Below are 144,179 nucleotides of genomic sequence, written 5' to 3'. Positions count from 1 at the left end.
AGTTAGCAAAGTGCTTTTTAAAGATTTATTCAAAATACTTTTCCATGAGCAAAGTTGCATTTACAGATACAACACCAAGTTTTCTTGATAAAAAAAAAAAAAAAAAATACAACATTTTTAGTATTTTTTAAGAATGAATACTTTTTTAAAAGTAATTAAAGAATCTTTCTTTTGGAGATTGTCAACTCCAAAAGTGAAATTATGTGACGATGATCATTTATTTTTTAAAAAAAAAATATCGAAATTGAAGCATTGATCCTTGATAAATATGGTAAGCCCTACTACTACCAGACCTAAAAGGCCATAGCTCCAGCACCAATTAAATATAAGAATTAAATATTTTGTCTGGAACTTTGAAGATAAGTAATAGGATGTTGCCATGTGGAATTAAAAAAAAAAACAAACAAATACCTCTCAATTTAAATAACATTTTTTTTAATGGAAGTTTGATTTGTTTTCAATTGCCACGGGAAAGTTCAGCTTTACTGATACTTGAATCTACCAATCTGAAACTGGGAAAGCTCAAATTCTTTCACTCACATTTTCTGCAAGACAGACAGATGATCTTTTTGAAGTGGAGTGTTGCAACTGTATAGGGGGCGCGGTGGAGCAGCGGATTTGACTGGGTCCTGCTGTCTGGGGTTCAAGTCCTGCTTGGAGTGCCTTGCAATGGACTGGTGTCCTGTCCTGGGTGTGTCATCTCCCTCTCCAGCCTTACGCCCTGTGTTGCAGGGTTAGACTCTGGTTCGCCGTGACCCCACTTGGGACAAGGGGTTTCAGTCAATGTGTGTGTGTGTGTGTGTGTGTGTGTGTGTGTGTTGCAACTGTATGTGCCACATTAGCAAGGGAAGGCCTTATGGGCCTCTTATCACTCAACAGTGTAGAACAGAAGAAACTTGAAAATGAAGCCTTTAATTATCTATCTCGATGCTTCATTTCCATTTTGTGATTTTTTTCTTTTGCCTTCTTGGGAAATAAATAAATAAATAAATAAATAGTGAGTGGCACAGTGGGATAAGTGTGGTCACAGGTTCAAATCCAGCTCTCTCTGTGTGATTTGCATATTAACCCTGTGTCTGCATGGGTTTCCTCCAGATGCTCTGATTTCCAAAGGCATGCAGTTCTGGTGAATTGGACAGTCTAATTTGCCCATAGTGAATGTGAGCATGCGTGGACTGCTGCCCCATCCAGGGTGCACCCCCCAGCTTTGTGCCCTGTGATTCTGAGATAGGCTCCTGACTGCTACAACCCTGACCAGGAGAAGTGGTTAAGAAGAATAAAGATGATAATGAAAATTGTTTACAGCTATGTGATAATAGAAGTGCCAGAGGTTTTTTAATTTATTTTTTCACTTTGCCCTTGGGAGCCAGCAGATACATCAATTATTTCAGTCACTGGATGACACTCTTAAGAAGGGAAAATATACACCACAAAATTCAACAGGTTGTCAATACAATTCCTATTGTATTTTATTTCCCACTGGTTTTATATGGAGGTGTGTTGCTATATTTCATAACGAGGCAAGGCACAAATGCACAACAATTGGTTGTTCTTGCTGGGAGTTCTGTCGGTGTTTAACAGGGCAAATTTTATTTAGTACACCCAAATTTTCTCATGCCAGAAACTTAACTTCATCAAGCAACATCCCTGATGTATTACAGAGTATTGTCTTTTAAGTGGTGACTAACATTTGCATGTGCATAGAAATATTTTATGTATTATATATAATTGATCCATGACCTAGGGTAATTTTAGATGTAGTTGGTATCTGGGTATATAGTAGAAAAAAGGAAGTGGTTCATTTGCAAAAATAGGTGAACCCCAAGTTGTATTGCTAAAACCCAGAAGGTAAGCAGAATCAAGTGTGTAAATCATAATCATTTATTCATTTTATGAGTTTTTTTTTTTTTTTTAAATTTAGATTTTATAAGTTTATTTTAATATTCTGTACAAAAATAATGACCATCCCTGAAGAGTTCACATGCTTTCGAGCAGTGCTGCATGATGATAAACATTCATTGATTTTTTTTCTTTAAATGCCAGGGAAGTCGATAAACCACTTTTATGCATATGTTCTCTCCTTTTAATATAGAAAACTTTTAGCCCTCATAGAACTCATTGTCCACACACTGTGGTAAAAGTAATAAAAATAAAGCATCATTGGAGAAAAAGGCAGTTGAAAGCAGGTTCGTTATAATTTGCCATCATATTCTGGGGTTCTGTTTTCTGTCTGAGTTGACAACTGAAAGAAGACTAATTTTCATTCAGTGTGCAGAGCACTGAAGAGCTTGTTGAAGGGAACCAGTGCAAGAAGCAGGCGGAGGAGAGGGAGGGAATGAGAGTGAGGCTGCTAGAACACCACAAAGAGCCTCATGTTCCTATCTTGCCAAAGTCAATTAAAGTTAACACTTATCATAATGGAACATGAAACATCCTCGTAGTTTACACACTTCTGTGCGTATAAATTAATAATTAGTAGCCTTTCCATATTTTCTCAGCAACAGTATTGCTGATGGGTTGCGGCAGCTAGTTGACTGCTGTGACCTTGTTTTTCATTCTGTAGATGGTGGTGGACAGGGTGCTGTCAAACTCAGAAATTACTTAAACAGTGAAACATAATCAATGGTGGAATGCTCAGAAGTTTATTTTAATGTGTTTCAGTGTAAAGGCTTTGCATCTTCATCAGGAAACAACAAAGCATAAATCACATGTCCATCTCCGCAATCTTTATTATCTGAGCCAGCTTCCACTATGGATGATTTCTGTCCCTTCATCCAAAAAAAAAAGAATAAGTGGTAATAACTAATAATTATATGATCATCCTAGTCATTCTTTTTAATAATTAATATTTCTGTTGCTAAAGTCAAGAACACCATCACTTCATACAGGTCATTACTCATTAGGCATGAACAAGTTTTCTCAAGACATCACTGAGAAAAGAACTCCTATTCCATTTTGAAAAGTATTAATCATGGCAGCCAGGAGACATTGGGAACCTCAGATAAGAACAACAATGTTAGCTTCCTGTTCCACAGCAAACACACAAAATCTTTTGCACGTGCATCCAAACTGGATTCTTTAGCTATGTTATTTAAACTGTCAGTGGAAATAAATACAATTTATTCTCCGGCACACACTTGTGACCCACAGCAGATGGGCTTCATTCAAAGTTGTGCTATTGTTACTTGCATATCAACTTAAGTGATTTGCTGAAATGACCCAAATCTCCTTAAAAATAGATTTAGAATTGAAAAAAAATCTTTAGAAATACAGAAGCATATCATTTCAATCATTAATATTTTTGATGTCAATTATTATTAAGATTAATTTAGGCCAATGAGACAGGGTTTAAAATAGGACCAATGTAGATGTTGCACTGGCTTAGACATTACTGACACGGAAACCTCTACTTTAACAATAAAAATTATTTGAACAAGTAACTTTAATAACAGAGGATATTTTGGAATTTAATGCCAATGCAACAGTAAAGAAAACCCTTCCAATCATGTTTTTTTTGCAAGCTGAACTTGTTTGACATGTGCTATGTCATGCCCATCACCACACCCCAGGCACCTGGTCCTAATCAGCACGACCAGGTATAAGAGGAGCCAGTCCACCACTGTCCCTTTGGGGAATCCCACTAGAGACAACCACATCCCATGTCCTGTTCCTCGTCGCTCCCTAGCCCAGCCTCACGTTTCCCTGGTCACGACTGCTTGCTCCGCCCCTCGACTCTGACTTTGGATCTTCGCTCTAGCCCTGTTCACCAGTAGACCGACCATTTGGCCGTCCTCAACCACGAGAACCAGCCTAGTCCTTTGGTTTTGAATAAACAATCCTGCACATGGGTCCACCCTCCTCCATGTCCTCTGTTCGCCATGACATGCAGCAACTTCTGTGGAATCCATAACAGTAAATCAAGATCTCTATTGCATAATTGCTGTTGTACTTAAGTGCTTTCAGGCTGATGTTGATGCGGGCTTTGTGGACCACATAGACAGTGATCCTTCTGAATGTATTGAACCTGTACATCACAACAGACCATGTCAGAGCTGCTTTATTTCAGTATTTGAGTCGTACAAAAATATGCCGGGGCAGGCTAAAGTTGCTTGAATCCAGAAATGTAATGTATTGATGTCATGTACCTGCCTTCTGTCTGTGGGATGCTTTTTGCTTGTCGGTTTTGAGAAAAGTATCTGCCAAATGCATACATGGAAATTTAAATATATTGCAAAATTTACCCAAATAATGATTAGATCAAGTAAAGACGTTTGTATAATTGTGGAACTATGGCACAGCGAGTGGCATTCCTGTCCGCTCAGACTGTGTGGAGTTTTTCGGCTTCCTCCCAAAGATATGCTGTTCAGGTAGATTGGTGACTCTAAGTCCCCCATAGTGTGTGACTGAAAGAGAGAGTGTATTTTGCTGATGTATAAATGAGTGACCCATTGTTAATACTGTATCTGGCATTGTAAGTCACCTTGGGTGAAAAGGTGTGATCTGATAAAACTACATAGAGTTCACAGGAAGTTACTTTAACGTCTGCTAAATTAAGTGAGGCAATTGTTCTTTAAATTTATTATCAGTGAAAAAAGGTAAAACCTGATTTATTAGAAAAGGAATTGGGAAGTATGAATGAACCCAGGCCAGTTTAATTATTTAAGCAACAGGTTTAAGGTTTGCTCTGAACATGATTACATTAAGTGGTGACTTGGCACAAAATTGAAAACAAAAAACAAAAATGAAACACAATATATGCACTCATAGACAAGAATGGAATTTTAGAAAAATTAAGTCGTGTCCATGTTGAGATTTTGTATTTTCGGCATCACAGGAAATAGAAATGCGTGATTATTCTGTTTTTGTGATAATTGTATGGTTATGCTGTTTTTCTGGCCTATGTGTTTGTGCACAAGCCAGAGTGACCAAAGAGTTCTTGCGCTCTACACTGTGCACTTCAGCAACAGACAGGAGCACTTTCTTCTTCCATTTCAGTGCCACCAATGTCTTATAGCTATTGAGAAATTCTCAATAAAAAATACTGTACAGCAGCACACTGAACATCTTCCATCTGATATAGAAATCAACATAGATTCCCGCTTGGGGTGCCTTGCGATGGACTGGCATCCCGTCCTGGGTGTGTCCCCTCCCCCTCTGGCCTTACGCCCTGTGTTGCCGGGTAAGCTCCGGTTCTCCGCGACCCTGTATGGGACAAGCGATTTGGAAAATGTGTGTGTGTGAATTATGCCTGTATCAGTTTGTGAGCTATTTGTCCATCTTTACTTCTGTGACAATTCAGCTCTACTCATATACGCAATGCCCTGAAATAACACACACACTGTCTCTCAGTTTTTGTGTCTCAAGAACAAGTTGTCACTGTGTGCCTGAGCTTGTCATGTAGTCTTTGTCCATTTCAGCTCTATAAAGAAACAGCTTTATGCCTTAAGACTTTATCTGTCATGAAGAAACCTTGCTGACATCTTAAAGAGAGAGTTCACTGTGGAACTGAAATTCGGTACTGGTTTTGCTTCTTTGTCAGTTAAAAACACATTCTCCTCTTTGAATATCTTTGAGTTTGCAGAAATGTGTTCTGCTGTGTTTAAAATATCTTCTTTTTTTACTTTATGTACAATGATGTGAAATAAAAAAAAATACTACCTTTTCAGTTTTCTGGTTTTACAGGATAGAAAATAATTAGCCCTCATCTAATCCTTGCCGAGTCCTATAATCGGATAACTCTTATAACTTTGTCATTAAAGGAAAAATTCTGAGTTTGGCCTTAAGCATTCAGGAATGTGGCTTACACAGCATGTCAAAAAAAAAAAAAAAAAATCTAAAGATCTCAAAGAAAAATTGCTGCTGCTCATCAGTCTGGGAAGGGTTTTATAAAGCCATTTTCAAATAATAGGGAGTCAATCATTCTAAAATGAGAAAGGTGAAGAGCAGTATGAAGCTATTTGGGCACAAAACAAAACGCTATGTTTGGGGAAAATCAAACATGGCATATCACTAATATCTACCGTCAAACATGATGGTGGACAGTTGATAATTAAGGACTGTTTTGCAGCCATAGCACCTGAATACATCTTATAATTGAATTAATACAATGCATTCATGTTCCACGTAAAATCAGAGAATTGAAAGAGACTATACTTTCAAACTTGTGGGTCTTGTCTAACTGACTAATTGTGCTGGATGCTATTTTTCTACCTTGTTAGCTCTGCTGATACAAAATCAAGGATGGAGTCAGTGCGAGGTGAACTACCATAATTTAGGTCCAATTTATGTCTGGATGATTGCTGCCAAATATAGACTAAATTGCCTTCAGCCTTCTACCAACCTTCAGTCACCCTTCCTACCTATTACCTTATCATTTAGAAACTTGCAGGTTTGTTAGCTTTTTACTTTGATTTGGTGGATATTTTAGAATTTCAGTGACAAATTGGTCTCACTCTTTCAAGGCCAGTATGAGGTGAAAAAAAAAATCAGGCATGGCATTTTATCCCCTTTATCCTTAGTTTGACAAGAATTTGCCTAACTAGATCACCCAAGGACATTTTCAGGGGAAAGTATGTGAATAATGTCAAGATACACTTGTTAGCTCCTCCTCTTAAATAGTATTCAGCCATTCTGTCTATTCAGTAAAAAAATGAAGCCTTATATCAGTTGTTCTATTTAACAATCTGGTATGCAGATTAGTGCAAAAAATATTCAGGTAATGTCATTCTTTTAGGTTGTAGTGTAAACAGATTTCCCTTGTAGTATTTTTTTATTGGACTCCGGTGAAATCTGCATTACAATCACATGTAAAGCTTACATAAGAGTATCCTCATTAAATATATATATATATATATATACACATATTTATATATATAAATATAAATATATATATATATATATTCAGTTAAATGCCCAAAGTCTTTCTGTTGATAAGCATTCAAATCTAGCCTGCAGCCCACATATTGATTACCTGTTACCATCTGTTTCCATTTGTTTATGAACAACTGTTAATGAACTTGTGGATTTAACACCTGTAAGGTGAAGGGTGGGGGTTGGGTGCAATACCAGCAAGCGGGAGACATGAGCAGCATGCTCCTAGATGGACTGGACCTTTGCACTGGAAACTGACTATGAATTTGAGTGCCACTTCTCCTGGGGATGCTTCAGCTTCTGTAGGATTTGGAAAAGCATTGTAACGACCCACGTTACCGAGAGTTTGAGCGGGAAAATAGGTCTTCTGTAAATAGTTGCATTATGGAAAAAATGTAAGTGTTTAACCACTGGGAGCACTTGTAAGGAATATAACGGGGTGACTGTATTTGCCAGTGAGAGGGGAAGAAAGTCTGGGAGTTGCTAAACAGGCTGGAGAAGGCTGGTTTTCTTGAGACGCAAGTCCTTGAGGAAAAGGGGTCCTCGGACCAAAAGCATTATTTCCCTGTGTGCCGGTGTTCTAATAAACGTGAATGCTGTCCGTGTGTCCGTCTTCGCCCCATCCAAACCCAGAGCGCTGCACGCCACGGTATGTGTTGAACATAGTCTTACCTCTATGCATAGTGTGTGCTCTGGGATCAGACTTATGTATCAGGGGGTCAGCATTCTATCATGTGCCATTTCAGTGTTTCAAGGAAGGTGGAAAAACTGTGGAAACCTGGAAAACTGTGGTCGTAGTCTTTCTGTTACAAGGATCACACTTTCCAGCCTCGCTGTAATGCTTATGCCAGTGTACTGGAAAGAAGACTTTGCCTGACGGATAAGCCTTATGTTCAGTAAGAACAACGGCCATCTCCATGAGCAAGTGTGATGGGAGGAACTGCAGCTATATGGGGGACCAAGTCTGCTGATGTGCGGTATATGGTTCTTGTATGAGTTCAGTCTAGACACATGTCCACATTTACCTTCTTTGTCACCACATACCCAACAGCAATTAGGATGGATGTTCAAAATGATCCTAGGTGTATTTTATATTTGGACTGGCAAACTGCAACCTCTCATGCTGGACTGAGGGGGTGAGAAGGGCAGACACTGTGTGCCACACATGGTGCCTCTCAAGTCGATGACTTTGCCCCCAGGACACCTATGCTTTACTGTCAGCATGAAGCAGTGGACATTTCACTTTAACTTGCTAAGTTCAGTGTTAGTTCATTTTGCTTGTGGACCGTCCTAAGGCAGAAATACAAATCAATATGTCTGCCTGCACTTTTGCGACTGAAATGGTTCAATGTAATGTCATCTGGCAGAGAAAAGCTACTTGGGAACGTATTAAATGCTACAGGGCTTTTTATGCATGGGTGATTTGCAAGATGAAAAAAATGTTAGGATATTCTGTAGAAGTACTATTTCTGCTTCTCTGTACCATTTTGGTTATTTTTTCCCTGTGAGCATCACTGACATTAGCTACAAATTAATTCATTTTATGGGATGCATTATTGTATTTCTTGCCTTTATTGTTGATTGAACATTCATAATATTAGAGAGTATTACATTTTTGAAATCCTGTTCATCCATCAATACAAAAAAGGTTCATAAGAACCTGCAGTACTTTCAGAAACTTTTAAAAACTGGCTGATTTACACTTATTTAATACTCTTACAAGGTAAAACATTTAAATGGGATTTTTTTTACTGTTCAGAGAGTATAAGTAACTCTTTCAACTCAAAACAAAATGAAGTATTTAGATGTAAAAAATACTACTACTAAAATACTAGAAGTAAGAAATACCTTGTGATGGATTGCTCTCATATCCAGTGTGTATACCCTCCTGCCTTGTGCCCGATGTTTCCGGAATAAACTCCAGTTGAGTGTGACCCTACTCAGAACAAGCAGTTATTTCAATTGGATGGATGGATGGAATTTTTTAAAAGTAAATAAGAATAAGAAAATAATGGTGTCTGTACCCTCTATTTTATTAACAACCTTATATGGGTCAGGTCTATTTTTGATAGCACAATAAGAAAAATACTTTGGACACAATCACAATCAATAATTATCTCCTGTATGTTTTACGCTGACATTATGGACCAAGCGAGGATACACTAAGAGAGGAGATTTGTTAGAAAAAAAAAGTCAACAGGTAAAAAAGTTTTGGGAAAAGAATGTGTCAGAAACTAAAAACTGATATGACTGTGCAAAACCAACTTGAACATTTTTCCAATGTGAAGTGATTTATCTACATCATGGCTTGACTTTGCGAACGAAGACTTAGGAAGGGGGCTGCCCACGTCTGCTGCAAGCTTGCTGGTGGCTGACGAGGTCAATGCGGGACAGGCAGGTTCGGCTGCAGTGACTGCAAGGGGAAGTCTGTTCTGGATTTGATGCTGCAGTGTCACATTTCTTTCTTTTCATCTCCTTTTGTCCTCAAGACCCACCCTACGTGCATTCTCAAAGGAGGAGACAGCCTGGTGAATGGTGTGTCTCCAGACCTTGCAGTCAGAGGCTAGAGCAGACCACTGGCAGTGGTCAATCTAACAGACACCAAGGGATTTCTTCAGAGAGTCCGTGTACTTCTGCTTGAGTGCCCCTCTGTCACAGTCGCAAGTGGTGAGTTCGCCATACAGCACAATCTTGGGCAGGTGATGATCTTCCATCCTGGAGATGTGCCCTGCTCAGTGCAGTTGCATCTTCATCAGCATGGCCTCTATGCTGGTGACCTCCACCTGTTTCAGGACTTCACTGTTGGTGATGAAGTCATTCCAGTGGATTTTGAGGATGTAGCGGAGGCAATGCTAGTGCAAGAGCTCAAGGAGTTGTAGGTGGTGGTGGTAGGTGACCCACGATTTGGAACCGTAGAGTAGAGTGGTCAGTACAACGGCTCTGCACACTCAAGCATTCAGATCGTTGTTGTTCCAGACTCTTGTACAGTCTTCTGAATACACTGTTTGCCTTTACCAGTCTGTTATCAACCTCTTTGTCGACCTTGGCGTCCGAGGAGGTGATGCACCCCATGTTTCTGAACGTGGATTGTCTTCAGCTAAGACTTGAAAATGGTGATGCACAGAGGGTGGAAGTCTTCCTGAGCTGCAGGCTGATGGAGAACTTCTGTCTTCTTCAAGCTGACTTCTAGCCTGAAGAGCTTGGCAGCCTCTGCAAACAGGATCTTATATGCTGCAGAGCTGTCACTGTATGGGAAACAAGGGCAGCATCGTCAGCAAAGAATAGCTCTCAAATAAGATTCTCCACTGTCTTGGCGTGGGCTTTTATTTACATAATTATCAAATATGTATATGCATAATGAATACACAATAAACACAAAATCACGTGAACTACCCTCTTTGGACATCTACTCCTTGACTGAATTATGGTATTTGTTGCCACAGAATAGACTGAACTGAACAGATTTAAACACCTTTAATCTGAACCAGATCTGAACCATTACTTCATGTTACTTTTTGTTTTGTTTGTTTCCAGCAGCATGTCTGCATCTGATCTAACCACCAAGTAAGTGGTCATTTTACATTGTCTATTGTCCATTTGTACTCCATTGGAATCAGAATGCAGACTGGGATTTAAGACTCAGTGCACAACAAGAATGGTAGGGACATCTGGAGCCAGTGTGTTTCACTCATAAAACAATTATGAAAATGATGATCTTGGCCAGGCTGTGAATACTTGTAAGAGGCCACGGGATGTTTGAGGTTATCGTGGTGACAGAATAGAAGCACTGATGAGCTTTCTGGGTTACATCTGAAAGAACTGCAACACACATCTCTTTACCTCCTGGAAAGAGCCATACCTCACTTTAGGCACATTAGTCCAATCATGCTCAGGTCAGGTCATTTACAGACTTTTTTTTTTTTAAGTGATCTGAGATGGAGGAGGAGGGAATCACATGCTGTGGATTTGTTTTGCTGTAATTTTCAGTTTTTTCATTAAAGAGTTTTAAGAAATTTTTATTCAGAGAGGTTGTGTTTACAATATCAAACACTGGTGTCCACCAGCTGATAACGTAAAGGAAACATGCCTCGATGTGTACCAAAAAATAAAAACACCTTGTAGCTTTGTTGGATTATAACTGATTTACTTTACTGTGAACACCACTACTAAATTTGGTTTGATTTTATTCCCAAAGTACCATTCTGCTAACACACTGCTGTCCAATTTAATTAATATCAGTTGTTACTTTTACACGGTTTGTATAATATACTTCTTAAACTCATCACTACATGAGATGTGTTATTTCAAGAAATGCACGTTCTTCTCTATGGGTGAACTTTAGATGGAAATTCAAAATAAATTAAACTGTTTTGCATGAGGCATGCAAAATCATAAAGAAAGGAACTATTTCAGAAGCACAAGCTGAATACCAGTTGAAGCCACATCTTGAAATGAACTGCAAGGCAATGATTTAAGAGTCAGTCATTACAATAGGAGGAAATATATGAAAATCCAAAACATCATTCACTGCAGCAAGGGCTATAGTATATTTATTCTTCGTCTTCCAGAGACTGGGGGAAATTCTGCTCTCCGTACTTTGTGTCAAATCTGCTGCTATATTAGTTCTGCTCATAAATAGAAGCAATTCACTGATTCACAGAGCATAAAATGTGTCAGCCAATTTTCCTATATGTGCAGGGAGCTGAGGGAGGTAGTGTTTGTGGTTTTTTCTCCTTGCCAAATTGAGAAAGGCAGCCTCTCGCCATCCACATGTGCACCCCATTGATAACAGACACTTTCAAACACACCAATTCATCTTCTGAGGCATGGTTGTGATGCTGGTGCATTTGGTTTTGATACAAATTTCACCATTAATTTAAATTTTCTAGTGCGAGCAGGTCCATCGCTGCTTATTGGCAGTTAGTTAGTTTACTCCTTTATTTATTTTATTGCACCAGATTGAGATCTTTTTGTATCTGTCTGGAGTCAGATTGAGTGTGACCCTCTGCTGAATGGACCATCCACATAGATATATTACATGTATTGATTCAGGAGATGTAATTAGCCTGACTACTGTGTGCTGTGATTTTCAGACCCATCAGTCTATGGAGAGCACAGCTGCATAATGTTCATCTGCCTCATGCAAAATGTTATTACAGACAACGAAACAAATCAGATTTTAAGATTTTGCATTATTGTGCTGCAATTATTCCCAAAAACCCTTTTGTGTTTTGCTTGTTACCCCAACAGATTAATTCCAACGAAGGCATAGTTTAGTTTCAGTTGTAGTTTATTTCTAGTTAGGGATATTTTAGGGGGAACCTGAAATGTTATTATATAAGACATATTTATTTTAAAGAAAATGTAAGTATGAATTTTTTGGCCCTTCTAGGATTTAAGCTTAAATATACTTAACAGTGTTGTGAAGAAAGATTTGCTCTAGCAGTGAACATTTCTGATACTGACTGCTTCAAGTCATCAACCAAAATCTAATATTAGACAAAGGACATCAGAGACAACAAATAATTTTTCACACCTTTTAAATTATCTAATGAACAAAGCTATGCAATAACAAGTGACACTACGTGAGGAAATAACTAAATCAAGCGAAAGGGATGATTAGAGCAAGATTCAAATTCACTATGCCACTATCAAATGAAATTTCAGAAAGGAAGAGAAAAAGTTGGTGAAATTTATCAGTCTGGAAGGGGTTACAGACTGAGACTATCCCCAAATGGAGAATGACTGTAACAGTAGAAAATTTTTTCAGGTGTAGCTGTTGTTGTTAGGTGCCTTCAAGGCAATGTCAACTCATTAACGACTCTATGAATAGTCGTCCTGAGAAGTGTCCGGTCTTCCACTAACCGACTTGAAAGCAGGGCATCCATGGCTGTGGTGATTGTGTCGATCCACTGCACAGCAGCTATCCTTCCAAAATTTCTCCAAGAGCATAATGTAAAATCGTTCAGGAAGTCAGAAAGGATTCTAGAAAACATGCAAAAAAATCCTATACTTCTCTTGACTCTGCTGAAGTCAGTGTTCTTGACCCTACCATCAGAAAGAAACTGGGCAAAAAGTAGCTTCATGGGAGAGCACACACACACTGGCTGAAATCACTTGTCACGGTGAACCTAACCTGGCAACACAGGACACAAGGTGGGAGCAGGAGGGGACACACCCAGGACGGGACACCAGTCCTTCACAAGGGACCCCAAGTAGGACCCAAACCCCAGACCCGCCAAAGAGCAGGACTTGGTCAAACCCGCTGTGCCGCCGCACCCACCTAGCCACGGGAGTGCAACAAGGCATAAATCCATGTTCATCAAGAAAAACATATAACATGCTCATTTCTTATCTACCATTTATATTTGGATTATCCCCAAGAATATTCTATGGACAAATGAGTTAAAAATTGAACTTTTTGGACAACATGAGATCCATTACACCTGGCACAAAAGGACACAGCATTTCACTATAAGAACATAATAGCCACAGTCAAAATCCTTGGGGTTGTAGTCTGACGGTGTGAGGATGCTTTGTTGCCTAAGACCCTAGAAAACGTTGAATAATTCAAAGGACCTTGAATTCTACACTCCATTAAAACAATTTTAAGAAAAGCTCAGTCACTCATTCATGATCGGAAGCTAAAGCTGAAGTGCAGTTGGGCTGAAACAAAGCAATATTATAGCAATATTTAAACTGAAGCAATACTGAAACAATATTAAAATTCTGGAGTGGGCTAGTTAAAGTCCAGATCCAAACCCAATGGAGATGCTGTGGCAGGACCTGTAACAATTCAGTCTCAAAAATGTAGCGGTATTTCTGAATTAAAGGAGTTCTGTAAAGGATAGTGAACTAAAATTCAGCCGTGTACAGCGCTGATATTGAATTACAGTGTTTGACTGCAGTTAAAGGTGGTGCAACCACTTATGAAAAAGTACTAATAATAGGGCAATCATTTTTTTTACACACTGCCAGTTGGCGTTGGATAATTTTGTTCATTAAATGAACTAAATGTAAAGAATATATATTTTTTAGTTAATCTTGACAAGGCTGTTCAAATTTACTCATTTGCAAGCAGTTCGTTTACATTGTCTTCACAGCAAAACCTCATATCCCTCAGGGTCTGAAATGATATGTGAGAAATCTTTCCAGTTAAATTGCAAGATTCAGTTTCATCATTTGGAACCAAACTGACCTGAATAAAATCATGTCAGCACTGATTTCATGACATAATCAGAAACATGTACATATGTAAAAAAATGCTTCATATTCATGACTCACTTCTACTTTTTACATTTTTAGCAGCGAACAAGCAATATTTCAATATTAATGTAGTTGATTACATCACTGCAACTATTTTTCCATTAAAGAAAGTTTTGTTATGTAACTTCAAGTTTTAACTAGCAATGTTGAAAGGTGTTGCAGTTGTCATACAAAAGAAATAATGTAAAGTTAATTCTCCTTCTGAGCTCACATTGCTTCAGCTGTGTCATGGGTAGGACTGTATGCTATGTAGGCAAATAACTGCAACAGGATTTAACATCTAGAAAGTCTAAGAGAGAAAACTTGCTATTTTTAACCTCGAAGCTAAACACCAGTCCACAGCAGTTATTTCGTCCCAATTTTATGCACCATTTGAAAATGAAATAAAAATGTTCCCTGACAAACCTCACGTCAAGATGACAACAGAAGCTTGTTAGAAAAGATTTGAAATGGGTTAAATCTGGACCATTTGCCCCTTGATTTTTGCTGAGATCATCTTGACATGTTTTTCAATACCATACTGAAGCACTTGACAGCTATTTTTCTCTAAAGCGACTCATAAAAAGAAGTGTATCCACAAAAAGGAGCTTAGATACAAACATATAAAAGCACAGTTTTTTTATACCACTATTTTTCCTTTTTTTCCTAGCACCATAATAAGCAGTAATACCAGAGTATCAAATCAAGTTCTTTAAAAATCTGGGAACATTTTCATGAGCAATGCAGTGTGAAGATGGCAGTGCTGTTTCTGAGACCATAGTGTAAAATGCCTGATTCTGAAGTGACATGCTGATTGCTGTCCATGTACTCAGGAAAACCACACATGACCTGTAAATCCTGTGAAAGTTGGCTAAATGAAGGCTGCACCACCCTCATATCCTCTATGAGTGTGTTTTCTTACTAACAAACAGCTAAGTGTGGAAATACAAATTGCATTCAATCCACAACAAGCAGATTTTATTATATATAAAAACACAAATAAAATAAATAAACTGGTAAATATTCGCATCCTAGAAAAATTGCAGTTATGTGTTTTTAAGTGTATTCATAAATATTAGATATGTTTTAATGGTCTTCTGTGATGCAATGCTTTATAATATATAATGTTCTACTTTACAGATATCACATTTATTTAAGAAAAATGATTTATTTTGTAAACCTTTCAGCTCAATAGGCAATGCAGTAAAAACTATTAGTTTTCAATTGCAAAAGTATAGTGTGTATATATGTGTATATAAAAGTGATATTTAAAAGTATACAAAACACTTGTTACTCACATACTTATTCACATACTTGTTACCATAAAAAATTTATTTAATTTGCAAAATTAATTTATTTTATCAATTAAAGTTTTGTTTTCTCTTCATGAGCTGTTGGTACCTGTATCTAAAATAAAAACAATTTTTGTTATATATATGTGCATCTTAAACGGGGGGCAGTGGCGCAGTGGGTTGGACCAGGTCCTCCTCTCTGGTGGGTCTGGGGTTCGAGTCCCGCTTGGGGTGCCTTGCGGCGGACTGGCGTCCTGTCCTGGCTGTGTCCCCTCCCCCTCCAGCCTTACGCCCTGAGTTGCCAGGTAGGCTCTGGTTCCCCGCGACCCCATATGGGACAAGAGGTTCAGAAAATGTGTGTGTGTGTGTGTGTGTGTGTGTGTGTGTGTGTGTGTGTGTGTGTGTGTGTGTGTGTGTATATATGTACATCTTACTTAATTAATTAGGAGACAGAAAGAGACACTGACCTGATATCTACCTCAACAAATTTCATATGGTTTAAGTATCATATTCCTGGTGTTCTGTCCACTGTATTAAAGGTACCTGAAATTCATGCCCAGTCAGGGTGCTGAGCTGTGATTCATACTGTAGAACAGAAAAAAGACCGTTGTCCTACGTTTGCTTGTATGTGCAACAGTTGGATTCTGGGTTTGGTCATTTTCAGTAGGAAATTAATTTTGAGTCAATATTGCTCAGAGCCACCGATCAAAGGATCCATAACAGGAAGATAATGGAAATTTATGACAGAAGCTGTTCGTCTGAAAGTAGTTTTTCTGTAACTGGAGGGAATGTAGCAAATAGTTGCTGTCATTACTGTCTCTGAGATAGTTTACTCATAACAGCTTTCACACGATGCTGAAATCATGCCAACCATTCTGCTAAGGATGATGTGATGGGCACCTTGGTTTAAATGAAATCACATCAGGGGTCAGTGTATGATAGTACCTCACAGCAGAATCACAGGGGACCTGGCACTCTTGATGCATCAGAGTTATTGAGTGACTGTCTAAGGGGTGACATTTTCAAGCAACACAATCCGCAACGATACTAGTGGATTTTTGAAGACTCATGAAGACTTAATGGAAATACTGTAATGACACTGGGGATGGGGGGGTGGTCTGGATTCATGTAAATAATTGATTTTAGTGTCTATTCCTGTACATAGTCCTTTCTGATTCGTTGCTATATTGCTGACACTTAGTCTGCCATGGGGGAATTCTGGCGGGGCGGAATTTGGCTTAGAGTGACCTGGGGGAACTCTCAAGTGTTAAGCAGACTGTCTTGTACTGTCTGCGGTGTCATTGTTGTCAAGACTGCTGTTGAAGGGACACAAATGTGTTCAATAAAGAGCAATTTTGTCGAACCCTGTCTCCGGAACCAGTCTCCAGTAGCTCCATGCGGAGAAGCTACAATACCAGTTTTTTGCTATATAAAACATAAATGAATACAATGAGGGGGTGTGGTGGCGCAGTGGGTTGGACCGGGTCCTGCTCTCCAGTGGGTCTGGGGTTCGAGTCCCGCTTGGGGTGTCCTGCGACGGACTGGCGTCCTGTCCTGGGTGTGTCCCCTCCGGCCTTACGCCCTGTATTGCCAGGTAGGCTCCGGTTCCCTGCGACCCCATATGGGACAAGCGGTTCTGAAAGTGTGTGTGTGAATACAATGATCACACCTTGTAAAGTATTAAGGAAAATGTATAATGAATCCTTCTTTAGGTGACACCTTTTTTTTTTTACTTTTCCAAAGCAAAGAAAATGCTGTGTAAACATAGTGGAGAGACAGCTTGGCTTTATTTACATTGAAGAATAAAAAAAGACAGTTCATACTGGCAATGCTTGTTTATTTGTTATGCTGAGTATAATGTGAGTGTTAGTCATTCTGAAAAGGTGAAACAAAACTGTGAAAAGTATGGAAAGGGTATATAGCTTCCGAACACAGTTTCTACTTGGAGTAATCTTGCTGATCTCTCTATTTAATCACTAAATCTGTGTAACATTGAAGTACCTAAAAGGAATGCATCTTCAGATCCAACATTTAATGCAATCTGTTATGAAAAGAAGGGGGTGTGGTGGTGCAGTGGGTTTGACCAGGTCCTGCTGTCTGGTGGGTCTGGAGTTCGAGTCCCGCTTGGGGTGCCTTGTGACAGACTGGCGTCCCATCCTGGGTGTGTCCCCTCCCCCTCTGGCCTTACGCCCTGTGTTGCCGGGTAGGCTCTGGTTCCCCTGCGACCCTGTGTGGGACAAGCGGTTCTGAAAATGTGTGTGTGTGTGAAATTAAAAAAAAAAAATACACAGAGGTTGTTTTTCATGCTAACTGAAAGCTAACATTAGGTGAAATATTTTTTTAATATGCCAGGAGATACAGTACCTGAATAGAATCGGCATGTAATCTATTGTATAGATTATACTGCATATACACTGGCCACACCGATGATGTGCTGCAATCTCAAGGCTCCTACAGGAACACAGAAGGGTCTGTTCTGCCCTCCTAATTTATGACAGCCTAATAAGGCTTCAGTCAAAATAAAGAAAGTGAAAACTCTTTTCTCTTCGTTTTTACAGGTTGTGTTTTGAAGCTTTGTCTCAAAGAACATTTTTAAATCAACTGGGACACTGAGCATAGCACAGCAGCGGAAAAAGTTTCAACACCTTAGACAGCACTGGAATGTGTGAGTATGGATCTGCCAATGAGAGCTGTAAGGTGTCACCACAGCTGCCAACATTTTCTAGCTTAAAAGGGTTCATAAGTGAAGTGCTCTCAAGAGTGGGACTGTGCCATGGCAGCAGTTGCAATAGCAGCCATCAGAGTGTGAAAGGCATTGTGGTTAGGAGATGGGAATCCTCAGTGAGCAGGAACTTCAGAATGGGTGCAGATTCTTGTAGGTGTCTCAACCCCAGGGAGTGAAATCCTTGATGGCCACCGATGATCCGTGTAACCGTGTCTACACACCTGGCCTCAATGGACCACCTGACCAATTCCCAGCCGACATGTCACGAGCTTGCAGATTCGTGATCAGCTCTTTACCTCTTTCCCTGTGATTAACTATCGACTCACCTCATTGAACTTTTCTCTGAGATTTACATCGCATTGCAGAAAAGCGTTGGCTAAATGAACAAAAATGAGAATGTACATGTAAATGATCTTCATTAAACTATTTCCAAAGTTCCATTCCCAGTGTGTTTCTGTTTCAGCCCTGAGCTCCTGTCCTGCCTGCACAACTCCTTTGTGAGTCTGTCCAAGTCCCATGTTCCAACCCTGCCTACGCCGTGTTTCTGTACATCAATGCTGTTTCTCTTACTCTCAGTCCTTGTTTTGTATTTATCATGTCACACCTACACTTCATTTCCTATGCATTTCTCTATACACTCTGAATTTGAGATCATTGCACTTTACATCTGTTTCTGTTCCACGTCCAGATGTCTCTCTCACACACACACACACTGTCTACAACTGCTTGTCCCAAGTGGGGTCGCGGCAAACCAGAGCCGAACCCGGCAACACAGGACGCAAGGCTGTAGGGGGAGGCAGACCCAGGGCTAGACGCTAGTCTAGTCCATCGCAAGGCACTCCAAGCAGACGAGAACCCCAGACCCACCACAGAGCAGGCCCCAGCCAGACCCGCTGTGCCACCATACCCCACTCCTGGATGTCACAGTGAGAACTCAATGGCAGCAAATCCTCAGTGAGGTCTACACCTGAAACCCTTGTTGCTGGTATCCTTGAAGGCCTTGTGGCTCAGAATGCTGTAATAAGCTTTTGTTTCTATTTATTTTATTGCTTTCCATCACTTCCTCTTTATTTTGCATACAAAATCTGATATAATGGTTTTGTTTGAAAGTGAAGCATTTGGCTTGTCCTTCTTGCTACTCCTTGACTCTGTTTCTCTCACTTTCGCACAACTACACAACTTTTGAACACTCTTGCTCATATAATTAGTTTGCCCTGTATCACCATGATAAAATTTTAGCATATGCTTATCTTTCTGCTTTCTTGACCTTTTATCAGCCACTAAACCAAAAATTAAGTGCCTCGTTTGTAATGAATTATTTCTTAACCATATTTCTGATTCTAAATACTGATTTCTCTGTCTCTTTGAAATGGTTTTGCATCTTTGGGCTTCTTTTCAAATTAGATTCTTCCTTTAAACGTTCACTGACAGTCCTTACCTCTAATTCTGTAGCATTTTCCAAACTTTGAGGTAGGTTTATTTAGATAAGAATTTTCTTTTTCAACTTCAGGCAATATTCATATTATTTGCCTCTTTCATCTTTTTGTTCATGCTTTGAAAACACTAACAGAATGGAGGCATGAGGTTGGAATTAAATTTGAAAATCCTTAAAGCAATGTGTGGCTATTTGCCACAATCTGAGAGAAGTATGGAACTCAGGGAGTACTTACATTAGATAAATACAATTATTAAGTAAGTCTGGACTGGAAGCCAGAATGTTTTAATCCATTATGCAAATGAGTCTATGCCCCAAGAATGACACTAATCACAATGATTTACGTCATATATTGAGTCAGTACCTATTAATCCTCTGAATCCAGAATTTCCCAGTGTTGATTTCTGTCAGACACATTCCAGTTCAAACTGAAAACAGCCTTAGAGAGAAGTAGCATCTCTGCATTTTTGTTTTTAGATCTATGTTTTTATATCTGTGAGGCATAATTATACTGGAATTTCAAAAAAGGATTAAATCATGCTCCACTGTCATTCTTTAAAGCTTTTTGTCACTCAGTACTTTTAAAGAGATGGATCATGAAGTCAACAATGTTGCCACAAGTTTTTTGACTTCAAGTAATAAGATACCGTCTATGTAATTTGTTCCCCTGATGAACAATAAAAAGAAGAACTATCCATGTTAATAATGGCAATGCATTTACAATGCATTTTACATTTTTTATTGCATTTCATTCTTAAGGATACATGCCAGGGGGGGCGAGGTGGTGAGGTGGTGCAGCAGGCTGGGCTGGGTCCTGCTCTCTGGTGGGTCTGGGGTTTGAATCCCGCTTGGGGTGGCTTGTGATGGACTGACGTCCCATTCTGGGTGTGTCCCCTCCCACTCCATCCTTGCGCCCTGTGTTGCCGGGCCGGGGTCCGGCTCGCCGCAACACCCGCTTGGGACAGATGGCTTCAGCCAGTGTGTGTGGGTTACATGCCGGGATGTTTGTAATCTCTCATGCTCCCACAATATCTGAGAATCAAGAAAGTTGTCAGGCTTTATAATGTGGTGCAAGTGTTGGTGTTGTGAGCCTGACAGTGATTTGAGAGACATTTTACAGTAAATGAACAAAAAAATCTCTCAATACACTGATTGCCAGACTTAACAGGAAAATGGTGTAGGAGTGCTGGGACAACAAGTTTGATGGCTGTACAGAGGATGAAAGCATATCATGAACATAATTGAAATGTAGTGTATGGCTAAACTGAAGCATAAGACACAATGGGCATAGTTCATCCCTGTGGGTTGGACTGCATGTGTTGATTAGGAGTATATGTTAACAGCAAATAATGTAAAAAAGCTAACTTTGCTTGTAATTTATGTTTATTTAGAGGTCGGAACAGAACATTTACATTTACATTTACATTTATTCATTTAGCAGACGCTTTTGTCCAAAGCGAACGTATATCTCAGCAAAAGTACAATTTATGCATTACATTAAGAAAAGGAGACATAGTTGCAGACATGGAAGTCTCAAGCAAACCTAGTTCGTTACCTACCACTTGCTGCAATGAGGTTCATTGATCGAGTAGGTGCATAAAATACAGGATAGACAAATCCCGATACCCTCCCACCATTTTTTTTTCTTTTTTTTTTTTTTAAATATTAGAAGATACACAAAGAAGCAAGTACAATGCCAGAGTAGTGGCTGAATAAAGGTTGTATCTGGGGATGCTTATGGAGTTATGATGCCTGAACAGTTACACCGTAAATGAGTTGGAGAGATCTTGGGTGAAGTGGATCTGGAAAAGGTGAGTTTTCAGACCCTTCTTGAAAGTAGACAGAGTTTCCGCAGTTCTGAGTGACAGGGGTAGGTCATTCCACCACAACGGACCCAGAACCGAGAACCTCCGAGCTTTACCTTTCATGCGCGGGACCACCAAGCGAGCAGAAGTAGACCAGCGAAGGCGCCTGGCTGGGGTGTAGCGGTTAATTAAGTCTTGTAAATAGCTGGGAGCAGTTCTATTGATGCATTTATAGACAATAACCAGGGTCTTGAATTTGATTCGGGCAGTTATAGGAAGCCAGTGCAGAGAAATGAGTAGAGGAGATACATGGGAATGCTTTGGCAAATCAAACACAACTCGTGCAGCAGCATTCTGTAGAAACTGCAGAGGTTTTATGGCAGTAGCAGGAAGGCCACACAGGAGAGAGTTGCAGTAGTCCAGACGGGAAGTCAGCATGGTCTGGACAGGTAGTTGGGCGGAGTCAGTAGTAGGTAGGGACAGATCCTACGAATATTGCAGGATGTATCTGCAGGGCCAGGTTGTGGCTTCGATATGTTGAGAGAATGACAGACTCGCATCAGTTGTTACTCTCAGGCTCGTTAGAACAGAGCAGAACAGGTTAACTCCAGAAATAAGTACATTTTCAGTTAAGAATGAGTGCTGTCGAGTCAAAATTGACTCGTAACAAACATTTATATGTTTCTCTTGGTAAGGGAGGTTCAGAAGTGGCATACCGTTGCTTGCTTTCATACATCTTTGCAAACACAGGGAGAGTATGCAAGCTCCACACTGTGACTTAGATTTGAACCTTGAACCAAACACTACCATAATAAGCTTTTGGTACCGTGCCAATTAATGTTTTTAAACTTTTGGACAATTCAAACTCTTCACCTATGTTGAAAATCTAGTTAAAAAGACAAGCTTTCTGCAGAAGATAACCAACAATCTGCACATTCTTGCAGCTGATGACCCAGGGGACCATGGCATTGGATATTTCTGCCTTTTCTACTCTAGGTATAAACTAATAGTTATTGGAATGATGGAATAAAAAATTACAAAAATAGTTAATAGCCATGATTTAAAGAAGCAACTAAGCAAGCAATAATAATAATAAAAAAAAGTTAAACTAAACATTCAAATGGAAGGTGAGAACATGTAGGACAAACAGGACAAGCTGAACATCAGCATGTTGAGCAGCATTTCTTGTACTCCATTGTCAGTTTCAAGTTTAGCTAAGTGATAGCATCATATGGCCTAATATTTCTGTGCTATTTTTCTTTATTATAACAAAATAAGCAGTCCATTTATAAGGTTTTGGGAGCAATATCTTTGTACTGCAGCACAATGTTTTCAGTGAAGACTTGAAAGTACTTTAGGCTAGTGTGTTAAGGTAGAACAAATCCATTTGGGGTTGAATACAACAATTCCAATTGTATTTTCTACTTAATCCTCTTCATTATTTCAGGTCTCTTCCTTTATTTGAGCTTCTGCATTTTTAACCATTCTTGCTGGTACCACCACCCTTAATGGCCATAGTGCAGATACTCTCATGTGAAACCTTTATGACCTTAATGCTTTACAAAATAAATTAATCCTGATGTTATGAAAAGTGTATCTTTAGTAATTTAGTAGTGTTTTTCTCATCTTTGTAATAACATTTTATTTTTTAATGAGATATTTATATATTTATCTGCATGTATTTTAAGATGACATTTATGTTTCAGTTTGTTGCATCAGTCAAAATGATAAATGAAAGAGCACTATCAGACAGAATTCATGTTTGTAGCACAAATAATGACAGCCTCTCCTGGGATGTTTGGGCGATAATAGTATTTACACTCATATTAGAGTTCTAACTTTGCAGTTAACCAATTTTAATAGAAAAAATTGGAAAAAAATATTTACTTCGAGCCTACACTGTCAGAGCAATGTCACTGTCACTGTCATTTTCCAGCAAATGTAATGACACCTCAGGCACACACTGATGTTGATGTTAGTTATTCTCAATTTGCTGTACATTTCATGTGGAACTTGTAAAAGCACTCTCCAGTTTAGGAACTCAAATACTCATTTTGTAGTGTGGTTTGGTTTTATAACATGTAGCACTGCTGAACAGAAAGTTTCTTTTCAAAGCAAAATGTCACAAGCTGAGTCCAATTGACCTTGGGTGGGCTCAAGCACCTTGGTTCTGCTGGTAGACTAATGTAAACTTAATAATGGTGTGGCAATAGCTTCCAGTATTTCAAGTCAAAAAACCTATTATCTCTTATATGTTCAATTCTTCATTTTCTTGTTTTTTTTTTTTCACTTTTTCCTTCTTGTGGTGACTGTTCTGTATAATTCTCTATAATTTCATCTTTATCTGAATAAATTTCTCACACATTTAAAAATTGTAGAAAGCAATATATCAATGAACTGATTTGAACTGAAGTGAAGTGAAATTCCCTTTCATTTCTGTATAAAGCTACTTGCTTAATGTATGTCACTTTAGAGAAAAACACCTGCGACATGAATGTATTTAAAGTAAATTTGTAAATTTAACATCCAGCAATACGTGTTCACATTTCATCTTCCTTGATACTTTCCATCCGTTTCCCTGATGTGTTGGTGGAAGCTTACACTTTGCTCTTCACTTCCTTGATACCTCCTATCCATTTCCCTGATGTGTTGGTGGAAGCTCACGCTTTGCTCTTCACTTAGTACTATGAGATTAAATAAAAAAGTAGGCCAGATGTAAGTGTGGAACACATAGTTTTGAACTCATTTTACAAACTTTTTTTCTGGATGCATTTGTCATTCACAATATTTTAATAGTCCAAATCCTTCTCATTTATAAGAAATTTTCAGGTAACTTCCTTAAAAGCTCCCCATGCTTTGTCCTCTCCACTCTGTAACATTTTGCCTTTTATTTCTTTTGAACACATTTTACCCAAGTCTAACAGAAAATATTTGTGCTACTAATGCAGCCTCTTTGAAATATTGAGATTTACTGAGAAGCCACTGTAATCACACATCCATTTATTCAGCAGCTATGGCTTTAACCTAATGGTCAAGCTCCTGTTTAAATTAAAAACTAGTTTTCTTCAGTTTTATACATTACTCAAGAGTGCCACTGTGACCATGCATAAATCCAAATCATCCAGGGGGCTGTGCAGAGAGAAACAAGCGAAGTAAGAGGAATGACAAATCTGTCCAAACCCTAACCTTTAAAAAAGATATTTACATCCTTAAAAAAGGACCATAGAAGAATCTTGAGAAAACTAAGTTATAAACCTTATTTTTAATGCAACTTTATAATAATAATTATAGGACACTGGTGAAATGTCTGCACATGAATATTCCAACACTATTTCTGGGTTAATTGTGTTTAAATTATATTAAAATTAAAATGACCGAGAAAACAGATGCATTGCAGATCGGTTTTATTTACATTTACCGTTACATTTATTCATTTATCAGGCACTTCTCCACAGCAGCTCACATCTTAGAGAATAGTACAACGTGCGCATTATATCAACAGAAGGACAGATGTGGATGCATGAGTCTACAGTAAAGTTAATTTGCCACATTCTACCATATGAACCAGTATACATGACATGATCAGCCGCATAAAGGGTTATCCATTATTCAACAGTTTCTAATCACAAATCAATTAAACAATGATTTAATGAATACATGATGAATACATTTATCATGCATTTATCATGCATTTATCAGTAAGGATAAGCTTATCGAACTGATACATAAATATTTCTGTTGTGTTTATCTATGTACTGCTTTTTTCAGCCTCCAACTGTTAGGGTTTACAAGGTTGGTTATTTTACTGCACTTCCTGACTCTGCGCTTTATATTCTTTGGCTGTATATCAATCAATATTTCAGTGTATGAAACTAAAGGACAATTACCGATGCCATCAGATCAATTCTTTGCTTTTGCCACTGGATCCTGTACGACTTCTGTGTTTCGTACCTGTGATTCTATTTTTCATTTTCAGCTGAATCAAACTCAATTATCAAAGGACGCTTAATCAATATTGTATATGTGCTGAAAAGCACAGCTCTGAAATTCACACAGGCATACGGACACAGCCTCAGCAATTTATCAGCAATTACTGGATCTTAAGGAAAAGAGATCCCTTGACTGAAGCAGAGCAGAATGGGCCTTGATCTATTGATATTCATCAGAGGAGGAGCTTGGCAGGATGTGCCGCCTCCATTCATCCTCGTAAACAAAATCCTCCCTGCTGTGCCTCTCATGTGTGCATGTGGCCCTGTCGCATACACAGTTTTCTCAGGAGACAGACAAAGTCACTGTGTCTTCCCGTTCTTTGTCTGTCCCTCAAACTCGAGGCTTAGCACCTGAGTAACGCAACCATGGCCAACACATGGCGTTCAGTGGAAGAGTGGCAGTGGCAGTTAGTCTAAAAAATAAACACAATCCTGTGATTGTTTTGTTTATTGTAAGATTTTTCTTCAGTAAGCAATGACATTATTCTGTCAGATATTAGTATAACTCCAATCCAAAAGACATGCTGTTCAGGTTCACCCAGAGTATGTGTCAATTACCAAAACAGAACTATTAGCAACCATATTGGATAAGGAAGATAGTGCTTCACTTACGTTGTACTAAACTTACAGTGTGCTCAGTGCAAGCAGGAAAAGAGATCATTGCATATTTCTAAGAACCACAGTGTATCGATACAAAAAAGATTTAATTTGACACTCTGAATTTTACCTTGTACTAATAGTCATAGGAATATTATAGCACTTCAGCATCGATGTTTAAATTCTTTACTTCAAAACGTGAAACTGGTGAGAAATCATAAATAATTAAAATACAAGTGCATTGTAATATTCTTTGTTAGGCAAGCCATATGTCTTTCCATCTGCATATTTCTTTTCTCAGCTAGAGGGATCTCTGTTACTAATAACAGATGTTTCATGAAATTTGGATGATTTGTGCTCCGGAGCTAAGAAAATAAATGTATTCATTATTAAAAGCAGTGGATGAAACCTATGTATCCTGTGTAGGTTGTTAATCATTTCATTCTATATAATTAATGTTTTTCTTCCAAAAAAGTTTTATTTTGAAATAGCTTGTAAATATTAATGTAAACTACTAAACAATGAAAACAAGATATTTATTAGCCAAGGTTGAAATATATTTTCTGTCTTTGTAAGTTACTGTGAGTAAAGAAGTGGGTAAGAAAGTTCTGTGATGTCTTTTTACCATTTTGCAGAATACCATAACTGTAGAGACAAAATGAGGGTACTGAGAAAATGAGACAATATAGAGATATGACAAATACAGCACAGGTGAAAGAGATTGCAATGTTTAGTGAGGTTGGTTATGCAGCAGCATAGAAAAAGTTCCAAAAACGTGAAGAAATTTTCCAAAATTAAGTCAAACTATGATGCATGTCAAAGGTTAGCTTTTTTAATGGAACTAAATTAAGTCAACCACATATTTATGTATGTAAAATCTGACTGTGGACCATAGTGAAAAATAAAAGAAAAAAATGCGGTAACCGGATATATGTACTTCTCTATTCCACTCCATTTTTATGTTACGTTATTATCACGGATAGAGCGCTTTGAAAACAGACCGATTCTCTTGCTCAGCAAGGTGCGATGTCTGTTCTCCTTTTACAGTCTTTGTAGAGTATAGATGAATTCCCTCCCGACAACACAAATGGAGAGAAGAGGCACTTCTTTGTCCTCATGGGGGAAAAAGGTGTTTCAGAAACCCAATTGTTGACTTTCAAAAAATTCACATGTACATATATTTTCTTTTTCTAAAAAAAAAGATGAGTGTTTGTCATACGCTAGACCATTTGAAATACATTACATATTTACGCTGAAGAATTTAAGGGTCAAATTCGTTCCTGGGAAAACTGCTGTTCCCCACTGCTTGTCAGAATAATTTGGCAAGTGCTTTCGACTCCAGCATCAGCAGAGCTGATACACGAGCTCTCTTCACTAGCATTATTCTCCAGTGTTTGGCTGTTTCCTCCTTCCTGAGATTACAGTAGATGGAACCCAAAATCAAAGCGCCACTGCTATGATGAGCATATGGAAAATGCTGACTTGTGATCAAAAGGGCCTATTTTATGACTTGTGCTAGAATAGCATGTTACACATATAAAGACATTAAAGACATGTCATCACAATCCAGGAAATCCCGTGGAATTCAAATTGTCCTTACCCATGTGATGTAAGTGCAAGGGAAACACCATGAAATTGTACGTCATTTCATGTTAGAAGCTTAATTTGGGGGTAGTTTATTCCACCCACCTTCTGGGATGTTGACTGTCTGTTGCGGCACTATCTTGGAGGACAATATGCAGCTCTTATATCCATTATGAGTAGCTATTGTGTCAGAGCTGAATATTTTTAATGTCATTTTTAAACACAGTAGAGACTGAAATATTGAGCTTCTTTGCGGAATACTTTTTCTGCATGCTTTTGATTTCTTTTTATATAATTTCTTGCATTGTTAAGGTTTCTCTTTACTTTTGCATTATTTCATCAGAAAAGAAATAATGTAGTTCTATGTGGTGTGCTTATCATTGTCCATGTCTGTGAAAAATTCTAGTATTTTAATAAAGTTAAAGAGAGAAAAAGTTCCAGAGAAAAAAGTGACATTTTTTTACAAGCTTTTAGGTCGATAATCACACCAAAAACACAAAGTACAAAACGGTGTTATTTAAAGTCGAGTGAAAAATAAATATGCAGAACCAGAAACATACAGCTTCTCTAGGAAGAAAAATGAAAAGGAAAACAAACACGTTAATGTGACAGTGATGCAGCAAATAATTCAATTTTACTTTGGATAAAGAAATGGACACTCTTTACTTGTAGAAAAACAGGGCTGTTTCTGCCCTTTATTTGATCTATTGTTCTTATACTCTTTGCACTTCTTTGAATCTTGATTGTTTTATATCAGTTTGACACTGCATGCAGTGTTGAAGGGGCAGAGGGATACCCCCATGGATCATTCAGAGAAAAATTAAATGAATCCTTTCTCTCATTTGAGGCTAAGATTACATTATAAACTGCAGACATTTACAGATATCCCAAATACCTACAATGAAGGAGTGGGTCACTGTGATTAAATATTTGTTTATAGATGAGCATCATGCACCATGCAGCACCCCCTCTGCTAGCTGCTTCATCACTGGTTCAACCATGAACCAGTCTGATGATAGTCTGGGCCTCCCCTCCCACTCTTACCACCCAGGGCTGAACTCATAGTAAGTCTTTAGAGCCCTCTCATGTCTCTCGTGTGTGTGGGAGAAACTGTCCGTTTTGCAGCCCAGGTGGTACTCTGCCTTATAGAAGATATAGAAGATTTCAGATTGTTTCTTTTTGGAACAGATGTTATGTTTCTCCCTTAATTATCACTGAGCTGTCATCACTCCTGCTGTCTGCTCAATGTAGACATCTCTATTATCCCTTATATATTTGCTGTGGTATCTAATGGATTTATAGAAATACCTCATCTGAGAACACCACTGGTCATTGGGTCCTTAAAAGACCATTAGATGTCATTATGTTTGAGTTAATAAAGTTAAATTTGCACAAATACTATTTTAAGGAAGCTTTTACACTATTCCAAGGTCACTATATAATTAAGGTTTAGTCTGTGTTTACTTGCTCAGCATACGATGCAAGATTTGTTCTCCTCAGGCTTCAGTGACTTAAATCTGTAATTATTACTTGATGGTTGGTTTTGAATTTCAATCTTTAAAATGTTGATGGAAAGCTAACGTAAAATAAAGATAGTGCATAGTATAAGGGCAAACTAAAATCCTCAGGTTTAGGTAAACCTCAGAACAATTTTCTTACTTTACAAATTCAAATAATACATTTACAGTTACATTTATTGATTTAGTGGACACTTTTTTCCAAAGCGACATACAGCTCAGTGAAAATACTAATTTGTTATTTGTATATTATTTGTTATTAATAATGCATTCATTCTTCTTATATGCTGTATTAGTATTGATTATTTAGTTACAATCCTTATTATACTTTTAATTTAATCCCTGTTTTATGAACCTAAAAAATTAGGAAAAAAAATGAATTGCCCTGCATTTGCTTTTCCCAGCTTGGCTTTAGTATTCAGTCTGTAGAACTGTCACTAGTCCCTGCACAGCAAACAGCATAGAGAAGAAGACATGCAAAGGGCATAGTTTAAATTTTCCTCTCTGGGAAGAGCTGATTAAACAGTGCTGATTAAACAGAAGATTTAGAGAGAAGAAGCTATGGGCCTGATAATAAATAAAAATTGTATAATTAGGCTGTAAAATTACTAGTAGAGGCTCAGATGAGAGAACACTGCCATGAGCTTGAAGGGGAAGTCTAGGAAATAAAATGTTTGTCCTGAAATATTAACATGTAACACTGAATAAAGTAAATGTGTAATTAAGAAAAATGTTTCAGCAAAAGTGTTATAAAGATGGGAAAATATAGAATGTATCTGCATGGACTGAAAAAAGGGCTATATTTAGAGCTATATAAAGACTGATGCCTTAAACTTTCAAGAAAAGTTAATTAATGGCTGAACCTGTAAACAAATATCATCCGACTGGGAGTTTTGTACTTCTGGATTAAACCGCGTCGTGTGGGACATTGGTTCCAACGTTTCGCTTCTCCTGTTGGAAGCATCGTCAGGGAGCTGCGACATCTTGTAAAGGTTAGATGTGAATGTGATCATTTATTATATTGGACCAGTTCCAATAAATTTCATTCAAGAAGCGAAACGTTGGAACCAATGTCCCACACGACACGATTTAATCCAGAAGTACAAAACTCCCAGTCAGTTGACACCAACCACGGAAGCCTACGGGTTTGAAATATCATCAGCATCAAGCTTTAATAATGATTGTAGAAACATAGTGACACGCCACCAGTTTCGAGTCGCCACTGACTCTAGAGCACAGTCTGAGCTCTGTCTTACCAGATGCTCACATGTATTTCCTGCACTCTATCACCTAGAACTGAGTTAATCTGCTGGTTTAAGAGATTAAACATTTTGTCAATATGTGGTTTTGGCAGAAAATAGACTTAAGAAGAAAGCCTTGTTGCAGGGCCTGTAGTTGATATCCAGTTTATATCCAGCAGAACTTTTTTCTTGTCAATCCTCACGTTTTTGTTAGTGCACAGAGGGTTTAGAAAAGGGGGGGAGCTGCCAGGTCCGAGCCACATTGCTCATTTATTATATTGGACCAGTTCCAATAAATTCCATTCATTCATTACCTTCCCAGTTCAGCATGCAAAGTAAGCTCAGCAAGCACTGGGAGTGCAGACCTTTAGAACAGTAGAGCTCACTGGGTAGCTGATCACCTTTCTGACCTTCGATTAACAAGACCCTATGAAACGTTTCCTAATTAGTTTCAACAGCAGGAAGGATGTTATGTACTACAAGACAAGATCTATGACTTTTTTATTACTCCAACAAATCACACACTCATATGATGAGATGGTGCTTTCAGTTGAACTGAATTTATTAACAACAATGATGATCGCAGTCAATAATTTGGACGCATTGCTATAACATACAAATATTGAACTTCTAATTTAACCGTAATACTTTTTTCTTTTGAGATTTTTCTATATTAATTGTATCTTTCAAGGTTGAGGTGAACACTTGAAACCGATAGCTGAGCCTGATGCACATAGATGGTGACTTTTAAAAATTTAATCCATTCAAATAATCAATCCTTTGTGTTTAAAGACATGCAAAAACATTTTTTTCCTTTTTGGATTAGCTTCAGAAAATTCATTCATATGCAGTCCTTCTGATAACGCTTGCATGGAAAGAAGATGAAAAGAGATACCAGTCAAAAAAGACAATTTGATATTGTCTTTGTCTTCTTCATTAAAATATTAATTTGAGTTCAAGGAAATTCAAATTTATGGTTATTCATTACTACAAATGATTTTCCCTTGAAGGATCTGTGGTCAACCCTGACTGCATACATTAATTTTTCCTAATTAATGAAAAAGTTATTGTGAAAGGTGGTGATAATGGATGATGATCAAAAATGATATCAAATTTCATTTTGTTAACTGGTTCTACAATGGACATTTTTATTGCCTGCCATATCAGACCAATGACATCTGAAAGACTTTGTTAGGGGCTGATGTCATCCCACAATCTCTTTTTTCTGTGTCTGTATGTGTGTGTTACAAACCCAGGCGTCTAGGGTAGCTAGAGCGTAACATCAAGGTGAGTGGTGACGAGTGGTAATAAGGGGCCAACAAAATCACATGTTCACGAATGAAGTGCTAAGTGCAAGTTCTTTTTGACTGTGCTAATTGGTGCAGATATTGAAGTGAGTATTAACAATATGACCAGAACAGAAAGATGCTTTCCAGGGGAAAAAAAAGAAGCGAGATGGTGCCAAAAAAAAAAAAAAATCACTTAAGTACACACACACACAGTCTGAACCGCTTGTCCCATACAGGGTTGCAGGGAGCCGGAGCCTAACCTGGCAACACAGGACGTAAGGCTGGAGGGGGAGGGGACACACTCAGGACAGGATGCCAGTCTGTCACAAGGCACCCCAAGCAGGACTCGAACCCAAGACCCAGAGGAGAGCAGGACCCAGTCCAACCCACTGCACCGCCATTCACTTAAGTAAACCAGTCTAAACTATCTCAAGTTGGTAGACTACCCTACCTATAAAATAAAACCAAACAAAACAAAACAAAAGGGTCTCCAGTATCTGTGATGCCCTAACTAACCTACTCTATCTACCAGAAACAAGAAGTATAGGGGGTGGCACCTGCCTCTCCCCTAATGTGTCTAGACAGGCTGACAAAACCTATTTGTATGATGACCTGCTAACCCGTCTGCTTTTTCCCAAAGACAACACCATAAAGTCAATAAACAACTAATCATAACAATAAACCAAAGAAAGTATAACTAAATGACTAGAGTCAATGATGCAATCACGTGCCAAACAAGCACCATGATACAAAAGTCTGGGTTTACTTGGCAAATGGTGAGGTCTTTAAAATGGCAAAGCCTGGAGGTGATAGGTCCAAATGGAGGAACAGGACTGATGATGATGGACAGGGATGACCACTAATGACAAACAACGGACCTGTACAGGAAGCAAAAACACAGAAACAGAGAAACGAATAACAAAACAAACGGAAAGTCTGTACAGGGACGTAGCTCTGTGTGTGTGATGTGTGGTGTTAAAAATGAGTAATTATAGAAATTGTTAAGCATGGTAACTGGTAATATTTTTGCATTGGATTTAAGGCTGTGCTCTGTGCTATGGAATATAAGATCACTGCATGAGAAGCAGGCTGTAACAGGCACCCAGATGAGAGGTTATTTGATAAAGGCAGGCTGTGGACACCAACAGCATGTCATAAAAGGCTGGTGGTCCTGCCTTGCCTGGAGTGAGGTCAGTTTAAGGTAAGCTGGATGATGGGGGTTGAATAGCTCAACTTTAGGGTGAGGAGTTTTAAGAACAAAGGAGAGGAAAATTATTAACCAAAAAGGCGGGAAAACATTGAACACATCTGTTGTAATGCCCTGTAATGAATTATGCATAATCTTGGCAAATAAAAGCAGGCAGGAAAGACTGATCGGGGAGACACCCATCTGGGGCTCTCCCATTGGCCAATGTTGTCGTGAAAAGTCTTTGTGTGTCTGAGTGCATTTCTTTTAGGGTCTCCTACGGCTGAAACGGGAAAGGGAAAAATTTGTTTCACAGATGGCATATGATCTAGTTTTGATTTAGAAGCAGAAGAAATCACTTAATTTGTGACTATAGACATGAAGGCATTATGGACATTTCTGGCATTACTGATTATGATTTTCATTTCTCCACATAGATGATTTCTCTTTAAATTATCTCCACTAAGCAACCACTGCCCTTCCTCTGAAACCCGATCACCCCACTGAGGTAAATGAGGAACACCAGTATTTCATCTGAAGAGGGTCTTAGACAGTTCTAGCAGCAGAAAGGACATTTCTGAGTATTTTTAATGAAAATTTAAATTTTATGAACAATATGCTATAATTCTTATTGTTATTATTGTTATTAGTAGTAGTGGTAGTAGTAGTAGTAATAGTTATTTAATATATTTTTTCTGGTATTGGGAGCTACAGGTCAAAAGTGAATTTCATGTTGTACTCAAGTTAAATTTCACCACAGGTCACAACTGAAGTCACAAATAACTCTATCCTGAATGGACAGCAGAGCAATCCCAGAACTTACTCCAATGAGCTCCATTTAATTGGAGTTAATCGAGCGTATAATTTAAATCAAAAAGCTGTAGTACCTTGGATTTTCTTGCAGATGACAAGTTTGTGTGGTATTGAACTGAAATGTGAGTGGCTTGCACTTTTTGCCTATAAATTATTCAACACTCATTACTTTTCTGAGGCTCACAGTTGAATTCCGATTGATCACCAAGTATTTTGTTGTACTAGCTATCCATTTCTGCATGAACATATCCTAAACAGCTCTTGGGCTGGATGATCATATTTCCTTTTAGTTTGTTCAAAATTTGTTCAATCAGTGCTGCTTACACAAATCTGACTTGTAATTGACTTTAGTAGCAATCACCGCACACATTTGGGACTAGTGGCACTTTGATTATACCTGTTTCCGTAACAGAATGTTTGACCATCACAGTTTTTTCCCTCTATTGTAATTATTGCTGCTTTTTAAGCAGTTGCAAGTGGACTGTCAAGGCCAATATGTTGCCTTGTCTGTGTAAAGTCTTTGGATCATTTGGTCAATACTGCATGAGGTATAATTTTAATTTCTCAACCATTCTTTAATCATACTTCATTTTTTAATCCTCCATATGATCCATATACAGTGTGTCATTCCCACCATCATTTTAAAGTAGTTCACAATGACTTTGTGTTTCAAAGGTAGTGCAGTTCCTCAATTGGATTACATCAGAGAGTTTGAAAAACTTTTGTAAAGAATAATGCATGAGGCTGAGGTAATTGACAAATCGATGTAATGAGAGATCCAGGCCAATCCTGAGCAGTTCTAAGTGGATGTACTATGACGGATGTCACCCTCAGCCGAATTGGCAAAGTGCTGTACATGGCAGGCTCTTCTTACAGCACCTGCCATTTTAAAACTTGAGGCCACCTGCCTTGCATTTTAAATTTTTCAGTTTTCATGTCTAATTAAAAGAATTTCCTTAACATTATTTCGTTGTTGGTAGCATCTAACAATGTTACAGTGAAATCAAATGTATGGGTTGAGAAATGACATGAGCTTACATTTAGTAACTTGTATTTAATTATTCTCACTTCTCATGTCTTATCCACACGTGATGACTGTACCTTCCAAAATGATTTTGACTACACATTTGGTGGGTAACTTTTAAATTAAATTCATCCAGTCTATTGCAGATATTATTTCAAGCACAATCTCCATGTGAGTCAAATAATATAATTTAACTGAAAAGTGTAAACTTGCCATCCTTCCTGGATTGGGGCCTTGTCGTGGTGGAAGGGCTTGCGTGATCTAAGGATCTCCAGAGCTATTTTGACGGGAGCAGTATGCTCCTGGTAGGGTCTTCCATGGCGACCATGTTTGGAGTGAAGATTCAGACTAACACAATCCAAAAAACTCCTATGATGAACGTAAACAAGTCAACGTTTACCCTGCCCGGAACAGGGTCACCGGAACCTACCCCTGCAGCCAAGCCTTGGGGTAGTGTTCCTAGGCGAGCGCCTGGTGGCCGGGCAGCCCACGTAACCCAGCTGGGCTCAGCCCAAAAAGGCAATGTGGGGGGCCATGTGAGCCCACAACCCCCAAGGTCCAGCATAGGGGTGGGGGCAATGCCTTTCAGAGTTGCTTTGTGGGCATTTGAATCGAACACAATATGTGCAGAGTGCACATGTTCTCCTCATATTTGCAAATTGCAGACATACACAGAGGATAGCAATGGTTGAGCACTTCTCTTCTCTCCCTTACATAGAAACCACGAGTTACTTCCATCCATCCCCGGTCCAAAATTGTTGTTCCATGTCAAAGAAGCTTTAATGGTTTTCAACATACTTTTTCTAGTTCTTACCTCCTTGTAGTAAGACGACTGACCCTCAAGCTTTTACTTCCATGCCATAACTGCTTGCCAGTATGGCTAGTGGCAACCACTGCTGTTGACACGTTTTTTAAATCAAAATGGTTTGTCAGAATAATACATAGATACAACACATTTGATTATGTTGCCTTTTATTCCACTGAAGAAAAAAATATGGAAATAGCTCCGAAATGTAATTTATTTTAAGCTCAGTTTGCCAAGTGCAGAAGCATGTTTCCAGTTGCTTCATGTTTTCAACAAATTGCCTGTTTTCACATCATTGTCAGAAAGTACATGGCTTGTTTAAGTTGAGCGCAGCATGTAATTGTGATACATATTCATGTTTTTAAAAACTGAATAAATGCAGTTCTAACAGTTTTAATGTGACTCATTTTATTTAAAATAAAAAAGAAAAACAATATTTGAGGGCTCTCACTACTGATGTTTAGTCTGACCCCCCCACTTGCCATGCTTCGATGTTTTTTTAATTATATACAACATTGTAGATAAACCTTGGATAAATCTGGTTAAAAACAATGATGACTTCAGAGGAGGGTTGACCTTGTAACTCGAAGGCATCCAATAATATAATAAAGCTTTCATGTGTCTTTACCATGCCACTAACACCCATAATCATGTTTGAGCCTGTATTTCCCTTGGCAGTAAAAAAGCCCAAATATGTTATTTGTATTTCTTAAATAATATTATCCTTGCCTCAAAATCAATATACTAACTTCTCAAAAAACCTGTGATTTAAATTTAAATATTCATCTAAGTGGGGATGCGGTGGCGCAGTGGGTTGGACTACAGTCCTTCTCTCCGGTGGGTCTGGGATTCGAGTCCCACTGGGGGTGCCTTGCGATGGACTGGCGTCCCATCCTGGGTGTGTCTCCTCTCCCTCCGGCCTTACGCCCTGTGTTACCGGGTAAGCTCCGGTTCCCCGCGACCCCGTATGGGACAAGCGGTTCTGAAAGTGTGTGTGTGTGTATTGATCTAAGTGAAATATTGTGCACTCTTAGTTTTATTTTCACATTTTTCAGCCCATTTAATCAGTGGGTTCTTGCCATGCTGATAACTGTACCCAGTTAAACATTTTGTAAATCTCACAACTTAGACAGACTATCCGCAGGGAATATTTTACGTAGGTAAAGTACCCTCCTTAAGTGTAGTTGTAAGTGCAAGCCCAAGTATAGAAATTTTGAAATCCAACATTTGCATTTCCCTTCTGTAAAGTATCCTCTAGTACTTGTGAATAAACATTACATTACATGTGCACTGTAGATAGGTCTGGATGAAAAATTATAATGGCTTGTGTCCTTTCTTGATGTTTTCTCTTTATTGTATATTTGGTTTTTTTTTTTTGGTATGTTCTTCTCTCTTCTATTATTTTAGGCATCAGTGTTTTAACTATTATATATTCTTATTCCTATGATATTGATCCAGTCTGATACTAGTATAACTATATGGTAACTGAGTAGATTTGGCAGATTATAGTGTAAGACTTTGCCAATGCACATGGCAGTTCTTAAGGAGCGTTGACAGATGCACATGCAGGCACTGATTCAATATCCCAACCACAGATCCGAACGTTAAGGCATGGCATGGGTAGCGCTGTCATCTGCCATGTTGGAATTTCCGATGGTGCCGTTGCTTCAGAGGTGTCATGCGTCTGGCTTGGCTCACCACCGAGAATCTGTGTACGCTGAGCATGGAGATGTGACAACTGGATGACAAGTGCGGAAAAATGCGGAGGTGGGAGTCCCTGCACCCCTGAGGGACCACAAAGGAAGCTCTGTGGCTCCCATGAAGGAGACACAAATGGATATTTACTGCTGTAATGTACACTGGTAGTGTGATAGAGAGAAACCCATTGTCAGGTTTGCTTCTCAGCCTATCTTCTACTGCTTTTACTAATTCCAAGACCTTGGTCTGCACTGAAAAGCTAGCTGTCACTCTGTGCATGTGTGTGAAGGTGTGCGTGTGTTCATCTGAACCTCTGGAATAATCTTCAACACAGCTTTATACTGTTGTATCAGAAGAATACACTGCTAATGATTAAATGTGAACGGTTTTCATTAGAAGCACCCTCTGCTGTCTTTGATCATATTATGCAATGAAGTTCCAGCTTTCATTCTTTTTTTTTTTAGTTTTAATTAATTGGTTTTATGGACAGTACAGGGTCAAAACAGCATACAGACAGACAGTTCACCAAGAAAAAGGAAATATGTCCACATACATAGAGCAGGGGCTCAGGGTCACAGCCATGATCATGCAGCACTTTCTAATAACTGCCAGAAGGGTGTCCACCTATTCCAGAACTCACTGGAATTATGCAAATCAAATGTCAATTTTTCAGGTGGGAGAAATTCAAACACTTAAGTCATCCACATGTTTACAGAGGGAACGTCAGGTATCGACCACAGCATAAAAATACAGTTCTTTGTCAAATATGTCAGAGTAGATGGTCTGTGTACCATAGCATCATCAAGGCAGGAGTTTGGGTTATGATTTAAGAGTGTAGTTGGGGAAAAATCAACATTTCTTGGATCGAGGTGTGAACTCCAGTCTTGTAAACTTGTATCTTGCCACATTCCCAGAATAAATGTATCAAAGTGCCTGGAGAGGGTTTGCATTTTTAACACAGCTAAGATGTACCTGAGAACATGCAGAGAAAGTGCATTGAAGTAAGGTAGATAGATAGTTTTGTTCCTGGATGCTGAGAGGTACAGCTTTTACTGAAAAGAATTGGAGTGGTGGCTGGCTGGGCGCGGTGATGAAGAAGAGCCGTGGTCGAGGTTCGCATCGAAGTCGAGCTGGTGATATTGTTCTGTGGGGTGACTCTGAAATCTAAGTCAAGGGTCAAAGCGCAGGTCCAAACCGATGGAGCAGGAGTAGGAGCAGGAGCTATCATGATCACAGGGTGGACAGCTGTCTCAAATAGATTGTGGTGCGGGTGACGGAGTTTCTCCCTTAATTTGGTGAAGGTGAACTTGGCTGATCTGCTAGGATGTGACAAATAATAAATATGCAGGTGAATAAATAAGCAAGCGAGCAATGCCTGGACCAATCCAGTAGATCTCCATGGTGGAATGATGGAAAGAAAATGTTATAGACTACAGAGGTAAATGTTTAGTGAAGAACGGCCCATCTGATATGCAGAATTACATGAAATATGGTGAGGCTCCCAGCACTGTCCCTTTGTCTTCATCGCAAGGCATTTTGCTGATGCTGTCAGTGCTGTGCTCCTCCTCTGAATACAGGAGCAGGAGAAATGAGTGGAAAATCTAATGAGGGCAGCTGCCAGTCATCCATTATCAGTGGACAGTAATTCCTTTTTTGTTGGCTTTGAGTGACAAAAATATCCAACAGGGTCTATAGTCTCGTTGTGTTTCTTGCCCCAGGAAAGAAATGGTTCTGGTTCCCTGCATTCAAATGGCTCAAGCATGATCACACATCTCATTTGGTTATGTCTGTTTAACATAGAGCAAGCCACTTATAAAAGGAAACGTCTGTGTTACGGAACTTTGAAAACGACAGTCGGATGTTATCATCTGGGCTGCTTCATTGAGCATCCAGTGACTGAAGTCCTGAGTTCTTTCATAAGTGTGTAACACTATACATGCCCACTATTAACAAAAAAAAAAATAAAAATTTTAGAGGGCTATTATAAGAAAACCAAGACAGAGGCACCCAAAAAGACATTGCATACAAAATGCACGCATGGGTTTCATGAGTCTACAGGAGATTGACAGATTCTTTCTCAATTTTGATCAGGGAAAGGGACCAGGCTTTAACCTTTACTTACCAAAACTTGTTAAGCAAACAATGCCCGCCCACTCATGTCCAATGGAAATATTATATTAAACGTGTGTATGCCATGCTTCCCTTCTGAGGTGGTATCTGTCTGTTTCACCACCTCTCCTGTGTTATGTGAGGTTCATTTGAGGCTATAGACTTAGACTCAGTGCCCAACAACCATAAAGAACCCACAACATAACAGCTGAGATCTCACAGTTCATGTGTACCATTTAATTCTGCTAAAGAAGATTAGTATTTCTCCTGTCTTCCAATAATTACCATTTCTTATGCTCATTGTAAAGAATTTTCTAGTTAGGCTACTGAGTGTTTTAAAAGCTATTCAGTTTTTTTCCCAAAGTCCCATGGATGTGTTAAGGGCACACACACACACACACATACTGTCTGAAACTGCTTGTCCCAAGCAGGATCGCGGACAGGAGCCTAACCTGGCAACACAACACACCGGTGGGGGGGGGAATGTGTGAAACACCCAGGACGGGATACCAGTCCGTCGCAAGGCATCCCATTTTTTTGAGGCACAATTTATTTTGAAGTCTTTTGTCTCTTTTTGTCTCTTGGAATCATGATTATCGTGGTGTGATTATACAGGTATTTGCATATGTATTTAAACATTTTTGAATTGTTTTTAACACCTATTTTTTTTGTGATTTATTGTTTTTGTTTCTTCTTTCTTACTTTTTTCCCAAAAATTTAGAAAAAATGGTTTTTTGGCTGCTGTCCATTATTTCCAAAATCCATTTTCTGGTGTTTGCAGTTCTGCAGATGGACTGTAGTGTATTTATATATTAGTTGATTCATTTTGCATCGTTGATACTAAATCCACTATGCCTCTTGAAGTTAAAGGGGAGAGCTAATAGCACAGTGGTTAGAGCTTGGTGGCACAGTGAGTAGCGCTGCTGTCTCACTGCGCCTGGGTGGTGTGAGAGAATGTGGGTTTGATCCCTGCTCAGTCTGTGTGGAGTTTGCACGTTCTCCCTGTGTCTGTGTGGGTTTCCTCCCACAATCCAAAGACATACTGTTCAGGTTCCCCCTATAGTGTGTGAGTGACAGAGAAAGAGTGTGCTCCACTAATGTATGGATGAGTGACCCAGTGTAAGTAGCGTATCTAGCAGTGTAAGTCACTGTGGTGAATAAGGTGTGTGGGCTCACAACACTACAAAGAGTTCACTGAAAGTCAGTTTGGAGAAAAGCATCTGCCAAGTGAATAAATGTAAATGTAAGAGCTGCTGCTTTTGGACCCAAAGATCGCAGGCTTCAGTCTCACCTCCAGATGTAGTGTCATTGAGCAAGGTACTTACCCTACAATTGCTCTGGTAAAATTACACAGCTCTATAAATGGGTAAATAATTGTAAGTAGCTTTGGAGGAGATCAACTAAATGAATAAATATGAAGTTTGTTTTTATTATTTGTTTTTATTTTCATGATTTTGTTAAAAACTAGTTATAAAAAGTTACATTGTTACAACATATCTAATTGTTTTTAACTGGAAATCAAGACTTAAAGAAGAAAGCTGGGATTCTCTGGCATTATAGGCAATTATAGTCCTAGTGTTATATGCCTTTATAGTCCTGAGCAAATAGGATGTATATTGCATTGTACATTGTTAAAGTTGACTTTTAATTTTCAGTAAATGGGTTTAGATTATGTGCCTGCTGGAATCACACCATTAAAATTCTCACTCTGTTGCAATTTTGCATTCATACTCTTGAAAGTGATTTTGTTTATTCATACAAAATTCAAGTATCTGGGAATATTATGCAATCACAATTTACCTCCCAAAATATACTGGCAAATTAATATGTAAGAGGGTTTATTGTGTATAAAATAAATAAAAATTCCCCACTCGCCCCCTTTTTTTGCGGGCGGTCTTACACCTTCAAGCTCGGGTCCTCTACCGGAGGCCTGGGAGCTTGAGGGTTCTGCGCAGTATCTTAGCTGTTCCTCGGACCGCGCTCTTCTGGACAGAGATCTCGGATGTTGTTCCCGGGATCTGCTGGAGCCACTCTCCCAGCTTAGGGGTCACAGCCCCAAGTGTTCCGATTACCACGGGGACCACTGTTGCCTTCACCTTCCACATCTTTTCTAGCTCCTCTCTCAGTCCTTGGTATTTCTCAAGCTTCTCATGTTCTTTCTTTCTGATGTTGCCATCACTTGGGATGGTGACATCTATCACTACGGCTTTCTTCCTCTGTTTGTCCACCACTACTATGTCCGGTTGGTTAGCCATTACCAGTTTGTCAGTCTGGATCTGGAAGTCCCACAGGATCTTAGCTTGGTCATTCTCGACCACCCTTGGGGGTGTATCCTACTTTGATCCTGGGACTTCCAGCCCATACTCGGCACAGATGTTCCTGTACACTATGCCAGCCACTTGGTTATGGCGTTCCATGTATGCCTTGCCTGCTAGCATCTTACACCCTGCTGTTATGTGCTGGATTGTCTCAGGGGCATCTTTGCACAGCCTGCACCTGTGGTCCTGCCTGGTGTGGTAGACCCCGGCCTCTATTGATCTTGTACTTAGAGCTTGTTCCTGTGCTGCTATGATTAGTGCCTCTGTGCTGTCTTTCAGTCCAGCTTTGTCCAGCCACCAGTATGATTTTTCGATATCAGCCACGTCTTCAATCTGCCGGTAGTACATACCGTGTAGGGGTTTGTCCTTCCATGATGGTTCCTGTTCTTCCTCGTCCTCCTTCTCGGGTTTCTGCTGCCTGAGGTATTCACTAAGCATCTCATCAGTCGGGGCCATCTTATTGATGCAGTCAAGGATCTTTGTTGTTTCATCCTGGATAGTGGCTCTGACGCTCACTAGTCCTCGGCCTCCTTCTTTTCGCTTAGCGTACAGCCTCAGGGTGCTGGGTTTGGGGTGAAACCCTCCGTGCATTGTCAGGAGCTTTCTTGTCTTGATGTCAGTGGCTTCTATCTCCTCTTTTGGCCAGCTTATTATGCCAGCGGGGTATCTGATGACCGGCAGGGCGTAGGTGTTGATAGCCCGGACCTTGTTCTTCCCATTCAGCTGACTTCTCAGGACTTGCCTTACTCTCTGTAGGTATTTGGCGGTTGCTGCTTTCCTTGCGGCCTCTTCATGATTCCCATGTGCCTGCGGGATTCCAAGGTACTTGTAGCTGTCCTCAACATCTGCTATGTTGCCTTCTCGTAGTACAATCCCCTCAGTTCTGACTACCTTCCCTCTCTTTGTTACCATCCGGCTACACTTATCCAATCCGAGTGACATTCCGATGCCATTGCTGAAGATCCTGGTGGTGTGGATCAGGGAATCGATGTCTTGTTCACTCTTGACATACAGCTTGATGTCATCCATGTAGAGGAGGTGACTGATGTTTACTCCATTCCGTAGTCGGTATCCGTAGCCAGTCTTGGTGATGATCTGGCTGAGGGGGTTCAGGCCTATGCAGAACAGCAGTGGGGACAACGCATCTCCTTGGTAGATGCCGCACTTGACGGTGACTTGCGCAATTTGCTTGGAGTTGGCCTCTAGGGTTGTTTTCCACTGCCCCATTGAGTTCCTGATGAAGGATCTTAGTGTCCTGTTGATCTTGTATAGTTCTAAGCATTCCAGGATTCCATGAGTGAGGCATCGAGTCATAGGCTTTCTTGTAGTCAATCTAGGCGGTGCACAGGTTGGTCTGTCTGGTCTTGCAGTCTCGGCTGACTGTTCTGTCTACCAGTAGCTGGTGTTTTGCTCCTCTGGTGTTTCTAGAAATTCCTTTCTGGGCTCCGCTCATATATTGAGCCATATGCCTGTTCATCTTAGCCGCTATGATAGCGGAGAGCAGCTTCCATGTTGTGCAGAGGCAGGTTATTGGGCGATAGTTGGATGGGACTGCTCCTTTCTGGGGGTCCTTCAGGATCAGGACTGTCCGGCCTTCTGTTAACCATTCAGGGTGGGTCCCATCCATTAGCAGCTGGTTCATTTGTGTTGCCAGGCACTCATGGAGTGCAGTTAGCTTTTTTAGCCAGAAGGCATGGATCATGTCAGGGCCTGGTGCTGTCCAGTTCTTCATACTTGAGACTCTTTCTTGGATGTCTGCCACTGTGATGGTTACTGGGTCCTGTTCAGGGAGGTTGCTGTGGTCTGCTCTTAGATCCACTAGCCACTGGGGTTTGTTGTTATGTGAAGCTTCCTTCTTCCACATGTTTTTCCAGTATTGCTCAGTCTCCAACCTTGGTGGGTCTGCTCTCATGTTATTACCCTGCCACTGAGAGTACACTTTGGATGGTTCTGTGGAGAACATCTGGTTTATTCTTCTGCCCTCTATCTCTCTTGTGTACCTCTTCAGGTGGTTAGCCAAGGCTGTGAGTCTTTGCTTGGCAGTTTCTAAGGCCTCAGGTATAGACAGCTTGCTGTACTTCTTAGGCAGGGTCTTCATCACACCTTTCTGCGGTTCCAATAGCTGACTTACTTCCCTTCGTGCTGCCTTGATCTTGGCCTCTAGCCTTCTTTTCCATGGAGGATACTGCTTCTTATGCTTGGTATTCATCTTGTATCCAACCATCTCAAGGATCACTGTTGCTGTGTTGTACATCAGCTGGTTGGTCTCAGTAGGGATTGTTCATAGTGCTGCATTCACATCTTCTAGTAGACTTTCAGTAGGTACTTCACTTGGTCTTGGTAATCGGCCACAGGGGCTCCAGGTGTCCTTCTTAGCCATGATCTTATCTCAGCTGCTCTTGCATTCAGCTTACAAGGGCTCATTGTTCTTGGGGCTTGGTAACCAATCTCAGTATGTGGGGATGATGATATCTCCCCCCCCTGACCTGTTGTCCTGGCTCCCCCTTCCCATAACATTTGTGCTGTACATCATCAATCTCTAGTTGTGATAGCAGTTGTTTCTTGCAGATGTTGTAACACTGAACTACTAATTGTTTAGGCATTAGTCTTGATGTTGGGTTTCAAAGTATCCATAGGTCCCACATCCTCTTCATGTAACCCCTTTTACTGGGGTTACTTGTGTAGTAGCATTCCAACAGTTCCCTATTCTCATCTCTTGTCCATGCATGCCTTGTTCTAGTTCCAGTAGCCCACTTATCACCAGTATGTCCTGGTTCCCCAACATCTGGCAAGGCCTTGTTAATCCAGGTAACATCTGAGCCAGCATGACTCTGTTTGTTTTACTCTCATCTTGAAGGTAGGCAGAGCCAAGCATAAGGGGGTCTTGCCTAAGGACCCCCTACTGGAGGTAGGCCATGACTGGGATTCAAACCCCCACTTTCCCAGCTGAAAGGCAGCAATCTTACCACTACACTATCCAGCCCCTCATATCCTAGGTAGGCAGAGGGGGTTGTTTTTTTTTTTTTTTTTTTTTTTTTATATACATATGGCACATTACATATTGTAATACAACATAGTACACACACACACACACACACACACACACACACACATACGGAACTGCTTGTCCCATACGGGGTCACAGAGCCTACCCGGTAACACAGGGTGTAAGGCCAGAAGGGGAGGGGAGGGGACACACCCAGGACGGGACACCAGTCCGCCACAAGGCACCCCAAGCAGGACTCAAACCCCAAACCCACCAGAGAGCAGGACTGCAGTCCAACCCACTGCGCCACCACACCCTCCCTACAGCATAGTATTTTGGTTCATTTTTCATTGTTGAAGGCAACATTGCTTGACTCTCTACTAATCTGCTGTGTTCAGTTTGCAGGAGATTTTCCCAGTGCTTGTGAATCAGGAAGTCAGTTTGTTAGTTATTAATTGACAGGTTGGGACTAATTAGAAATACGCACACTTTACCTCAGGTTATTTAACCATAAATAGAACCAGTCACAAATAATATATTGTGAGTAAGTAAGCCCTTCTGTGATGGAAATTTACTTTTCATGAAGTCATATTCATGTCTCCTAAACGTAGTTATAAACTAGTCATAAACTATCCTTTAATTTACACAGCTATTATTTATTGTTTTAAATTGTGTCTTAAAGCAATATTAAGTAGTTTCTAATGTAAATCAACATCATATTTCAGAATACAGTACCGGTGCAGAAATAAAAAGTCAACATCGTGAATTATTTTATAAAGCATGCAGATGTGGTCAGAGTCCATCTGTTGTTTGACTAAGCATTAGAATAGGCATGAGTTCTAATCTATGTGATTATGTGTGTGCCATAATTGGTGGTACCTGACAAAACAGTCTCAGGGTTTTAAACAGGGCCATCTTCCTGGCATAACAATAATAGTGGTGCTGGTGGCATTTATCATGTAAATTTAATTCAGGAGATCCTGAATGTGACAGACATGACAAACAGGGACAGAAAACTTTACTGAAAGAATGTCGTGTCTCACCGTATATTACCAGGGTAAATATAAATAGTCGCACATTCAGTTTGCTATTCAGTGCATAAATGTGGGTGGGTTGGACAGCAAATAAGGAAAACCACACTCTTCAGCAACTCTGAGCTTCGTAAAACTGGAGAGTTCAGCTCATATCTAAACCGGAACTGACTGAGGAACAGACATTTCCATTGCAGATAAGTCCAGGGAACCAACAGTTTTAATTAGATTTGGAAAAAATAAAAAGAATCTTATCTATGTAATTAGATTCTGCGTTTTCCTTTTCTCCGGTCTCTTGCCCTTTGATTAATATTTTGTACCTAAGATGCAGAACAAAATAGTCTGGAATCCATTGACTTTTCCATATCTCTAACTCCCATTATGTTTCCATTGAATGACTGAAATATCTTCACACGTTAAAATTCACATGCTGAGTTTTAAGTCTCCCAGCAGTCAATAATGCAACATTAATAAACCAGCAAACAGCTTCGGAAGGGAATATATATATATATATATACAGATTTGATTATAAAGATCATATAACAACAGGAATTACACAAAAATGAATATAACATTATTTCTGAAAAAAATTCTGTTTTACACACAGTAGTTTCTCATGCACACACAAACACACTGTAATTTTTCACATTGACTTTAAAATTAATTAGATAAATAAGACAAATAGATAAATAATATAGGCAATACTACATGCATGCAATTTTCTATGAATTACTTTGGAATTTAAAGTGAAACTTCAAATTCTGTGTCTAAGGCATAACTTTCAGAAAATGGGGCATGGCCAAAACCTGTTATGTCTCTGGTATTGTCAGTGATATAATTTGCTTTTTGATAATATCTGGTGAGAAGTTTGCATGTAACAGGAGAATTGACAAATTAGTTTATGTGCCATTAATCAGAGGTAAAAATTAGGCAATAGGATAATCCCTGCGAGGTTTGAAAATAATGCAGTTCCTTACTGCAACATGACTTGTAACAAAAGTCTGTAGAAATACAACTGTTATTGTTTAGGTTTAGTTAGATTGGAATGGGTTGTTTATATTCTTCCAGATATTCACTGATTTTCAATGACATCTGATCATGGCTCTTTCCTCAAGGCAAAGCTTGGTGTTGACCTCCACTGTGGGTTCATGTGTATAGAACCCCACCAAGAGATGTCTCATTGGTAAACAACAAGCGACATTTATGAGAAAACAGCCATCCTGGGGACTGAAATGACATTTATGCACAGAAACTTTAACTGTTGGCTGACAACCACCTAGGGGAAATATACAACCTTGAGGGCATATGCATCTTGATTTCACAAATTGTAGAATGCTCAAAACTGGTGCACTGCTGCACAGTCCTAGATATTCTGAGCTGTTTACAAAATTTTAACAGCAAACACCATCAAGCCACCTCTATCTGTGAAAAAATGTCTAAGTATCCAGTCATATAGTATTATTTTATAACATTTAAAAATCATTATGATCAAAGTGGTAAATAAAGCTAACATTGATGTTAATGTGCAGCACCTATGCAACATTTTTCACATGTGAGGTCTTTTTGCATTTACATTGAAATTTATTCATGTAGCAGATGCATTTTTAAAAGCAGCTCTGAGTAAACAGAAGTGAATTTCACCAACAGACAGCAGTCGTACCTGAATGGGCTTATCAACGTTTTCATTCATTCATATTCAGTGCTTATTTACAAATGTTTTTGCTGATTGCAAATCAATATGTGGAGTATCACTTTCAAACAGATGTAATCTTTTTTACATAAGCTACAATACTCAGTTTTGTTAGTCTGATTGACAGCTTTTGGTTTTTCAGCATGCATTACCAACCAACCAGTGTCAACGACTGCTTGTCCTGGGGTCGCGGCGAACTGGAGCCTAACCCAGCAACACAAGGCGCAAGGCTGGAGGGGGAGGGGACACACCCAGGACGGAACACCAGTCCGATCATGCATTACTGGTTTACTAATGCCAACCAGAATACAATCATTATGTATTGTAGTCATACTTGTCATCATCAAGTGTTCATTTTCAATTGGATCTTCCTGATGAGTGCACACTAGTACTGTTGCACCCATGTTGGTTTACATTTATCCATTTAGCCAGTACAATTCTCCAAAGCAACTTACAATATTAAGCTACTTACAATTATTTACCCGTTCATACAGCTGGATAATTTTTACTGAAACAATTTAGGGGAAGTATCTCGATCAAGGATAAAGCTGGGATTCCAAACTACAACCTTTGGGTCCAAAGGCAGCAAATCTTACCACTACACTACCAGCTGCTGGCAAGTAGATTGTCAGTTAAGTAAACCAAACTAAGTGGTAAATATTGTGATACATTTTGCCTCCAGACAGGAGAGTTTTGTGTTTCTGTCTGTAACTTTTTGCTGTGCCTTGTATGAACCGAGTGTGAATTAGAAGTAGAAAAGCAAATCTATGAAGTGACCGGACTCGTGTTTGACTCACTTGTTATATGAGGTGTTGGAAATGTGATTTGATCTCAGTGCTCTCCATGGAGGGGCACATGGTGGCACTGCCACCTCACAGCTGTCATGACCCCAGTTAGTGAAAGTTCTTAGGTTCACCAGAAGCACCACCTGAGATCCACATAATTAAGCCAACAAACCTGCTTTCAGCTAACCTGATCAGTTTCCAGCCCTATAAAGGGGTTGAAGTCACATCACAGGTTTGTGGGCTCTTGATCAGCCCATTGCTGCTTTCCCAGCGATTACCTAGTGACTCTTGTTTGCTGACTTGCTTCTCACGTTGTTGTTTTAATATGTTTCTGTTCCAGTCCTGAGCTCCTGTCCTGTCTTTGCCACACTGTATTAGCTCTGTGCACTCATCATTTTTTTCACTTATTGTATAACACCCTGTGTGTCCCTTGGCTCTGTGTCTATCACACCACCCATGTTCTTTAATTCCTGGTTAGCACCGTGCACTTGTATTTACACTGCAGTTGAGATTGTTGCACTTTGTCTGTCTTTGAATGGTACCGCAACACATCCGTGTTCGTTTTAGGTTTGGTCATTGCAAAAGCACAATCTGCTTTGGTGTAAGTTCCAATTTCACTTGACCAGTGTGGAGTTTGCGTGTGTCCACATGGGTTTCCTCCCACAGTTCAAAGACATGCAGTTCAGGATTGATATGCCAAATTGCCTTAGAGTGTGAACAGGTGAGTGACTGAATATGTGACTACTTTGCAATGGACTGACATCCTGTCTCATCAGCGTTGCCCCCTGCAATTCTGGAATAGGCTCCGGATCACCGCAACCCTGCTCAGGACAAGTGGTTATTTAAATTGGATGGATGGATGGATGGATGGGCAGCTATGGAGTTGAATGGGTTGTTGAGTCTCGTCCCAGGGGAACTGTATAGAAATACTACACTCTTCACAACAAATGAAAGCTGTCTGGTCTGTGTTGCACGAAATTCAGTCCGACACTGTCCCAAGAGGTCTATTTAGATGCAGCTTGATTTAATTTTATGATGATACTAAAGTCAACAGAAAAGTGTTAATAATTTATTAAGTCTCATTGGAGCCATGAAGATGCTGTCACAGGACATGCTGTAGTATGTCACAACCATCTTCAATCACCCTTACAAATGTTTGTCTATTGTAGTATTAAATGGTGAGGGTATGTTTTGACACAATTTATACAAGCAACAGAAGGCCAGTAAGGGGCTGCCTTCTTTAGTTTAACAAACACATTTCACTTCAGTTACACATTAGAGATACTGGTGCCCCGAGTGCACTGCTCAGAGTATTTACAGTAGCACTTTGAGTAGATGATCTGTTTGTAAAAAAAAATATACAGCATGTATATATACTGTATATACACACACACATACATACATATATACAGCATGTGTTTAAACACATTTTTATTTAAGTATATTTTATCGCACGTGAGATATATTTTCACTTCATGAATACAATGGTTTTTATTATTCACATTTATTTATTTAGAAGACGCTTTTCTCCGAAGCGACTTCCAGTGAACTCTGTGTAGTGTTATCAGCCCACACACCTTATTCACCAAGCTGTCTTAGACTGCTAGATATACTACTTAGAAAAACATGTACATTTTGGATTATTTCCTACATGTATTTTAAATGCATTAAATACACATATAATAAAGAGTTTTAAAAATGCACTTTAAAATATATTGCAAAATATATTTATCATGGACCTTCTCTTGTATGCCTCGAGTCTCTTCTTCCTGGAAGCTGCAGCTTTTGGAGTCTAAGCATCATTTTTACTCTGCTTTCGTTTCTCTGTGTTTTCACTGAAATTCAGGGATGTCCTGACCTGTTGCCACCAGATGACATTGAATGTAGTCTTGCAGAGCAATTCATGTGTCAAGAGAGACTGAACAGCTCAGATGTTTTTCAGACACCCTGGTGCCAAGAGGAAGAGCGCTTGTTTCGAATTCTGGGTGGATTGTGGTTCTTGTCTGGAGACTCCCCAGAAACTGGCTAAATCTGATCCCTCACTAATCTCTGCAAAATGGATGAAGCTCAACTCATTCCATTAGTTCATGCAGTTCAGTGGTGTGCCTATTAATTTTATTGTAAGTAATGCACGTTAAATATCAGTTACTACATGAAAGAACCATGCATTCTACAAATAATAACAGTTTTATTGATAAAGAAACAAGCACAACAGTAGCATATCTGGACTTTACTGCAATGTACAAAGGAAAGTGACATTAACATTGTTACAGTGCTGAGATATTGTTTGTCCACATAGCATAGCTTGAACAAATACTGAGTCAATGTACGACCATTTGCCTTGAAGTCAGCAAGGTCAGCGCCAATAATTATGCCACAACACAAACTGGTTATCTATAGTATATAACTCCTCAGCATCAATGTCTGGAATCCTGCAACAAAGCCGATTATTTTAAAAAGATAGTTTGTTTTGGTTAATTTTGAGTTGCCCTGCTGTACAGTTTGCACGATTGTCTCTGTAAGTTGGGAGCCTCGTCGAGCTTCTCATCGAGTGTTTGCAAATGCTCAGCTTGGTTGCAGACAATCAAGTCATATGCACATTCACAACAAAATAAAACCATGACAATATGTATGCAGTGAAGTCAACATTTGGCAACATCGAGCACATGGACAGGGCCTTTATGAAACAAACACACACATATGTGTGCTTTTTGTTGACTTTATTGTTTTTTCAATGTGAAGTCATCATACCAAATACAATATGACAGTGCCAAATGAAATTTTCAAAGCACTGTGTCTGAGTCATTTAATATATGCTTTCTGTCCTGGGCCTCATGAAAAGACTAACCCAACCACCACCTGAGGGAATTGTGTGTAAGCGCTATGGCAGCTTTGCCCCATCACTGAATGCCCTGGGCTTGGCTGTGCTTGCTCCCCGTGAACTAACCACAGATCCGCAAAACTTTCTTTTGAAAAGTTTGAAATAAAAGAAAGACACATCTTTAGGCGCTGTCACACATTTAACAAAAAGCCCTTCATATGATCCAACTTTAAGGTCTTGTTTGGTCAGAACAGGCAGTATTCATCCCTCTCTGAAGAAGTGTCCTTTAGAAAGAACAGTCAAAACTGGCAGCTGCTTTTCCTCCATATCCTGCATTGGTAGCTACTACTTCTTTTACTTAGGCTTTGGTCATATATCACATATAGTAGGGCAGTGTACATGAGTTGCAGAATACTCCTATCTATGCAGACACTGTTGCCAGGGAGACGTCATAATTCACTGCTCACCGCAGCAAGATAATCGTCTTGCACATACCCTTTATATTTTAGTAATTTCAGGCAGTTTTCAAGCAACAGAAATTTCCGTAAGACCCAGTGTATGTGGTTGCTTAGTTTCTAACTTAAAAGTTGTTTAAATACTATGACAGCTGTGAGCATTTATCTGACCATACAGGTAATAAGATTTTCAAAATTGTATGGAAAGCAGAATAATAAAGCAGGAAGAATAATAAGGCAAACAGTCTGAAACAGAAAACTTCTGAAATGTAGAATTTATAAAGTGCCCTATATTGTTAAACCCACAAAGTGTATGATTTCACAAGAAATTAAACTTCAGTGAATATAGTGAATGTAAAAACTTGCCATGAAAGAGAATATTTGAGAATCGAGACACTGAAACGTAACATTTAATGCAAAGAGAGAAGCTTTTAACATACTGACAAGCTAGCAAGTCTTCTTTTGCTGAATTTGCTGAATTAAAGAGTATATAAATGAAATCAGACTGTAAACTTTTCTGCATCATCCCTTTTCAATTTTACAGTATCATATGTAAAAAAATATAGTAAATGTGTTCCTAATTGCCTACATTTGTTCATTTTATTTTGTACAAATTTGTTTTGGCCATAAAAGAACATCTCTAGACAAGATTTTTATTATTTTATCAAATTCATTTAGTTGAATTCACCACATTTTTAATAACAATTAAGTAATAATTTAAGTGTCTTGCACATTTTTTGCATTCTGCTGGCCATTCTTGTACAAAGGCAGTGACCCTGTCATGCTGTCAGACGGACTTTACAATGCCTGAATGTAATTTTGTTTTGAGATCTGCTGTATTCTGAAAAAAAGTTCCGTATTCGATAACTGTGCACCAGAGCGAATGAGCAAGTCATTCAGAAATACTGGAAACAAGAAGTCAGGAGTAAAGTGACATATTTGATTCACTGACTTTCTCATGCCTTACTTCAGTGGAGTAAAAAGCGATTCAAAAGTGAGTCTCAGTTTAAGTAATACGTTCAATTTCAATTAGTGTATACAGGTCAGTCAGATCTTCCAAGACTCCCCTGGAGTTTGTGTTAGCCTTAGCTTGGTTCGACCTGTCTCACACCTGTTCCACAGTGGTCAAAATAATTTCAGTTTGTAGACAGCACAGAGTACACAGAAATGACTGGTTCAGTGGGAAATGAAATCAGGTGCTTATGTAACTGCGAGCAGTGATTAATAAGCACTTTCATCTTACCCTGAGACTGTGCCTACTCTGCTATGAAGTGCACAGTATGTGAAGTGTAGACATGTAGTCCTTATTTAGTTTAACTTCCCATTTTTTTTTTTCCAAATAAACCGGAAATAAGTGACTAAGGAGGAATATGGCGCTACAGTTCTGAAATACTGTATGTGTTTATAATCCCAGATGCCTTGAAAAGTAATAAAGAAATATTATACATTATATAATGAAATCATGGCATGCATTACTAATTGGGTGAATGAATATAATAAAGTACTCTTTAAGACACCACCTATTAGCATTGTTCTGGTAAATAAGAGATTTTGATACTCCACCTTGTACTGTGAAACACTTTTCTCATTTGTAAATTATACCTGAAGGCCAGCTGCAACCACTTAACATAAATATGGTTTACTGCCTTAACAGGAGAAGGTCTGGAGACTGGGATTAAATGTCCATGTTTATGCAATACTACCAATAAATGTCTATTTATGTTACACATAGGCAGATATCAGGGCTCTGGAGAAGCCAAAATGTTTTTCTTTTTTCTTGTTTTTCTTATCTGGTTAAAATCTTTTCTTAAAATAATGTTTCATAAATGTTCTGTTACCATGCTAGTGAGCGAGCTAGCAAAGCAAAGGGCATGGTTCAAACAATGTTGTTGTTATCATTCTAGAATATATGTCAGATCATCAGCACGTTAGTGTCAGCATTGCTTGTTATTCATTTACCAGGATTACATACAGTACTGTGAAAACTCAGAAAATCGTAGATATATAAAGAGCCAAGTTTTTCCTACACGTTTTCACACTCCACTGGTGCAACAGTTTTCCCATAACACGGTCATATTCACTTTGCAGTGTATAATGTGACAGAACTGAGGCATCATTTGCTGCCTAAGAAGACTCATTTTTACAAATGACAACTTTCTCAAATGATATTTCTCTTTTCTTCTACTCCAGTGTTGGAATGTTACTAGAAATGAGTTAATCTCAGAGCATTTTGTTTTTTTGATAGAGGACCAGAATGTGTTTCTGAAACATGGCATCCTCAGTACTGAAAGTAATTTTTGCCTCTCTTCAGTTCATTAAAACAGCAGGGGATGTGATACCATCACATTGGAGAAAGAATAATTGAAAGGAAAAAAGCAAAAGAAGGAAAAAAAAAAAACAAAGAATAAGGCCACGCAATAGATTGCACACTGTAATATACACCAGGAAATTGACTTTCTAAGCAAACAAAGCTTGGCTTAGACACCAGGTGAACTTTTGTCTTTCAGTATGACCAGAGCCCGAATAGACGGACAACAACTACGCATGAGGACAGTTTAAGACTAGGGTTCGTGGCACAAAGTGTTCCCAAAGGCTGGAGAGTATGCAGTCTTTGTTCCGTTCTGTTGTTCACACTGCACTCCTCCAGCCTTCTTGCCATATTCCTTTCTTTCTGCAGATGTATTTTCTTCTATTTTAGTACATATGAAGTTACATTAGAACAGCCGAAGGGAAACACTTTGAATCTATACTCACAGACAAATTATACACATTGAGGGCAGGAGGATGACCTCCAAGCTACTTCCAACAAGCACATATTTCTGGTGAAAATGCTGAGTTTACACCTGTACTTTTTCCTTTTAAGTATTTTTTCCTTTCGACAAAATACAGAACTGGCATAAAAGACCTGCAGGGAGTGTGTCTACAAGACTCCATACTTTTAAATCACATAATGTTTTATACTTAAACAATGAAAAGAAAGTGACTGTCCTGAATTTCATCAGCAAAAATATGAATGAATAATAATCAGCTGCTGAAAAGAAAATAGTTGTGGAGCGTCAATCACTAACTAAAGCAAGGGAAAGAGTCCAGGACAGTTTTGTGAGGGGTGGGTATGGAGCCACCTTCTGCAAAGAAGCAAGAGGCAAAGATATTCCCATTGCCTTTGGCTCAGGAGCCATTGCACTAAGGAACTTGAACCATTGCTCCCCATTCTGGAGTTTGGAACTGGTCTACCAGTTACTCTCTGGAAGCAGGCCAAGTGCAGAGCCATGTTTTAAGAGTCATTCCTTCCCAGCACTGGAATCTGGAGCCATCATAGTCTGCCGCCATCTTGCTCTCTCTCTGCTGCATCAAGGCATCAGTCCAGCATACTTTGAACGCTTCCTTTGATTTACAGACCGTTTTCATTGTCTAAAAGAAAGAAATACTGCAGAGAAAGAGAGTGGAATCTTGAAGGTCCTTGTGTAGGGATTTGTTTACACGCTTTTCCTCGGCATCTTGGTCAGTGAGGGGGCCGCGCTGGGCCTTATAGAGCCAGCCTGACCAGCGCGTAGGACAGGCAGACTACCACTGCTCTGGCACTGATACTGGCGCCAGTCGATTGCCCTTCCTCCTCAACTTCTTTCTTTGTGGTTCTCTCCATGCTAATTAGCTTTGGCTGTTGAAGGAATGAAAGGAGCAGTCAGTGACAGTCTCACTGCACCTTTAAAAAGTAGGTCTCTACATTGTAAAATAATCTGGTTAATTTGCATGTGTAGTTCAACATCAACGTCATTGTAACAGAAAACAGGCAGATTTCTACATCATGTCTGTATGGATTAAAAAGGATTATTTTTCTTTTTTCCCCACAGTGTTTACAGAACCTGCCATGATGAGTGTTATGGACTGTTAACGTAGAAAGTTGAGATCATAAAGAAAGCCGAATGTGACAAATGTTGCACAAGCTTATGCGATGAACTGGTTAAAAACTGGCAATTAACTGGAGATTGTAGGGACAACATTTTAATTTTCAATCATTTTAAGTTACTTTTCATTTTAGTCAAACTACAAGGGAGAAAAAGTCAGACATTTTTCAAAGACATTTTTATTTATTACTGCAATATTCAAGGTTTTCATGGAACATAACCAGGCAATAATGAATGTGTGTAATTACTAATATTTAATTGATTTTGACTGACTTCGGTAAAAGTGACTTTGGAGTTATGAATAAAACAAGCTGTAAATAGTCCAACAGCAGCCACGGCATTTGTATGTTGGAGATTTGGTTTATTGTCTAACAAAAAATTATTTACTTTATTGTCTTTGCATTTCCGGACTACAGATCTCGCTTACCTACATACTGATTTTGGAAATAAGTATAGCCATTCCATGCCTTACACTGAAAATTTGTTCACTAAAATAATAGAAATTATTCTTATTACTTTTTAATTTTTCTATATAAAATATATACAATGTGGCAACTTCTGATTAACACTCAATATATATATATTTTTTTTTAATTAAATGTAAAGAGATACTACTGAGAAACCTAACCTGAAAACTAGAAACATTTAAATAAAGCTTAACAAATCTATGGTTACTAGTTTTCATACAGTGTGTATTTCTTGATGACTTTAATTTGTCAACATCTAACACAATTTACCTCTTTTTTTTATCCGAAGTACATGAGTCTATTAGGTACTTTTACTGGTTTAGCTGTGACTACTGAATTTTTCAGTGAGCTCTTCAGCTGTGATTATATTCATTACAGCACAGCCCATGCTTTTAAAATATATTATAAATGGATAAAAAAAAACAAGCAAACAGAAAATATTTAAAAAAAAAAATTAAAAATTATATGGTTGCAGGCTGAGCTATTTCATGTCGAAAAAACACAAATGGAGTTGTGCTCTTAAGTAGGGCTGAAATCAGCCGGGTAGAATACGGTATGCTTCAAGGAGAATCGATATAATGCATGAGAAGCACTTTAGTTCAATTCTGGTCAAAGTATATGAAACCAGGCACACCTCCTACCCTCAGCTGCACTGTACAAAACTGACTTTGTGGTATTCTCCATGACTCTTTCATGTTTTATTTAATAGGGATGCAAATTAAAGTTCTTGTTACCTTGTCCACTGATGTGTTCCACCTTTTTAAATTATAAAAAAGGTTGTTGTCAAGATTGTTAAAATTCACAATTTACCAGCTTACCTCGTCTTTACATAAGTAGTCATTGGACAGGTTACACTTTGGTCCATTTTCCTATAAAACACAACATCAAAACATTAAATTAGATGCCAAAAACTCCTTTGTATGAGGTACAGTCCAACACAGCCTTGCTTACTCTAACCCGTATTTCTCCCCATAGGTCCTTTCAGTTGTATGGTAGGGTAGAATGATTCCTTTGAAGGTCAGCCACTGAAGTTCCCTACTTGAAAACAGCTATTATGGAGTACAACTCCTTCATACAATACAACACTGGTACACAGATACTCTATTCAAGTACTGCATGTGACTGCTCGGGTGAGTGGCTTAAAATGTCTGCAACCATTCTCGTATTTTATTTAATTATTTAGTCTCTTTTGGTAGTATAGAATTTGAAAAAAAAATAAAAAATTCTGCACTGCGTGATGTCATATAAATGATATATCATTTTGCAGATTAGTAACTAGTATTTTTACTGAGTGTGTGCTTATTCATATCTTTATTGCACTTAGAAATCGAAGTAATGTCCTATGAGGAAATCATTAATATGCAACATGAAAAGAACTGATTAGTTCTATATTTACGTTCTTTAGCAAACTTAACTGTGGTATTGTCACGCCCTCGACAGCACCCCAGCCAAACGCACTTGTCAGAAATCAGCAGGGGCGAATGTAAAGGAAGCCACACCACTGCTCCGAGGTTACGGAATCTCTATGAGACAACCATCCCCTCTGTGTTCCCAACCTGCTTCTATGACCCTCGCCCTGTTTTTCTGCCTTGCCACCTCAACCCTGAATCCTCCTTCCCAAATCTCAAGTTCCTCGTCTTTGACCACCTCTTTGGACTACCACCCCAATCTCGGACATCCCTCAGAATGATGTGCTGCCTCCGTTTGTTTGACCCATGCCTGTCCCCGAACACGTCTTTTGTCTTGCCCTTCAGACAAATGAACAAATGATACCGCACTTGGGTCCTACCTCCTATCTCCCGCCCTGGTGTGCACGACAGGTATGTTGTTCAGCTAATCAAAAATAATTTTCTCAGTTGTGACAATGAAAATACTCCTCATTACTAATGATGCGTCTTAACTTTCAGTCTTTGAAAGTAATCAATAAGTTTTCCCCAGTATACCCAGCAGTTATCTTCAACATGGCATACCTTGGCTGACCTTAAGAAAATCAAGCTGGTTTACTCTTGAGATCAAACAAACAAACACACACTGATTTAATATGTTCGTACAAGTAAAGTATTATAGTTATCCAAAGTTTGGGGTCCTGCATGTGGGATGACAATAAAATAACTCTTTTCATATGGAAACCAGATTATTTATATTCACGGTTCAGCAAGGTGATAGCAATGGAAGGTAATTAGATCACAGATGACATCCTTGACATTCCATAATATATGAGTCATTTATTTCCTTGCTCTTCGTAAGGCAATTGCAGGAAAATCCACTTTATGGCAGAAAAATCACATCTGCCCATTGGGTAGAACAAGAAAACATGGCATGACTCCTGAAAATTTATGCTCTCCTGAAAATTTACGTCCAGGCTTTGTTATTTATTACAAGACCAATAGCGGGTATATATAATTTGCTTAGGTAGAAAAGCTGTTGTGTGTCATTTATTTGAAAGTTATAAGTAATGAAAAAAAGGAGAAAAGTTTAGCTATGTGCTGATACCTTAGGAGCTTTTTTTTTTTATGTTGGCTGAGCAGGGTGAGATGCGCCAACTCATAAATAATCATCAGACTCTCAGTGTGCCTATTTACAAATTCATGTTTTAAAATAAATTGCACCGCAGTCTTCCCTGGAATCCCTCTGGGTAGAGAAACGCGATAGTCAAAGTGCATTTTGCAGAACTTTAATCTAATACGCTATGTTAGATCAGGCACGCTGTGTTCCACAGCAGTAGTGGAAAAGCAAAAAGCACTGCATCAGAATATTTGCACTGTGGCATAAGAAATGTGTGGAAATAATGTATCATGTATTTACAGCATTGAGTGCCTGTGTTTTTCCTCTTTATTTTCCTGTTATTTGTCCCCGGACAAGCAGATCTCTCTCTCTCTTTCGCTCTCTCTCTCTGCTGTGTTGCTGTGGACGGTTCCTCTAGTTCCTCTGTCACTCCCTTAAAAATGTAAAATAAGCCAAATCTGTAGAGATGAACACAGCACACACCTCCTCCGATGTGTATGCAATGAACCACGTGCTTCTGTTCACTCTGCAGGGTTCAAGGAGACTGCTATTCACACAGTTTCCCCTCCAGCCCTGTAGGTGCTTGGGAGAGGAACCCAGTTCTTTCACATTCCCGAGGAAACACGGGCCACTTTGTATTTACTGAGCCTACTCACCACAGATGGGGGGGGCGTGGTTGTTTGAGTCCTGCTTGGGGTGCCTTGCCATGGACTGGCGTCCCGTCCTGGATGTGTCCCCTCCCCCTTCGGCCTTGCGCCCGTGTTGCCGGGTTGAGCTCCAGTTCGCCGCGACCCCGCTAGGGACAAGCGGTTTCAAACTCTGTGTGTGCGTGCGTGCATGCGTGTGTGTGTACTCATCACAGATGACTCAAGTTGCCTTGTGATGCAAAGATTTTCAGCAAGCAAGCTAAAGCTTATCATTATGCTAAAACACTCTTGAATACAGACACCCCTCAACTTACACAAATAGACCGTTCTTCAACCTCTTACGTAAGTCAAAAGTTACATATGTCAGTTTCCAGCATCCTTCACTATCATATTCACATAGTCAATACAGCTAAACCTTGTCGATAATCATTTTCCACCTTATTATTTTCAATTTCATCTCCAAATCGATTGTTCTATGTTTGCAAGACGGTTCTTGTTTTCCTTCATGTGCACGTGTACTACCAGGCATAGAACGTATTTCAGATGTTTTGCGGAAAATAAACATGCTATCTGTAAATAATTTGTATGCGGGGAATTTTTTACATAAATGTAAAAAATGGTGTCTGTATTAGAAAAATTTACCGACGAACAGTGTTTTTGATGTGATATATTTTTTATGATGTATTTCCATGTGTTTTAACTCATTGTCATGTTACATGTTGTCATTCTTAAAACACACACACACACACACACACACACTTTCAGAACCGCTTGTCCCATACGGGGTCACGGGAAACCGGAGCCTACCCAGTAACACAGGGCGTAGGGCTAGAGGGGGAGGGGACACACCCAGGACGGGACACCAGTCCATCGCAAGGCACCCCAAGCAGGACTCGAACCCCAGACCCACCGGAGAGCAGGACTGCGGTCCAACCCACTGCGCCACCGCACCCCTCTAAAACAAACACTGAACATAGATTAATTTTTCCCTAGAATGGATAAATGCAAAAATATGTTTTCCACATATATTTATTATTAAAAAATAAGGAATTCTCAGCTCCGGCTTGCCGCGACCCTGCTCGGCACAAGCGGTTGTTGACGATGGATGGATAAATGGGATTCTCATTGAAAAAGGAAGTCTTGATTCAGTCTAATACTATCCTAAATTTCTAGCTTAGACATGAGATAATATAAAACCTAGGCCTACTGCTTAATTTACTGTGGTAGTATACTCTTTTGTCTTCTGTTATTCTTTATATGGTTACGCTGTTTTGTTTAAAAAAGGAAAAAGTCATTTTTACAAGAATAATTATTATTTTCATGTTGCAATGCATCTTTCCTTCAGAATTTTTCAACTTTATGATTGAATTTAGCATTTTTCGAATAGAATGCAGTTGTGTCACTATATCTGTCACTGGTTTGTATATAAAAAGCTTATGAAGTACGTCGCTTTGGAGAAAAGCATCTGCTAAATGAATAAATGTAAATGTAGACGTAAATGAAGTAATTGGCCAATGATACCTCCGGCAACTGCTGTCATCTTTGATAAATCTCTTAAAGTCTCTCCATGGCCTTTATTTGCATACCCTTATATCTACTACGTATAAAGTATAACATAAGTCGTTAATTGTAACAAATAATGAACTAAAGTACTGGATTGTCATATTTAATGGAAACATATAATTCTGTGTTTAGTAAATATAATTTTTACTAATTCATTGCACTCAAGTGATTTTCTGAACAAGAACAGCACCCCCCCCGCCACCTTTCTGCCCCAGAAATGTTTGATAAATGAAACAAAAAAGCTCCAAATACTATGACAACTAAAAGCCCATTAATTATCGTGAGCAGTGATGTGTGGCAGCTGCTTGTTGACATGGCTGCAGAAGCCCCTCCTTAACCCACTGCACCCCCACCTCCACCCCATCCCACAAACAGCAGTAATTCATCAGTGCTCCTCTCGCAGCGTTCAGCATATTGCCTGTACACGTAGTGTATATAAGAGATGGTGGCTCGGTGGGTTCTACAGAGACGCTGCATCTCATCAGCCTCTGACTAGTGAGCAAGGAAAGGAATCACGGTAACCCATGCGAGCAGCTGAAGTAGAATAGAGAAAAATTATTATTATTATTATTATTCTTATTATAATACAGCAGAGTGGGTTCTGCTGGTGCTTCACAGCACCTAGAATGCAGGCGTATATGTAATTTCAAACCTTCCTCAGTCGGTGAATGTTCTCCCCATGTTCACATAGGTTTCTCTCAAAGTCTAAAGATGTGTTTCAGGTGAACTGGTGACTCTGAATTGCCCTTTGTGTGGTAATACTATACTATTGGTAGTATATCAGTATTATTGTACTATACTATAGTATATTATTATTATACTAGTATATATTAAAGGGGAGTGTGGCGGCGTGGCGGGTTTGGCTGGTGTCCGCTGTGTGGCGGGTCTGGGGCTCAAGCCCTACTTGGGGTGCTTTGCGGCAGACCGGTGTCCTGTCATGGGCGTGTCCCCTCGGCACTGCGCCCCGTGTTGCTGGGTAAAGCTCCGGCTCACCGCAACCCCCCTCGGGACCGGCGGTTGTTGACGATGGATGGATAGTTTATATTACTAGTATATTAGTATAAGAGGTTAAGAAGTTGCCCCTTTTAAGAATGAAAGTACATATGTTTTGGAGGAAATTGCATGCACATTCGACTTGCATGCTGAATTTAATAAAAGCGTGTGTCACATGCATAAACATAAGTGTGAATATAATGTAAATGCATACATGTTCAAGCCCAGCAACCCTTGAAATTACAATGAGCTTTCTGAAAAATTATATCTTTCTTCGGTGTGAAAAGTGCAACACAGCAATTAATTTATCGTTAGTCGCCGTCGTCACCTGTGTTTGTGGAGAAACTGAAGCGTGACTCTGGTTGCTCCTATGCATTTTAATATGGCAGGTTTAATGAGCATGCTGTGTGAACCACGGCTGTAGGGCAATTATAACGGCTGTAAAGAGTCTCCGCTGTGCCCGACTCAGACAAATGCAGAAGAACCCACGTCAAATACATGAAAGACAGAACACAGTTACAGTAGCCTGGAGAAGGAAAGTATTGAAGTAAAGACAGAGAAGGTATTTTGGAAGGGCAACAGCTCTCCTCTTCTTGTATGCATGCCATACAGACCTGGCCAGCTTTGATGGGAGGGACAACGCCACTGTTCTTTGTAAGTCCCCTGCGTGTATACTAAATGCAGACGAAATAGATATATCTGGTGTGTCCTGCATAGCACGTTTTAACCAAAGACTGAGTCACGAGTCACTGTGTGAGGTGTCTGCATGAACTCCATCTCACCACAAAATCCCTGAAGAGCACATCCTTTCCCCTTTGTCACCAATCATTTTTACTGCAGCATTATTACAAATTCTCTCACACACACACACTCACTTTCTGAACCGCTTGTCCCATACGGGGTCACAGGGAGCCAGAGCCTAACCCAGCAACTCAGGGCATAAGGCTGGAGGGGGAGGGGGCACACCCAGGACAGGGCACCAGTCCATCACAAGGCACCCCAAGCAGGACTCAAACCCCAGACCCACTGGAGAGCAGGACCCGGTCCAACTTACTGCGCCACTGCACCCCCATTACAAATTCAGCAGTTTTCAAAAACCCAGGGTAATTTCTTTAAAAATCTTTGGATGTAGCAAATCATAATATTTAAAAATAAAACAAATACTTTAAGTGCTAAGAAATACAAGTCTGGTTAGGATGTAGCACTTTGGTTAAAGAATTTTAGCACATTCATTTACTCCTGCTTCTAGTAGCAGACCTGTTGCTTGTCTTACTGTTGTGCAAAGTAATTTGCCACATGCGTAGGCCCACATTGGTCCAAGATAATATAAATACGTATTTAATGAGTGAATTAAAGGGCCATTGCTGGAACCAGTAAAGGTATTGTAGGAGGGAGACACCTTTGTATGTTTCTATATGATTTATTGCTTTGATTATTTGCCATGATTTATTGCCTTTGGATATTTGTTATTTTGGCAAAGTGAAGAAGTGTACATTTTTGCTGACTTGGAGTTAATAAAATATATCGAAGCTTCCTAAACTTAGCCCTAAGCGTGGTGTGTTTGGTCAGTTCATTCATCGTCAATGAAATATACATGTTTTATGTACCCCTAAATACTTCTATGAGTGCTTTAAATTGAATTTGACATACACATTTATTCACAGATAAATGAAATTTCATGTGTGGTTAATATGACATGTAAATATAACATGCAACCGTTCTTTCATTATAATCTTAGAAATATTTTTTTGCAATTGCCATAACTGCTCGTCTCAAGCAGGGTGGCAGTGAGCCAGAACCGACCAAGAAACATGGGGCACAAGGATGAAGGGGGAGGGGACACAAGCTGGATGGGATGCCAGTCCATCACAAGGCACCCTCAGGAGGGCTTGAACCCTTGACCTGCCCCACAGCCGACACAGGCCAAACCCACCATGCCACTGCACCACCACATCCCACCCCAACTTAGAAATATTGTGTCGGTGAATTCAAAATAAACTAGATAGTGGGCATTTCTTGATATAGAAATGGGATTGTTACTTAAAAAGAACAGCATTTTTGTGTTACAATATACAAGACTAGGAAGCGCGGTGGTGGTGCGGTGGGTTTGGCTGGGTCCTGCTCTTTGGTGGGTCTCCGGTCTGAGTCCTGCTTGTGGTACCTTACAAGCGTCCCATCCTGGGTGTGTCCCGACCCCCTCCTGCCTTGTGCCCTGTATTTCCAGGTTGGGCTCCAGTTTGCTGTGATCCCACTTGGTCAGTAGTTTCAGCCAGTGTGTGTGTAAATATACAAGACATTCAAAAAATAATTATTTTAATTGAAAATAAAACTTGTAAAAATACATTTTGAAATGCTGTGTTTCTGTACAAAGTTTTCATTATGTAGAGCAATGAATGGGGGGCGCAGTGGCGTGGGTGCTGCTCTACCGTGGGTCTGGGGTTCAAGTCCCGCTTGGGGTGCCTTGCGACGGACTGGTGTCCCATCCTGGGTGTGTCCCCTCCCCCTCCAGCCTTACGCCCTGAGTTGCCGAGCTAGGCTCCGGCTCCACGCGACCCCGTATGGGACAAGCGGTTCAGAAAGTGAGTGTGTGTGAGTGAGTGAGCAATGAATGTATTTATTAGATCTTTGTTCTAAATATCTTTATTATTTTCTTTTTGATTTTCATGTTTAGATAGTACGTTAGTCTAAGAACACTTGCTAGAAAGTGGCATCTTGCACGGGGCATTAGCAAGAAAGCAAGAGCAAGGAAGGAGGTAACATGATTTAGTTCCTCTTCTGTACTAATTAATATTTTACTCAAAATATCAGGCTTACAGTTGCTGATGACGATAGACTAAGTAGCTAAAATAACACTGATTTGAGTCTACAGAGATTCAGGTGTTACGATGTTGGTACAAATGCATTTTATCCTGGTAAAATGTTAGCCTACCTTCAGGTTAGCACAGGTGGAGAAAACACAAGCATCGTCTTTGATGTCGTTTTGGTTGACCGAGGGTTCAGACAGGCTCACCGGCTCCACATCAGGCCTCAGCGAAGGTGTCACTGCAACAGGCTTGGCAAAGGGGCCCGAGTCTGGTCCATAGCCAAAGGCATAAATGGCGTTCCCTGGAGAAAAAAAGGGAGCATTCTTGTCAATTTCGTTCTGATGGTCTTCTCCAGGGTTATAAGTGCAGCAATCCAGTGTGTTCTCCCCAAGGAGTCCACATTGTGTTCTGGGCATACAATGAAGGTCTTTTGTTTCATCTTCAGTCAAAATGTCTCGTGAATGTAAAATGAAAACACTTCAAGTCTATCAACAATAACCCTTTGGCATAAATGTAAGTAGTTTTCTTTGGATTTTGGACGATTTGTAAATGAAAAAGCTTGTGAGAAAAGCCATTCACTCCAAAGTCAATTTTTTTCCCTTCAATTTAAAAACAAAAAAAAGTCTCGTAGAGAATGTATATAAGGTGTAAGTCCATCAGTCTAACTATCTGTCTGACTGTCTGTCTGTCTGTTTATTAGTAAGGATCATTTTTCACTATTGTTAGCATTGCTCCTTAAAAGGCAACACTGCAAGTCAAGTTAATAATTCAGAGGCTAACATGCACTGTCTTAGACGACTATTAATCCCTTAAGTTTTCACCCCGACAAAAGTTCAGGGGTTGATGTTGAAAGCTGAATGCTATATAAATAATATTTTGTGTGAACCTTTATTAAACTTAATGTTTACTGTCATTGTTTAGAGAGGCAAATCTGTAGATTTGTGTTGCTGAGAAACCTATTTTAATTTCCTGTGACTGAAATAACAATCTCTTATATTGATTCATTTAGCTGGTGCTTTTCTCCAAAGCAACTTACAATGCTAAGGTGACAGTTATCACAAGCTTACAATTATTTACACAGCTGGACAATTTCACCAAAGCAATTTAGGGCAAGTACATTGCTTGAGGGTACTACAGCTGAAGATTGAACCTGCAACTTTTCAATTTAAAGGCAACAGTACCAACCACTATGCTACCAGCTGCCCCCTTCTTGAGGGGCAGATAACAAGCAGTACTGAGTTGCACTTTTTATATTAATTTTTTTGAAACTTTGAGATTATAAAATGTTTGCTGATGTTTTTCACCAAAGCAACTTATAGTGCTAAGCTACCTACAATTATTTATCCATTTATACATCTGAGTAATCTTACTGGAGCAGCTGCTCAAAAACCTTGCTTTCAAAATCGCATTCTTTGTAACAAATACTAATCAAGTCAATGCTTAAAATACTAAACAAAACAAGAAAATCAAAATCAACCAAAGGGCTAATGTTATTACTCCTTCCCCGGACAAAATAATGTCAGTGCAGACGCACAGTCAGCACGTAGCTTGAGCTGTGAACCTGCATACATTCTGTATATAGTCAGTTATTATAAACCTGAAATAATATATTGTATTAGTCGTGCTGTTGAGCTATTAAAGAATGCAGGAGGGAATTGTACTTATTGTATGACTCTAGGTTAGTAATCATTAGTAATGTCGCTTTCTAGTTCAACAATCCTGAATACCTCTGGTGTACATAATCTTTACATGGGGCTGTTATACATGAGTGCTCAAAATTCTCTTTCAAAATGTCTTGATAATATGCTCCATGGAGAAGGATCCTGTGTGAGATGTAACAGCCAGAAATGTTGGTTGTCAGCATTCTGGCAGAAAGCAGCCCTTGAGCTTCATCAGTCACTTATTGACAAAAGAGCAATAACCAGCAATTATTTATGGGGAACTGCTCCCAGAGTGGGTGTTTCCTTTTTGCTGTACACGCAGTCATTAGCATAACACAGGGCAGGTTACTCCATAAAAACAACAACAGCATCAATCAAATAAACAGTTACAGATGAGGTCACTAAGCACAGGGGGATGAGCACACAGGGGAGACAACATGTGGCTTTGTACAGCATACAATCAATGCCATCCTGTTCTGTTGAAGCTACAACCAAGAGCATTACGTTGTATGCACTACTGTTTGTACTAAGCTGACAACTGCATTAAAAGAGTCCAATTTATTCAGCAGGATATGGTGGAACAACAATGCAAGTCAAGCGTCTTGCTCAAGGGTACTAAAGCAGGGAACCTCCTAGGACTTGAGACAGTGATTTTAATGGTAATGTCTGTTGTGTAATCACTAAATTACAGAATCATTTTATAGCCATACATGTGAATCAGGTAAATATAATGATGGACCAACATTTTTCTCCTCCCCAGTTTTTTTTTTTACCTGAGACTCAACAAAAGAAAATTCAGACCTTATTACTTTTATTTCTGTGCTTTAAATTGATTTGATTACATAAAACATGCCAAGGAGCTTAGAAAAAATGTCAGGGTTTTAGCTCCCTTAGCTAGAGTCCAGCAATAATAAAGCAATAAACCTAGGGTCCAGCAGAATTCTTTATGGCATTTTGTTTGGACTGGAGCAGTGTGAGATGCTTCTTGAGTGTTTATTTAAGGAAGATAAGGAAATTAGTTATTGCTAGGTATGTAACACTCTTTTACAATGTTCAATGTTCAGTATTAAGAGGTCAGTCAATGCTGCAACATACATTTATCTGAACTGAGCTGAACTTAACACCATTTATTAAACAAACTCCACTTGAACAAGCACCAGTTGTGCAGAAACCCTAGTTCCGCAGGTCTTTTTACAAGGTGCAGTCTTGATCTTTGCACCTAATCTGTTTCTTCATCGTTGAATAGAATGCAGCTAAAGTGTTCTGGTATGGAAATTCTGCCACTGGAGGCCAATTAATGTTCATTTTCATGCCCACAGCAACAATGTCTCCCTGCAACGTATTCCTCAAAGTGGAAACTAGTTGCTGTTCTAGCAAAAGTCAATACTTGTTGCCTTTTTATGTAGAAAAAATGCTATCTTCACCTTTTCAGACCAAATGTAAATGAGTCCTAATGGATTTTAAAAACTATGTAAAATAACTTAAAGATTATAAAAAAAGGAAATTGCTCCCTCCAGATGACTGTGGCAGACAGAATAAGCTACATCCCCACCTCCCAGGCTGGCAGTTATATCTGGAGAGAAGCTTGTTGAGGAAATGAGCTCATAAAGCCCAAGATCTATTAAACAGAGTTGGGAGAACTAGACTGCGAAATCAAGTGGGACTGAGAGCTTATGAATGTATCACGAGAGTTTTATGTGGCTGTAAGATGATTTTGAGAGAGAGAGAGTGAGTGTGCGTGTGTGTGTGTGTGTGTGTGTGTGTCTGTGCATGTTTGTCGATAACATATACAGCAAATTTTAGAATAATGGTGTCTGTATGTCTTCCCACTTCTGCCTCTAATCTGGACACTCCCTGGACATACCTCAGTATGACACACTAATGATATGAATTAATATGCCAGCTGTGTCAGATGTATCATAGGTTAACAGCACTGTCAGGGATCCCCTCACACTTTTACTGCTTTCTGGTTTTGTCTGCAGAAGAAGTACTGGAAACAACTCTCAACCATGTTAATCTAATAATAATTTGCCTAATTGTGAAATATATTTCTAAATGTATTTTGGAAAAAAAAAAATTCAGTTAATTGGTGACTACTAAATCCTGAACCCCTCCATACTGAGAAAGCAAACACACTAAATGAAATACTCATTAAGTTTGATCTGCTTCAGTTTCAGAATGGAGGAAATACAGGCAGCACAGATAATCTGCCCCCAGATTTTAGTTGTATGCAAGTTCATAGTCACTCTTTTTTACTGAAATATTATCCAAGATTTTAGTGCTCAGCTAGAACAAAAATTAGAACACCCAGGAACATGTGCTGACCAGGGCTGCTGACCTCAGATTTCGGGCGTCTGTCACTCTGAGAGCCCGACTAACTGCACACACCATGGCTTTATGGTTTATGGTTGCTGCCAGTTCAGTGTAGGATCTACTGTTTCATTTTGTGTACTCGTTTGTCTCTTGACTACAAACAAAGCTGCTGTTACTTTGGCTGGACAACACTGGTGAGCATAAATAGACATTTTACATTCAGATGGCAGTTTCAAGTAGTCCCGCTGTGAGCTGTGCAGACTGCGTGTTGACAGTGAGTGGACACTTTACAAAGCAAGCATGAAACCAAAGATTTTTTAGCAGCATTCAGGGGATGTGTTCCCAAAAAAGAAAAGCAAGATGTACCCTCTAACTGTTCTTTGGTGAGATGAGCTTTAAGGGCTTGTTGAATACAGGTCTGTCTGAACTATGTTGTGGTTATTTTTAACTCAGAATTTTTACAACATAGAAGTATTTACTTCATCTTCATTGTTGTGTTGCTCTGATCAACCAGATATGGAGGAAAGACCTTCATGTGGCATTAAAACTGAATTCTGAATGTATGTACTTATAACAAATATAAATAAATGAATTAATGAATAAGTGAATAGAAGAAGTAAATACCACTTAATTTCAGTTATATGATTTTTTTACTGTTATTACAATGTATTGTACCTTTCTTGATGCACTGAAAGACTCATTTCTAGGATGACTTCCTGTCACCTCATTGATCCTTACTTCTGATGACATAAAACTACACAAGATTTTTCTCAGCCTGTATGCAAACGTTTCCAGTTTTAATATATTGTCACATAATGTTAGCACCCATATAATGGACAGTAAACGAAGAGCTGCTGTTGTACAGAAGTCTCTATTCTTTTTTTCCCTCCATTATTATCTTGCCATGAATCTGGACAAGAAAATCCTCTAAATAAACACAAGAAAGGAGGTATTTTATGCAGAAATTATCAATGCAAATGACACCCAAGGATAACTGGACTCACTTAAGCAGGTGTTCTCTCTGAAGTCACTGAGGAACTTCTCACACTCCTCCTCCTGGTTCCCACTGCTCCGGCACGTGCACCATGGTGAGATGGTGATATTTGTGTAGCTGGCATCCACATAGTTGAGTGTCATGTCAGACCCTGGCATACAAACACAGTTTAAGTTCAATTATACCAATGCAATCCCCGACAAAAAAGATGCGAAAACCCTTCAAGTGTGGTCAGAAAAATTGCAGATGCTTTACCAATAAGTTATTATTTAATATATTAAAATGTTTGGTTGTGTAAAATGAACAACTTAAAATGCCCTTTGCCCCTTTGTGGAGCAGGGTCCTTTTGCTAACTTACTTCCCTCAAGGTACTGCAGTAGGAGAGATACTCCTACCGACGTTCATCAAATCGCAAGTCGACAGCCCTAACCACTACTCTACTCTCTCTATGCCAAGAAAGTCATCAATCCTTTGTACAACCAGTCAAGTCACACATCCAGCTCCTTCACTTTTTTCTTCTCAAAAGACAGACTGCTCCATTGTATAAAATAGCAGGGAACAAATAGTGGAAGGAGGACATTACTCACCGATGAGCCCTACGTAGGAGGTTAGGCAGGCCTGGTAGTTTTCATTGGGACAGTTGGTAATGGAGTGTGGAGTTGTCTGACAGTTCATGTGGAAGTCAGCCAGTCTGGACCTAGTCATATAGAATTTGGAATACATCAACAGTGTACTTTTTATTAGCCAGTATTTACAAGAGCCAGTATGATGTGGAGGGGCTGTATTTTCTTAAGTTACAAAAGGTGTGCTGTATTTTATGTTGTTTATACCTATTCATCCACAAATGTTAATCCAGTCAGTACTGGTTTGCATCTGTTTGGGCAATGATGTTCTGCTGTTCTGCTTTCCCACATCACTGCTCTTCTCAGAGGTGAAAGGAAAAATCAGAACTCACTCACTCACTCACCTCAGCATTACTTTTTCATCTTGTCTGTCCTCGACTTCATGTATCATTAGTTCAAAGGCGCTGCTCAAGGCAAAGGCCGAGCAAGCTGTGATCCAGCATCCCCAATGTCCGAGGGGAATGGGATCTTCTCGCATGGGAAAGGTGCTCTTGCAGGATAAACTGGTTGTCCCATGAGGAATATAATTTCTCATTGGAAACATAATGTCGCATTAGGAATAAAGTTTTGTATGGGGAACGTAACCTTTGTGCTAGGATGGCTGTACATTACTGTTATTTGGATTGTAATTTAAATCATTATCATGTACATCATATTTATTTTAATTTGTCAAATATAGCTATAATAAAGAGAAGTATGATTCTAGTGCTCCTATCTTGACCATTATACTCACTTGACTAACTCTGCAAACCATTTTACTCATGTTGAGAAAGAGATTATTACACATTTACATAAAACAGTAAAACAGTGCCAGTAAAGGTCATGTAGTTCCAGTCAGAACTACATAACATCGATAAGCATGTCAGAATAGCTGCTTCCTACTTTGTCTGCCCTTCAGAATCCCAATTTATATGTTCTCATTGTTTTTTTTTTTTTTTTTTTACGGAAATACACAGTAGTAGAACACTATGCAAAGGGTGTTTCAGGAAAATGTACAGGTCAGTATATTTTGCCATTAATATTTTATGAACTGCAAATCTTACAGTCCTGGGAATCCAGGCTCAGGCTCTCAATTCGACACTAAGCTTGTGGCACAGTCATTTAAATGGCCTCTTTTACGGAAAGTGGCACCAGTGTATAAAAAGAGCTCTATTCAGCAACTGCGTCTTACAAAAACTAAATAGATAAATAAATAAATAACAAAAAACAATCATGAACTGGGACAGAATCAGGCACATGATTTGTATGAATAGATTATACAGAATGAAGGAATTAAGAATAAAGAATGAAATGAATTGCAACAATGTGAGATTTCACATCACCGGCTGATAAGCTGCTGTGGTTTATATTGCTGTAATCATTTTACAAATCCCAGTCAGTTTTGTGCTGCATAAGGTGGTGCAATTTAGTGCAAAACCATCAACTAGAACTCCTGCTTTGTTAGTCTGAGGTGACTGCTCCTGGCACAGTGGTGGTGGTCTCAAACCGGAAAACAGCAGTACTGCTACATGTAAAGGTATCAAGATGGTATCAGATGCATACATACTCTACATAATACCCAGTGCTAAGATGGCCCTATTTTAAAGCTCTGGAGGTGTTATGCAAAGATATGGCATTCTGTCGTCTACTCATTTAATCTTCATTGCATGATCTGGAATGCCACACCCACTCAGTATACTGACAGTGATAAGAAGGAGGCTCATTTTCTTTGTAACCCCACAACTGTGCACACAAGAATCATTAGATTACCAGTACTGGTATAAGTGCACTTCTCAAATCAAACACTTGCTTGTGATCTTGTTGACAAGTTTCTTATTTGACTTTTTCCGGCACTAAACATAATGTATAATGTCCCACACTAGAAAATATGCGTAATGGAGCCTTTCATTTCTTATGTATGCATCCTGCAACAAAAAAGAATCATGGCCAGTCTTTCTTCACTTAATAGAAAGTCAGATGAGCCATTTAAGTGTTAATAGTATGGTATTGAGAGCAGATAACACAATGACCTTAATACTCATCAAAGCATCTGCTAAGTGAATAAATGTAAATGTCAGGAAAGTTTTGTGAATTTATATTGCTGAGTGTTTGGGAGGGTTAGAATAGTGAGAGTTTTGAGTTTTTGCTGGCCAGTGAAATAGCTGATAGTTATTTTACTGCTGAAGAGCAATTTTCTTTCTGATTTAGTTGCTTAATTTGTGAGGTTGTAAATATGGGATTTGCTAATAAAAGCAATTGCAAGTCCATATTGCCACACCATGCGTGGTCAGTGTTTAAACCCGACACACCTTGGTATGTCACACATTTATTCACCCTTATAAGACACAGCCCATTTTCTTTAGAGAAAATGAAAACATCTTGGGATGAAAGCTTTGATCAGAAAATACTAAAAAGAAAGACAACAGGTACAGCATGTTTGTATGATATAAGTCCCTGAGCTGTAGCATGCAAACTGAAAGATACACAAATTTGCAGGTATCTAAATGATTATAAAATAATACTTTAAAAATGAATAAACCAGAGCATGTAGGAATAAAGCTCTGGTATGGGTGTACTTAGCAGCATGTTCCAGTAACTTTGAATGTAATGCATTTTTTTTTAAAATTAATGTCACTTTTCTACTATTTTCACTTCATTTTTTTTATTTCTTTTGTTATATTTGTCTGAAGTCAACTATACAGGGTAGATTACCATACAATAATTGCAAAATGATTCAAATGTAGCAAAGAAATATATATCATGCATACAGTATATAACTCACTATACTCCAATGGTAATCTAAAATATGATATATGATGCAGCTGGGAAATGCAGCTCTGATATCCTTCTTTAATAGATAACAGGGATATTTTCTTTGTGTGTTGTGTTTCTATTTTATTTCAGTTTTTCCCTTTAGGAAATAACCTGTGTGCAGCAATATTTGCATTATAATGTTAAAGTAAAATCATAAATCATATTTGACCAATCAGTTTCTGTGATGGACACAAAAAAGAATATGTGTATGATATGAGTCTTACTAGCACACTCTCTTAAGTACTGCAGCTTTTCTGTGCCGCAGTTTTGGAGAATATTGCATTATTCAAGAAGGTGTTTTTTTTAATACAATATGAGGTTCAGCAGCGTATCAAGGGAAACCCTAAACCATGGGATGTTTAATAACTCTTGCAGTCTGCATAGGGGGTTTTCATTACAGGGCATTGTATGCTTGTTCTAATATTACCAGCATGCATATTTTGCAGTTCATTAGCATACCTCATAGGATGTTTGTGATTTGCATGGCTAATTACAAATTTGTTTATTGCATGAGACAGAACCAGTGTGCATGAATTGTATACAGGGATAGGCAGGGCTGTGTACCATGTACACAATATGCATGAATCCTACTTTCTGTTCTCAGGGGCAAGAGAAGGGCCATTAGCAGTCATTTTAATTTATTGATTCAAATTCCCTGAAATTTGGAGTGAAAACTCTTACCTAATTGGACCTAAATCTAATACTGTATGGTTTCTTTAAACTTTTTTTAAAGGGTGCTCAAATTAACTCTGGCTGTGCTTTCAGCAAAAGTGTCGAGTCGTAAAAAGCGATGTATACTTAAATAATTAAGCATCTGAAAACAAAAAAAGTTCAGCATGTAAATTTGAATTACTGCATAAATCATATATCTTTGATCAGAGGGTCATGGAAAACTTTGATGGAATCACTGAGTTGCTGTTGTTCCAGGGTCCAATGAAAACTCAGTTTATGTCCACTGTATTTAAGGACCGATTCCTTGTGCCGTAACTAATGGGATAATGATAAGAAAATATGAGAAGGCAGCAGACGGGTGAAAGGTGCAGAAAGCAGATAAAGTGAAGAGTGGCTGTAGTTTTCCTGTTAATGATATGGGCTCTTCACTCCTTTGTGACCTAATGAAGCAGAACTGGTCTGTTTAGTTGTTTGTATTCAGACCTGTTCTTTGTGTGTGCCCTTTGTACCTGTGTGAAGGTTCAAAACTGATTCTGGAAAACAGTACTCGAGCAACACATCAGGGTCAACGCTGCTTCTGCAGTGCTTCCAGTGCAGCTTAGCTGTTTCACTTGGTGTGGAAATTGCAGGTGTTGAGGGTTCTCTGAGTTCTCCTTTGTGAGAATGAATTCAGTTTTTAATGGTGCAAAATTGGTTATTTTGTAAGTAGCGGTTGTTTCTTCTTCTTTAGCTGCAATGGGAAAACCAGTGCCTCCTGCCCCTATGGCTACTGATGACATGCACTCTTTGGTTTTCTGCAGCTTCTTTCAAGCTGATATTTTAATGTTCTCCTTGTCCAAATGCATTTGGATAAAAAATTGTATTAAAATAAATATTAATATCTGTAAGTTTCTTGTATGGGGTGTGGTGGTGCAGCGGTGCAGCGGGCTTGGCTGGGTCCTGCTCTCTGGCGGGTCTGGGGTTCGAGTCCCGCTTGGGATGCCTTGCGACAGACTGGCGTTCTGCCCCCCTCCAGTCTTGCGTCCTGTGTTGCCACGTTAGGCTCTGGTTTGCTGCAACCCTTCTTTGGACAGTGTGAGTTACTATTAATTTGTTTGTTTTCTTTCTTTGCTTGTTTTTCAAATCTATTTCAATTACACCAAATAGAAGTGGTAAAATTAATTTGCTTGTTCAGTAATATATGTGTTCTTTTCTTTTTGCTGTTCTTTCTTTGTTTTTAGGCCTATAATGTGCCTGTTTTTAAGTAAGGAAAAGCCATGCACATCTACATGTTTTTTGTTTGCACTGTATTTGAAACCAAATACTGAGTTATGGGGTGGCCCTATGTATCCTCTCAGGTTCATTAGTGAACCATTTCCAAAACAGAAAAAATATTTCAGTCTTTTTTCTTTCCTTTTCAGTTCTCTATTGATTTGGATCAATTAAATTTCTGCTATCTAAGGAAATCTAAGGACAAAGGACAAAATAAACTAAGGATATTTGTTTGTAAGCATTCAAAAAACCAACTGAGGGGTTGAAATATGGTATATAGTCACTAATTACTAAACAAATCTCAACTGCCTTTTTAGCATAGTTTAAATGCTATTGAAGCCAAAGAACTTTTAAAAACAAAGACATAGCCATTTTGTTTGATTTGTCCTGGCCTCGTGCTTAAAACAATTCAGGGAGATTCACATGGATCCTTTCAATACTTACTGTATGTGGCAAAGAAAACTTCAGAATATTTCCGGAATTTCAAGGCCAGTATATTTTAGACAGTGATGTAGTTAACAGTGCCCCTAAAAAAAACAAGCCACGACTATCTGATGCAAAAATCATCTGTAGTGGTTTTATATTTGTCATAAGTTCTTCCTGCTGCGTTGTCAGTGGACCAATATGACCAGTCATGGAATTCCTTCATCTAATATACACCTGAGTGCCTCAGTCAGTATCTGTTACTCTAAATGTGCATTTTCCTTCCACCAGCAAATTATACCAAGTAAGTCATAGTTTTCCCCAGGCCCACTGAAAGACCACAGAAAAAAAAGAACTTTACTGCTGCACTTGTACATGTTTCCTTGAATGATCTGTCAAATGCACGAATGATAAATCACAACCAATTGGGACTGCAGCTTCAAACAAGAATCTCATGAAAAGAAAAATCATAGAGGCCTTCATGCACGGCAGACTGATCTTCAGACCCAACCTGTCCAATGTCCGCAGTGCTTTTATAACTCAGATCTGGGTCAGGTTACCTGCGAAAAGATTAATCTTGTTTTGCTGAAGTCCCTGGGTAAGCAGTGTGCTCAAGACAAATCCCTCAGACAGTAAATAGGGCGAATGACAGAAAAGATAAATAAAGGATGGTGAAGTGTTGCATTGATGCTGCATCCAATCAATAACTGAGAGTCTTTGCTAAACTCAGCCAAACTTCCCAGCCCTTTCATTCCCAGCATTCACCTTAATTCCCATCTTATATGTGAGCATAGTTCTTCCCATACAAAATCTGTCATCCCCTCAAAAAATGGCCCAGAGTGAGCAGTTTAGTGACCAAGCTTACCCACAGAGGGAAAAAAAACGAACAAAAAATCAACAGCTCTTCAAATGAAGACAGAGGATAACTGTCATTGTGACCTTCTGAAGGAATTTTCCACAGCCTCTGCAAATAATTAAGCAAAAATGAGCCAGTATATATTCTCTCCTTTGCCTTGGCTGTCCGTCCACACTCTCAATGCATGCAGATAGACCTCCAGGGCTCAGCTTGCCAATCTATACCGCTGCGACGGCACCTCTGGCCCCTCTCTACTCGAACACGATCGATACGCATTCCTCGAGGTTGGCTGATGTACATGCCTGTTTATTCTCTGTGCTGTGGGTGCGGATTAGACCCCTCTCTCGGCTGTCCTCCAACACTGCCAACCTGAGGCTGAGAGGACCCAGAGGACCCCGAAAACAGATTCTTTGTGTGTATGTGCGTGCGTTTCCCCATCGTCTGTGGTCATAACCCACACTCCTGGGGCAGAAGAACTGGCAAGGAGCAACTGGTGGCACACAGGTGCCCCCATCAGCAGCGCATACTGCAGCAGCAGTGTACTGCGGTGGGGGGCGTGGGGCTTTCCTCTGATGTGCTCATTTGGAAAGAATGCCTGCTGATGAGTGAGAGCACCTTACCTCACGGCAAAAAGAAAAGGTAACACAGCAAAACAGCTACCTCCATTTTGCTATCATCTTGTCATTTTCCTAGCCAACTATCATTTGGCACCATTACTGTCTCCACACAGTCGGGCAGCCTCCCCCTGCTAAACAGAGGGTTCTAAGAATCATGCAAATTATGGTGATAGTACTAAAATAGCCCAGAAGGTTACCTTGGCGGTGCTTTGTGTACACATTTGGGCATTGCAAAAAAGATGGAGTAAATTTTACCCTCGGAGTAATCGAGTAATTTTTTAGCTACATTAAGACATTGGGCTTTGAGAAATGTCTTTTTTCTAGTTCTGTGGGGAAAACAGGCTTTAACCAAGTGTTGCAGTCCAAGCTCTTAAAATCTGGCTTACTAAATATTTTATATTATACATAAATTTGTAGTAATATAATATTTATATTATTTATATTCAACATAAATTGTTTATATACTTCTTTTACAAGCAGTTCATTAACATGTATTTTAAAAAATTATGCAAAATATATGAAGTTACAAATATACAGTTTCCTTTCCCAGTCTTTTTAATGAACAACTCCCCTACACCAGCAGGTCAATTTCCTTGGGCATATATGGCTATCTAAATGACTTGTCTGAAACTTTATTAGTGCAGGTGGTCCTTTTAGTGAGCGATCACTTAAGCGTTGTGATTCAAAATGCCCATATACAAATGTGCCCTAGACACTGTTTTGTGTGACTGACAGAATAAAAGTAAAAAAGAAGCAGGTGTTAATTAAAGGATGCCCCATTAAATTGAATTGAAACACAGTAAAAGTGATCTACTAATGTGTCATTCAGCTTAATTGAACACTGTCCTCTCAATTAAGCAGTTAGCCTTCATTCATTCTTTCTAATTGCAAGGTTTCTCTTAGTGTCTGCAGTTCGTTTCCTGGGAAACTTACAGAGTTGCATAATTAAATTAAACCCGGAGCACAGGCTCTGCACGAAAAAAGAAAGGAACCAAAAACTATTTCATCATTGTTAGTGCAGCAGAATATTTTTTTTTTTCCCCCCACATGATTGGTTATCAAACTGAACAGTGGATTCGTCTTGATTTTTTAAATAGAGTAATTTAACACAGACCAATTTGTCTGTCAGCTTTTAGTAGCCCCTGCCACACTGGAGCAGTACTTCTAACACACCTTATAGTAGAAGCAATAGCTGTAGTGTTATATTTTAAATTAATCAACACTCATTCTTGTAGACTTTTTTTGAGAACTCTCAATGTTTCTTTTCAGACTTCAGTCCGGTTGAATCAAATGAAAGGATTATTTGCTTAATACATTTTATTAGGACTATGCCACCACCTGTCTAATCACAGCTCTGTGACTAGACTGAAGTTGAAATTGAACAGCATTCACCGTACTGCATGAAACCCAACACATACTTGTGTCAGGTTCCTTAACACATGTATGCAATCAAAATGCAAACATGTGTTACGGAACCTGACACAAGTATGCGCACGGTCATAGCAATGGCGCATTTACCTGCATAGAGGGTCTGAGCGGCAGGTCTTCCTTAGCTCCAGGCAGTTTGGCTTGACCTTCTCCTCAAAGGCGCAGGAGGGCACAATGGTCTGCCGCCGCCTCTCAGCACAGGCCGTGTCCCGGCATGGGCAGAAGAGCATCCTATAGGTGTACTCGGTCTGCACGCGGTCGAAGAATAGGCGCAGGGCCTTGTGGCAGCGCTTGCGGTTGCATGGCTCTGAGCGCTGTCCCGTCTGTACAGCTGTATCCTTGTTGCAGGTGGAGATGTAGTGGGAGCGCTGCTTCTTGCAGGTGTCATTCAGGTTGCAGGCCTTGGCTGCATCCAGACAAGAGTTGCAGGGTTTGCCCTGATCTGAGCACTGGTTTGCCTTAGCTGTGGCAGGGTCCATTCCTGGTAGCAGAACAATGACGTGGACAGAAGGAGAGGCCGCTTACTGAGAGCGGTTTATAGCATAGTTGAAAACACAGGCGAGGAAAATCACATTTTTATGACATGACATTATTCTCCTTTGTTTCAACCGGAGGCAGTATTTATTTAAGACTCTTTTGGAAGTACAAGCTTTTTAAACCCGATTAGCAAATCTCTCTAAAAGGGCCACCAGTCTGACATTACATAGCTTAATGAGAGTGATGTAGCCTGATTAAATATTTATTTGAGTGAGGCTTCTCCCTGAACCATTGATTCTGTATGGACTCATTTGAAGATGTGCTCAAAAGAAAGACACAGCATTTTTACATTTATTTAGCAGCTGGGTATCTGTACTGACAACAGTGAAGGGGTAAAAGGTGATGCATGAAGTGCAATGAGGAGACATTCATTCAGCTTTAATTGCCAGCCAAATATGCTAAACTGCAAAATGCACAATGTTGATGAGGTCAGAAGGCTTAGACTGGCGATTTACAGGCATGGTGATCCAGGTCATGACAGGCATGATGCTTTTTATTTATCATTTTTTTCATTTTTTAAATTTATTTCATTTTTATTTTTCTATATGCTAAAAATCAGCTACTACAAGAGTGCACATTTCGAGCAAGGCTACCAAACAGAAACAAAAAAAAGGAAGATATTTTCATACTTTAAAATACTAAAATATATAGTGACTCACTTCAGAAATTTAAACAGATCTTTTATATATATATATATATATATATAAGAAAAGAAAAAAGAATAACCAAAGAAAGAGGTAACCATTGCACAGCTCACATGTACAGTACAGTGATCTTGGATATACTGTTTTATGCTGTTTTACCTTCCTACATAGACTCAAAAAATAGCATGTTCTGGGCTCTCAGGTTACCTGATGCCTGGAGAAATAAATGCCTATAGAAAGTACCTTAGTGGCTGTTTTTTTCTTCCTGACCTAAACATAGTAAACCTTTAATAAAATACTGAAAATATAATGGGAGACTTTGAGTTCCCACAGAAGATTGTAAAAAAGCAAGAAAGCATGCACGTTTTTCACGCGGATTGAATTTTGAAGAAGAGAACAATCAAATACAATAGCGTAAGAAGAGATGATGGGAACACCTCCGCTGTGCTTTCAATGCAAGGCTGCTCCTGGCATTTTGATACATTTATTCTGGTACTATGACAGGATACAAATTTTCTCGTTCAAACAAATATTCAGAAAATCTTTCGACAAAGTTTTATTTGTACCCCTTTATATTCCTGTTGAACTACAATCTGAATTGAGTTTCTTGATCAAGTTATGACATTTAGGTTCATTACCCATCTAGAAAGGAAATGTGTACATCGCTACAGTCCACAACTAAAACTCTCTATAAATATGAGGATCACTTAGCAGTTTAAATTTCTTCTACCAGAAACATTATTTGATCTGGACAATAATATAAATGAATTCTTAAATGACAGGTAAGCTTTTTGGATACTTCTTACAGCGCTACATGATCACCTCTGCTAGATACTGCAATCTTTTGCCCTCTTATTGTATTATGTATGTGTATGTATTTGCAATTTGTCAGTCAACTCTTTCTGCCTTCCTCGGTGTGACCTAGTTGTGTTTGGTTCTGTTATTAATCTATTAAATTGGAGTTGGGAGATTGAGTTCATTTGCTTTTTTAAACATTATTTTCATATTAAAGAAGGAATTAAATATTTATCAAAAAAAAAACTTTTTCATGTGTTGATTTTTTCCAGGTTGTACAAAAAATAGGAAAGTGATACTACCACAAAGTGGACAATTACAGAAAATAACGAAATATTATCCTAATAGTCACCTGACTTTAAAGGTATTTAGATTGAATAATGGCCTACATACAGTATGATTTAATTGTGTGTGTAGGTGTCATTCCAAGTCCTTATTCAGCCATCTGCTAAACCTGGAGAGGGTGGACCTGCTGGACAAACCACACAGCTACAATAAGAGGACTGGACCAGCGATGGGGGACCTGGGTGACTTTACTGTGGACTCAGATGTGTGCTCTCAGCATTTTTTCTCTTAGTATTACCCTTCATTCTTCATTTGGTAAGAATGAAGAAATTTTAAAATGACCCTGGCATTTCCAGTGCCTGGTCCCTCTTAAACTGGGGCAGACACTTGTGCAAAGAGCATCGTGTTCCATTTACTGCAAGATACAGAGCTATAACTTGGTGCAAAAATATAGAGAATTGACATCAAGATCAGTATCTTAGGTGATTCTCAGGGCCCAATAATATCCTTTCCCCTGCCTCTAGAAACTCAGTAGAGAGTATATATACTATAATTTGATTTAGTTGCACATGCTTTTTCACGTCACTCTACAAAGGTCAAACGTAACAAGTTATTAATTATTTGTTTTTTTTTTCTTTTTTTTTTCTGGATAAAAGCAAATAGAAATGCTTTTCAGCACCAACAGCATTTACACACACTCTATATCTGACCTCTGTTGGTGATTCTATATAGAAGCAAAGGCTTACTTTACAGAATATTGCTTGGAAAAATTGAGAGAGTAGGGTTTATTCTTGAAAACTGACGTTCTAGTGGTTGAACAAAAAAAAAAAAAACAGTAAACAGAACAGCTTGATTACTGTTGTACTGTGTACTGTTTGGTTGTGTATCTACCAAAGATGTTCTGAATGCAACATCAAGACAATGTTGCTCCAAACACTCTATATGTACCCTAAATTAAACTTCTCTAAAATTACTCTTTACCTTCAGCTATGATTACTTTTCACACACAGCATGGCTATATAATTAGATATCTGGCTTCACATAAAGTGTGTCAGGCATGTCATGGAAGTTTGTACAATTCAATCATTCACAGTAAAACCTGGAGGATGTTGTTTTATTCCCCAGCTTGTTGGGGCCCTGCAATTCCAGTTATCTGAACTAATTTCATGCGTATTCCGTGAAAACAGAACAGCGCTCTCATTGTTTCTGGTGTTGAGAGTTGTCTGAAATGTGATTGCATCTGAAATCACAATGAACAATATGATTAGTCAAGGGGATAACAGGCTGCAGCCAATGCAACATGTGTCTTCTGTTTTACAGATCCAATATCTGAATGTTCATGTTTGCGGAAGAACAGTGTTTCAGAAGGAAAAGTCATACATTTACCATAATAACAGCTTTGCTCAGTGTAAATTTCTCCCTTCATGAAAAATTTGATTCATTTTAATTATATATTTACAGTTTTTCTGTAAAAAAGTGTCTGCTGGACTGAGATTCTTGCACTGCCCCTGTTGCTGCTTGAGTGAGACACACAATGATTATGAATACAGTGTGAGCCATCGTCCTGTTCGAGTCCTGCTTGGGGTGCTTTGTGATGGACTGGCGTCCTGTCCTGGGTGTGTCCCCTTCCCCACCAGCCTTGCACCCTGTGTTGCTGGGTTGGGCTCCAGTTCGCCTCAGGACAAGTGATTTCAGACAGTGTGTGTGTTTATTTCCTCCCAAGAGGAACAATTTAGGTTGCTTTTTTCTAGTGTACCCCAGCTATGAAACAGGTGGTGTGGCATGTTTGAGTGGTGTATTGTGGGGCTGGGGTTCAAGTCCTGCTTGGGGTATGTGGGGCCTCTGTGTTTTTTCCCTGCGTTTGCCTCGCCCAACATGCAGAGGAAGGACCAGGCAACCCACCTCTGTTCCTCCCTTGACTTGTCTTGTAAACCAGGGGAGTGGTCGCTGTGGGTCAGGTTTGACTCGGCACCTTGCATGCATGCATAGCCATGAAGGAGGACAGATTTGAACGAGTATCCTTCTGGGTATAGGTCCTTGTCCTTAGCCACTAAAATACCTGTAACTGTGTAATGAATTGATTTGCACAATATAGAGAAAGTATTTATATAGAGTCCTTAAAGGATTTAAGAACCACACAATTGTACAGGATTTTGTGAAGCTAAAATTGTTTTCTATCAAGGTTCTAACTAGAGTAAGAATGTCAGATGTCTCTAACAAAGGTGAGTACCAGGAATATATTAAACATTAATTACACGGAATGTCTGTGTATTTTCTGGGATGTGGTTCAAAATGCAGAATTTTTTCTTTCCACGTCCAAGGCTTTGCAACTCGTGCTGCAGTAAATATCCTTCCGTTCAGTAAAGAATGTCACTTCATACTGCGGGTATGCCATTGATTCTGTCGACCACCTTGCCCCCTACCTGCTATTTTTGTTTTTAAAACACATTATCGTTCTTACCATCATTTTTAACAATCGTTCTTTGGGTTGGGAGTGAACATCCATTAGATGAAAAGATTGTTTCAGTTGTGTGGCACTATGCTCCACCTTATTGATTCGTTTGACTTGATTTCTGCCAGTACTGTATGTATATTTACGGCACTTTGGTGAGTATTGAAAATTCAATAAAGTACAAAAGGGAGTTATATTGTAGGCTCTGAGTATATAGATCTTACTTCAAAGTAATGCTGCATAAGCATGAGGAAAATGCAATGGATCACTGATTTATTTCTATGGGAATAAGTAAAAGTATTCAGTCTTTTGTAGGGAATACTGTATGGCTCTCATCACTAAACTAATGTGAGATTACACTTATACCTTTTACCATTTGTTGTTAAGTATTCATTTTCATTAACAGAATGTCTACACAGGGTTATTGCAATCTAAAGGCAGCACAGTAACCCAAAAGTAGTAAAGCAGAGTGTACTTTGATAGGATACTGGTGTGTTATAGGACACATAGCAAACATTCACTCAGAAAAATATACCTTATAAAATCATTAATTCATCTGGACTACATGCAAAGTGAATGGAAACCAAAGTAGAAGTAAGAAACCCACAGAACGCAGAGACAAGATATAAATTAGCGCTGTTTTTTGATCCCACGACCCACTGAGACAGGAGCACTACCCACTGTGCTACACCGTTGTGTGCACTGGATTTTAGTGCTGAAGCTGCACTGCTGTGTTAACACTAACTTCACTTTTGCTTTCTGATGAGTTCATGCATGACAAAGCCTTTCAGACATGAAGTACTGCACCATCAATAACCAATCCATGTCACAGCGTACATCAGCAAGCAGCCACTAAGAAGTGTTACGAACCAATTAGTGATATTACAGGATGGAAGGGGTTTGGAGCTCTGAAAACTTTAAGGGGACAGCGGTGCTTCTAGTGGGTGACTGGACTAACTATTTTCAAAAAAATAATAGGTTACTGAGTGAGGACTTCATTGGTTCACCATGTGCAGGTAGCAAGGGTTGTAAATGAGATGTGAAAGGGGTTGTTAAATATGTGCATAAAACATGATCTGTCATCTGGAGGTCAAAGGAACTTGTAATTGTTTGAATGTGCCATGAATATATAAAAACTCATCCAATGTAATCAGATAAATTCTATGTAATGTATACATATACAGACAGATATTGTTTTTTACAAGTTAAGAATTAATCAGAATTAAAATGCAATTCTGTTTGTGCAGATAATATGAAGGCAGTAAAAGATTGATTTCACTTAGCTAAATATGCTTGTTAAAAAGTTATTAGTCTATACCCTGTAGCTCTGTGTCATTGAATACCAGAGATAGGGACTTAAACAGAGAAAATAGTCTGAAGGATTTATTTCTTGATGTAATTTAATGGTGTTAAATAACTTTCTACAATATCAGTTAATTTTAACAAGAAATGAGTGATAATTTCATCGTACATGAGGATTTCTGGTTAAGTTCAGAACATGTGCTCCTTCTCCTTGGTGAATAAAACCAGAAAACAGTTTCAGGGAACTGCTGCTCAACAAGTTCCTTTATAATTTATGACTTTGTATAATTTTAAGAATGAGCCAATATGGGCTGAATGAAGCAGTGTGGACAATGTTCAATGAAAATCCATCAGCATAGTCACCCAATTATAACTGCATAAAGTTACTCTGTGAATGTCATTTGACTTTTATCAGTGAGGTAGGCAATGCTCTTTACAAAGAACTGTGAGATGGCACTCATGAGTCTGCTAATAGCTGCTTCATACGAGGTTGCTTGACCAAGTGAATAAGAGCAATTGTACTCGGTCCTAGGAATACTGTGCAGCAAGGTCCAATTTTCTATCCATTTACATGAAACAATGGGAGCTCCAGGAACACAGTTTCTCCACTCTTTTCTAGCAAAATTCAGAATGTGGATCTAGCACTGACTACAGAATATGTATTATGGTCTCCAAGTGGGAGCCCAGGGTTAGAGGGTGCAGGGGCACTGACCACAGCAGTGGTGGAGAGGTCAAAGCAGGGCTGTCCCAGATGCGTGATCCTTGATTTTCGAAGAACAGAGATTAGCAAAGCAGGGCAGATTGGGTTAGAGGTTTCAGAGGTCAATTTCATCTATTAAATTACCACTGGCCATCGACTGCTGCATATTAAAGCCACTGGGAGTCTAAAATGAAAAGATAATAAGAAAATTGAGAATAATGTACTAGGGTGAGATGTTACAGTTTCTGAGTTGTGAGTGATGTAAAAGATCTGCTGGACAGATATAATACACACGCACAGTCTGAACCGTTTGTCCCATACAGGGTCGCAGGGAGCCGGAGCCTAACCCATCAACACAGGGCATAAGGCTGGAGGGGGAGGGGACACACCCAAGACGGGACGCCAGTCCGTGACAAAGCACCCCAAGGGGACTTGAACCGCAGACCTAGAGGAGAGCAGGGCCCAGTCCAACCCACTGCACCACCACACCCCAAGGGTGGATAGGAAGGGTCTAAATCCAATAAATTACTGTGATATGTTTACATTTACCTTTTGCTGTTTCATGCATGCACAAAGGCATGTAAATGAACTAACCGTTGAATGAAATTATGAAAAAAGAAACATTTACAATTATACGTAAAAAAATGGTAAAAGCACAAAAATATACAGAATAAATGTACCTATAAATGGCCCCACCTGCAAATAACTCCCCCCTGACTCTCCCCTCATTTGCATGGGTTTCATCCTACAATCCAAAGACTGTAGGATACTTAAGGGGAACTGGCAACTTTAAATTACCAGTAGTGAATTACTATTACGGCCCTTTTTGCACATTTACATTACATTTATACACTTTTTCAGTTATCAGACACTTTTCTCCAAAGCAACTTACAATGGATACTATGTAGTGTTACCAGCCCACACACCTTATTCACTAAGGTGACTTACACTGCTAGATCCACTATTTACAATGGGTCTCTCATCTATACATCAGTGAAACACACTCTCTCTCAGTCACTCACACACTATGAGGGAACCCGAATAGCATGTCTTTGGACTGCTGGAGTAAACCAGAGCACCCAGAGGAAACCCATGCAGACACAGGGAGAACATGCAAACTCCACACAGACTGAGTGGGGATCGAACCCACGTTCTCTCGCACCATCCGGGCGCTGTGAGGCAACAGCGTTATATGTGTATGCATGTCTGTGTATGAGCCTGTTACATTGCTTTGTTCTATTGATGGGTGAATGACTGTAGTTAATGTAAACAGCACTGTAAGTCATCTTGGATGAAGGTGTCAGCTAAATACTAGTTAATGATCATGTTGCTTTGGAAAAGTGTATTGCTGAATGGATAAATGTAAACGTGCAGGTCTCACGCTCCTCAAATGATTGCATCTGGAGGTCCAAAATTCATCCCTCATAAATTCCTCATAAAGAAATGCCTTGTAACATGAAGTAGGGTACTAATCAAAGTATTTATAAAGCTGAATTTTCCTTAAGTCAAATGGGTGTATCTCGGGGAATGATTACAGTCTAACAGGAAATTGCTCTGACTGAAAAAATATTTGCCTAGTTTATTGTTTGTTACTGAGCCCTCAATACTTTAATTTTTTTTTTATATATCTTAGCAGGTCCCCTGGCTCATGTGGCAGATATTTACAGCAACTGCAGTTGGTTACAGCTGTTTACCATTTGTGGATTGATCTCTATAAACTTATTCTAATGAACTGGTTTCCCGAAGGCAGCGCACTGAGTAGCTGTAATTCCCAAACTCCCCGCAAAGTTAAGAACATAAGAAGAGTTACAAATGAGCAGAGCTCATCTAGCCCATCCTGCTATTTAACAACACTACTGTAAATGGTAGTAGAATTTAACTTGCTATGGACTCAAGTAAACTTACTGCCACCTTTCTCCAAAACAACTTATGTTGTTAATCTACTTACCATCATTTATCTATTTGTACAGCTGGATAACATTTATTAGAGAAATTTAGAGTAAGTATCTTGCTCAAGGGTACTACAGCCAGAGGTGAGACTCAAGCCTTGGGTCCAAAGGCAGCAGCTCTAACCACTATGCTACCAGCTGTGCCCTAGAACAACTTGTAAAGAAGATGTAGATCAAAGTTTACAGTATAATACACAGACTGGGGCCATTCCCATTTTTAGCTAGCCAAACTCAATGATAATCGGAAGGTTATCATCCTTAATATGTGTAAAAAATACATATGACAGCCTACTAGTTAAAAAAAATAGATTAATAATGTATTTGTATCATAACATTTCCAACTTCTGAAAGAAAAGAATGTTTTCAAAACTATTGTTATAAAATATACACACTAAGGCAGGGCACAGGGCAGTGTGATGTAGGTTTTCATATTTTCATGAAACTGACTACAGCGACCTTTCTCCTTGCTAAATTTTAATGTGCACCACCTCAAATATGGAAGCCTGTGGGTCCAACTGAGGCTGAAGCACATTCTTTTTCATTGTATCTGCTTCTTTCATTAGTGTACCATTTTGGCTTTTTCTTGCCTGTGATGGTTACACTAGTCAAAACGCCTGCACTCTACGGTTCGAAAGAAAATGTTTCCTTAATAATTGTTTTCCATTATTGTATGGGTGTTATTGATGAGAACAAGCATGTGACAAACTGGGCAAAGTTATCACATAACATAAGGAAAAAGCACAATTATTTCCATCTGTTTTAATGCAAAACATAATCGAACACGCTCACTCAACAGCGTAAGCAATCCCTACCAGACACACCTGGGGCTCATGGGTGTGTTCACCTGCAGTGTTGTCAGCAGTGGGTCTGTGCCACACACATACACAGAAACACGTAAGTATTTATGATGTTTTTTAAAACTATGCACACTTTTTTTTCCTTCTGCCTTCTGCTCCTATGAATACAGTGAGGTATTAGGGGTCTGACTGGAGTCAGACACATTTCAAGACCCATGTGATTCAAAATGAGAAGGTGCCAGCTAGGATGGCAAATGTGTGCTTCCCACCCATCACAGTGTCTGCCAACTCATGCTTAAAGCTGTTCCTCAGGGATAAAGCAATCAGACTGGTGTTTTTCCATTTCATAACTTATGTAAGAGGCAGAGTCAAGATGATGCCTTTGACAGTGCACTCTTCATTCACTGGGATGGAAGCAGAATACTGAACATGGGTCACTATGGGCCTAGAAGATTGGAGATCTGATATAAAACCCAAGCATCGGTATCTTCAAACTCCAACTTCATCCCTTCCCACTGCCAAAGCCTCCCCTTCATAGGTGTCCTCCTCCTGTGGTGGCAGCCGAGGGATGAGGACAGACATGAGGTAAAAATGGTCCAGAATCAGCACTACAAACAGCCACGGTGTTGACCATCCATTTCCCTCCAGAAATTCAGATTTTAGAAAAAAAAAAAAAAAAAAAAAAATTGGGAGACAGCAAGGGGGAAAAACCTGACTGGAAGGGATAACAGATGACTCAGCTACTGGATGTGGACAGAAGCCGAGTGTGTTTGCAAGCTGGTCGAGTCAAAAGGAAACAGAACTTATTCAAGCAGACCACAATTTCATTGCAGACACACTGATTAACTGGGCTGCACACGAGGTTAGAATATTTTTAAAATGTGACACATGATTCTGCTTGTCTCCATAATTCAGCCGAACGTGGTTGCAGCTTACCAGACTGTACCAAAGTCCTTTCCATTTGGTAAATACCATTTTTAGACTGACTGTGCATGGCATTAGCCTAGTGGTGTTTTGCCAGTTTTTGCTATGCTGGCAGTACAGTCCTGATCACCTCTATTATTAGCTTCACATGCATATACTTGCAGAAACATTTAAACATTAAACATCTTCTTGGCCTATTATCACAATTGCATTTTCAGTGTTTTGTGCAACTCAGTCCTGGTTAAGAATTCTAACCACATAAAGGGAAGATATTATTTCAAATGCACAGCAAATTAAGATGCTACTCTGTAAACAGTGTCTCATTAAAAATCCCTAGAGGGTACTCAGAAGCAACAGAAGCAGCAAAAACTTTGAATAATTGCAAGTTTACACAGACTGAAGCAGTAAACAAGCGTAGCAAATTCAACTTCTGAAGTTTTACTTTTAGTCATATATAACTTTTTTGGAAAGAATGAGTAGGTATCTCTCCATGCACTAGTAATTGACTCATGTGGTTTTCTCCAAACTTTCTTCCTAGAGAATTCAGTTCTGCTTGTAACTGAGTGATGTAGTTGAAATATTGCATATTTAGCATCATGTCCAAATGATGCAGAAACAAACCATCCTCATTTGAGATAATTACACTAACCCCTTCCTAAAGAGCCCATGTTACTTAACATTATTACTGTTATTGTCTGGACTGCAGTGCCTATGCAGTTTGTATCTTATCCTCATGCCCTGCTTGTGAAAATAGGCAGAAATTTACTATAGATAAGAAAAAATAGAACTACCCTTTTGGGCTAGACCTTTGAAAATGATTTATATGTTTGTGGTTAGGTGCCATTGATGTCTTTGCAAAGTCCTTTGCAAATGGTAGTGAATGCAGGATTTCTACTAAGAGGCTACATATTATTCATTCCCCTTCTTTCCCAGCTTTTTCCCATAGATAATTTGACCCCCTCTATGGGAAATTCAAAGTTTGGCTGCTGTGACATTTTTAAATGCAATTTTAAAATGTGTTTTTGCAGGCGGAGTTCCAGTATGTTGGGGAGAAAATCTATAACATTCTGTACAGGCAAAACACCGGTACAAAAAAAATTTCTGTCACAGTTTCTTGGCTGAATTGCAGCTGTGTTCTTGAGTGCTTCTTTTAGAGAGTGAGAAAAAAAAAAAAAAAACATTTTCCTTTCCTTCCAAAATCAGTTTGACCCAGAGGAGATAGAACATTCTTTAGACAGTGTAGTTCCAGGAAAAAGGGATACTTTGGTGAGGTACACAGTCTCAGAAACAGCATGAGGTCTCTGTGTGTTGGCAAAACAATTCAGTGCCTATAAATGGAACTCATACGTCATGTAAAATCGTACCTTGAAAAGGTCTCGCATAAAGAAGCAAAAAAATATACTGCAGAAACATCTACTGTAGCACAGAATTTCTGCAAATGTGGCATTGACCCAACACTTCAGTGGACTCTGCCTGTAAACGGCAAATAAATAGTACATTTCAGCATCAAACTAGCAGCATCTTACTGGGAGGAGGCATTCCATGACAACTGGAGAGGCCATATATTTTCTCAACAGATAGATCTGAAAAAAGAGTCAAGCCATGAGGATGCTGAAAATTCACATTTATTGGCTGGCAGATGGTACCACATACTACCATATGAGTTCTCCTGACAGCCCTTTTATATTCACTTCCATTTGGGACTCTTAGTCAGAAGGGAGCATTTTTCCATTGAATTCCCCATACCTTCATCCTTTTTAGGCAGTTTTCACTTTTTCCTTCTATCATTTACTTCTTAATCTGTGATTTCTCAGATGATCTCTCTCTGTCTTCTACTTATTTTTCTTGTCTTTTTCACAGAGTATTATGTGCCAAATTCAAAAGCACTTTGGGAAACACCCTTCCTTAATGGGGACAGCGACTACAGCTGGTGGGAGACAGCTTTAGAGGGTTATGCTTGGGTTGCCAAAGACTGAGATGTGCACTGTGGTGCAAGCCCTTCCTTGCTGAGTCAGAAAGGAAGAGAAATGTCATTGATTATCTCAGGTAAATGATACGGAAACAATGGTGAAAAATATGAGGCCACTTGATGCTGCATTAAAAGGTGTTTCTTCCATACTTCTCTCACTCTGACATTTTTTCAATAGTGTTCGGAAATGCATGGAGTTGACTTTATACCAAATTGTTGATTGCATTATGGGTGAAAATAAATGTCAAGGTAACAGACTTGCCTCATTGCTAACTCTACGAAATGATAAGCTGTGAGCAAAAAAATCGGAATGAATTCCAAGTATTTCTTGGTGTAGATCCTTTAAAAATTATTTGTTGTGCCTCAGTGCTGTGGATGCCTTTCCGGAGCATTTTACAAATGAGAGTGATTGCAGAATTTTTAAAAGGAGAGCCTAGAATTTATTAACAGAACATCTCCTTAACAAATTATTTTGTTTGACTCAAAACTAACAGGGAGAACATTTGCCTGACTGCCTTTTTGCATCTCTATATATTGGTGTGTTCATCTGTCCCTAAGTATCAGGAAGATTCTCCGACTTAAACTATATCTTTAAATTCCTGATGTACATTCTTTCAAGTAAACAAAATTATTTAAGAGGAAAATCTAAACTGATTACAAATTAATTGTAATTCACAAATGCCATTAAAGTTGGTTTCTCCCATCCCCATAATTACTGTCATACTGCCAAGTATAATGAAATACAGTCAGAGACAATTTAAATAAGCACATTTGTTAATCACATTAAATTATGTAACTCAAATTGAGGTCACACACAAAAATTATCTTGGTAATGAAACCTTCACACACACTAAAGTGTTTCTAGAAAACTGTAAGCATCACTTACAGAATTCTGAACACAGCATTTCCTTTTGTTATGTTGACATGCAGTTTTAGTGCACAGGCAGAAAAAAAAGAAAAAAAACATCCCACTTCCTCCATTTTCTGCCTGCTTCTCCGCCATTTTACTCTCTTCTCCCAGTTTCTGTAACTCTTTCATGTTAACTTCCAATATATTCTCTTTCCATCTCCCAGTGCATAGTGCATTTTACAATACTTTCCTCATTTAACTCTTCCAGTATGTTCACGCTACTATAACCTCATCCTTGTACTGTAGTGTGCCAGGTCTGAGAAATCACTACCTTGCTCAGTAGCATCCTCCTCTGTTTATGCTCCTTATTATATTTGTGGTCACACTCTCAGCTAGTGGGTGGCTTGCCCTTCAGAACAGGTAATGCAGTGAGCCATGGGGTCCTAGCGAAAAGGAGACACTGTCACAGATGGACTGGCACAAATTCAATATGTGGGTGACAGTGTTACAAATAGCTGTGCCTCCTGTCGCATGGCTAAACCGTTACCAGTGGAGCCACAGAGCTAGTATCACTGCAACGACCACCACCACCACCACCATCATCATCATCATCATCATCACTGCCACGACCATGCTGTCAACATGCCCGAGAAATGGTTGAAAAGGCTCTCCTGCCCCTGAGAGGCATTTGAAGACAAGGAGTATTTGTGTACGGTACAAATGTGACAACAATGTTTCAACATTTTGCTGGGCAAGGGAACCTGCCCATCTCCTTTCTGCAACGTCCCAAATATCCAGAAGCAAACCCCTCCATGAACCAATGAAAGGACAAGGTCGAAAGGCAAACTGACACGGATGTTCAGACGTAAACTGTGCAAACTTCTCTTCAGCTTGGCAACCACCTTTTCATACTTTCTGAAATCGTTCATAAAGGAAATGTTATTTTTGCATCCTTCAGAATTTTACTTTCTGAAACAAGATATTGCAGTGATACACAGAATCTCACAATGAAAAGAACAGTCTGGTGCATGAACAGCTCTTCTGACTCAGCAAGAAATGGCTAGCATCACCATGGATGCTGTACACATTACAACAATTTTTCAAGAGAGTACCTCCTTCTCTGACTTATTTCTGAATGCTGTGAAGTTATTCTAGGTCCCTGTAGAACTTGCTGGCCTATTACTCCTTTAATACTTTTTTCATTCACTTGGTGTGATTGAGGACCCATCAATTTTGTCAATGGAGAGATTAAAAAAGAGTCAAGCCAGCTGGGTGTTGAAAATGCATACGCATGTACTGGGAGGTTGATTGTTGATGGTGACACTGCTACTACTGTAAGTTCCCAGTTCTCCTTTATATTCATTCCCATTTGTCCCTCTCACTTTGAGGAGCCCTCCCACATAGAATTTTCCATATCCACATGGTGACCTTTTTTAAGAGAAAGATGATGGAAATAACAACCCATTATCAAGTATATTTCTTATTCACTCTGCAATATATGTTAATGACATTATCTGAAGATGATTTATTTTTGCATGTTACCATAGACTGCCTAATCTGAAACTCAGTATTTAGCTAAATGTGAGAAAACCAGATTCCCGTCAAAAGCAGTTTTGTTTTTTTGCCCCCCTGAATGGTCAAATATGGTGGCCAGTAACAAAGCTCTTCTGACAACTAAGATGTAGCTTTACAGAAGTTCATTGTTTTTATTCTGCATTTCAATCATTTTAGCCTTCTTTCCACACATTAATTGCTTCAGAGATGCTTAGACACCTTAGATTTTTTTATACCTTACCTATTCATACAATTGGATATTTTCTGTTAGAAGGAAGCACTGCGGCCCTTGTCATGAGGACAGCTCCATAACTGAACTGAAGAATGGTTCTGTGGCTGGTTTGTGGGTGAATGCTACAGTAGCTTCTTGTGCCAAAGACTATTGTTGGTAAAATATTCAGATTGCTACCAGGGGCAGTATTGAGGCCTGATCAACACACACAGCTCCCATCACCTCACTCGAAACACATCACACTTTGTCTGCCCATCTCCACAAAGTCATACATCTATGTCTGCATCCTTGGCTGTGACAATATATTTGATTCATTACTTGTCCTTGGCATTGTGAAAAAAAAAGAATAAAATTGAAAGAAAAAAAAAAAAACAAATATCTCAAAGAATTTTCCAATATTGGGACCTTTCATACAAATCACAGCCTTTGGAGACTATTGAAATGACCCATGAAATGAATCTTGTGTCACATAATAAAAATCCTGTCTTCTTTCATGCTTGGCTCATATTTTACTGTCTGGCACTGTCCAGTCTGGCCAGATGACTTCTGTTTTATGGAACACAGACTGGGATTTATGTGTGGCTGCAGAAGATAGCGGAAATCATTTAGCTATTGACGGGTAATTGTCGTCAGAAGTTAAAATCCATTTTGGGAATTGCTTTCTTACAGAAGGCTGCAAAACACCAAAAGTGTCTTAAATAAGAAGTACAGACAATCTGAGTCACCAAATACAAGAGAACATTTCTCCGCAATTGCATACAGTTTATCTTTGGTTCCCTGGAGCTAGATTTACATGTTTAATCAGATAATGTCTACCCTAAGTGCATTCTCATCTTTTAAACATAACCTTTTAAAAAAATAATAAAATATATAAAGAACAGCTTAACGAATAACGACAGAATGAAATAAATATATGCTAGCAATAGCTGCTGAACTCATGCACAGGCATTCTGGGGGTTAGGAACATGTATTGCAGATTCATTGGTCTAATGGAACCAAGCGTCCGACTTTCCTCTCTGCCTAGAGAATGAGAAGACCATGCCCAGAGTGTAAGCTGTGCGTTCATCAGCCACAGTGCTGCACTGTACTGGCTCCAGCAAAGCGGTCTGCGGTGCCAGCAATATTTCAAAGAGCACCTGCTGTACTACCTCAATGTCCAGCCCCGATTTGGTGGCACTCTGTCATCCTCACTGAACCCAGACCTCTGCACCAGGACTCCCCCACCCTCACAGCCAGGTCTCTTCTGCTTTCTGCTGACGGTTCTCTGCGGCCTGGGTGAGGCCACAATGTCGTGTCACCACATCTGCCTGCTCTCTAGTGGCCTTCCTCTGTGAGGCCGAGACTTTTCGCACCAATCAGCATGTTAGCTGCTGCCTGGAGGTGCACTAATGCACAGCCTTCTAATGCACTCTTGCTTTTTTTTTTGAATTTACTTGAGATTCCCAAAGGAGGACCCAGTGCTGCATGATGCAATGGCTCCTGTCACATCTCGCACAAGTTATGACCCCAACATTCCAAGCCTACCTTCTAGCAGCTGTTAACTCTAAGCAAGTTAAGATTCTCATTAATAAGAAATCAGGAGTAAACAAAGCAGCTCATCAAAATAAAGTCATCTCTTCCATATCACACACACATTTTCAGAACCGCTTGTCCCATGCGGGGTGACGGGGAACCGGAGCCTACCCGGCAACACAGGGCGTAAGGCCGGAGGGGACACACCCAGGACGGGACGCCAGTCCGTCGCAAGGCACCCCAAGCGGGACTCAAACCCCAGACCCACCGGAGAGCAGGACTGTGGTTCAACCCACTGCGCCACTGCGCCACTGCACCCCCCTCTTCCATATCATTCAAAGTTAAAGAAACGCCAATGTTCATGTCCTGAATCTGTACTTCTAGTTAAGGCCGTTATGCCAATAGTCTTATGGACACAATTTTTTCACAGTTGCCTCATTTACTCCATTAACTTTATCTGAGACTTCATAACATTATTGCTTCTCTAACGTATACATTAAACATGTTCACATCAATTAGCCATGTGCTCGCTCTGTGTCAACCAGAAATTTTAAAGTCAGATATAATGTCCATGCTTTTCCCACTTCAGCACCTGAAGTTTAATAAACCCATAAATACCATATGCAATCAGGAAAAGGAAAGTATAAAATAAATGCATGGAAGCAAATATTTGTTTTCAGAGAAAAGACCCCGAGCAACCAAGGTGCAGTAGAAACACTCAATATGAGGGGTGTAATAAAAGATGATAAACGCCATTTTTTTTTCCCTGCCACAGGAGGATTTCCATATCAAATTTGGCTTTAGTAGCACACTTGAAGTCAATATTTAATATTTGCTTTTCAGTGTGCTGCACATCTCTTCATGAAACCTTTTCAGTCTTCATGAATTGGGTTTCATTATCACAGAGGAAATTGAAATCAGTGCAGTGCATCAATACCATTCTATCCACTTTAGTAACATCATAAGTTTTACCACTTCTTATCTGTTGTTAATCTCCTGTATCTAATTGCAAGAACTTTCCTAAGTAGTGTAAGTATATGTATAGAATTAGGAACTTTAAATTCAGACTGAAATGCGTTTTAACGTGACAACAGGGACAATCTTGTGAGCATACAAACTTTTATTAATCTGTGCGTTTACCCAGTACTAAAAGCCGATTTTTTTTTAAGTGAGCAAAAGCAAGAACCACCTTTCTTACCTATAATCGATGCCAGTCGAAAAACATCAGAATGGAGAATTGTCACTGGTTCGTATGGGGATGTTTCATAAAACTGTTCTCCTGTGTGGGGGAAAAAAAAGTACATCAGCAAAGGTTTACTAGAGCAGAAGTACATCCACTTGTACCTTAATGCAACTTGTTACTCTCTGGCCTCTAATGAGAGTTCCTTCTTATGGTAGCACACATACTTGCCGCTCATTTCATGATGCGTGACACCCCACATCGTACCAAGAGGAGTCAATATCATGATCGGCCAGCCTACCCACAGAGTGAACATCTGGTTAGTGGTGTACCAGAATTCGGGAGCAGCAGTGGAGGATCTGAATTAAGGCAGCCTCCTTTGTGTTAATCACAAATTATTCCTTTGCACCACAGTGCTACATCCCTCCTCCCTCCTTCTATGGCTCTGTGTTTTTAGTCCAGGATTTAAAATTCACAGCTGCTCCCGGTTCAACTCGCACAAAACCCTCCAGTGTATAATTGCTCTGGATTTGGAATGGCTTAAGAAGGGGAAGCTTACTACAGCCACCAAAAGGAAGGGTACAGGCCAACAGCATCCAAGAGCAACACTACAAACCATTTTCTTCTTAACTGATGAGCCTCAGACCCGCACATATCTATGCTTTCTTAAAGGGATCATTTTCATCTTGGCTAACACATGGACACTTATGTTCCTCTCTAGAGAAGGAACTGGTCCCCCGATGAGTTCCCTGCATCAGAAATGCCTTGACAACAAAACAACAGGAAGAAGCAGTGTCACTTAAAACTATCACACAGTAGTAAATCTGTTGGTTATTATGTGGCTATCAGCTAATCACCATTACACTAACCTGGAGCTCAATACAACATTAAACATAATATTGTAATACATCTGCCCTTATAATCTGCTGATTCCAGTAAATACACAGTTAATATTTGACTGTGATTCACACTGTTCTGTTCTGCTAAATAAATAAATGTAAAGAGTCAGCAACTAATTTTACATTTATTTATCAGACACTTTTCCCCAAAGCGACTTCCAGTCAACTCTAATGTAGTGTTATGAGCCCACACACCTTATTCACCAAGGTTACATACACTGCTAGATACACTACTTACACTGGGTCACTCATCCATACATCAGTGGAACACACTCTCTCTGTCACTCACACACTATGGGTGAACCTGAACAGTATGCCTTTGGACTGTGGGAGGAAACCAGAGCACCCAGAGGAAACCCACACAAACATAGGGAGAACAGGTAAACTCCACACATGCTGAGCAGGGATCAAACCCATGTCCTCTCACACCACCCAGGCACTGCAAGACAGCAGTGCTACTCACTGTGCCACCGTGTCACCCTTTATTTGTACATGCATACATACAGTTAACTAGCAATAGGTTACTCAGCAGTTAAATGGTTGGGAGCACAACTAAATTTGAGAAAGGTTATACTACACCGATTCTTAAAGTTTCTTTCTTCAAAAAGTGATCTATAACTGCATATATGATTTTTACTTATACCAAACTCATGAAAGCATATAAAAATATCACAGCTTTAATTCCCCTATCATTAGTTTTTATGCGAGACCATTTTAGTTTAGTTAAAACTACTTTAGCCTGGAATCTGTGATGTGCCAGGACCTATTAGTGACTTTTTCCATATGTGTACTGGGTTCTGACATCTGCTGAGGGAGATTGGTAACAATCTGGACCACTGTATGGGCAATCTGCTCCGTGGTAGCTGATTGCTTCTGCATTTGCGGAACATCAGACTCTTACCATGAGACCTCATTTTGCCAGATGCCTGTGTCTCCCAAGAGTGCAAGCTGAATAACTGAGTTTGAAAGTGCAGCTAATAATTACTGCGCTGTATTAACACTTATTTGAGGTGTGTAACTCTGAAAGGCACAAGCCAAGAGTTCACACTTAAAAGGGAAAGGGCAGCGCTGAACAGCTTGGAGTGTAAAATGATTAAAAGACGATTGCTCCAGGAGAATCTCATTTTTATAAGATGGGAGATTATAGTCCGCGGTGAGCTGCTGAAATGACTGCATCTGGTGGCAGGTAGCGTGCCGCATTGCACTCAAAGGGCCCAGGTTCAAACCCCAACTCCTGGTGTAGCTGAAGCAGGGCTCTTATGCAGAAATACTCAAGTAAAAATGACCCACCTGCAGTACGTTTGTAAATCAACGAAAGTAACTTAACGTTGTAAGCTGCTTTGGAGAAAAATGCTGGATAAATAAACATAAATGACAACTGGTCTGAAACCGTGAAGGTTTCTGACTGCTCTGTGTAGTCCCTGCAGGTACCTAAGTAGCACCTAGGAACTGGTCCGCAAGCAGGAAGGTCGGTAGCTGCAATGAGAGCAAGCTGGGGCTGTTGTGATACACATGCCATTACTTCTCGCTGAGATGCCCCCGCTATGTGGTGGCAAGTCATGACTCAGGATGCCATCGGGGTGGTCTGTTATGAGTGGGTCAACCATGTAGCTCACCAGTGTTCACGCTGTATGATGAACCACTCATTGCTACTTTAATAGAGAGCAATACCACTTCCCTCCTTGTTAAAAGAGGATACACAGGATATTATCCCTGCTCTGGTATCAAAGTTTTCAAGCATTTCTGTGTCCTGATAAATCGGACAGACGCCTGCCAGATGGTAAGATTTACAAGCAAAATACCAGCAGGCAGAAGCTGATTTGATTTCGGAGCAGGGCGTGATGAGCAGCACACAAGCACAACACCTATTGCTGTGCGCTTATGTGGTTTTTATAGACAGGCAAATTTAATACTATAACTCTCCATCGTATTGCTATCAGCAGAGCGCCACTGTTTTTATTTTATCGGAAATATAATAACTATTTCTTATTAAATTCTTATCTTTTAGACCTTATTTTCAGTCCTCAGTCCATTTTCTGTCTGTGTGCCGGCTGGCATAGCACCAGGCTGCGTTGCTGATGGTATCGCTCAGAGATAGGCTATTTTCAAGAGCCTCAGGGAGTCTGGCCCAGAGATTACGCCCCCCCTTAGCACGTCTTGCTTCGACACCTTTTGTCCGCCCGCATCCGTCCCCTGGTCACCGCTGCTTGAAAACCAGGTGCTGTCTCCCCGCGTGGCCTCGCCTCTGTTGCGTTCTCAGCCTCAGAGACACAGACATTTAGCATGTGACACAACCTAGCAGGACATGGATTTTTTTTCCTATGATTTCCTAAATTGCTGTTAAAAACCCTAACGGTGTTCAAATTACACTTTGCAACTCTCTAAAGAAAGAATAAATGACAGAGATGCTCTATATAGTTTCTGAAAGCTAATACTTACAAATACACACACACACACACATTTTCAGAACCGCTCATCCCATACGGGGTCACGGGGGAACCGGAGCCTACCCGGTAACACAGGGCGTAAGGCCGGAGGGGCAGGGGACACACCCAGGACGGGACGCCAGTCCGTCACAAGGCACCCCAAGCGGGACTTGAACCCCAGACCCACCGGACAGCAGGACTGCGGTCCAACCCACTGCGCCACCGCACCCCCTGTGTACTTACAAATATATTTCTGAGATTTTTTTTATCACTGTCACTACTGAGCAATTTTTAATTTTTTTATTTTTTTTTCTTTTTTCAGTAGTACCTTTTTTCCAACTTTATATATGATTTGGAGTTTCAGGAAAAATAAACAAATAGTTTATATATTGCAGAGTTCAACCATTCCAAGTCAACATTGGCAATATAGAAGTATGAATCATTTTCCCGAAAGTTGCTTACTTCACTCACTGTGGCAGATTGCCCTGAAGGTCAGAAATGAAGACTGTTCAGCATCTTTCGGAATGAATGGCATACTACTTTGACTTTTTACATTCACACTCTTATCATCTTGAGGTATAAGCAAGTGAAAAAAGACCTTAATGATGCATAAAGGACATGTGCCGCACTGGGAGAAGGGATGACTAACTGATGATGAGAACAGCTCTGGAGCAATAATATGGCTTTTTATGTGCCTTTCTTATTTGAAAAAAAAACAAAGAAAGAAATGCACTGCCAGTAAATTTGATGTAATATGGAGAATATCCAACAATGCTCTATTCAACAACCCCAGTCATAATGTCTTCATAACACAGTCTTATAGATGTCATAACATTGTCATAAACATTTCATAATAGCATGTCTAACAGGTTATGACTATATTCGAAGATTTGGGGGGGGCAGGGGGGCACAGTGAGTAGCGCTGGTATCTCAGCACCTGGATGGTGTGAGAGGACATGGGCTCAATCCCTGCTCAGCCTGTGTGGAGTTTGCATGTTCTCCCCATCTTTGCATTGGTTTCCTCCCACAGTCCAAAGACATGCTGTTCAGGTTCCCCCATAGTGTGTGAGTGACTGATATATGGATGAGTGACCCAGTGTAAGTAGTGTATCTAGCAGTGTAAGCCACCTTGGTGAATAAGGTGTGTGGGCTGATAACACTACATAGAGTTTGTTGGAAGTTGCTTTGGAGTAAAATGTCTGCTATGTAAATAAATGTAAGACTTGCATTTGTTGGGACACTTTAGCCAGATTGCTTTCCTTCCACTGCCCCCCAGTAAAGTGTTAATATTTTATTGCTAAGCAAGAGTTAGACAACTGGCCCAGAATCCTACAAAAGTTAAAAAAGTTAAAAGTTACATGCTTCCTACAAAAACTGAAGTTCTGTTCTTTAAGAAACAGCGAAGAAGACACACAAGAACAAAAACTTGGAATAAACATGTGGAATGAGGTCTCCCTCATGACACAGCTGCATAACAGCTTTTAAAGAAAGCCATGCTTTTTTTTAATAAATATTTTTGTCTCTATATTCTTGAATAATGTCAGGTTATACAATTATACAACAACAGTACAACAGTGCCACTCCTGGGACTTGAACCTTAAGGTCTAGATCAACAACTGTTACAGTGATAGAAATGACTTTTAAAGAAGTATTCATATCCTCAGAATGTCAACATCACTTATGTCCTTGGCGTAAAAATGGCTGTTATTGCAGGTGCAATAATGTAACAGACAAAACAAGCTTTTACAACTACGCTGAAAGAGGATTTGCAACTAATGGCGTTTCATTTAGTCATGCAATTTTCTCCTGCCCCTTGGATCCAAACCAGCGGGTCAGCAGTAATGGAAGAAATTAAAGCAAAGCAAGCATTAGACTCTAAGGACTGGCTAATTCATTTCTTATGAACACAGCAAATAAGCTCTTGTCCTTTCACCATCACAACCCTCCCCCACACACACACACACACACACACACACACAGAGTCCAACTGCATCTTTTTCAGCACACGAGGTACATTTATTTTTCTGCTTCTTATCATGGTTAAATAACTAGACTGGAAGGATCCCTTCATGTCCCAAAATGAAAAGCAGAATTGGTGTGAAACCTGAAAGTTGCATGTCAGTGCTTTTCGGTGAAGATCCTTTACTGTTTGCTCTATTCTTCTCTAAGACCTCACTTAATCATAAACACAAGGCTTTCTGCATTGTTCCAGTACTTATCGTCATTTGTCACAATGTGGATATGCACTCAAAATATCATGGAAAATTGATATTTCATTGAACTGGCAGTTTTTTTTCTTTGTTTCAAGATTGGTCGAAACAGATTATTTTGTTTGTTATCGTGCCATAAACGCCATAGAGCGCTTTTTACTTGCAGTGTTTATGTCAGTCTATGTTGGTCCAACTTTCTCCCTGCATCCTAATGCGATTTTGCGTAATTTCTGTGCTGCTTTGTTTGTTACAATGTAATTACTGAAGGCAGAACAATTACATGATGTATTGCCTCTGTGGGAGAATGTTAATCATGGCCTTCTTCAGTGGAGAACCTCTGTGTAATTTATTACATCTGCAGAAGCTAATTGACTTGGCGCCATCAAGCCTTTTGAGTGTGGCCCTTGTTTAGGTTCACATTTGTCAAAGCTGTGGCAGATGTACAATAAACAATGTGCTTCAGCCCGCCCTGCTTCCAGATTTGCTTGTGGGCTTAATGTAACGTTATCTCCGAGTTTGACTTTAATGCGCACAGCAGACGCTCACATCTGTGAATCAGTGTTGATTCATTAAAGTCCCATTCACACCACACTTTTCAAAATGTTTTACCATCTGTTGAGGGTGAGATGGTTGTACAAAGCATTTGGTATATGTGTTGTCAGGTATTCACATTTCTGTCATTATATACATCTTCATGAAAAAAATATGATTTCAGGGTCAGAGAATAATTTCTTTTTTCGAAAAATTAAGTTGTTTGGGGGGCATGGCGGCGCAGTGGCGCAGTGGGTTGGACTGGGTCCTGCTCTCTAGAAGGCCTGGGGTTCAAGTCCCGCCTGGGGTGCCTTGTGATGGACTGGTGTCCCGTCCTGGGTGTGTCCCCTCCCCCTCCAGCCCTATGCCCTGTGTTGCCGGGTTAGGTTCCGGCTCCCCGCGACCCTGTATGGGACAAGTCGTTCAGACAATGTGTGTTTGTGGAGTTTAAAAATGCCCAATCCAGCAGACCATGGTATAAATTTCAACAAGATCATTACAATCAAAATAGAAGATATCTTCAGCTAGCAGTCAACAGATACATACAGAGCACAGGCTGATTATGACCTTTTGTGCTTAACTGTGTCATTAATTCTTAGTCCATATGCATGGCAGTGGTGCTGTAGAACAACGGGAGTTGTCCAAAGGCTGGAAAGCAGCTGCAAAAAATGTTTCCATGTTCAAACTCATGCCACAACCCTGTGAAAATCACTGAACATTATTTGGGCTGTGGTCCAAAAAGAATATCAACTCAAGCTTTTTCATTCCTTTGTGAGTAGACATGTAGTGCATAGAGCTGCTGGGGAACTGAGGATTACAGTGAGAAGATGATATAGGTGAGCGTAACCCTTGAAGAGTTGGCTCTGAGTTATGTCTCCTGTGGGTAGGAGGAGCATCAATACCGCCTCAGACAGCAACATGTTCATTAATTCTACTTCTACTTTGCTCTTTAGCACTGAAAGTTCCCCGTGTCTGCAGTGAGCATTTTTCACTTATTTCCTTCAATTCCAGTTGAGACAGTACCTGACATGAAATAAAGAGCCTAAACAGTGAGAAGAACATTCACAGCTAGAGAATATTCACAGATTGCTCTACTACTGTTCCTACTCTGAAGTCTTGCAAGAAATAAGTGAGAGCAGAAAAAAAAAAAAAAAAATTCAGCTAAAGAAAGATCTGCTGTGTGAAATGCAGCTGTAATACAGTATGATGTATATATGTTGCCCAGTATCTCATTCCATTGCACATCAACCCACGCATTTAAAAGAAATTACCGCAATAAAAATGCTTAATGCCTTGCACCATGAGTGTCACACTCCTGTCACTGCACTTCTGCTTGATTTGATTAGAATCCATTTCCCAGACTTAATTAGCCTAGTTAGTATTTCAAGTAAATACACAGTTTGAAATAATTATTTTCTCTCCAAATGTACTTGGTAATTGGAAAACAAGTAAAAAATCAAAATGGTTGAGCTAATTAAATAATAATAATAATAATAATAATAATAATAATAATAATAATAATAATAATAATAATGAAAATATCGGAATACATATGCAGTGGAAAACATATGTCAATGGTCCTCCATTAATTCATTTTGGCACCCAACTATAATTCTTACACTGTATGGAAAATATATTTAACAAATGTAGAGGAAAAACTACTTGGTTTTCATTTAAGTTATTCTCTTCATATTCATTATTTTTTGAATGTATTTTTTTTGTTTAATAATGATGCAATAAAAATGTGTGGAAAAAATGCTACAACTACCAAAAAGTGAAACCTGAATCCAGCCAGTCGTTAAACAATCACTGATAAATCATTGTTTATTTACATAGAAAGACAGATGGTGGAGTACTTAATGAGTTGACCTTGTGACACACAAGATGCTGAAGATTCTAATTCTATACTTTTTTCACTAATGTATGAAATAGAACAACATAAAAGGTATTGCCATGAGGGGTGTGGTGGGCTTGGCCAGGTCCCACTCTCTGGAAGGGCTGGGGTTCGAGTCTTGCTTGTGGTGCCTTGCAATGGACTGGTACCCGGTCCTTGGTGTGTCGCCTCCCCCTCCAGCCTTGTGCCCTGTGTTGCTGGGTTAGGCTCCAGTTTGCTAGAACCCTGCTCGGGACAAGCGGTTTCAGACTGTGTGTGTATTGCCATGATTATTTAATTTTCTTTGGTAGTGCTGGAAGTTGGCGCCACAAATTAATCAATTTGTAATGAACACAGGATTATCGAAAAACCTTAAAGTTACTTACAAAACATCCTTAAACATAAGCTAAACCAAGATCGCTGCTGTCTCACAGTGCCTGGGTGGTGCGAGTGGACGTGGGTTCAATCCCCGCTCAGTCTGTGTGGAGTTTGCATGTTCTCCCCATCTTTGCATTGGTTTCCTCCCACAGTCCAAAGACATGCTGTTCAGGTTCCCCCCATAGTGTGTGAGTGACAGAGAGAGTGTGTTCCACTGATGTATGGATGAGTGACCCATTATAAGTAGTGTATCTAGCAGTGTAAGTCACCCTGGTGAATAAGGTGTGTGGGCTGATAACACTACATAGAGTTCATGGGAAGTCACTTTGGAGAAAAGCATCTGTTAAATAAATAAATGCAAATGTAAACTCTACTTCACCTTCAAAAATACAGAATTGATACAGACTGTATTTCTGATATTGGGGGGTGCGGTGGCACAGTGGGTTGGCCCACAGTCCTGCTCTCTGGTGGGTCTGGGGTTCCAGTCCTGCTTGGGGTGCCTTGCGATGGACTGGCGTCCTGTCCTGGGTGTGTCCCCTCCCCCTCCGGCCCTACGCCCTGTGTTGCCGGGTAGACTCCGGTTCCCCGTGACCCCGTAAGGGACAAGCGGTTCTGAAACTGTGTGTGTGTGTGTATTTCTGATAGTATTGTGACTTTATATGTTGTGTCACATTTTCTACACTGACCTTAACAAAATGCACTGAATAACTAGAAAATGTTCACAACAGTCACTGTGTATTTATATTACACAGCAATACACCATATAGTACTACTATAATATTAAGCAAATGGGCCTATAAATTGCAATTAGCACAATATGATTGAAGAGGACAGCTGTATTGCAGCTAGTTTAACTTTTTAATTAAAAGGCAAGCCTTTAACATGCTATTCTTTAATATGTTTTGATGCAATTATTTTGTATTACATTAAATTTAACTCGTAATTAAAACTGGAATACCTGGGGTCAGCGTGTCACAGTTTGACTTTCATGTCTTTCTGAAGGCAAAACCTTTGTGCCGTTGTTTGTAAGTGATGGTGGGAATGGAGAGCTGGATTTAAGCAGAAAGTAACCTGCCTCGTGTCCCGGGGGAGAAATGGCTTGCGTTCCTAAGATAGGCACTTGCCAGGAATCACTGGCAATCCATGCTTCTTTTGTGTTTACTGTAACTGACAAACTAATTTCACAGCCATTTCAGCCCTGTGGGAACAGTTTCATGTAAAATTTGTAAGTACTGATACAAGAATAGATCAATTTTGATCATGGAGTTTGCATTTGCTCGTTGATTCTACATCCCTGTGCCTGTTTTACAATGATATCACAATCAAGGTTTTTTCTCGTCTCTTTCTACTCAGAACTAATTAGAATGCAAAAGACTGGTGACAAGACTGAACTATATCATTAATCAGTATTTATGTGCTCAACACATTCTTGTTAATTTAATTTTACTTGGCTGTCGCTCAATTTACTCCTATAGGAATTTGACCAGTTCCTTGCCCGGGCAATTTGTGTGAGCTTAATGTAATGAGCACATGAATCTTACAGAACATTTAAAGAACAGCCTGTAAGAAATCTCCATCTTTTTAGTAATCCAAAATAATGAATATCCCGCTGGTAGAAAATACATATATAAATTTATATTTTTATTTCACAATAATTTTGCATTCAATTCTAAATACTATTAAAAAAATAAATCTTTAAACGCACAGTGTCTTCGTTCTGTCTGAAAAACAGCCTTTCACCATTTCCCAATATCCATATCCTTACTTTACATAGGACCTTCTACACTGTAGAATCTACAGGTAGCGACTGAAATATGTGCACTTAGAGTACAGCAGCATCAAACAAAACAGCCACAATTCAGTAATTATGTGAATGTGTACGTGTATGAATAAATGTAAATGTATTTATTTAAGTCTTCTGTCTGTTGTGGGATGCACATTTGTTTACTCTGAGTTGACCATCGCATCAGAGAAACCATCTGTTAAATGCATAGATGTAAGTGTAAAGGTAAATGAGTATAAAGTCTTACTGCATTCACGGTACTATTTGCTAAATTGCTTTGCTTCTGCTGATAAGTAAAATATATATATATATATATATACAAATCTCCATCACAATGACATTTGTTTTAAGATTGCATTGTACTCCACAAACCAAAGAAACATCACAACCCTCTGGACTGAAATGTCATGAGTCTCTTAGCCATTTCCTTTGCTTGGTTATGACAACTTTCCACCAGAGGATTTGAACAGAATGCTAAGGCTTTAATTTGCACATGTGTCTGTCAGCATAAAGGATACTAATATGAGATGACAACATAATGTGATACAGACAAATCTATTTCCTCAAAATAATCATCAGAAATAACTTATCTGCAACAAAATTCCACAATAAACATTGAAAATCTCCATCTATTTTTATATTAACTCACATGTCGATATTTTAGATTACAGAAAAAATTGACTGGACTTCTAAAAAATGTTCTTAAACACCAGTCAAGAAATATAAACCAAACAGAATTATTTCATCCCATCACACTATATAATAGCGTTAATATACTGTAAACAGTACAGACACTTCACTTCAGTACACATGAATTCTGAATATACAATAAGTAAATAGATATCTAGGGGGCAACTGCAGCTTAGTCTCTTCATTATCATATGCCATTAGAGATAAAGCATTTTTGTGGCTGCAGTAATGAGCAACAGCCCCAAGAGCTGCATTGAGCTGTAGGTTTCATATACCATGTGTAAGAGAAATGTTATAAAACTCAAACCTGTGGAAAAAGAAAGCATTATTAGCTTTAGATAAGCAAAAAAGCTTCCTTTATACAAGAAATAACTGTACACTCATTATAGGCTTGTTATTTGACAGTCCTCCGGCTACACATTTTTTAATAAATAACTTCCTGGTTGTTTTCTAGATGATTAGCCTGAGGGTTAAAAACTAATCCTTATAATTGAGATGCAATTTGACTTGGTTACCATTTTGCCTTCAACAAATCTTGAGCGTGGTATGATGAATAAAGTGCACACTCCTCTGTGAGAAGGTTCAAGTTACTGGTAACCTCCTGGAGTGATGCACAAACACACATATGGAAGAAGAGCTATTCTCATTTTCTTCATTTTGAAGAAAGTGTCAGTTGGGTCTCCACTATGCTTGCATCTGAAAAGAAGTGCTGTTCCTACATTTACACTTATTCATTTAGCTGACACTTTTTTCCAAAGCTACTAACAATATTAAGGTACTCACAGTTATTTACCGATTTGTACAGCTAGGTAATTTTTTTACTGGCACAATTTAGGGTAAGTGCCTTGCTCAAGAGAACTACATCCAGATATGGGAATAGAACTCATGACCTTTGGGGCCAAAGGGAATAGCACTAAGCACTACAATACCATTGCTTCCTTTGATTTTTTTTTTAAGGCACTCTCAACTAATTGCAGAATTTGCAAGCATTGATTCCCTTAGGATGAAACGATTAGAGGCATGGTATCTTCAGTAAAGCGATGACCCACAGAATGTATCTGTAACAAAAGAGAAACTGAGAGAGCTTTTCATTTTACCCCTTTAAGAGCACGTATGACACATGACAGGTTCTTTTCAGTAAAAAAACAGTAAAACGCTTCACCGAAGGAAATTTGATGGCTTTCTCTAAGAACCCTCTTTTATTTATTCACTGCTCTTGGAGATGTTTTGAGAAAATGGATGGTCCTCTGACAACGAGGACCAATCACATACACGAACAACCAAAAAACTCAGCAGACTTTAATGTTATATACTGAAACGTTCCCCAAAAATTCCCTCTTTTTTTACATAAAAGCAGGTCTTTTGTTGTTAATATTTGTAATACATGGCTGCTATCTCATGCAGTGTAATTATAGGATTGTCAACGGTTTGTTGAATCATGTGTGGCTGGATTTTAATTGATGAATGGACGTGTGGACACATAGACAACTGATGACAGATTCCCTGTCACTTCCATTAACAGAAGAAATGCCAGCCAGAGCTATAAATTTTCACATTGTCAGGATGTTGGAGTCTTTCTCACAACTCATTCAAATTTAGACAGTGAAGTAACATCAAGTTTAGAAATAACATTTTATATGTGACATGGCATTACTGCAAAATAACAGTTCACTCCCATTAAACCCTCTCATACTAAATGTATTCTGGATAAATGGACAAATGACTAATACATAAGTGGCTCACATAAAACATGCTTAACGTGGATCCTGCTATATTATTATTAACAAAATACCGTATAGTGCTCCATTATGAATGCATTTGTTATATTAAAATTACAGAGTGGACATCGGAAATGGTTTAGAGGAGCACTCTCTGGTTGACTTAGGGAAAAAAGTGAAAGGATCATTTAATTCTGCTATTTAAAGGGGAAAAGGTTCTAATAAGGTCTCAGGGGATGGAAAGCCAAAGACGCTGCATTTCTTCAACTCTTCCACTTTTGGAGTTATTAATGCGGTTGAGAAGGTGACACAGGATGTGCTGTTTGAGAGAATGGAAATGGCATGAAATGTTTCACCGCAACTGTTACATTCTAGTGTATGTTGTTCTAATTAGAACAGTCACCAAATAACAAATAAACACCTTAATTTCCTTAGTGCCCCTTTAGACCTTTATTCAGCCCATCAGCCAGGCCTATTTGAGGTTTTAAATTGAGCAGTAATTGGTTCGGGATTACAATTCTGTATTTTCACAGGAGAAAAAGACTATTTAGTGCCCCGTGTGTATGCTAGCTAGAAGTGCTTATGTAAGACAACACTTATTGATTAGAAATCTTTCTACTTGTATTTATTCTGGTGAAGGAGATAATGTTAGCTAAATAAAACTGAAGCATCCACTGAGGAGCTGAGGAATCATAGGAAACGATTCAACCATTCTGTGTGGGCCCATTTACCTTCTAGTGAGCTCGTCTGACCCACAAAAACAGATTTACAATTCACGAGGCAACACTCTTTCGGCAACTTTAAATAAACCTGGGCTTCCTACAGTGCTTTTCAGGCTGGTAGCCTGACAGGCCTAAGATTTGCACTGACTTTACAAGGATTTCCTTATGGATCAACACATAGGCCTCTGTTAAATTAATGGGAAGCAGCCACTGAAGCATGATAATGAAGCTATTTTCCATAATCCTGGTATCTACAGATACACAATATTGTGGCCATAAAAAACAACTAATTGTAGCAACTGAAGATTATTTTCTGGAGTCCTATTGGTGAAAACTATTTGAAACAGGTCCTATATTTTATGTAAATGTAAATTTCCAAACTTCAACTAAACATGATTTATTCCAATTAGATTACACTTGTACAAAGCTGTGAAATTTGCACTTTGGATGTTTAATCTCTAAATGACAATTTATGGTGAATCTGAGCAGATGCAAACACGTTATCAACTACACCCTCTAAACACCATTTAAGCTCATTCTCATACTGTCATCTTTGTACAATGAACAAGTCATTGAAGGAAAATAACTTCAGTGATGTTGAAACATTCTCCTGTTTGATTTTCGGCACAATTAGCAGCAGCATTCCTTCAAAAGCTAATAACTTCATTAAATAAATTATTGAATTAGTGCTCAAACATTACAAAAAGAAGTCGCTGTAAAAAGACAGCAAATTCATTAGCACTAGCGTTGAGCTCAAATCTTCAAGAAATCAACCAGGTTTACTCCAAATGGGATGCAAACTGATAGAATCATAACTTTTGATTTTAATGTATCCAAGGTCATTATGTTTGGAGGAGATTTATAGATGAACAGATGCAGTCTATTGCACCAGTGACACTACGGAATCTGGTGGAACAGACCAAGTCGCCTCACATGTCCACCTGTTTAGCAACATCTATCCATTCAATTTCAATAACTGCTGGACCTAAGCAGGGTCGGGGTGATGTTGAGCCTGTCCCAGAATCACTGGGTGCAAAGCTGAGGGGGGTACAACCTGGATGGGATGGCAGTCCTTCTCAGGGTTGTCATATCCATACTCACTCATTCACAAGCTAAGGGAAATTTAAAGTCATCAGTTCACCTAAACTGCATGTATTTGGACTGTCGGGGGGCGGAACTGGAACACCCGGAGGAAACTTAAGCAGACAAGGGTGGGAAGACGCAAATCCCACACCGACTAAGCGGGGAATCACACCCATGTTATCTCACACCAACCAGATGCTGTGAGGCTGCTACACTACTCACGGCACCAACACATTTGCTTAGCACCAGGCTAAGTGAAATGATTAAAAGTCACAAACAAACAAAAGTACAACTCCTAGCACCACAGGCACGATGTGTCTAAAGGGTAGTTGTCAAATAAACTGTCTCCCTTTGAAACGTCTTTTTTTATTCTAAAACCTCAAAGTGTAGAAGACTTGGGCACATACTGGTCTATCACTGCTACACTGAATTCTTCTGTCCAAAGTTGAGTCGGGATGGTTGCATGAGTAATAAAAGAGCTTTTGTGAACAACTCAATCTCATCATTATGCTCTTTCAGTTCAGCTTGATCTTGCAGCATACATTCCTTGTGCGCTACACTATATGTAACACCTGCTAGAGGAACTACTTCAGTCCATAACTACAAAACTGCATTTGTTTTATATAATGTATGCACAACACTTGGGCACAAAAAGACAAAAAAGTTATTATTTATCTTTTAGTCTGAAGTTCTTTCCTGCCACCACAACCATGTGAAATTAATAAATCCACTTTAAACTAAAATGTCTTGATTAATTAAAAATAAGAGATCAAATAAGCCTGAATTAAAGTTTAATTTGAGTTGATCTTTTTAAAATTTGCAGTGAATTAAATTTCCCATTCTTTCAGCTACTGAAACCTTATCCATGCATTTATTAATGTATAATGATCAAGCACCTAATACTTAAAATTCTCAGTTCAGAAGCTTTCCTTAGAGCTAGCCAGTTTTTACATCAAGTTTCAGTTTTCTAAATCAAAGCAATGATCTATATTTTTATGGACATTTAACTTCAAATGTGTGTCTGACCATTTTATAAATGGACACCAATGAATTTAAATCGGTGCTGCTGCCTTTTACTGAATGGGATAACTGGCCTGCAAAATATGTGCAAAATCCAAAATCTGTCAAAATGTTACCAACAGAGACAGAGAGGGAGTTTCACCTCCATAAGTATGCACAGGTTCCTGTAATAAATTGGGAAGAAAGAATCCCTTGTAACCACAGGAGACTGTCTACTTTTACCATGAAGGCAGGCACACACACACACACACACACACACACACACACACACACACACACTGTCTGAACCACTTGTCCCATATGCGGTCACAGGGAACCAGAGCCTAATCCAGCAACACAGGGCATAAGGCTAGAGAGGGAGGGGACACACCACAGGACAGGACACCAATCCATCACAAGGCACTCCAAGCAGGATTCAAACCCCAGACCCACCAGAGAACAGGACCCGGTCCAACCCACTCCGCCACTGCGCCACCGCACCCCCCTACCAATTAATGCATAAACTAAATTAATATACTTTAAAATTATCTCAAAAACAATACAACAAATTTGTTCCTGCACAAGAGTTTAATTCCCCTTATTATTAAGACATCTTTCATTACGAGTCAAACACAGACTGCTATTTGCTTACAAATATCACAATGCTAGTCCATGGAAGGGCAGTCTCACGCCTGGTGGCATTTAAGAGTCGTCAGTTCACCTGAACCACACATTTTCAGAATGCGGGAGGAATCCTGCACAAAGAAATGAGAACGTAAAAACTCCACACAGACCGAGCCGGATTCAAACCAACGTCCAAATCCACAGCTTAGTTGCTGTGAGGCAACAGCACTAACCAGTGTGCCACCATGGAGCTCTGAGCTTAATGAGTGTAATGATCAAAAATAATGGCACTGAGTGTAAAAGGGATATAGTCTTGTCATGGAAGGATCACGCCTTCAAATGCAGTCACAGTTAAAGGGATTCTGTTTGGTACTGCTAAAAAGTAATGAACATGGCATAGTCATTGCCATAATGTCCAAGACCTAAGCCAATGGCCTATCTTAGAAAAAAAAATTATTTACTGCTCCTAGCAAGATGATTTAGGACCCCTTTGGAGTGGAAGGATGAGATGCCCGGGGAAAAGTTAAGCACACAGCAACGGTCTCTCGGTGCTTCCCGGTCTCGCAGGCACTCTTTATTAGTGTGGATGGCTGGGGTAATGGTCTCTGACTGCTGCCATTGCTCATGGAACTAATAGCTGCATTGCGGGATCCCGGGTGAAGGGCATTAGCTACAATACAGTGCCAGCTCAAGTTCCCACAGTCTCTTGCCATGTGACCTTTTGAGGACAGGAATTCCAAAAAAAGAGCAACCCTTCGCAAAAGACCCCAGGCCATTGTTTCCTTTTGTCTGGGTTTCTAATCACCCTCTGTGTGGAATTGGAGCTTCAGCATATCTCCAATCCACAAAGACTATCAGTGTCCGTGACTTCTTTTCATTTTGTTTCCCATTGGGATTTCCATGGTGTGAGCTAATAAAATAAGCCTTCTGATTTTTCTTCATATTATTGGACTGAAGAATGCCCTTTTTCTTTAAAATCCAGTGAGTGCAATTGCACACAAGACACCAATATCCCAATGGGATATAAGGTAAAAAAGACAAATACGTATTCAGCACCCCATCTCTATTCATCAGAGCCCTGGAAATCACTGCATTCGAGTAGCACAGTTTTCAGATCCTGCAAAAATGTTTACAGTTAGAAGTCCAAAAGAAGATAGAATGGTCTTGCTCTGGGCTGCCTTTTTGTCTTCATGACACTCTCTTTAGCACATACATCACAGTGTGGTGGGCAACTGCCCAAGAGCTACGCCATTTCAAAAATCCCCCTGCCTACAGGGGAACCCTTTAGGAACTGATGCTCTCCCTGTGGCTTCCAGGGCATCTAGTCATCTGGAGAATGACTTTTTAAGTGGCTGCTGAGGTTCCATGTGTCTGCAGGGAACACACACTCATACTGAGAAGGTAAAGAAGGTGGACAGTCGCAAATGAGAACTGCTCCCGTGTGAAAACGGTTCACAGCACTCAGGACTGGCCTACATTAATGCCCAGGCAGGATAAGACTGGTAGCTTGTAAATAACCTTTAATTTCCTCGGTCACCACAGAAGAGGCTTTTTCATTTCTTTCTCTGCTCTTTGGATCAGTGTGTTTAGCACTGCAGAAAGGGAAGTCTGTGCTCTTTTTGGTGACCTGATCTGTGGGGTATTTATGAGGAAGGAGAGGGGAGTGCTGTTTCAGCACCACATGGGCGGATAGCTCCCACTCCTGAGTAGAATGGCTCAGTTCTCCTTACTGCATCTTAGACGAAAAAAAATTATTCTGCTCGCATTGGCTGCTTTTACTGTTCCATTTCACTTCACTCTATTGAAGTATTGACTGCACCAAGCAATTATTCCATTGTGACGTTTTCTGAACAAACGCTCCTGTCACAGCAAGTTTTATCACATGCCACATACGCTAACTGAAGTAAAACACCAAAAAAGTCTAGACCTTTAAGAATCTCTCCTATACTGCATCTCAATTACTATGTGGCTATTATCATAAATAGCCACTTTTGGATCTAGGTACTACTCCTGTACCTAAAGTGTGGTTTTTTAGCTCTTTGCCAGTGCGTTTCTCAATACACTGCACATGCCTAAGCTTTTCAGAAGGTAGCTTCAGCAGAAACTGTTGGTGCGACAAATAGCATTAGCAGATAAAAAACAAAGAGTCACATGGGAAACATTTTAATGATGCTGCTGCTGCGCTGAGCCCAAAGTAGGACATTGAACTGGGTTCTCTGAGCAAAGTGAGTACAGCTACATCAGCAGCATTAGCAACATCAGAGCAGAAGTCAGGAGAGCATGAATGTACTTCCTTTAAGCAGTGCTCCTGCCACACTGCAGAAGGAATACAAAACTGAAATATAGCCATTATGTATGTAGAAGGAAGAAATATTAACATTAATCTATACTTGTTTAATTCTGAATTGGAGGGAAGACAAAATATATACTATAAATCTAGACTTTCACTGCGAGCTTTTGTAGACTCACCATAATTTCTTGTTCAAATGGCAAGTTAACAGGAAGCATTAGCTGTGTAAATAGGGCCTCTGCCATACTCCCCCAAAACCACCAAGGCTTGTGATAATAATTTAATCAGTAATGTGATGTTGTCTAGCACTCATAATCTATGCTTAATGCTCCTGAAGGCAAACGATTACAGCTCTCTTATAGGCATTAGCGTTATGTGATGGACAGCTTAGATAAAGCAAGACCGTCCACACATCTTGATTTTTCAAATCCCTTAATAGACAAGAAGTCAATTACACTCCATATCAATTTCAGTAGGGAGTTTCACTGGGAATTGTGATTTTGTTTTAATTATTTAAAGTGATGTAACAGGCCCTTTTATCCAGTCTGGCTTTTACATAGTAATTTATTTTGACATCTCTTGATGTAAGTTTAATACCTTGCTCAAGGATAAAACAGCACTGCATTTCGTACGGATTGAACTGTTCGATCACAAAACAATTTTCCACTATACTTATCTGTATCTTTTCTCTTTCCTTTTATTATAGTCTATATATGAACCAATATGTGGTGCCTTCACTATTCCTTGCCTTCACTACAGATTCAGACAAGCCAGTCTTCATAACATCCCACAAGAATGTTCTCACGCTTACCTTCAGTCAGGCCCATGTGAATGCTCCAGTAGCTCTGCAAGCACTGCAGTTCCTTCTTCATACCACGTTTGCAGCGGCAGTCATACAAGGGGCTCTCCTGCAGCACCTCCAGTGCCACTTGGCACTCCTTGTTGGCCAGCATGGTATTCCTATCCTTACCCACCAGGCACTGACGCATAATGCGGTAACGTGAGCTGCACTGGGGGTTCTGGTTGCACATGTCACTAGCCTTCAAGCAGTCCACTTGGGTCCTCGGGCTATGGGCCCCTGATGTAGTCAAGGCCGAAGAGCTGGCCAAGGAACTAATAACTTTATCTGCAGAGAGGGAAAAAAGTCACTTAGCCACAATATGTTGCATTTCCAAAACCATCATTACACCTGTAGCCAGTCATGGGATGCCTCAGCCAACACTGGCAGGGCCTGCAAATCCCACTGAGACAGAAAACCTGATTGCTTTTATGGTTTTCTCAGGTAATTGTTGAGGAAGTACATGAGCCAGGGGATAGGTGCAGGGGTCCAAGGTTCCACTGGACAAACAGTAAACAGCAATGCAATCTGAGATGAGGAAAGAATTCATGTTTTTCAGTGGATTTCTGTTGCAATGGGGCAGCAGGTGGTGTAATCAATATGAAATAGTCTTGTGTCCAAAAGATTCCAGTTTCATATCCCATGAGGGCTTGGTAAATAGCAAAAAGTGTTAATGTGTTGTTAAACAGTATGCGATGAAAAAAGTTTATGTTGATTAACCGAACAAGGCAATAACGGCAGATGTAAATAAAATGTACAGACTCTATATACATAAAATTCTCATGTGACCGAGGAAAGAATTTGAAAAAAGTGTTTCCTGCTACCACTAAGCACTTCACGTATGATTAAATGGTGAATACTTACATCCTGTTCTTTTTAATTGCCTCGTTGTATCAGAAATTTACACAGACAAACATTGACTGAAACCGCTCGTCCCAAGTGGGGTCGCAGAGAACCGGAGCCTAACCTGGCAATGCAGGGTGTGGGGCTGGAGGGGCAAGAAACGCACACAGGACAAGATGCCAGTCTATCGCAAGGCACCCGAAGTGGGACTCGAACCGCAGACCCACCAGAAAGCAGGCACAGGCCAAGCCTGCTGCGCCACCACACCCCCCATCAGAACATCACTTCTGCCAAATTAATGCAATCATTTTTCCAGGAAAATGTGCTGTCAAGCATTACACGGGTAGCCATTATTCTTCTAAGTCGCTCTAAGAATCTAAACATTATTTTTTTCTCTTTTACCCTTCCTCTTTTCTCATGTGATGGTTACCTGCATTGAAATATATGTGTTTTACATTAATTCTTGAGAGGTTACAGTTCAGTGGCTGTTTCATGTTTTGTTAATATGTCAAAGCATGGGCTCGACTCCAAACTAGTCTTTAGCCAAAGGGTGACTTTTGATCAGTTATGTACCACAAGCGAATTCTCACGAAGTTTACGGAGCAGACTGTGTGTGCACAGATTGTGCCACAGGGAAAGGCTGAAAAGGTGTACATGAATACAAAGCGCTGCAAGGTTAAATGCCACACAGATGTTGGCAATATAAAATACTGCTGAAATGCATGCTACCTGCTTTGATTTCCTACGCGTTCTTACAATCGCAACTGGGTTTCTCTGCGTGTATCTGCAAACTTAGAACAATGTGTGTAAATGGGCTGCATTCCTAGTCTGCAGTCATAGTCACTTTTTCAACACAAAGTCACTTTTACAAGTGAACACATTTTTAAATTCCATCCACTGCATGTGGGATGTCAGTGTGGACCTCAAGGCCCGGTCCCCTGGACCCTTCGAGCTTTTATACCCCACAGAAACAACACTACAACACATTCATTCAGCACACAAAAGTGTGTGCACAAGAGGCTGAAAACGACATCATGTGTGCACACAAATAAAAAGGCTGCAGTATTATTTCTATATTACTCTATTGCTTTATTACACACAAAAATACGGCAATAGTATTTCCTCTGCAATAACTACAACTGATAACTGCTATGATGCGGATAAAAGGATATTAAGAGCTCTAATCATTGATTTTGCAAAGAAATATAAACACTGCATACAAAGCAAGTTAAAGTAACCTTAAACGGATACTGAAATTACTTAATGATCTTAAAGGACCTTAACCAAATATACTTATTTATGTATGTATTAGAAGGGGTGCGGTGGCACGGTGGCCGGCGGGCTTGGCCGGGTCCTGCTCTCTGGTGGGTCTGGGGTTCGAGTCGTTCTTGGGGTGCCTTGCAATGGACTGGCGTCCCGTCCTAGGTGTGCCCCCCCCCACCCCCAGCCTTGCCGCGACCCTGCTCAGGACAAGAGGCTTGTGTGTGTGTGTGTGTGTGTGTGTGTGCGTGTGTGTGATGTATTTACTATCTTATTACATAAATCCTGGTGCCAGACAGACAAACATAGGCTTAATCTAGTCAAAACTGGAATCTAACTAAACTTAATAATAATAATAATAATAATAATAATAATAATAATAATAATAAAACAAAGTGCTGGACATGAGCGACCCCTAGAGGTTGAACAAAAATGCTCGGTTGCGCGGCCTCAGCAGATGCATAAATGTTGTGAAGTGGCCATATCATAAAGATGATAATGACACTCACAGTACCCCACCAGTTCGAGGACCACTGGGAGACATGCACCCATAGTTGGGAACTGATGTTTGGACACGACGAGCGGAGGCTTCGCAGGACGTCGCTCGGGTCGCGCTCCGCCACGTCGCCCAGCGCGGCGTTACGGATGATCGGAGCGGGTCACGGTAACGAAGCGCCGTGTGTCGGTGCGCGGAGGCGGAGGCTCAGGCTTCACCTGGACTGAGGACGTGCGCGCGGTGGCATCTGCCAACACTTACTGTCCACCACCAGCAGCAGCAGCAGCAGCAGCCTTACACCACCAGCCACAGAATAAAAACCTGATGATACTGAGTGAGAATTGTTTCATCGCCGAGGCACGACTGATGTACTTATGTTCCATACGCACTGCATGTAACTACAGCGCTTTCGCATTCACTCATCTGCGGTTACATGTGACCTTGATCACGCTCCGCTTCTTCGCTTATTCTTATTGTCAGCGCGTGGAAACGCGCGGAAACGTTTAACTATTTATTGATCGACTGTGTTAGCTGCGGACACGGTCACAACAGGTACAATTCATACTCCACCCTTACACTTGGGATAATTTTCCCGATAGTTTTCCAGAAGATTCGGGTGTTTTCGTGCATATATTATTAAGTCATGTAAAAGGTCGAACTAGTAACAGTAAGTTAGATATAAAAAAAATTACACGTTAATACGAGAAACTCTTCTTGCAGTCAAAGTGTTGCGTTTGTGTGTGTATGTGTGCGCGCGCGTTTCCAATACGATTACATTTTCAAGTGCATTTCTGCCACTGGGATGCACATGCTTTGCACAAATGAAAAATGAACAAATCACTTCACCATATTTACTACTTATCTGCAAGCAAAAAATGTGTTTTCTTTAGTATCATAGTAGCAGTTCAGTCACTCATCGGTATACTAAGCACTATGATCTGTAGGTGTCGTTTGAGAAAATGTGTGTTTTTGTGCATAATTGGTTTATGCTTATTTATTTATAAAGATAAGATTTTGCTAAAAAAAAAAAAAAAGACGAATGCAACTTTAGTTTACTCACCAAACAGAAACAAGAAGCTGAAAAATCTCATGAGCATCATGATAAATCCAACACAAACTCCTAAGCAGGATTCGGGAAAACAGTGAAGCCCCGGCCTCTTCAAATCGTTCCCTCCGAAGAAAAAAAAAAATGTGTTATAATTTCCCTCAAAGCCCCACAGCCCCTGGTACGATTCCAGTGACTTCTTCTTCTTGATCGTCAAAATATCCCCGCATCATGTCTTCGGCGTTTGCTGTCCGGTACTGGCGCACTAGTACTGCCTCTAAATAATCCACAGTTTAGGGGGGAAACTTCACGACTGTGCGGAGAAGGGAAAGAACGGTTTTAATTCCAGGTTCCGAGAAAACAGTTACTGGAAGCGAAGTATCATGAGCGGTAACATCCTCCTGTCGCGCGCACGCTCTTCAGCGCATGATTTCTCTCTCCAAATGGGCTACTTTCTTTCGCTCTGTCTGTCTGGCTCTCCACGTTTCTGTCACTCGGCGCTGTCCTCCAAATTCCTCCGGTTTTGACGTTGCCCCAGCCAAAGGTCTTGACAGGCGCCAACTTTGCAAGAAGGGAAGCAGCTGGACACTGAGCGACGACTCAATCTTTCCGTCAGTCCCGAAGAAGAAGCGGCTGAGGGCAGCGCATTTTAAGCCATATGACTTGCTTGGACAGCAAATCCGTTAATTATATTATTAAGAGCCAAAGAGAAGGCAGTGCGGACGCGCCCTCGCCTTTTGCAAAAATCTAATGGGATTCCACTGGAAAAAGTGAGAAGTTATGAAATGAGCTCGGTGCCATTCCTCCTGCGGCAAACACAGGTCGTCCGCGCGTTCGCGACGCGTAAACGGCGCCCGTCGTCTTCTGCGCGCATACTTCTCTCTCTATGTACAAATTCAACCTCCAAGAGGAATTCTAAAGCGGCTATTGAATGATGTTTCAGCACTCGCACCCGCCGATTCTGTCCGTTGTATACATATATTGCTATATCTAGCCTATATATATTGCAGGATTTCGTGTGTTGTTCTCCACTTATGCCCGATCGACTGCACTCGGCACGTCGGAAAGTGCGGAGCTCCACTTTCTTTCGCGGAGGCACTGAGAAGATCAACTTTCCCGACCCTCTTCCGCTGTGGTGCCGCGACACGGCTAATACCGGCGCGACAACTGCGCGGCAGACGTCCGTAATGACCGCCCGCGCACAGCCCGCGCACAGCCCGCACACAGCCTGCGCTGCGCAGCTGCTCTCACACACTGGCAGCTGTGAACAAACGAAGCCTTTCAATAACACACTTCCAGACCTTAGAATAAGCACAGAAAGATATGTTTTCCTTTCCTTTCTTTTTCTTTTAAAAAAAGAAGCGCAATATAAATCGTTTTTGTTACGTAACTCCGGTTGATCTGATTAGTTTTTTTTTTGTTTGTTTTGTTTTCTGGGTCGCGTTAGTTTATGATTTGTTTGCTTATGTTCTCAAACATGGATTGTTTCATTTTGTTACCTTAGACTAAGGCTTAGTATGGTATGGTGTAGAGTACTACAGGATAAAACAGTAAAGATACAATATAGTGTATATATGAAGGTTTATAGCTAGCTTCTTTTGGACTTTTTCAGAGTTTACCAGAGGAATAGCAGCAGCAACAACAATAATAGCAATGAATATTTTTATTATTATTAATAATAATAATAATAAGAAGAAGAAGAAGAATAACAACAACAATTTTTTCAAATAAGGTGTGACTAATGGCTCTTTGCACAAATAAGCTAATCATTACAGCTGTCCATTCTTTCTTGTCAGGTAGCGAAATTGAGTGTGTTTCTGGATCCACTCCTATCCCTCTTTTATGACGTCCAGGCTGCTCTCAGGTTTATTGAGTTGTGACACGATCACGTCGTAAAGCACAAAATATGTATTCCACAGGCTGTGCACGCGCCGGAGCTCGAAAGAGGGAGAGCGGGATTAGTCAGCTGCAGGGTTGCCAGGTTGGGTGGACATCTGTAGGTCGATGGAAGGCAACATGAGGAAAGAGTGCCTTGGAGGGAGGAAAGGGACATTTAATTGTCATTTTGGGATTCACTTTAGAAATTATGAGAAATTGCTTTTTCTTGGTATAAAGTATACTAATTTGCATATGCATCACAGACTAAGTGAGACTGTGTGATTAGGATTTTGTGGCCAGTCATCACTGCCTTTATCTATCCATCGTCAACAACCGCTCATCCCAAGCGGGGTTGCTACCAGCCGGAGCCTTACCTGGCAACACAGGGCCAAAAGGCGGAGGACACACCCAGGACAGGACGCCAGTCCATCGCTAGGCACCCTAAGCAGGGCTCGAACCGCAGACCCACCACACAGCAGACACGGGCTGAACCCACCGTGACTGCCTTTATTGTTATTATTATTATTGTTGTTGTTGTTATCTTTACTGCTTACCTTGATGGACCATGACAGATTGCAAACAACACTCAAGGTGATTGATTAGTAAAGAACTTGCTGTGTTGTACAAGGCAGGTCCAGGAATGCTGACTATTTGCAGCAATTACATTTATATTCACATTTATTCATTTAGCTGATGTTGACTTACAATGACTTACAATATTAAGTTACTTACAAAATTAATTGAAAACATGCTAATGGAGTGCTAGGGTGGATTCTGCCTTTTACCTTCCAAACCATTAGAGAACCAAACCAGATTATGTTACTTAAGATGATTGCACCACCATAGCAGCACTGGTTTGGCAGAGCTGAAATAATCAGATGTCTTAAAACATCATTCCTTCAGAAATGGGATTCTGAATAATGATGCTGTCACTCAACATAGCAATATAGATAACTCCAAAGAACAATGGAAATCTCATGCAAAGGTAAGAGATATTGTTCTGGATTTCTATTGTGCTGGAGTCTTAAATAACAACTAAATGTACAGTATGTAAAGTATGAGTTAGCTTTTACCAACTAATGAAATTATTAATGCATATTTATTAAAGCATACTCCAAGTAATGCTGGCAACCCTAGACAAACTGGTGTTGTGTTGGTTGACGTCAAAAAGATGTGACCTTGTCTAGGCTTGTTTCAGTAAAAGCAGTGTTTGTGATCATTTTCCAGTATAAGTACAGTAAACTAAGTAATGAGAACTGCTGATAAAACTGAAACCTGAAGTTATTTCCAAAACATGACCAAGTACTGATACTTAATGCTAGTGGACTAGAAGGAAAAGAGCAGTTAAACAATTAGTAAGGAAACAGTGTCAACATACCAAACAAGCAATACATTTGGCATAGGTTGTTACTGAAATGTCAGTTATCAGAAATGCAGAACTGTCTGAGATGTGGTTATCTTTATTTGCATCAGTGCACAAATAGAGAACATATTTTGTTTTTCTCATTTTTTCTCATATTTCAAACGCTCTTCTGAAACAGTTGCCAGAGAGTCTCCTGGAAGACTTGAACCTTCCCTGGAATAGTAGTGCAAAAAGCAGGAACAGAAACAAATAATAGGGTCTTCTCCAGGGAGTACATCCCCTCAGTTTTTCACCCAATGCTTCCGGGATAGGCTCCAGATCACCACTTCCCTGCTGAGGACAAAGAAGTTATTGAAACTGGATGGATGGAGGATACTGGCATATTCTAAATCAGCATCACCACGGCTTCATCTTTCACCTGTCACATCCACGTCCACAACTCAGCCGACAGCACCTGACTCTGGTCCAGCACCCGACTAACTGCTCACCCTTTAAAAGACCCTCCTCAGCTCCCATACCTTTGCAGAATCTCATCAGAGACAACCGCCCTCCCTTGTGACGTCCAGTGCACACTCAACACTTGTTCTTCATTCTCATCTTCCGGTTTTCGTCCCTTTGCTTTGTTTCCCGACCATGTCCACAGATCTTCGTTCAAACGTCAACCGCTGACCAACCGACCTTTCACTTCATCCCCTGACTCATCCATGGATCCTCACTCTGACTCCGACCGCCAATCGACCGACCATTTTCCTGTCCCCGACTCCAAGAACTTGCCTTATCCCCTGAATCCAGACGAACAACTCCGCACTTGGGTCCTGCCGTCCCAATGTCACCCATCACCTCGGATCGTCCGTTAGTATGATGTTCACTTCGAGTCATTGACCTAAGCCTGTCCCCCACCACGATTCTTGCCTTGCCCTTTGGACAAATAATAAACAGTCCTGCACTTTGCTCCTACCTCATGTATCCTGCACTTATGCCCTGGACACTAATGGTTAGAATATACTTCATAGAATCATTACAATACAAAAAATCTGCATTAGCCACATTACAAGTAAAACATATTTGAATTAAACAGTCAGCTGTTTTTAGGCAGTTTTAAGGTCCCACTCAGAAATGTTCATAAATCAATTTGGCACTGAATTTAGTTCACTGAAACTTCACTATCATAGACAGTAACAGTATAGTAATATTTTTATCTAATATTTTACTTCAATTCAGTTAGCACTGTTTTTTAAACAAACCTGGGTTTCAGGGACCCGCTGAAGCCAAATCAGAGACTCCCAAGGGGCCTATAGACTTCAAGTTAAAATCCCTGGTGTCAGATCATATTTAGGTACCATTACTTGGCTATTCCTTGGGGAGAATTTATGCTTGTTTTCAGAGCATGCTGTTTATTTCTCTTACGCACTAAAGTAAGGCATCTGTGCTGTTAAGTGAATAATTGAAAAGAAATCAGAAGCAATCTAGAACCAGGTAGTGTAAATTAATCTGGGAGTATGCCTGTTAACTGTGTTTGGTCCAAAATTCTTAAAAAAAAGGCACAAACAGAAGATTGCTACAATGCAGACTTGTAAAAACAGAATACAATGTTTATGGAAAGGAAAATAAAGAAAAGATGGGATTATTTGGGTTTACAGACATTCCAGTGAAACAATTAAAGTAAAATACTGTGAAATATTTTCTATAAAATTTCATATGTGCTCACATTTTTGCATGCACTGCATAGACTTTAATTACTTTTGCTAACCTGTAAATAAACATTTGGGCCATTTAAAAACTAGATGAAATTTGTTTCGGAAAGAATTTTTCTGTCTATTTTGTAGATGTGGTTTACTTTAACAGTTTACCTCAGATACTGTATGAGCAAAGCCTGTCAAAGTCAACAATGAAAGTTATGGTTTTAAAGCCAATGACACACTGTCTTCAGTACTGATATAGTGAGATGTCTCATTCAGTTACCATTTTTAATATACTTGATTTTATTCTCTTTTAGAGTTATGCAACATACATAAGCACACCTTTATTAATTTCTGATGTAGCAGATGCACTCATCTTTCAGGTAATGGGGGTCCTGTAGAAGAACAGCTACAGTTGCCTGTGAAGAGTTACATTTTTTCACAAAACAGACATATTATTCAGTACAACAGCATTTTTCCCCATTATGCCTTCATTCTACTTCCATACATTGCCTAGACGCAATCTTAACAAAACTCAATTCAATAAATTTTTTATAGAACCCTCTTTTCACCACAGTGGCACAGAGTGCTGACAAAGATTGCAATAAAATCCAATGATAAAACCCTAAAACAAATAGGGACAGTCTGAAAAAATTAAAACTTGTTAGGTTTGTGCTTGCCTAATGTATTTGCATGCACATAAATGGATAAGTTTTGAAATTGCTTATAGGTAATAGAGTTACCGCACCTCCAGCCGGAAACTAGCGCTTGTGCAAAATATGTTAACTGTACCCAACTTTATCTTTCTGTTCTGTGACCTCACCACCGTCTTATAGAAATTGTACTTTCCCATGACATGCAAGCCTGAGCTTGAGGTCGAGGCTGCATTTTCCCAGCACATTGATGCACTGAATCACTGGAAATAAAGGTGATCTGTTTGCATGCGGAGTGCGTTAGCTAAATTCCACGACAATAGTAATGGAGTAAGCAATAGAGTTAGAAAAGACACAGAAGACAACACTACCACACAAGTATGCAGTCAACGCTTCATAGATAATTCCCAACAACAAAACTTCCATCCCTGGTTATTGTTTCAGAAGTGCCATTTCACTAAAGGACAAAGCAAACAGTGAATAAACACTCATGGAAGCATTTAAGACAATTACAGAACACAATAATTTCATTTAACTATGTACAGAAACACACACACACACACACATTTTCAGAACCGCTTGTCCCATACGGGGTCACGGGGAACCGGAGCCTACCCGGTAACACAGGGCGTAAGGCCGGAGGGGGAGGGGACACACCCAGGACGGGACGCCAGTCCGTCACAATTATACTTAACACAAGTCTGTATATCAACATTACTTTTTTATGAATTTGAGAATTCTAACCAATTAAAACAATTGATTAATGTAAATCTAACATCAAAACTGAAATAGTACAAGTATTACTATTATTTATTCACTTAATTGACACTTTTCCCCAAAAGCAAATTACAGTATTAAGCTCCTAATCATTACCTATTCACTGATAGAACTGGGCCTTTTTGTGGGAGCAATTCAGGGTAAATTCCTTGCTACAGCATTAGTAGAATTCAAATCTGAGTCCTTTCTATCTTTGGTACCTTTAGTGACATTAGGTATATTCGTAACTGAACTGCCCTACAATGGGAATTTGCCGAACAGGGTGATTTTACAGTGTTAGGAGTAGTTGTTTGCAAAATAATGATGATGATGATGTTGATAATGATGATGATGATTATTATTATTATTATTATTATTATTATTATTATTATTTAAACCAAGGGTACATTTTATTTTCACAATTCAGACTTGCACTGATTTGGTTTTAAACCTTATGAAACAAAACAATAGCTGAATTATGTGCATTAAATACCCGATTAAGGTCTACATAATGTATACCCAAAATGTAAATGTCATGATCATAAGTATGTTGCAACACATGTTGAAGGTTATGAGACTTTAAATTGCATTTTATCCTACAATGACAAGCCTTCTCCTTGTTTCCAGTCCTTCAGAATTTACCCCACATCTTTCAGCCCAAAACTGTTATCTCTGCCTGTGTGCAGTTCTCTGTTTATCATCACAGTGTCCTGGAAAACAGAACATCGAAAAAAGAAAACTGGTGTTATCTGTACCAGTCCAGTTCCAGACCAGTGATAGTCATCACATAATTTTATGGTCCCAACAGCCATTACATTCACACGGGGGAATTCAATTAAACAACAAAATCACACAGCAACCAGAGTTCATATATTATACCATGAGGATGCTCCGAAATTGGCAACATCTGTCATGTCCTGCCTAAGAAGTAGAACCAAACATGGAAGGCTACTTTCTCATGCGGTAAAGAACGCCATACAGGTTTTCAGGAAAAACCTGTGATCAGTATCACATGACATAAGTAATGTTTAGGAGTAGGTACACTGCCTGTGCTCCTCAAGCCCTTGCACAGATGCTTAAGGCCATAAAACAACAGGCAGTAGAACACAACAGAAAACTGTGGATCCTTTTTTGTATGTTAAGACAATGAACTATTCAGCTAATTTATTTTCGTAATGAAAATTCAAAGGGGAAAAGAAAAGCATTTGTTTTAACGAATTTTTAAAGAATGTGTCTCTTTTATATCAGAAAAAATAAAGAGAAAAAAGCACGTCTTGCAAAATGTCAGGACATATAGGGGGATAAAGAAAAGTGGCCTGTAGTTTAGAAGAAAAATTGACACTTTAGAAAAAAAGTGGACATGATTTGACACAACTCACGATAAGAGAAGCGATGGGCACAGTGCAGCGTAACATAATTGGCTTATCATCGAATGTGAAATTCAGTGATGATGTGTGTTTACAAATAAGCACAGATGTAGAAATTATATATTTTTGCACAGCATGCCGATTACTCTGAATTTATTAAGAACAACGTATTAAAAATAATTATTAATATTATTCATATTTTTAACTGATCACCTTTGACATTCAGCTAATTTCTGTAGCCTCCTAATGGTCTTTTCTTTATTCATCCATTAACCATGAATAATTGCTTTCTTTTGGAATGCAGGATCACAACGATCTGGAGCTTATTCTGGAAGCTTGGTATACCTTGGACAGGGGGCTAGCCCATTACAAAGCAATAACACACACTAATGTCAGTTCAGAGTCACCAGTTCACCTTAAGCACATGCTTTTGGACTGTTGAAGGAAACCAGAGCACGCTGAGAAAACCAAAACAAAAAGACAGACAGCATTCTCCACACTGACTTAGCCAGATTCAAATCCACATCTGATCAATCCAGGGTGTGTGATGCGCCGACACCAACTGCTGGATCAACCTGACTGTGTTTGCTTAGTGTTCCCTTTGTCGATTTTTATTATACCCACCCCACTGTTAAGAAAAAGACTTTTGGTATTCCATGTGGTCTAGTTTATTGTGAATCCCTTCTTTCACCGCAGGAGGTTTTACAGTTACATTTGCATTTATTCATTTAGCAGACGCTTTGGTCCAAAGCGACGTACATCTCAGCAAAAGTAGAATGTATGCATTGCATTAAGAGAAGGAGACATAGCTGCAGACATGAAAGTCTCAAGCAAACCTAGTTTGTTCCCCACCACTTGCTGCACCGAGGTTCATCGTTCAAGTAGGTGCATAAGACACAGGATAGACAAATCCCAGGTTTTGAGCTGGTAATTCCTGAAAGGTGATTCAACAATTAAAGAATGTGGTTAATCTTCGCAGTTCTCCCACATGTACAAGGGACTGTGGTATTCTCATGCATTCCTGCAGTCTTCCACAGTATTTGGTATACTTGTACATTTCTTTAGACTTTCACTGGCAAGTGTTCTGCAATGTGCTCCCGTCTTACTACAGGAGGAAGGAAGCAACATTGTACATTGGTTTTGGGAATTAGTCAGGGACTGGAGAGCTGCTGGGGTGCCTTTGCTTTGCTCAGATCTGAGAGAATAGGAACCTCTAGTTTGCTTGTGGTTGCAGCTGTAGGATGCTCCAAGACTGGCTACAGCCGTACTCTGGCCTCCCCTAAAAATATTACACACAGTTCCTTTCCCACTTTCCCTTTAATTTGTGCTGGTTGATATTAATTCTGATGGCTTGTAAACTGTCAGTATGAGAAAGCAACCAGATGTGCATATTAATGGATGTAAAACAAAAGCGCTTCTATCTATCTGACTGTGGGACCCCCAGGAATTCAGGATGAAAAGCTATACTTTCCAGCAGACACTACTAAGAACAAATTCAAAAGAATAAGTATTCTGATATGTAATCAAAGACAGCTTGCCTATTGTGCAGTATATAAATTATCAGGTGTCTCAGAATAAGCGATCTCTCCTGAAAAAGAACTGTCCCAGTTCTTACGATTAGTTCTGTATCAATTTGTCATCGTAGGGGAGATATGTGAATCAGTGTTGTTTCCAGTCCCCCATGTTTCTTTTCCTATACGCTAAGTGGTTTCCTTTGGTTTTGCTCGTTGTGATGACTTCTGCGGAGGAGAGAGAGATTTAACAGGGAGCTGTGATGCTGGGATCTGACTTTCTCACAAATGCCACAGGGACACACACTGGAGACCTCTGGGGGCTCTTCTTCTACCCACCTCCACCTCATAGGCCCTGATCTGCACAGCAACACAGTCAGTTGGCAAAGGTGGAAGCGTGATCTATGGAGAGGTCAGTGTTCCAGGGTGAGAGGGCTAGAGGGCTGGGTAGCTTGCCTGCGGTGTCTTTGGATGGCACATTTGCCCTGGGGCTGGGCTGTTTGTGAGTTAAAGCCAAGCAAGAAGTCCTCTGGGATGTCTTTCTTTACTGCTGACACATTCTCCCTCTGAGCTCTAGGCATTATAAGTGGGGGAGGGGACCACAGGCCTCGTGCTGCTTCACAGCCAGACACATGTTTGAGTTTAGAGGTGCGCCTGGTGACAGGACTGCTGGAGGTGCAAGTGTTGTTTAACGATCCGCAAAATTTGCCAGAGGCTTGCAAGTATTCCTTATTGTTCTTTTCTTGGTTCCGCAAAAGAGCAATGCTACTATATTTATAAAGATAATAATACTGACGGTGCTGAATTTCATCTCCAGCCTAGGGTTCACCAAGGTCAGCATTACTTAAAGGTGTTTCGAAAATCAAAGGCACTGATGCTAACAAGAAACTGTATTTTTTTAAAAAAAAAAAATGCATGACAGCGGAAAATGAAAGAGAGAAAGTCTTAGCTCCATGCTTCTTGATGACCACACCGGAAAGATTTAGCCGAATTCATTCCCATCTAGCCCCACACTTTTCATTCTGTCTTTGCCATATACCAGCAAGTGGCTCAGAAAGCTGCTGAATGTTGGATTTGACTGTGCCAGAGGGCGATGGCTGTCACACTGAAGCTCTGAGTGAAATCCAGCCCCGAGGCCAAGAGCCTGCAAAGAGCATCTAACAAGGCCCCAGCACGGCAGCCTCCCACAGAATGATCCAGGATTCACATGCCTCTTCCTTTACTGCCCCCCACCTCCTTCTAACCCCACCAGCTTGTCTTCCATCGAGCCAGATCTGCACACATCTGACAACTGGATACAGCACAACAAACACTTGGAACTTCTGTTGGTCTCTCTTGAACTGTCATGTCTTATTTATCAGTGGGGGCCAATTAGTGCCACAATAGGCACTGGCAGAGAAGGCGCTCAGATTCCATCACTCACATTCTGCCCTTAGAACGGGAATTTAAGCGAAATGTCTACCCCTGTGCTGTCTCAGTGAATGTGCGATGCCGCCCCACGGAGGAGGCAAGAACGGAGCAAGTCATCATTAATAAATGGTTACTCAAACATTGATTGATGAAGCTCAGATTGGAAGTGGCATTACTAGATATGTAGTTTATTGCATACTTGTCGATTTCATAATTTTTTTTTAACTGTTCTCTTTTTATTTAAATTTTGTAGATGTATGCAACTGGATACGTTAATAAAATAATAAATTCCTCATGCTAACTAAATTTGCTGAGTGTCTACCACTGGATATGTGCAGTACATATAGGTATGTATTGTACAACATCCAATGGCACACATACACACACACACACAAGCTGCAGGCAAATTAGAGTCACCAATTCTTTTGAAACACAAGCCTTTGGACTGTGGCAGGAAACCAATGTGGATATACGTATAAACTTCACACAGATAGATCTAGGACTGAACCCACTGCCGACTGCACAGCACCGGCACTGTGAGGCATCTACATTAGCTATTGAAAAGTTACAATTAAAAGCATAATAAAATAAAATGAGCCCAGACATTCCAAAATTCAGATGAATTATTGTGCAGATGTTTATATTTCTAGCAGGGGAAAAAGTTACTCAGACAATGACTTTGTTCACACTTTGGTCATTCATACACTGTGTTGACAAAAGGAACTTCAGGTATAACAGCAAAATATACTGTATTTCTTTAATATATAAGAGTAATCAGCCTCTATTCCGAATCTCAAACAAACAAATAAACATATATTATTTAATGCTTGACTGAACACAATTTCAATGACTTTGTATCCTCTCATGTTCCCAGAATAAATGTCTCAAAGTGCCATGAGTGCCTACACATATTTATTTAAAGTAGCTGATAATGTGGACCAAGAGGGACAAATGTAACTTTATACAGAAGTGACTTTCCAGTAAACTTGTAACTTATGCTCAGACATTACGTGTTTCTAAGTATCTGGAGTGGCTTCTTATTTAAAACACAGTGAAGTCCCTAGAAACACTGTGCATCAATGTACAGGTGTGTCACACAGGGGTGTGTATTAGGTGTATTAAATGCATTTTCGACTTACGATATTTTCGACTTACAATGGGTTTTGGGGAACGTAACCCCATCGTAAATTGGGGTCCACCTGTACTGGAAATCAATAAATAAACTGTAAATGTCTGTAAATAAACTAGGAACATATAGTATTATAGAAAAAAACAGTACTGCTATTTTATTAATAAAGCTATAAGACATAAATTAGATGCAATTTCACTTCAATTTTAGTATAATGTTAAGGGATATGTTTTTCATTCCTTTAAGAATATACACACACACACACATTTTCAGAACCGCTTGTCCCATACGGGGTCACGGGGAACCGGAGCCTACCCGGTAACACAGGGCGTAAGGCCGGAGGGGGAGGGGACACACCCAGGACGGGACGCCAGTCCGTCGCAAGGCACCCCAAGCGGGACTCGAACCCCAGACCCACCGGAGAGCAGGACTGCGGTCCAACCCACTGCGCCACCGCACCCCCTCCCTTTAAGAATATATATTTTTTTAAATATCTATGCATATTCAAATTGTTGTTCTCTTAATTATGTTGGTATCACAAAGGATAAGTTCAAACAGAAAGAGAAATAATTTCACTACGAAAAAAAATGGTGTAACCCCAGTGATAGTTTCATTATTTAAAAAAAAAATGTAAAGAACATGCGACCCAGTGAAGAAGAGTGTTTGAGAAGTCAAAACTTAAAGATTCAAGCAATCACCAGCAAATTATGAGCAAAACTTCATCAACCTTACCCCACACCAGTCATGATGATTTTTGGCTGGTTGGTTGGTATTGATTATTGATGAGAGTCAGGAGTCCCTAGGGACACACAAAAAAAGCACCAGTAAAAATGAGGGTCACTACTGGACTCATACTTCCCGTTTCAGGGCTCCGGTATCATGTCAGGTAATCGGACCTTATCACAGAACTCTATAACTGAGATCATGACTGTAAAGGGATACCGATAAGATGGAAGTAAGATAAACAAAGGATTGTGTCGTCTTATCAGCTTCCCCTCCAGAATAAATAGGCTGTCTGATCATTATTTGAAATATAATTAGATACTACTATTTAGGACATTCAATAACCTGCTTCTTTTAAGACCTTTAACATGTTTTTTAGAATTTATTTACTTTTTGAAATACTTATTCAGACATATTAAATATGGTATGCTAGGATGAGATTTGAAAATCATTGCGCCATATCTTTACATCTTGTCATGCATTTCATCTGTGTTACACTCACTCAGAACTCTTTATTTTCAGTATGTAGCATGCAGCATTTTGCATGGCACTCATGGAATACTGTATACTGTGTTTACATGAACAGTTTAACCTACACTAAGGCAGAGCTTCTTGCTGTGTTTGTTTTCATAGAACTGGGTAATTTTTTTCTTCAGTGTTTCTGGATTAAAAATATTTATCTGACTTTTTTTGGTAATTGAAATAGTCTTCGATTATAATGAAGGGAATGATGGGGTAGGTACTACCTGTGATATAAAGTAATAATTGACTTTTTAAGTCAAATTGGCCAATGGAATTTTTATCCACTTGCACTGAGAAAATACAGCATACCACCTATGAAATCAAAAAACGACGCTAAATGTGACAAAAATATAGTTTAGAACAGAATATTCACACACACACACACATTTTCAGAACCGCTTGTCCCATACAGGGTCACGGGGAACCAGAGCCTACCCGGTAACACAGGGCGTAAGGCCAGAGGGGGAGGGGACACACCCAGGACAGGACAGAATATTCAATTTCATATCATTCTCTTTTCTCCATCTTCAGTTGAAATTTCCTCAGACAGGTTACCAGCGAATATGAGAGGTTTGGTCCTCTGAACTCAATATGATGTCCTTGTGATATCCTTGTGACCATGTGTACAGATTGTACAGTCCCTTCGATAGGCAAAACATTACTGCAGTTCTGAGTATCTTTCACGCAACTGACCTCTGAAGGACCTTGACCTTTTCAATTCCTGGAATGCAGAGGGTTTCCTAAGAGGTGGTATTTGCGTCTGTCTGTGTGCACTGGCCTTTTAAAATTCCAGCCTGTGCCTCCTGTACTTCAGGCTCCAGGGACCTTTAGTAACGTATGGGATACACCCTCACTTGGTGATTGATGTCAGAAAATAATGTTCTAAATAATGTTCTCAACTCTTATACACGGCTGGAACATTAGGAATGTTACCTAACAGAGAAGCACATCAGCATCACCGGTTATTTTGTTGTCTGCTTTGTACCAGGGAACCCTTGTTATTTTTTTTGATTTTGTGCAGTATTTGTTTAAATCTATTCCTGTTAGATACCATCAAGCATTTGAAAGGTTATACTCCCTAAGCAGCTAATGGCACTTATGGAAATGTTGGACTGAATTGATGTAATGCAATATGGGAGGGGCATTTTTCCAGAGTCCTAGAGTGCAGAATGAACACAACTGTGATTACTTACGCAAAATATCATTGAGTCAAATTCTGACCTTTAGACAGTGTTGTAAAATTGGGATGTATGCGTCACACCTGCAAGTTAAACAAGCTAGAGCTCTGTAGACACTTACAGGCTGAAATAATGAAATGATGTCAATCATTTAAGCCTTGGGTTTCTGTCTGACAGTTGATAGTGAGTCAATTAAGCCTTTTGAAGGGCCATTTCTATATAATAACAATGGTATTAATAACATTGTATTTGCATGAGCTATCCCTGGCTGCTACAGATTCCTCTTACAGTCCAAAGGCATGGCTTTCAGCTAAAAAGGTGACTGTAACTCCTTTGGTTTGTATGTGCTTGTGCATGTCTGCAGCTGTGTGATTGCCTTGCATTGAACTGGTGTCCTGTGCAGGGTCTACCCCGCCTCGAACCCTATGTCTCTGTGACTAGGATTCAGAGCATCGTGACCCTTCATTGGACAATCAGCTATTGAAAATGGATGGATGGAGGGACGGAGGTAAGGATGGATGAAGAAATTGTTAAGGTATGGTAGAATTAACACTGCCTAAACATTGCACACGGTACTTAATATTACTTGTGTGATACTTGAATAAACATATACGCCGTAGATCAAAGGGTAGTGCTGTGCAATACTACTCTTACTCTGGAAATGTTCCACTGTTGAAATCTTCCTAATACAAGATTCGTAAAGAAGATTAATGGTTCAGATTTAATATGGGTCTGGAGAAACTTCACAATGAACCTCAACTCCACCACTGTACCTGTAAACACTGCTATCTCCACAACACATGACAAGGAAATTAATAAAAGACATTTATCTTCTGCAACAAGAAAGGGAAAGGGCACCCTCAGCGTGAGGTCCATGAACCGGAGAACACAATTTCATTTCTTCTCTCTGTCTTCACATGTGAATTACTTGTCACTTTAAATGGGCTGTTTGGGCGAAATGATGGGCTGTTTTTTCAGAAGAGCATGCGAGGAGAGGAATGGGAGGATCACGCCACAGTGTGGAAAGGGGGATGCGGGCTGTGCCGTATATTACGGGACACTGAGAGGCCCTCGGCCAATATCCAATTTTTTCCGTATTGCTGGTGTTCTTGGCGATTTCCCTGTCATGGGAATCGCGCTACCCTTATTGCAGATGATGAGATGATGGAAGGAGTGTTTGTTTCCTTCCAACACCTAATTTCTATCAGCTGAGAGGCCTGGAGCATTGTTCTCATATCTCGGATAAGGAAGACGCAGCTTAAATAAATTCTGAATCAGCCCTAGAACAGGGAGCCAGGGTATGTCTCGAGGCTATGCTTTTTAAAGCCGATGTCTAAGAATAAAATGTATGCCTTTGGTTTATGGTGCACCACGTATGAATTAATTGCAGCTCTTGCACACCTTTTTTGTGCCTTATGGTTTTTATGACTTTCCATCAGAGAGGAAGGTCGTACAGCTCTGCTTTGACGCGAGGATAGATTAATCATCAGCGCATCCATCATCTTAAGCTCAGAGATGTTAGTATATCCCACAGAAAAGGTGCTAATCACTGTTAGCTTCATAAAACAACCATCCTTCTCCCTACATTGTCCCCACCCTCCCCTCCTGGGCACTGTTCCAGAGAACAGCACAAGAACAATGGCCTCATCTCTCTGTAGCACCAATCAGTCAGGTTATTTATAACTATTGATCTCTGTCTCTGCGATTCAATCACAGAGCACCGGACAGACCCCATTGCACTGTTAAAGTTGCAGCACTCATTAATACCCCTCTTTTGACCTCCTCAGAAACAAAGCATTTTAGCAAACATTCACTTTCTCATAGTTGTATTAAATCTGGTTTATCCAGGCCGGAGGACCATAACATTGGACACAGTCGCATTTCATTTTAACAGATTTTGACCTTTATATTTCTCATGTCGGACTCATGTTTCGTGGACCCCAGCTGATATTTTGATTTTGAATAAATGAGTGCTTCAAAGTTTACACCATTACTTACCCTTTTGGTAAAGAGCAAAATTAATATATGCTCTAACTGTTCCGTGTTTTGATGTTGCGAAATTAACTTGCATCATTGCTTTAATAGATCTTATGGGAGCATACTTGTAATTGTCCCAGGAGGCCTAGTCTGTGCTGGTAGCACTTATTTTTCTGCACAATGCAATTAGAAAGAAATTACAAATGATATTCCTCTAGCATTATTTTCATATTTTAATGGATTTATAATTAGAATGGAAGAGAAAAAGCATTGAAAGCTTTCCAGTTTTTTCCAGAATGGCTATTTTTAATTGTTTTCTGCATCCTTAGCTGAAACACTACCCAGTCTATCTAATCTAATCACGCCCCATTAGACCTGTGACGCATAATGCTTCCGGCTTTGGTGTACAAGAGAGAACAGAAGGCATGCATCATGTTTTGGAAGTGTTTTTGGATCAGTTCAAGGGATCGCTTTTCACAGTGGTCGCCCAGTGCTCGCCACTCCACAGAGCCAGGCCACAGGTACAGGGATATTATTTTCCTCTGTCCTGGTGAATGACTAGATGTGCCATGGAGCTCAAAGCTCAACTGAAACTTTTTGCCTGTGTCAGGTAGATGGTTTCTGAGAGTACGTCTGATTTTTGGATACATGCTGCAAAGTACTCACATCCTGTCAGTAGTGTAAACTTCCTATGCCCTTGACTTGTGGGGCGTCTTTCATGCATCTGTTCAACGTTTTATTATAAGAAACAGGTTTTTCATAATACGTTATAAAAGAACAAATATAAACGTTTGAATTCAACCAATAACACTGGCTATCAAGAATTCCAGATGCAAATATGAATTTACATGCTATATGTAATTTGATATATTTGTAGAAAGCACTACAGTACAGTATCACTCTTTCTTTCATTCTATCACTCATTCACACCAACAACCAACTGCCTTGCCTTATTGTATTCAGTTTATCGACATGCCCTCATGTACGATTTAACTTTATACTGATGCTCCATGATTCCACTTCTCCCCTCCCCCTTGCACACACACCTGTCTGCTGGGAGGGAAAACTTCCCCAGTGCAACACCTCTTCATTGAGCGTGACAAGCTGCGGGCTCGGTCTCTCACAGCTGATGCAAATGAAGACCCGAGGTTTACTTGTAATCCTGGGGGGAACGACAAAAACAGAAAAATCAGGAGCCTCAGAAAAAACAGCTATGGCATCTCTCAAATGCATTCAAATGTCCATTTCTTAAGTACCAGTGGAAATTGCATCGTATTTGTAAGCTATCTGCCAAGACATTATATTATAAACCCATTATGCAATAGACCCTGTACTATCTGCATGTATTTGGTTCTGTTTTACTCAAAACAACCCGCCTCTATCCAGATTCTTCCACTGCAGATTTTAAATGACACATTGCACCAGTGGCAATTGGAAAATGCATTCTTTATGCAAAATGACTGAAATAAAACCCTGAATAGAAAGATGTAGGATAGAAGACACTTGCGTATCTCAAAGGTTAGACAATCAGCATTTGTTCAGTCAACAACGTAGAAGCTTTTAGGGAGACATTAGATTCGTAGAAATAACTGTCTTTTGATATTTAGTGTTTTAGCTTCTACTGATCGGATTGAATAAAGAATTTTAGACATGTCATCTAAACAAACAGGCAGATACTGTATGTGTATGGAAAAAAGGTAAAGCTGAAGTCTCTAATTGAAGGTCAGGGTCTCCTGTTCTACCATATATAGCAGATCTATTTTATCATTTTAGTCATGCAAATCAAGATGAATTAACACAAAATGACTCCTCTGTGGAGTATCATTTAGATGCATCTCTGTAATGGATCACATTAACCCTTTGATGAATATGACATTGATGGGTGGTGCTATTCTGTTCAGCAGTGCCCTTCAGATTGCCAAGGTTAGCGCGTCAGGCAGCCGTGCAGATGGGTCACAGGAGAATGAGGCAGAGGAACATTTCTGACTCCAACACATCCCACTCCTTTCTAAATTCTATTGTTCTCTTCTAGTACTGTAGAGCTCATTCAGTCAGATTGACTTCATACACACCAGGGGACCAATTACAGCCAATAAAGGGTATGTACCATTATTCCACAACACCAAAGTTTGATCCCAGTGTACACACCATAGCAGTGAGAGTAAGCATGTAAGCAAACAAAAAAATAAAAAGTATATCGACTACAACTGACATTAAAACACTTGGTTGTGATCACTGCATTGTGAGTGTACATCTAGTGTTTACTTTTTCAAATAATGTTATCGTGCAATAACATGGCTTTGTGTATCATAATTTTAAAACTCTGAAAGCCTTACTCTCATAAAAGTTTAAAACTATCTGCTGTTACCCTTTTAGATAAGACTTAATACAAAATGTAGGTACAGACCTACGGAATCTGCTTTCCTGCGTTCATTTCTGCTCTACATAATTTTTTCCTTACAGGGCATGTTTTTGTTTGCTTTCTTTTTTCTGTAATTTAATTAACCTGAATCATTTACCCTGCTGTAAGTCTTTTACGTTATGCCCAAACAAAATAGAAACTCTAAATTTATACTTCATACTTCTAATGCTGACATTATCCCATTTTCTGTGTAAGAGTTGACATAACCAATTGTATTTACAAAAACTGTGAGTTGCAGTTATGTAGCTTGAACCATTATAGACATCCTTGTGAATGTCATATGCAGATGAGCATGTAATCGCCTGACCCACAGCTAATTCATCAAAATAAATGACAAATCAATTTTTTTGATGGATGCTTTAAGCAAACTGAGTTTCAATAGTGGGTTGTTGGGGGGGAGTGAATCAGGCCTCTGGTGTGTTTCAATAAGAGGTGGGAATAAAGAGGTATTAATTGTCCTCTTGTTATCAAACACCGGCAACAGATGGAGGAAACTTTGGCATGGGGGCGGGTGCATGCCATGTTTGTATTCCCCTGTCATTTGTTACTCTCTGGGAACTGGACATCAAGGTTGTCTTAATGCACTGTATGCTATTCTGAATGAGGAGCTTGCAAAGTAAATGACATTCCAAGTAAATCCCATATTTTAAAACCATGATAAATCAAGGTCATTGTTTTCTATAATGGACTGTGTAATTGCATGCAATTAGAAACCCTTAAGTCTGGTAGTACAAGAGTCACGCAAAAGATAATGCAGAGACTGACAGCCTTGGAGAACACTAGTAAGATAACTCACCAGCGTTTAGGAGCTGAGTTCAGAAGATAGTGCTATTAAGCATGATAGTTAAGGTTTGTTAAACCTGTAGTTTAATTTAAAAAAAAAAAAAAAAAATCTGTTCATCTTTGAATAAGTATGTGTGGGCAAAAGTATCAGGGCACCAGATACTTGTCTCCTGAACATTTTGTAAACTTGGTGGCTTTGAGGGTTTGAACGTGGCCCATATTACCGTATTACTGCATACACATCAATCACCCACATCCTTTAAACTTAAAGTGACTGTGCAGGTTTCGTGGACTATGACCATCATCAGGAGAAGGAGGACAAGTCTTCATCATTGGTTGAAGATGCATATATATAAAGAGTGATTGGTTTACATTTGATGGGAAGATGAAAATACATACAGGAGAACAAACAAAATAATGACTGTGTTTGTTACTGTTTAAATTTTCATTACCAAAAGTGCTGGCATTGTAAAATGTTTAAATTATTATTTCTTAAACCTGGCAGCAGTGTTTGCCTTAGATATGTCTACTGTCTTTCAACCCAAAGGTTTCAGGTTCAAATCCCACCTCTGGCTGTAGTGACCTTGAGCAAGGTACTTACCCTGAATTGCTCAAGTAAAATTACCCTGCTGTACAAGTAGGTAAATAAGTGTAGGTAGATTAATAGTGTAAGTTGCTTTGAAGAAAGCATCAGCTGAATGAATAACAAAAATACAATTAATGTAAGAGGTGTGAAAATATGCATATTCCTTTAAAAATCCTGGAACTTCATTATGGAAACAAGCTCATTTTGGATAAGTCCTTCTAATTGCTGAAATTCTCAGTTGTGCAAAGTTAGCAGAAGAAAGTATCTGAAAGAAAATGAGAGAAATCATGCAAGAGAGAGTCATTTCAGCAAGTGTGCTGGAAACTGATTGAAATCTTCACGTAAAACTATAATTTATAATTTCTGAGGTGCTTATCAGATTGAATTTTTTTTTGTTCTGTAAAACTATCCATTTTGGAACAATGCATGTGGAGCTGAATTTTCACATGCTCCTCTGTGCTGGATGCACAAAATTCTAGGTTTCTTTAACAACATGTGAGATCTAACTCACAATCCTTCCTATTTATGCATCAGAGAGCAACATTTCATATGAAAAATATTCTGGAACAATAACAACCTTTGAAACTGTTCTTATTTCAAAGTCTAGTTTGTCACATGCAGAAATAATAATGGAGTCAGAGACTTTCCTTCTTGCAAAGTTTTTTCTGTAAGTAATAAATGGATGGAAAGACAGACATAGACAGATAGATAGATAGATAGATAGATAGATAGATAGATAGATAGATAGATAGATAAGGACTGGAAATGACTGTGAGTACTAGGAGCAGAAATACAACTACTGTTGCAACTTAAAACAAGCACATTTTATGTAAAACATGAAAAAAACATGAAGTGATTGCAATTTCTTGGAATACAAAACTCTTTGTAATCTATTGAGTTTAACAAGTGTGAAAACTAAAACTAATTGTTTGCTTTGGCATCTGAACAGGCTGCATAATTATTGTCTTTAACGTAAAATTAAGTTTATAAATACAAACTTTTGCAGAAAAATCATCAGATTCTCCATAACTGATAAAGTTAATGTTTATGCCATACTTTATTTTTTAATATGCTGTATAGCTGTAATGATGTAAAAGACAGATATCACCTCACACTTTACTGCCTACAGGTTTACATATCTGTTGTCATCCCAATAGGGACGCTTTGCTTATCTGTTGTGATCCCAATAGAAAAGATATTGATTAATTTGATTTATTTTCAAAGAAAGATTGTGTGCTACTTTCTTGCTGGCTGGATAAGCTCTCCTGATATCCAGGACTAGGCGAGACTGATAAAACTTGGCTTGGGCCTTCAGGCTTTTATCACAGCCCAAGAAAATAGTGTTAAACCCTCAGCTGGGAGCTATCTTCCTCAGTGCCAAGCAGAAGGAAGGAGAAGTCCAGGCTTTTGCAGATGATGAGACCTAAAGTGATAGGGGTTTAAATGAAGACAGTCTTTGGCACAGCGGTCCATGTTTTTCACTGCAGAAAATCACCACCGATCCACAGTCTATTCAAATACATGTATTTTCTTTTTGGTGGGATATCAAAGACACTGACAGCCAATTGCCAGATTTGTTCCGATATGTTTATCTCTCTTACATGTGTCACTTCTCTTGTTTTATCTTTGCTAAGAGTAGTTGACTACTCAGTTTTTACTGTGCATCCTATTCAGTGAGTGAAACGGTAACTGATCCCTGTAATTTAATGCACATGTATCTTTGTGTAATATGTTGATAACATTTTATTCCTTTAATATCAATAAAAAGAGGATCTGCAGTAGATAACAAAAATACAATAGCATACACCAAAAGGCTTTGTATTTTTCTTTAACCAACTCAAATGACTTATGCCCCATCCTCACTAACATACTATTTTGTTGCTGTCAGTTTAGCACACAAAAAAAAAAAAACACCTTGCACATTATGTTTTAAGACAATAGAACCTGTTTACATTTTTATAGCACGGCCAATGTCCTCTAATTAATCCAAACTGTAAACATGCTTGTGGTCTACCCTGTCAAAACAAAGTGTTCAGCTTCAGTAGGACCGACTTTTATGAACAACTTGTACTTTATAGCAGTTGAGCTCATGAAACAACTATCCTTCATCTTGTAACAGTACACAACAACAACTTTTCAAATTCTGTAAAATCAGATGACTTAGACAATGGAAACAGGATAAGTTATGAAAAAAGATCTACGTGTTAATGAGACAATAAATATGGTTTTCATTCCAGGGTTTCTAAAAGTTCCTACAAGTGATGTGTTTTGATAAAAAAAAATGTTTTTACCTCTTTATTGTAGTTGAACTTACCAAAAAAGACATTTCTTCAGTGTACACATTATTGTTTCATAAGCCCAACTCCATATGGTTTCCAAGATAACGGATGTGCCTTCTATGTTTTATATCAGAGAGATCTGTTAGCCTAACCTCACGTAACCCTTCCTGCTGACCTCAGTTTAACCCAAGGAACCAAGGAGGAGAAGGTATCTCCTAATGGGTTCCTGACATGCTTAACCGCAGGACGTGGTTAGCCCCTCTCTGACAGTAAAGTAGAGCTTGTGTCATTGAGAACTGGGAAGGAGAAGAAGCAGAAAGCCTTCCCTGGTCCAATGGGACTAAATATACAGCATTACTTGCTTGGCATTTCAGAGAATGGCCAACAGCAAACAAATTGCACTTCCATCAAATTGCACTTCTGTGTTTGTTTTTAAAAACCAACTCTTGGGTGTTTTATTTCATAGCGGTGTAATGGATTCAGATATCCAAGGACAATTGTTTTTTTGTTGAAAAGGATTAATCAAATTTAAATCCTTTTAGCACTTTTTTGTTTTCCTTACCAATTCATGACAATATGATTTCCACATTAACACTGCACCATGAGCTTTTTTCTCCATTATTCACAAAGTGAACTGGGAATACAAAGGGACACAGAATGCATTACTGCACTTCAAAATGTGATAGCGGAAAGAAATACATTAAAAAATACAAAAGTTGCAAAAATAAAACCAGTTTCACATTGTTTAACAGATTAACAAGGTCAGCACATATCATGTGGCATATTAACTTTACGTATTCAGCTTCTAACAGATGCCCTGCTGTTGTGTCAGGTTAGGTAAGGCACCCAATGTGAATTGCTTCAGTAGAGATTTTCAAGCTTTTTAAATCCAGATCCTTAAGCTGAGGTTGAAATTGTGCTTTCTGTAGTATTTTTATTTTAGTAAGGGAATGCTTCACCATCATAATTTTGTACACCAGTTCCCCAAACGCTAACTTGTCTCTGAAGTGGATGTTGAGCTGATTTTGCTTTCGTCTGTCGCTGTGCCTAATTATTGCAAAGATGACTTGTCAGGCCTCTTACAGTCCACTGGGGAATTTATCAGCTGGATACTTTCCTCAGCCTCCTTCTTATTTTCAAATGAAGCGTTACATACCGTTTACCACAGGAACTTTTAGAATTCCAAACTATTTTTTTCTAGCTTTCTCAATTTACTGCGATTGCATACATTTAAGCTACTCAGTTTTGTGTCACAAGTGAAGAAAATATATGGTAAACAATTAGAGCAGGGTCGTTGATTTGTTTGTGGAGCTCAATAACTTCTTTCTGTATGTATCTTTTTCATATCTGTTTACTTAAAGGCAAAGATACATTCTTTAAGAGAACTGTTCAACTGTTAGTGAAAAATTATACAGTGGCTGAGCACTCTTGCAGATGTGGAAGGTAGGATGTTGTGATGAGCGACTGATGAACACTGGTCCTTCACGACTGGAAGTGAGACAAAAAACGAAAGTCAGCTGCTGCTAAGGAGAACAGTGGTGGTCAACATCTGCCTTCGCTATTTATTCTTGACCTTCACAAGTGTGTTTCAACAAGACCTGAAACTCACCATCACCACATGGTCCTACACTGTACCAAACCTCTCCATTTATATTGAAATTCCTGGTCCTTGGCATCTCAGATTAAAGGCATTATGGGATAAATAAGGGCTTTTCTCACTCTTGAAGGAATGAGTCAAATGAGAGATGTGTGGCTTAAGGTGAATTTTTTAAACTCGTACTGGTTTTGTGTTAGAGAAGATGTGTGATGAAAACACTATTTTGCCATGAAAAATTAATGCTTTTTGTTTATTTTTCATGGAAGACTTTCCTTGTTAAATTACACAAAATTATGTAATAAGATCTTGCCAGTCTTAAAATCAGCTTCGTTTTCTTTACCAGGGGCAATACTGATCTGTGACAATTTGGCATTATTGGCATCCTAAGGATCTGGATTTCATAAATTTACTGGAAAATTCACCAGCAGAGTCCCGAACAAAATCCACCACATTTCACTGAGTGCTGGTCTCAGCATCATCCAATCAAAAAGATGCTGGCTGTAGAGGTTTTCTGAAGGCATAGTATCTGTCCTACAATGTGCTCCCACTACATTCTTCTCATCTCTACACATGGTCATTGTGGGTGCATTTCATCCGGGAAAGTTACATCTCGGTGGAGATAACATGTTGGAGCAAGCCATTTAGCTGTCAGCGTATTATTGATCCTGGAGGAGTGATAGCATGGCGACACAGTGTGTGAAATGCCCCAGATTATCTGGCTCCTCCACTGGCCGCTTCTCGTCCTTTACCTTATCACTCGGTGTTACTCTGGCTATTATTTCTATTGCTGGTCAGAATCTATTTTCGATCCCTTAGTTGTAACAGTTTTGTTTGGAATCCAATCTAGGAATCACATTCACTTTGATCACTTTGAACACTTCCTGAGAAAACTGATTCATTGGAAATTTTATGAAATGAAATAAAGAAAAAAACAGATTTTATCTTTAAATCCTAACTTCTTTCTAATTTTGATTTTTCAAGCTAAAGTCACAGGAACAATACTCTGATGCCAAGAGACAATGCATCTCATTGTAAAGATGAGGTAATTAGACTGATATGCGTAAGAGTGAAGCCGTAAAAAAATTTTAAACAACATAACCCCCCCACACCCATTTTATTTTTGATGCGAAACAATTTTTGTCAATCCAGTTCTGAATGTTGGTCTTAACTTACTGTATGTTTCATAGGTATCACAATTTAAATCATGTATTATTTCATGGTATCACAATTTAAGGTAAACTTTTCTTGCACCTTGATGCTAGGGCCAAGGGGCAGTTGGTAGCATAGTGGTTAGAGCTACTTCCTTTGGATTTAAAAGTCAGGTTCAATCCCTACTTCTGGCTATAGTGCCTTTGAGCAAGGTACTTACTCTGAATTGCTCCAGTAAAATTACCCCGCTGTATAAATGGGTAAATAATTGTAACCTTAACACTGTAAGTCACTTTGGAAAAGAGCATCAGCTAAATGAATAAATGTCAATAAAAACTTTTTTCTAGTGTAAAACAATGGCAAGGAGTTGCAAAAAAAAAAAAAAAAAATTGTCTACCTCACACAATCCTAACAAAAAATTACTGGTTCTGGTAACAAAAAAAAGAAACACAAAATTACAGAGCTGTATAAAACTTGTAAATAACTGTAATAAAAGTACCTTAACAATTAAAATTTCTTAGGAGAGAATTGTCAGCTACATGAATAAATAACTAATTAGTTTTTCCTTCCCAGCACCAACAGTCTGGAAGGGAAATCTGAATGTAACCATTACAGGAATGAAATATTGTAATTATTACTATATTATTAAGTTCTGGTTATTTTTTTTTATTTATTACTACAGTAATTTATTTCTATGTGTGTGAGGGTACTTGTAACTATACACATGCTTTTTTTCCCCCACCGTGAAAGCCAACACCTAAAATGCCAAGAGTGCTCTACGGTGAAATTTTCAGCAATGACTCCTAAACCAGCTGCTAGACTCTTTCAGGAATGCTGTTGTGTAAACCATCATTACCTTAAGAGATGTACTCAAAGATCAATTTTAAATGGTTTCCTGGAACTGTTATGTGGATTGAAAGGAGCACATCTCAAAAAAAAAAAGAGACAAGTTGTCACCCTTTTCATATAATAAACAGTTTTGCATCATCACATTTATGCTGG

General features: G+C 39.5%; 1 protein-coding gene across 2 annotated transcripts; it reads right to left on the bottom strand.

Annotated features, from left to right (window-relative positions):
• Positions 1–51,943: 51,943 nt before the first annotated feature.
• On the bottom strand, positions 51,944–119,381 carry LOC108929452 (GDNF family receptor alpha-2-like). 2 transcript variants are annotated; one of them, XM_018743974.2, is made up of 9 exons: positions 118,231–119,381; positions 114,545–114,859; positions 95,526–95,606; positions 77,916–78,306; positions 69,750–69,859; positions 69,173–69,313; positions 64,320–64,495; positions 56,501–56,551; positions 51,944–54,968 (listed from the first exon to the last, which is right to left on the bottom strand). In XM_018743974.2, the coding sequence occupies exons 1-9, from the start codon at positions 118,268–118,270 to the stop codon at positions 54,837–54,839; spliced, it is 1,437 nt and encodes a 478-aa protein (XP_018599490.2). In that variant the 5' UTR covers positions 118,271–119,381; the 3' UTR covers positions 51,944–54,836. The 2 variants fall into 2 exon arrangements, with proteins under 2 accessions (XP_018599490.2, XP_018599491.2); XM_018743975.2 differs by having other exon boundaries at positions 64,401–64,495.
• Between the last annotated feature and the right edge of the window lie 24,798 nt (positions 119,382–144,179).

Source organism: Scleropages formosus, chromosome 12 (assembly GCF_900964775.1).
Source record: "Scleropages formosus chromosome 12, fSclFor1.1, whole genome shotgun sequence".
NCBI lineage: Eukaryota > Metazoa > Chordata > Actinopteri > Osteoglossiformes > Osteoglossidae > Scleropages > Scleropages formosus.
The sequence above is the reverse complement of the archived record's forward strand: the minus strand, read 5'-3'. Positions and strand labels throughout refer to the sequence as shown.

Excerpts from the sequence above, each read along its gene's own strand:
- LOC108929452 (XM_018743974.2), bottom strand. The coding sequence starts at position 118,270 with ATGATGCTCATGAGATTTTTCAGCTTCTTGTTTCTGTTTG. Across the intron at positions 69,860-77,915 it reads CGCTCAGACCCTCTATGCAG|GTCCAGACTGGCTGACTTCC; the intron begins GTAAATGCGCCA and ends CTATATGACTAG. Across the intron at positions 64,496-69,172 it reads CAGAGAGAACACCTGCTTAA|GGAACGCCATTTATGCCTTT; the intron begins GTGAGTCCAGTT and ends TTTTTTCTCCAG.